General features: G+C 44.8%; 1 protein-coding gene across 2 annotated transcripts; it reads left to right on the top strand.

The window, feature by feature from the left end:
• Positions 1-34801: 34801 nt before the first annotated feature.
• Positions 34802-107539, top strand: TANK (TRAF family member associated NFKB activator). 2 transcript variants are annotated; one of them, XM_075609254.1, is made up of 10 exons: positions 34802-35011; positions 67678-67805; positions 67908-68057; positions 74720-74831; positions 78974-79110; positions 85615-85803; positions 89010-89083; positions 96199-96317; positions 97713-98293; positions 106726-107539. In XM_075609254.1, exons 3-10 carry the CDS (start codon positions 67959-67961, stop codon positions 106900-106902), a joined length of 1488 nt encoding a protein of 495 aa, XP_075465369.1. In that variant the 5' UTR covers positions 34802-35011; positions 67678-67805; positions 67908-67958; the 3' UTR covers positions 106903-107539. The 2 variants fall into 2 exon arrangements, with proteins under 2 accessions (XP_075465369.1, XP_075465368.1); XM_075609253.1 differs by lacking the exon at positions 34802-35011 and adding an exon at positions 60152-60315.
• The last annotated feature ends 36640 nt before the right edge of the window (positions 107540-144179 follow it).

Genomic DNA, 144179 nt, shown 5'->3' with positions numbered 1-144179 from the left:
TTATATAATTCTCCAGTAACTTTTAGTGCCTGAAAAATATTTATATAAAATATGTTTGCGGATTCTTAATAAGTTAAATGCCCTTATAACTAAAGATAACTCCTTTGTTGGAGTGTTTAGCGTTTTTTTTTTTTCACAATTAATTTACAAAAAAGTAGAAATGTTTGCCATAAAATTCGCAAGATCATAAGGTCATGTGACCTTGCTTTCTTTAACAAAATTGGGTTCAAATTGACAAAAACATGTAAAAATAGTGAAATGTCATAATTTTTTGCAAAAGTTTGAGAATGAATTGGTGAACATTGGCAATATTTTTCTCAAAATTCCGGAAATAAATTACCAAACTATTGTACTCCAAAATATCCTGAACATTTTGTTAAACTGTGAATGAAAAAAAAACCTGCAAAATGCAGAGGCCCTTGTGTCATTCAGCGAAAGTCATGCACTTTCTGCTCATTTGCTAGAGGAGATCACCTTCAACCTTGCACCGGATCAGTGGATACGATCAGAACAGAATATGAGAACGTCCTCTTCCATTAGCGTCATCACAGTGATGTCACAATTATATGATCGCTGCGCAGCAATTAAATTATCACAACTTGCCAGATGGAACTTGTGCCCGGTGGCACTAAGGCCGCGTGCATAGTACTGGTGTGTGTGGCTTCGCACACGCCTGTAATTGCCGCGATCTGTGTCCAGCAGGGTTGCGCGATGGGTGGCATGGCAAGGGCGTGCCCATGATGTCACGTGAGCGGTTCGCCCTCATTGGCTGAACCTCGCACGGCAAATTCAAACCAGTTTCTCGCACGAAGTACTGGTCGCCTGTCGCACGCGCACACATGATATATTCACAAGCCAATTGGCACCCATTTGTTTGTATTCGGTGCGAGAGATGGCGCTCATGCTATTGGATCTACTATGGACGCCGCCTAAAAGGGTTAATATGGCAATGCTGCATATTTTTTTTTTTGGCAAACTTATTTGTAAAAATGTTCTCAACCACACCTTAGGCTACTTCCATAGAGCCTCAGCCCGCACTCCTCCGCGCTGACGCTGAGGCTCGCCTGCCCGGTCAGGAGCGATCCCATGGACTGGCAAACGAGCCAGGTGCACGATCGGGGGGCGGCGAAAGCAGTGACGTCGCTGGGTCAATAGCCCGCGACGCACCGACGTCAACGTCACGGCGCCAACATCACGGTGCCGTGACGTTGACGCTGCTTTGGTGGGATTGGAGGTATTCAGCCGACAGCGCGCTGAGAAACAGGCTCTGCTGTCGGTTAAAAATTCCAACGCCTCAGCACGCCTGCGGACGCTCACGTGAGCCCCCTCTAAAGACATCCTCATTGAGGATGCAGGCGCTCAGCGTGGCTTCCCCTGCTATGGACGTAGCCTTAGTGTGAAAGTGACAAAATCCCTCCACTGTACAGGGTACAGCAAATAAAAATAACACTTGTGAGCACATTCACATTTCTCAGACAGGTCTGCAAACCTACTTTACACCAGGGGTGCGCAAATTGGGAGGCACAAGATTTTGCCCACAGCATTTAAATTAAATGCTGGGGGATCGCATAAGGCCTCTTCAATGTCTCGTACCTTGTCTTTGGTGATGTGTCGCTATGGCAACGCGACATCAAATGGCGCCTCTGGGTCACGTTGCCATGGCAACGTGACATCACGTGACCCTGCAACGCCATTTGACGTCGCAGAGAAGGAAGAAGGGGGGGCGTGAGCCGGTGAGTAGAGCAGGCAGGGGTGTGCAGGGGGAAAAGTTTGTGCACCCCTGCTTTACACCATTATCTCTTAGCATACAGTACTTCCATTGCAGCCAGCCATTCTGGGAAATTACATGCAAATGAGCACGCAGTAATTATGGCCTGTACACTAAAACTTTCAAATTGTTCCATAATTCTTTCCTCTCAACGGTAATGGCATTTTCCAAAGAATATGTGTTGAGTTTTGTTTTGGTTACTAGCTGTATTACTATTCCAAATTTGGCATTTGGGCCTCAAACTGAGATACACATTGGGAAATAAGTATTTTTCTCTGCTGTGCTGGCTTCATGGTTCTGCTGTTAATGCCTATGTGAAAAGTTGAGCTGTATTCAGTATTAAAAAAACCCACAGTATGAATAACAATAATTGGTACACAGGAGTGGTGTATAACCCTGTAAAGTAGGAATCCCGGGGAATCAGCAAATCTTTTTGAGTGTGGGCAGGTGATAATGACCGTGAGCCTGTCAGTAAGAAATGCAACTTTTTGTGCAGGGTTGAGTGAGGCGTAGGCGCTTTGACAAAGCACATGCGAGACATGTTGGAGAACTTGCAAGCACCACATATTTTTACATTTGAATCAACAAACATCGTTCTTGGTCACCACGTCCAGCGTTGCCTTTTTTGGCTGTGCATCGGCTTTTCCCTGTTTGGATCCTTCCCCCTTGCCTATGCATATAGCCCCACGGTTACAGAGGCCTCGTACTTTTCTCCACAACAATTAAACTGAATGCTGGGGGAGAGCACAGGCCTGTGTAACTCTGTTACCTTCTCCATCGCCATCTCTTCCTGCAGGTTCCCTCATGATGGTGCCGCAACGTCAAATAGCATTGCATTGCTATGACAACGGGAAACCCTGCGGAGGAGATTGCGAAGGAAAAAGTAAGAGGCCCCGCACCACATGTCCAAGCACATATGTCCCTGCACCGAGCCGCGCCATATTCCCAGCAGGCCCTGTGTGCCACACCCAATCTGTAGCAAATCTGTGCGCAGCGCAGTAGGAAGTGAAGACTGAATCAGTCATCTTGAGTGGGGTGTTTGTTTAATATATTGATTGATGGACTTTTGGTTGTCTTTCTATCTTTACATTGTCAGTGCCATGACCAGCCCTTTTATTCCTGTGCAGCCCAGAACACTTTGCATTGTGGCAAAATAATGCTAAGTCTTACAGCAAAGTCCACAACGCGTGTGGATCACAGCCTCTGTTAATGGCTCTTTTTCGTTGTGGCTGACGTGAATAAATACACTTACTTCCATGTGTAACTTTGTCTAATTGGACACATTCTCCTTTTCTTAAAATGTTCTTTCACCCTGACACAACCATCTGTTTACACTTCATTCCCCCACCGTTTCCCAACTGCCTCCTTTCCTCCAACACCTGTTATACTCCCCAACAATGAATTCCTTGCTATTTCTCCTGCAATGTGCTACATATCATGTGCTGAAGAAAGCTGGGTTTATTCCATTTTGGGATGTTAACACATCCTGTAATTAGTCTGTCACCACAATGAGCATATCCAAACTAGTTCATATTACATGAGACAACAATATTCCCATGTCACTGTGCCAAACTCTATACTATTCATGTATGTAATGTACAACAACTATGTGCGTCTGTGATGCTATCATAATATACAATTGAGGGTGGTGTAGAACAGGCCTGTCCAGTGTGACTCATTTGTAACGAGTCTCACACATTGCAAAGAGTTTCAGCTGTTTTTAGCATAAATAGTCTAAGTGTGAGTCTTACTATGGCAAAATCGGAATTTTTCTGTTAAATCACTTAGATCAGGGGTATGCAAACTGGGGGTGGGATTTTCTGTGGGGGGTGCGTGGCGGCTGCAAAGGTCCCGCACTCTCCCCCAAGGCATTTAAATGAAATGGCGGGGAAGGCGCGCAAAGCCTCTGTAACTAAGTTACCGTAGCGTCATTTGAGACCAGAGCCGAGCAGGAAGGGGCGCAAGCCGGGGAGGAGAGAAGGAAGGGGTACGCAGGGGGAAAGGTTTGAGCACCCCTGACTTAGATTATATGCTTTTTAGGGCATGGACTCATTGTGAAAAGTATACAGTGAAAAAAGTGCTACTATAGTGACTCATTTATTAATGTGAACTACATATAATCAGGATAGCAATAGTTAGAAATAAGTTTAGGTTACTGCGGATCCAACCGCGACAAACTTTACAAAGTTCCCCTTAAATGCTTCCTCCAAATACGACAGGGAGTGCAACCGAAATAGAACAATATAATGCAATAATACAAATAAAATGATGCAAGATGTGTGGGCTGTCGCTCACATTGCCAGCAATTTTCAGGCAATTGTAGGTTGTCATAATAACAGTAAAAGTAATCTCTTAATATACAAAGTAAATGCAAAATTGTCAATGTATATAGAATACATATTTTGGATATATACAGTGTAAAAAAAAAAAAGGATATGTACAGTACATGGATATACAAAATATAAAAAAAAATTGACACAGATCCAATATGTCTTCTATATACCATAACGATTTGTTATTTAATTTATATATAAAAAGATTACTTTTACTATTATTATGATCAAAAGGTTTGTTTGACTTATTTTTGTGTTTCTTTTTATGAACTGTATGCATGTCAAACTTACTTTGAAGTTGCTTATCCATACAGCCACAATTCACATTGTTCTATGTTTGCCCTTAGGAACACAATATCCAAATCTGAAACATTTTCTTACTGTGATTTTTGTTAATGTGTCGTTTGTATACATTTGTTGCTGTTTTAGAAAACTTCATGTACTATCTTTGAAGTTTGGTATACATTTGTTGTTCTGTATCTGAAACTTCTATGTATACGTGTTATCTTTGAAATCGATGTGCAAATGCATGGCTTTTGAATGTGCCATTCGATTGGCTACATGGAACATCCGTGGATGTATAAGATGGACAGTGATACCCATTAGTTAAGACTCCTGGTGAAGGATTTCTGGCGAAACTCCTCGAGTCGAACATTAGAGGTGCAATTGGAGCAGACGCAAGTACGCACTAAGCTTGGAACGCATAAACCGAAAGTTGATGTGAACGGATGTCACACGCTGAGAACTGGCTGGCGAGGTTCCCACATCCCAAGCTAAGTACCAGTGGCTCTTCTAGATCTTGCATCTATTGTTTCCCGGTCTCTGAGCATTTGATGCTGAAATGAGGATCGGGGGGAATTCCATTTGTGCAAGACATCCACTAATCCTTTATGAAGGACAACGTACAATTGCCTGAAAATTGCCAGAAATGTGAGTGCATAGATTGACATCCCACACATCTTGCATCATTTTATTTGGCTTGTTGCACTATACTGCTCTTTAATGATTTCGGTTCCGTGCGCTCTCATATTTGCAGGGACTCATGGTGCCTGCAAAATTCTATCTACAGCATCATATAAGAAAGACATATAATGACTTTTTCCCCGTGCTTTTTTTGTTAAAAAAAAAGGGGGGGGGCTTGTACCTGGGAAAAGCACAGGACTTCTTACCTTCTTCTCCTCCTCATCTCCACCAGCGATGTCGCGTTGTCACGACAACAATGACACGTGACATCGCGGCATCACTGTCATGGCAACGCAGCGCCATGTAACATCGCAGCATCACATTGTCATGGCAACATGCACCATCTGACGGTGACGCTGCGTTGTCATGGCGATGTGTCTCACAAAGAGAAGATACCGGAGATGACGAACAGAAGGCGAAGGTAAGAGAAAAAGGTGCCGGTACGTACCGTCATAAAAAAAAGCTTTGGTTTTTCTTAAAATTGCTGTAAACTGCTGCATACGTGTAATACGCTGTGCTGCTTTTACTATCGATAAGGCGTGGGGGGTTTTTTTTACATTGCAAAGTTGTACAAATTGGATACATTACAATTCAGTTCAGAATGTAAACACCATGGAAAGGTTTTTTTCAGGGTATGTTTGTGAGTAAATCTGCCATATGCTCAACTAAAAAAAAAAAAAAGCATGCTAATTACTGAAGCAGGATTACATGAGAAATAATCCAAACTGCTACAGATTTGCTGAGCGGTTCATCAACTGGACATTGTTGTTGTGGGGATCGTTTTCGTATCAGTCCAAAATGTACAATAATAACAACACTCTGGATGGAAGCGAATTTTCAAAAATACATTGTGGAACTTTTAAGTTAACAAATTTGTCTGAAATCAGACAATGTTGCCCACATTTCTGGGCTCATGTTTTTTTATCAAACATTTTTGCAAATCTTCTTCTTACTTTTTGTACTTTTAAAAAAGTTTAAAATATATATACTTACTAAACTTGGACATCTCTATTAATGATATTGGATTTGTACTCCCAAGAAGATCTGGGTCAAATGTGTTTAATTGGTGCATTTGTAGTTTAGTGTTTGTATCCATCTCTGGATATGTAACTGTTTTAGCACAAACACCATTACATTCATTCCTAATTTCTTCTGGCCTCTCTTCAATCTGATTTTTGTACAGCTCAGTCAAATTATTTATTTATTTTATTTATAAAATATTTTACCAGGAAGTAATACATTGAGAGTTACCTCTCGTTTTCAAGTATGTCCTGGGCACAGAGTTAAGACAAATAATACATGGTTACAAATACAGTTACATAAATGAACAGGGTATACATTATATAAAAGACATTGCATGCACAGTTAAAGAAAATATATATTATGGGCGTATGAAACAGTTACAGACCAGATTTAATGAGGGTGCCCTCACTAAAGTAGCCAATGGTTGATATTGTTGATCACTCTTCTTCATATTCTATACTCACTTGGTATTCGTAACTATGCTCTACCTTCGTTCACATCATTCTGTACTTCTGCCATCGCTCCTTTTCTGTCTCTGTTGCTAATAAGTTTATGTCCCTTGTTGATCTGTCTGTTGGTGTACCTCAGGGCTTTCTTTTGGGACCTCTCCTTTTCTCTCTCTACACACAATCATTTGGTGACCTCATCAACTCCTTTGGCTTTATGTATCCCTTCTATTCAGATCCTGATACACAGATATATTGATTACCCCTAGCCTCGCACTTGCAATACGGTTCCAAGTCTTTGATTGCCTCCTGTATATATCCTTGTCGATGGTGCTTTGCTGCCTCAAATTCAGTATGTCTAAAACGGAGCTCCTCTTACTTCTTCCTAAACCTGGCCTAATATCCTTTATTTCCACCACAATAAACAGAACTACTCAGAGATTTTCAACCGGTTTCGTTGGCATCCCTCAAGGGTTTCGCGGCCAACAAGGGGGGAGAACTGAGACACCTGTCCCAACTGCCCCAGGCCCTGCAACTCTTCAGCGAGTTCGAGGTGGCGGCCCGGCAGCAGGCCAGCATTCACTGCAATCTCCTCCCTCCTCGGTAGGCACCAAAAGTCGAGTCCAACTTCGACCCAACCGGAGGAGGGAGATGCAGACCGGCGCAGCACAGGAGGCCTCTTCGCCTCAAGGTAAGATTGTTATGGGGAGGGCGGGAGGTTGTGTGTGTCAATCATTCAGGGATCAAGATGGTAAGAGGTGGAGGAAAGAGAAGTGGAGAGAGAGGGGGAGGAGAGAGAGAGAGAGAGGGGGAGAATTGGAGAAGGGAATGAGAGGTGAAGGAGAGAGAGAAAGGGACAGGGGAGAGGAGGGAGGGGAAGAAAGAGAGGGGTGGAGAGAGAAGAAAAGGGGAGGAGAAGAGAGATGGGGTGGAGGAGAGACAGGGCTCACTTATCTGGCTTCATCAGGAAAACCATGGGTTTCAAGGTTTGTGAGTTTAAATACCCACTGTTGCTAAGCTCATGATTCATTGTAATTAGTCTAATTTTTTTTTATTGTTATTTAGTTTCATCTGTATTCTGTTATCTGACTGTAAATGGTTAGCTTGTAAGGTGTCTTGCAGCTTATTTCCACTTAAATATAGCCCCACATTTGATATAGATCAATGACTCAAGTCATTAATATCCTCTAAGATGACTGTTGTGATTTGTTGTAGTAGAGTTTGACTAGTGTTTTTGTTTCAAATTTAAGCTAAACTTTAAGATGGATTGAATAGGAGGGCATAGTTTTAGTACCATTTTGGGGACTTTGCCAAGAAGAGGCACAGAGAGGATCAGTCCACTGGAATTAGAAAAATAGTTACCTTTAGATAGAGTCTCGCAGTAGATAAAATATAACATTTAGATCCTGCCTGGCAGATAATGGCAAGCAGCAGCTGAGGTGACAGGAAATGCCATATGTTATATGTTAAATGCTTCTAACTTTTAGTTGACTGTTTGGTGAAGGAATTTACATATTAAAAGGTTTTTGACTCAATCTGCATTTAGATCATCTGAATATCAAAACAGTGTGTTTGTAGGTTACATTTTAGATCAGTATTTCTAAGTGGGCATATCTTTATGTTCCCATCTTGTAACTGTATTACTTTGGGCATTCTGGTACCGTTTTGTTGGGTGTATAGACACCAATAGACCAACCGTTTAATTCCCCAAAAGGCAGTGTTTAGCTAAGGTCAACAATAATGCCTCAGACGCAAGGCCAGTGCAAATGTATTCGGCGTCCTAGGCAAACCATCCGCCTCCTGCCCCCCCCCCCCCCCCCCCAACCGACACACACACACACACACACACAATTAAAGCAGCAGATCAAGCTGCAGGTTTTTTTTTTACATTTTATTTTATTACCTTTTAATATGTGCATCAATTACTTATCACACCATGATAAGTAATTAGCTAAGTTGCCAATTGATCTGTTCGGCTCGGGGGTTCACTAAATGGCTGTCAGTGCAGCAGAAGAGGACTAAAGATGCAAAGTTCTGTGGGTACAATCATGTGACCCGGGAGTCACTAGATACAATTGGTGCACTGCTAGAGAGAGGGTAGGGCTCAAAAAAGGGGTGTGCCAGAGTCTGTTTCAGAAGAGGAAGGGGATGTGACTTTGTAAATGGTTTCTCCCCCTCCCTCATGCTCTCTTTCCCTTATTCTCCCTCCCCCTCCCTCATTCTCCCTCCCTATCTCCCCAGCTCTTCCTCATTCTCTCCCTCATTCTCCCTCCCCATCTCGCCCCCTGACACATGCGCGCGCGCGCGCGCACACACACACACACACACACACACGCACGCGGCAGCCATAGAAAACCCACACACACACCTGAATTGATCAAATACACACAGAAGAGCCACAGAAAACACACAGACAGTCCTTACCCCTCGGTCCATGCTGTTTCCTGCTCTGCTTGGCCCCACTTCCAGGCTCCTTACACCATCTCCTGATTAGCTGCTGCTGGGTATCGCAGCCAATCAGGATGGGGGGGGAAACTGCCAGCCCCCTAGCAACTTTCCTGCTCTGGAAGATCAGGGAAATCTGCCGCCCTTGGCGCCTGCCGAGTTAGTCTAATGGTTACACCGGCCCTGATCAGACATTAAAAATGTTTTAATAAAAAGCGACACTGACCTCAATATTTTGGAGAACTGCTGACTTACATCATGCAAATTGGAAAGGGAGTGAACCTTTTATAAATAAATCACCTTTCTTTTTAATAAGCAAAAGATAATATATATATATATATATATATATGATTGAGCCACTGATTGACCCACCCATGCTGAAACAGGGATATCCTTAAAACCTGATCTGTTGGTGGCCCTTGATTACTGGAGCTGTCCACACCTGCCCTAGTATCATCCCACTTTACCTGCGGTTTAATATACAAATTTAAGAAATTGGATCTCCTCTTCTTATGAATAGTGTGTGGTTGAAATGGTTATTTTAAGAGACATGTTCAGAGGAACGCAATGGAGACCGTTTAAAGTGAAACTAAAATTAGGCTTTATTGCACCTGTCCCTTTAACACAGCAAAACATATGAAAATAAGCCAAGCAAAAAACCTACTCCACTTTGGAGAATATCTACACATGTAGTCCAGCCCTTTCTAACTGGGTGGTTAGCTAAGCTATTTACCAGCCCCAAATATATAAACATATATACAGATATATAACAGTCCCATAAGAAAGTCTTATCTGTTTCTTGTAGCTGTAGGGGAAGCCTCTCTGCTCTCCTGGGTTAGCACCTTTGTGTGCTAAGGCAATGTCTGTCCAGGTATAGAGTTCTGGTCCCCTTGTCTTACTATCCGCATACAGTCTAGTCCTTCTGCAGCTCAAGATATCTGGTCCTCTGGTCAGTCCAATGTCCACTAAGGAAATCCTCTGGTCTGTCTTTCCTGGGTCAGTTCCAATTGTGAGCTCAGGAATCCTCCTTCCTATTTCAGAACAGGCTATTTCAGAAAGTTCTAATCAGCCAGGTGGAGTTGGTTAATTGCTGGTATGCAATTAACCAGCACACTGCTGGATTTGAGGCACATTTCTTTAACAGGAATAACTCCCTGTTACCGTTACAATAACAGCTGCTTGTAATAAAAGGATATCTGAGAAGTAAAAGAATGTGGCTAGTTTCAAATATGGATTTTCAGTAGATAATACTACAGTGGCTGTTGAGAATATACTGTATCTGAAGCCAATAAGGGTCTTGGATTTATTACAGACCGCTATCGTGGGCCATCTATGACTGAATTTACTCATAAGATGTCTGAGACCTCTTATGTCTTCCATATCCGTTAAAATGCTATTCATACGATATGCCAGAGACATGTTGATACCATATTCAGAATAAACTCGGAATAGAATGGTGACCAGGGAATTTTCTATGTATAAAAGACATGCATTGGTTAGCTAAGACAGAAAAGGATAATATCAAGGCAGGAAGGATAACACCAGGGAAGGAATCCAACAGGACAGGACGTTTCAAGCAGAGAAAAGAACAGATAACATACAACATCTTTGTAAAGCATATGATGACATAGTTGAGGTGAACTATATATGTGCTACATGCAAGTACAGCTCAACCCTGTTATAGCGTGATCCACTACAATACGGATCCGCTTATAACGCGGTGTGAGCATGGCACCCGATTTAAAAATATATATATTTTTTAAACATTCAATGCTTTATTGCTAACGGACACAAACACACACCCCTACACCATGGGGGAATTGAACATGAATACATTTTATATAATACACAAGCAAGAGTCGAACCCAGGACTTTTGGGGGGCGCGAACAATTTAATTGGCAACTCAGTATTTAAATTAAATGCCGGGGGAGACGTGAGGCCTCTGTAACTCACTTACCTGCTCTCTGCTGGGTCTTCCATAACGCGTCGCCATGGCAACGCGCGTCAAATGACGTGGCGGGGTCACATGACGCGACGTCATTTGACACCGAGTCGTTGGAGAGAGGGGGCGCTAATGCGGCTTTTCCCAGGCAGGGGGGTGCAGCTCAAGAAGTTTGTGCACCCCTGATATAGAATACAAAAGATCTCTTCTGATTTTTCAAAGTTTTTTTTAAGAGAGGGAAGATAACGATATTTTTTTTTAAATTAAAATAGGTGCATGGCAAGCAAATTGGGAAGGGCCTTATGATATCATTGACATTATGTGTCAAACAATGTTAAAGGTACAAGGATTATCTGATTCTATACATAATAAACGCAGACAGCAAAGTTTTTGGGTCCACATGGACCAATGTAACTTATTTATACTGTTTTATTTTACAGGTCATAGGTAATTGTATGATGGCTGACGGATGCTATCGAATGATTGGAATCAAGAAAAACTAGGAAAAATTAACAAAAGATAGAAAAAAGACTTCAACGTCATCTACATCATGTCAATCCTGACAGTGAGCACCATTATTGCCATCACCTATGGGACTGAATATTCTTTTATTTTAATTATGTGTGATGGAAAGGGCTGCTCATAAGAAAAAGATATCTGAGAAGTAAAAATGTGGCTAGTTTCAAATATGGATTTTCAGTAGATAATATTAAGGTCGCTGTTGAGAATATAAATCAAGCCAATAAATTACATGGATTTATTACAGATAGCTGTCGTGGGCTATGACTGAATTCGCTCATAAGATGTCTCTGTTAGACATCTTATCACTTCCCTATCTGTAAAAATGCTGTTCACGATATGCCAGAGACATGGTGATACAACAAAAGACAAAAATACTCAATGCTACATCCAATGTGACAAAATACATAGTTAAATACTTCAATGTTCGTATTCTCATGAATAAGGGTCATTTAGTTAAACACTTTGGCCAAAGCGTTATAAGCCTGTAGTCACTTCACGGCATGACCAGTAAGCAGGTCCTAACACTACCTGTGAAAGTACTCATTAACAACTGTAGTGGAGGGAGAATGGCCACAATGGACCTGACCTGCAAGAAACATGGAAAAACCTGCTTCTAAAAAAGTGGGGAGGGGTGAGCTTAAATCCTGGGAGGAGGGGACACTAACCTACAATCAACTGATACCAGTTGAAAATTAAAATTAATGAACACACAATCCCAGCAATCGCTAACCCCAGACCCACCACATCATATATACATATACATATACATATATATATATATATATATACACATATACACATATATACACACACACACACATATACATACATACATACACACACATACTGTATTAGTGTTTAAAGGAGTTCTATTGAGCGTGTCCAAATGTATACAACAAAATAGAAAAGTACTCAATGCTACACCAATGTGACAAAATACATAGTAAAGTACTTTGTAGTACTTTATAGTACCCGTACCGGAGAAGGTTAGCGGCAGAGCTGAAAGCACCGCTGCTCTTGGACGCAGGTTCGCCCCATCATCCATTTGAGTAACGAGTTGATCCTTGTATCACACAATGTAAAAGGATTTAACAACCCCATTAAACGTAAGATTGCTTTCCGGGATTTCATCCGCAAAAAAGCAGATATAGTTTTCATTCAGGAAACACACTTCTCCCAACTCAATCACCCGAAATATCTAGACAAACACTTTAGAACAGTCTTCCTAGCCTCGGCCGCGATTAAGAAAAGGGGAGTGGCCATATTGGTCCACAACAGACTACCCTTCCAGGTAGTAAAGACCTATATAGACATTGACGGGCGCTACGTTATAGTCACGGGGACGATCCACAATCAAGAAGTCACTTTAGTCTCTATCTATGCCCCGTGTGAACAAACCCCGCAGTTCTTCACGAAATTCTTTGATAAGCTACATAAGGTAGCACAAGGCTGTGTAATATTAGCAGGCGATCTTAATCGAATCCTAGACCCAGACCTGGACAGATGCACGGGGACTAACCAACCACAGAAACATGACGTACTAAACATAATACAAGGATTAAGAGACTGTCAGTTGATTGATATATGGAGGGAGCAACACCCCACAATGAGAGCATACACCTTCTATTCGCATCCTCACGACAGATACAGCAGGATAGATTACTTCCTGATCTCTCATAAGGCAGTCCCCGTGGTCTCCCACTCTGGGATACATGATATTTCATGGTCGGACCACGCACCAATTGAGAAGCGGTGCACGTTATGGTCGCTGGACAGGCCCGGGGCGAACTGGAAATTAAATGAGCTGCTGTTAAAAAACCCAATATCAGAGCGGGAAATAGGAGATAAAATCAAGGAATACTTTGAGCTTAATACTGGGAGTGTGTCTTCACACTCCATGCTCTGGGAAGCCCATAAGGCGACCCTGAGGGGATTCCTAATGAATCTAGCAGCAAAAACAAAAAGAGCAAAGGAGGCTCAGATAAAAGAATTACGAGAGAGACTAGCACATCTCTCCGCACTTCACATAGGTAATAAACAGGGAGACACCCTAAAGGAGCTCTCTGACACTAAAATTAAACTTAATTTGTTGCTAACCTCCAGGGTCGAGAAGGAGTTGGCCTGGTCTAAGCGAAAGTTCTATGACAAAGCCAACAAGCCAGATACCTTACTTGCCAACAAATTACGCAACAGACTACCTAATTATAGTATCTCCTCAATACGAACGAAGGGGGGGGACCTTACCTCCAATCCTAGATGAATAGTAGAGGAATTTAAACAGTACTACGAGATTCTCTACGACGGAGATAAGGTCAGCCCCACACAAAAAACAGGAGAGAAATTAAAGAAATTCCTCAAAGAGGCACGCCTCCCCACATTGAGTAGAGTGGAGAGGGAGACACTACAGGGAGACTTCACCATCGAGGAGTTAACCGAGGTAATAAAATCCCTCAAACCAGCCAAAGCCCCAGAGGCCAGATGGCTTTTCAAATTTATACTACAAAAATATCTTAAAATACTAGCGCCACAGCTCTTGAAATTATTTAATGAAATCCTCGCAGGGGGCTCCTTCCCAACTCAAATGCTCCAGGCCTCAATCTCCCTGATCCACAAACCAGGCAAGGACCCGGTAGACTGCAAGAGCTACCGGCCCATTTCCTTGATCAATTCTGATGTAAAAATCTTCTCTAAACTACTAGCCAATAGGGTGGGTATTGTCCTGCCCAGGTTAATTCATCCGGATCAGGTGGGGTTTATCGGAGGAAGGCAGGCAGCAGACAACACTAGACGGATAGTAGACTTGATTGATCTGGCCAACAAAAAGAATATCCCGTCTATGATACTAAGTCTGGATGCAGAGAAAGCCTTTGATAGGATAGACTGGACCTATCTGAGAGCAACGTTAGGGGCATTTGATTTCGAGGGACGTATCCTGGAGGCCATCCTGGCCCTATATAACGGCCCTACGGCGAGGGTGCGCCATCAGGGCTACCCCTCAGAACAATTTACGATCTGTAGTGGGACGCGACAGGGGTGTCCCCTGTCCCCGTTGCTGTTTGCCCTATGTATAGAACGCTTGGCGGCGCATATCCGCCTAAGCCCAGATATAGCAGGGATAGACGTAGGGGACCAGTCTCACAAAGTGGCGCTATACGCAGACGATGTCATCCTGACACTGTCGAAGCCTCTTACCTCTCTGCCCAATGTCTTTGAGATCCTGGGAAAATGTAATCAAATTTCGGGGTTCAAAATTAACCAGACCAAATCTGAAGCCCTCAATATTAACCTACCAAGACCGGTAGAAAAATTAATCGAACTAAACTTTAATTTCAAATGGCAAGCCTCCTCAATCAAATATTTGGGAATATACATCACTAAGAACTATAGTTCCCTTTATAAAGCCAATTATCCCAGATTATTCCAGATTCTGAGGGAGTATCTCAGGGTGTGGGCGGGGTATGTTATTTCTTGGTTTGGAAGAATTCATAGCATCAAAATGAATCTCCTGCCAAGGGTGCTTTATCTGTTCCAGGCCCTGCCGATACCCTTGGTGCGAGCCGACATCCTCGCCTTACAGTCAAGAATCATGAAATTTATATGGCACAATAAGAGCCCGCGAATCGCAAAAGGCATACTAACAAGGCCAACGATTAGGGGAGGACTAGCGGTACCTTGCTTGATGGCGTATTACAAAGCAGAGCAATTAGGCCAAATTATCCAGTGGCACTTAAACCCGTCCCTGGGGAGATGGGTGGCACTGGAGAGAGTCTGTTGTGCACCAATTGAATTGCACAACTTAATCTGGCTACCAAAACGATGTGATGACACGGCGGGGATGCTGCTGCGGGCTATGGTGAACTCTCTAGCGGTATGGAGTAGTTCCAAATTTAAACATAACTTAACGACGAAACACTCCTTAATGACCCCGTTATTTGATAATCTGGAGTTCGCTCCGGGGATGTCCGGCGTCCGCCATTTCAAAAATTGGATACAGTCGGGATACAAGCGACTGAAAGATCTGGAGGGGAGTACATTTATTAAAACGTTTGAACAAATCAAATCAGAGAAAGGCTTACCAAATACCGAACTATTCCGCTACCTCCAGATCAGAGCATTTTACAATAAATTCCCAATTCAGCCGGCAAGGACTAATTTCGAGCAGCTGTATTCTAGAGATACGGACACAAGGGGACTTACCTCTAGAATATACCGGGAAGTGGTCTGTCCGGATGGACCCAAAGACTCCCGACTGAACTACATGACAATATGGGAGACAGACGTAGGGGAGACTCTAGAGGACGACGACTGGCCGCTCATTCTACAAGCGGCAGCCAAAAGCTCCATCTGCTCAACGTTAAAAGAGAACGCATATAAGGTCCTGATGCGCTGGTATCACACCCCATTAAAACTATCTAAATTTGTCAGCGGAGACTCCCCACTTTGCCCAAAGCAGTGCGGGGAAGTAGCTGACTTACTACACATGCTGTGGTCCTGCCCTAAGGTGGTCCCTATTTGGGAAGACATTAGAGAATGGACACAAAGGATTCTCAACTTGGAGATCTCCCTGGACCCGTGGCTGTTCCTTCTGGGCAGACGGATCCAGGGTCTGCCAAAGTCGGCACACAAATTGGTTGCACATTTTGCGACCGCCACCAGGTGAGAGATCGCAGCGGTGTGGAAACAGCAAGATATACCAGTAATCCACAAAATTCGAAATAGAATTTGGCACGTCTGCCAGATGAAACAGTTGACGAGCTGGGTCAACGACACTGGCCGCAATTTTCTAAAAGTATGGGCTCCATGGATTGCCCAGACAGACATCCCCGGGATAGATACCAGTACAATTTTGCAATAATAACGGTAGATGCGTTCTCTGGTGACTAAGCAGGACTTACGACAACCTAGCTACAAGACAGGTAGGACCCCTCCCGATAGCAACAGAAGCATGAAGGATATCTTGCAGGCGGCACCCGGAGAGCAACCACTAAGTAGGCCCGCCCTCCTCTTTGTGTCTTCACCCGTTGTTGTCTTGTCCTTGGTCAGGTCGGTCTAGTTTGTCCAGTCTTGTGAGTAAATGTTGTTTGTCCAGTACAGATTATGATTGATTTTAACCCCCGATGGTGAGAGCTAGAGGGGAAAAATCTATGTGGGTATAAGGATGTTAAACAATGGGCTGTGTAACAATGTTTAAGTGGTATAACCCAATAAAAATCTTGAAATTAAATAAAAAAAGTGGGTAGGGGTGAGCTTAATCCCTTGGAGGAGGGGCCACTAACCTCCATATTGGATGTAGCACTGAGAATTTTTGTCTTTTGTTGTATACATTTGGTCACGCTCACGAGCACTCCTTTAAACACTTATATATATATATATATATATATATATATATATATATATATGTCGTAACTCTAGTTCTGCGCCCCGGGAAATCTGTCTGCGGCCCCGACGATGGGGGTCACCAATAGCTGGAGATGAAATTGTTGCTTTCTATTATTGACCCTACTGCAATGTTTGTAATCTGGCGGCTACAAATATCTCGGGAAAAGAGGGTCCGCTTGGTGATCTGATGAAGATGGACATGGTGTCTTTTAAATAGTGAGTGCCAATCTCTCTTTTTAAATATTGTGGGCCTTTGGATTGGTAGCCATTTTGAATCACCAAGGAAGGACAGGAGACACTGGCAAACATATGTAGCACCCTGCTAAAATCTTCCCCTTGTCAGTCCTGGTAAGCTGCAGGCTGTGCCAGGGTAAATTAGTCACCAGGCTAGGCAGGTGAGAGCCTCCTCAAATGGTTTCTATTATGTTGCAACTTCCAGGCACATACCTTCTTAGAAGCTGATGGAGTCACATACCAGGATGAGTGGCCTTTGCTATACTTAGATCTGCCCAGTTACTGGGGCAGATGGTTGGCCACTCCCCAGGTATAAATATGTGATTCCATCTAATTATAAGGAGAGAGAGAGGGCGACCCCAGGGAGAGCAAACCCCAGGGGGATTACTTCCCTAGGGGATCTAATCCGGTGTCAGTAAGCCTTTGGGAAAGTGATGGCATTCCCCTTCATGGCTATCTAAGACAGGGATGAGTTTCATTAATGTAAAGGGTCCTTGAATTCGGTAACCAAGAGAAGCTCTCTTACGTGGAAGGTTGAGAAGTTGAGACCTGCTCACATACAGCTTCCACGTCCTTGAGGTTGTAATTCAACATTGCCTTCACTGAACTTATGTCTGGAGGAGGATGGAGATGTAAGATGTGGTGCACCCAATAAGGAAGTCTGTTTGAAAAGTTCCTGACGCCATGTTCTACTTATTCACTCCTCACAGCCTTGGCCTGAACCCACAGACAGAGCGAGACCCTGAGAAGAGACAGGTAACCTACTGAGCTAACATTCTGTGCGGGAAACCCCTGTCAGTACATAGAACTGTATCTGTTTATTCACTGCACAACCTATCCCTGGCAGCGGGGGGGGGGGGGGGGGGGGCAATAGGTCTGTTACACATAAAACAAAGTTTCTTTCTGGAACTGGGGTACCACGGATTTGAATATAGCGTGGTTTTGGGGGGGGAGGGTGATTCCCTGTGTTCAAATGCTGTTTAAAAAAAATATTTGAGAAAGAGATTACTGCTTTAAAGATTGACAACTTTTTTTTTTTTACTGGTACTTTGTATATTAAACAGCGCTGAGAGTGATGACACTAGAGGATAGTAGATCTCCTCCATTAGCTCATCAAATTGTAATTCAAGTCGCTCCAGTGGACTTAGAACCATTGACTGAGGCCTAAATTGCATTAAAGGCCTCACTGGCAGAAAAGGGTCTAGATCTGGGGTGGGCAACTCCAGTCCTCAAGAGCCACCAACAGGTCAGATTTTTAGGTTATCCCTGCTTTAGCACAGGTGGCTCAGTCTTTGATTGAGCCACCTGTCCTTTAACAGGGATATCCTGAAAACCTGACCGGCTGGTAGCCCTTGAGGACTGGAGTTGCCCACCCCTGGTCTACATAGTATTTGTCCTGCCATGTGTAGCCTAGTGCCCCTGGCTATAGCCTTTCCACTGGCCTCAACACTATAAGTCTTGATAGGAACAGGCAGTGTTGGGGTTAAACTCCTGCAAAGGGCATAGCCTGCAGTTGCTGCCTGGATAGCTACAATGTTATGTCCAGGGGCAGGCCTAACGGCAGTTTGGATTATCATGTCTGGGGAGTGTACTGACTGGGTCACATGCCGATGCTGTGATGTCTGTCAGTACCTGGGCCTGTCCTGTTATGGGGCAGGGTTACAATCCCCTCCCCCGGGTATACAAGCTGGCACTCCACCAAATTGTGTCCTCCTTCCCTCCCTCAGTGGAGTGGGAGCGCATCCCATTTGCCCCATCAGGGGGTAAGGGAGCTAGGGAGGGGCTCTTGGGGCCTCAAGCCCCTTGGTTCTGCTCCTGGGACCAGGAGAGAGCATGGAGGCATGCGGTGTACTGAAATAAAGACCAGTTGATGGTACCCTGTCTGAGCCTGGAATCATTTGGGGGGGGGGGGAGAAGGTGCCTATGGGGGCCTATCCTGACCTGACCTGTTGCTGCTCCCTACTCCATCATGCGGAGCACTCAGACGTCCTGGAAGATCACAGGTGAGCTAACCAGCACCACAGCACACCCTGTAGCTACCAAATCTCCCTTAGGGGGGGAGGAGAGAGGGGGGGGGGGGGAAGGTGTTACACATGTTTAACATGGCAAACGTCCATCCAAAACTGTAAACAGTAGTAAAACAGAAACCATGTTTGAACCTAACCAACATACAAAGGGTATTATTAGAAGTATCTGTTCATACATGCTGTATAAACTTAGGCAACATTCTGTTTTTTCTTGTTAATGCCATAAGAATACAATATGGGTGAGTAGTACTCCTCGTACTGCAGCACCCATTTCTGTTCTACTGCTTTAACATCATCTATAACTACTATAACTCTATTTAATTTCCTTAGTCTATGATCACAAAAATAAATGCGTATAGACTGGTGTGTGCAACAAATTATTGGGACGCTGTATGGAGCCTGCGAAGAAAAACCTGTCGCAGTCAACAGAAAATTGGTAAAATGCAAAAAGAACAGGTGTGTTTTCACTGTAAAAAAGCATCTAGGCATATGAAAATGAAAGAGCAGCTGCTACATTTAAAGGTTGAAGTGATGCCAAGCAATGTGTGTTTTTTTTCTTTCTTTAATTATGCAAAATTGCAGATTTCATTGATCAGAGTGATCTCATTCTTTTCTATGTCTATTTTCATCAAGACAAACTATGCTTCTAGGTAGGCCACGCTACCCACAAACACAGAGACCCGTAACGAAAGATGTCATACGCTGTGTCCATAAGGCAAGAGTGGGCCACTCCAGTCCTCAAGGGCCACCAACAGGTCAGGTTTTAAGGATATCCCTGCTTCAGCACAGGTGGCTCTATCAGTGGCTCAGCTGACTGAGTCACAGATTGAGCCACTTATGCTGAAGCAGGGATATCCTGAGAGCATGACCTGTTGGTGGCCCTTGAGGACTGGAGTTGCCCACCCCTGCGATAAGGGCACTATGACAGGGAAACTCTCATTGAGTTCTCTGTGAATTTTTGAGCGATAGTGCCCTGATTGGCACTATCACAGTTTACTGAATAACCTCCTAACCACGAGATATAATGAGCGGGAAGCTGTTAGATTGCTCTTGACTAGTATTTAACCAACAACCTTGCTCGCGTATGTGAAAACCTGGCCTGTTATTGTCCCTTGCAGTCTAAACTTGAATGACCCTAAAGCTCCTGAAGCAGTGGTGACCAACCTGACTGGGAGTTGGAGTCACAATTTACCTGTCTCATTGTAAAAGGGCCACAGTAAGGCCGTGCTTATAGTGCTGGCGACGCGACCGATGACGTCACCCGTCACAACGGGCGAAAGTTGTAATTTTACTTTTAGCGACGTCGCTGGAGACAAGGCCAGTGACGTCACTAAAAGGGGCGGGGCGGGCCGTGCAATTTAATTGGTTTAGAGACAGTCATGTGGCGACTGTCTCTAAAAAATCAAATTTACCTGGCTTCCAAATTTTTAGACGCTCCGTCGCTCTGTCGCGCTTACTATAAGCGCTTGCGACGGAGTCAATTAATTCGTTTTGGAGTGACGTCGCGTCGCAAGGCACTATTAGCGCAGCCTAAGAAATACATTCAAATTAATACTTGTATACACTGTCGCAGAGCATAACCTGTCCGTGTCAGTGTGTAGTGCCATCAGGTTATACTCTGTGTCAGTGTATAATGCGGAGTATAACTTGACGGCAATATACACTGACAGAGTATGTGTCAACCTGCACTGCACACTAACAGGGCATAACCTAATGGCACTATAAACTGATACAAGGTACAACCTGACAGAGTACAAGTGGGAGAGGGGGGGGGGGGAGAGAGGGTGACACATAGGGAGGGGAGGAATAGGGGGTGACATGTGGAGGGAGTGACACATAGAAACAGGATGAGGAGGGGGAAAAGAGTGTGGGAGATGGGGCAGTGGGGTGATTGTCCCTACCTTGTTCTCCAGTCTCCACAGCTAGCACCACATGGAGCTCTCAGCATACAGGGTGTATATTCTCTGTACCCTGCGCTGCTTGGGAGCCCAACAGGGGTCGCTGATCCATAGAAGCTCAGGAGAGGAGCAGCTTAGGGGGCGATCTGGCTTATCCTCGTCCATGTCCTCTCTGCGCTGTCTGCAATCAGAGCCCCCATTTATTCCCTCCCTTTCAGTGGCCGCACATGAAGCACTGGTGGGCCGCATGTGGCAATTAGGCCACGGTCGGCCACCCCTGTCCTAAAGTATTAATCATACCAAAGCTCTGGGACTGAAGTTTTACTGCTCTTATCCAACAAACACTCAATTGTCAGGGCCGCGGTGGGAGTGCCAAGACAAGTGTCCCTGGCCGGTGGCTGCGGGGGTGCCCAACAGCCGGACAAAGCAGTGGGGCCCAACCTCTGACAGGGCCAAACTGCTTTGCCTGGCTGCCGGTACTCTCAAGCTGCTGGGCCTGGCTCTCCCCAGCTGCGGGCCTTCCTCACTGACTGTTACACACCGAGACTCTGATGCTGGGCTCAGCTTCTGGCACATACCGGCATTAGAGAGACACCGGCCCCCGTCAGAGGCTCGGCGTGGGACAGTCAGTGAGGGAGGCCGGCAGCTCGGGAGAGCCGGGCCTGGCAGCAACGAGAGGACCGCCAGCCGGGCAAAGTAGTTGGGAGAGTGCCAGATCAGCAGAGGCCTGAGACCGTCCCCAAGGTAGGTCAGTCCATACTTAATAATGGGGTTTATGTTAATTTTTTGATGTATTTGGGGGTGGGGATTTTTTTGGTATGTAGTTCGGGGGTTTGGTATGAATTTGGGGGGCGGGGGTTTGGTATGTATTTAGGACGGTGTGGGGGCTTTTTTTTGTATTTGGGTGGATGGGTGGTTTTTTTGTATGTATTTTGTGGGGGGATTGTGTATGTAGGGGGAGGGAATGAGAGTGAGGAGTGGGGTAATTGATGGAGTGGAGAGAGGGAGTGAGATGGAGGGAAGGGAAATACATGGGAGGCAGGGGAGTGGGAATTGAGTAAGAGTGGGGTAATTGATGGAGGAGGGAGGGAGAGGAGAGAGGGAGTGCGTGAGGGAGAGAGAGTGAGATGGAGAAGAGAGAAATACATGGGAAGGGGGGGGGAGAAATAGTGGGGGCTGATGGTGTGAGATGGGGGGGCTCGCAAGACCGCCGACATGGGGGGGGGCCTCGTCATGACACTAGTCCTGAGCCCTGGAAAATCTGCTTGTGGTGCTGTCCATGTTTGTATGTTTCTCTTCCTATTTGTAACTGTAACGGGTTTTCCCCCCCCCAATCTCACATTGGCCCGGGTAGTCTAACCAGTCCCCATTACATGTTCGTGTCTGGTGGTGCACCTGTAGGCAACAGGACTCCTGAGTCTCCCGCTTGATGGTATTAGGGGATGTCATCAGGACAGGTAGCTGAGGTAGTGTGTGCGAGTCCTACCTATATCCAGTGCAGCGCCTCCACCTCATCAGGATCTGTGCTTCCGCAGGGAGATGGTCCTGGTGAGGGACTCCTTCTTGGTGGTGCCATCCACTGCTGAGTAACTTCACACTCACACAGTGGAGGTATATTAGAACAGGGCATCTTTATTGATGGTTGGTATGGGCAAGCTGCCCCTCACAGATAACAGCTCAGCCACTCATCTCACTGCAGCATTCCATTAGGAAGGTCCCTTCTCTAGTAGATCTGCTTTCCACCTCTACTCTCAGAGAGATTCTCCAGCTCCTCTAACTCTGCTGCGTATGCTCACTGACTCACAGCTAGCAGGAGACACTGCAACATTGTTGCAGACCTTCATGTGCCTCTCAGTGAACAGAGCAGCACAACAACAGGAAACTGAACTCCTAACTTTAGGCAGTGCTGTGTCTTATATCACCCCCCGGAGAACAAACATGCTCTGTATCATTAAGTGGGAACACACTGCATGTTGTCACTTCCTTTGGGGACATATGACACCTCACCAGGGTGTGAGGGCAAACCTCCATTGATTGTTGCTGGCACTCCTGCATACTTACCAGGTTTACTGCCAACATGAGAAAGAGATATGTACACCAATCTTAGACATGGCTACATAACTATTTAATGAAATTGTTGTATCGAAAGCTACGCTAATGAATATTTTACAGTCATTTGGCTTTGTGATCAATTCTATATGTTGGTTGCATGTGTAGCGCACTTTCCCCCACTCTGTGGGAGATATGGCGGCTACTGTGTGTGGTACGTTACCTGTGGCTCACAGAAGGCCTGAGCCTCCACTGCTGGGAGCCTGGGGTGAGCCTGATCTGTCTGATGCCAGCGCCTCCACTTGCACAGGATCCTAACAGTGTTGGATAACCCCGTCACAGGACAATGTACTCCGTAACACACACCAGGATATGGTATAACGATAATTACAAAGCTCAAACTGATAATACACATATACTGCGCAACCACATCGTATAATACGTATAGCAATAATCCCACACACTATTCCCACAGTACTTGGGTGCAGGGGCACGAATGTACTAGTGTCCGGCCTATAATAGGCACTCCCACCCAAAGTGTGTGCGACAGCGCTGCCCACAACTAACGTGTGTAGAGTTGGTGCACTTGGCGATACCTGACGGTACTCCAGCACCCGATAGCGCTGACTGAAGACAAAGAACCGTCCGGTCCCACGCTGTTATCGTCAGCGATGAGTCCGCCTCCACGTGGGGTGGTGTCCGGCTGGAGGGTCCCACCATGAAGCGAGTCTCTTATCTGTGGGGTGATCTGGTCCCAGACCACCGGATTGCCAGTTCGCCGCTGTGTCCCTCACTGGTACTACAGGGGTAGTGTCTCTAACTAATGGGCCTGTCCCTGCATCAACCTCACGCTGAGTGGAGTTGGGGCCTATGGCAGTCTATGGCCTAGTGCCGGGGTCACAGACACCCTACCCTCTCCTTGTCCCAGCTCCGACTCGCATGCTCCTTAGCACGCAAAATTTATCAATTTGACTGCTCTGTAATCTCTGCGGCCCTATTGGTTGTCTGGCTGCATGTGATCTGTCAGCCCCGGTGCATAATGGGGCTTGTAGTCCCAACAGAGCCTATTCTGTAATGACCACCTCTAGGAGGTCCTCTGCGCATGCGCGATCCCACTGCGCATTCACGCGCCTGTCATGGTGACGTCCTGCTACGGGAGCCGCCAGTGACTGGGTCGCCTGCCGAACCTCCCTGCTCCTACCAGCACCTGCCGGATGTACCCATGCCCCTCCATATCGGGAGGTGAGGGGGGCATTGGGAGCCCAGAGGGGGACCCAGGCTAGACATGCATCAGGTATGGGACTGAACGGCGATGAAATAGGAACTAAATAAACCTTAATTCTTTTCCTTCTTCATGAAAACAGAATATTGATAGACGATTAACAGAAACTCTTCCCAACACACTTTGTTTAGACCAGGGGTCTGTAAACTTTCAAGGAAAAAGAGCCATTTTATAAAATAAAAAAATTGTCCAAAATATTCCAAGACCCACAACACATGTATGAATATTACACCCCCACATTCATATGCTGTACACACACTTATAGGTATATACTGTATAAGCACTAACATACAAACGTACTTTAATCAGAATTAGGGAAAAGAAAAAATATGTGGGGAATAAAATGCATCTCACAATAAAGCCCCTGTGGCAGGACGGCCTCACGTTGTGGTCAGTATGAGTCCCAAAGAGTGGGTAAGGCTTTTATCTTTAGTGGTTTTATTTTCCACAGTAAATAAACATTAGGCACACCGTCCCTTTAAGGCAAAGACAAAACATAAAAAAAACTACTCAAATAACAGATTCTTGTAAATAGAAAGAAGAACAATTTCTTCTTTGGTGGGGACTCTAGTCCTAAGAGAGCATTCAGGCAATCTCTCAGGCTCCAGCAGCCTTGACAGGACAGTTCTGCTGTATGAGAGAACCCACCTACTACCAGCAGTAGCTTCCTTATCAAGCTGCCTGACAGCTGTGTTAATTCAGCCCTGATTGCTCAGGTAGCTCTAACTGGGTTAACCTTCTGACTTCTGGTTTCAGCAGACACAGGTCTGTTTCCCACGCATATTCATCAGCAGGTGACTTCACCCTGTTACAATCCCCTTATTTATTTATTTTCATTGTTTTTCTGTGCAAAACAGTTTGTAATTTTCAAATACACAATACATACACATACACACACAACCCCCCCCCAAATACACACACACTCTAACCCCCCAAATACACACACTACCCAGCACATATACACACACACACAAATTCTACCCACTCCCAAATATATACACACACACACTACCCATCCCTAGGGCGTGGCTAGATTCCGGCCGCCATTTGCCCACGAACACTGCTGCGGTTTGACTGAGAACTTTGGCTCTCCCGGCTCTCCCGGACAATAATCTATCACATTAGTGACATTGGAGGCGTTTGTTTCCTGGAGGGACCTGTCCTATTGAACACCAAAGGTGAATGACCCCTTTTCCGGTTCCGGTTGCACGGAGGAGACTCACGTGACGACGCTATTGATTGCGGACGCATGCTGGTGATCGAACTGCTTGGCACACGAGAGCCTATCTCATACACGCCTATATTTACTGTATCTTTGTGAGTGGGCATTTGTAAGATTTTATGTTCATTTAATACATTTTTATTGTGGTAATGCACTAGGTGTGCGCCTGTTTCTTTCTCTTTCCTTTTTTCTCATATATATATATATATATATATATATATATATATACACACAGACATACACACACACACACTACCTGCCTCTCTCCTCACTGTCCTGGGTTGCCGCACCCCAGGTGCTGCCTCTCTCCCTCACTGTGCTGCTCTTGGCTGCGGGGGGAAGCCCTGCCGGCGCTGGTTGGACCTCATGTTGCCGCCCGGCATCTCCCCAGCTGCTTGCCTGCCTCCTACTATATCCCACACCAGGTCTCTCTGATGCCGGCGTGCGCTGGAAGTGGCATCAGAGAGACTCGGCGTGGGACAGTGTAGAAGACAGGCCAGTGCCTGCCGGGCCCCCCTTCCCAAGCCATGAGCAGCACAGTAAGAGAGAGAGGCGGCAGCAGCTGGAGAGCGGCAACCTGCGGACGGATGAGAGCGCATGTAAGTGCTGAAAGAGTCGCATGCAGCTCAGAGCCCCAGGTTCCCGACCCCTGGTTTAGACCAAGCACTTCGGACATATCAATGACATAAAATATGATAGTGTTTTCTAATCCAGGGCCGGTGTATTCTGTTCTTCTTTGTGGTCTAGTGTTGGGCGTATTTGCCTTTTTGTTCTATTTTAGAAATAATGTGGGAGTGCTTAGGCTGCTTTTTTGTGGTTTGAGTAAGACAGGCATTATATTACTTGCAAATACTGACATTCTGTGCATATAGGAGACAAATATGAATTTAAAAAAGGCAGGGATGTAGTGTGCATTCCACAGTAACAAGTAACGAGCAAAAGTAACACTATCCAATTTGTATCATATAAATATATATATATATATATATATATATATATACTAGCTGATATACCCGGCGTTGCCCGGAGGCCGTGAGGGGGGGGGCGTGAAAGGCAGGGGGGGGCGTGAAAGGCAGGGGGGGGGGCGTGAAAGGCAGGGGGGGGCGTGAAAGGCAGGGGGGGGGCGTGAAAGGCAGGGGGGGCGTGAAAGGCAGGGGGGGGGCGTGAAAGGCAGGGGGGGGGCGTGAAAGGCAGGGGGGGGCGTGAAAGGCAGGGGGGGGCGTGAAAGGCAGGGGGGGGCGTGAAAGGCAGGGGGGGGCGTGAAAGGCAGGGGGGGGCGTGAAAGGCAGGGGGGGGCGTGAAAGGCAGGGGGGGGCGTGAAAGGCAGGGGGGGGGCGTGAAAGGCAGGGGGGGGCGTGAAAGGCAGGGGGGGGGGCGTGAAAGGCAGGGGGGGGGCGTGAAAGGCAGGGGGGGCGGCCGGAGGCCATGAGGGGGGGCGTGAAAGGCAGGGGGGGGCGTGAAAGGCAGGGGGGGGCGTGAAAGGCAGGGGGGGGGCGTGAAAGGCAGGGGGGGGCGTGAAAGGCAGGGGGGGGGCGTGAAAGGCAGGGGGGGGGGCGTGAAAGGCAGGGGGGGGCGTGAAAGGCAGGGGGGGGCGTGAAAGGCGGGTGGGGCGTGAAAGGCGGGGGGGCGTGAAAGGCGGGGGGGCGTGAAATGCAGGGGGGGGCGTGAAAGGCGGGGGGGGACGTGAAAGGCGGGGGGGTGTGAAAGGCGGGGGGGGGGGCGTGAAAGGCGGGGGGGCGTGAAAGGCGGGGGGGCGTGAAAGGCGGGGGGGTGAACGGCAGGGGGGGGCATGAAAGGCAGGGGGGCGTGAAAGGCAGGGGGGGGCGTGAAAGGCAGGGGGGGCAACACACACACACAGTGTCACACACACACACACACACAGTGTCACACACACACAGTGTCACACACACACACACAGTGTCACACACACACACACACACACACACAGTGTCACACACACACACACACACACAGTGTCACACACACACACACACACAGTGACACACACACACACAGACGTCACCTAGAGCGACACCTACCTCTACTTCCGGCCGCCGCCATCTTTTCACTCGGCGCCGCGAGGGAAGAAGGGTGTCCTTCCGTGCGCGCCGCCATCTTAGGCGCCGCGAGGGAGGAAGGGGGTCCGCTGCCTGTTCCCCCGCCGGGGATGGAGATGAGGGGAGCGGGAGCGCCGGGAGAGGTGAGCGGAGGGGGTGTAATGTGCGCGCGTGTGCACAGGGACATCTCACTCGGCGCCGCCGCCATCTTAGGCGCATCGCGAGGGAGGAAGGGGGTCCGCTGCGCGGGGATGGAGATGAGGCGCCGCGAGGTCCGCTGCCTGTTCCCCCGCCGGGGATGGAGATGAGGGGAGCGGGAGCGCCGGGAGAGGTGAGCGGAGGGGGTGTAATGTGCGCGCGTGTGCACAGGGACATCTCACTCGGCGCCGCCGCCATCTTAGGCGCATCGCGAGGGAGGAAGGGGGTCCGCTGCGCGGGGATGGAGATGAGGCGCCGCGAGGTCCGCTGCCTGTTCCCCCGCCGGGGATGGAGATGAGGGGAGCGGGAGCGCCGGGAGAGGTGAGCGGAGGGGGTGTAATGTGCGCGCGTGTGCACAGGGACATCTTCTCACTCGGCGCCGCCGCCATCTTAGGCGCATCGCGAGGGAGGAAGGGGGTCTGCTGCGCGGGGATGGAGATGAGGCGCCGCGAGGTCCGCTGCCTGTTCCCCCGCCGGGGATGGAGATGAGGGGAGCGGGAGCGCCGGGAGAGGTGAGCGTAGGGGGTGTGTGTGTGTACACAGGGGTGACCAGGGCTGAGAGTGTGTGTGTGTGTGTGTGTGTGTGTGTACAGGTTGTTCTTTCACAGGGGTGACTGTGAATGTGTGTGTACACAGGGGTGACAGTGTGTGTGTGTGTACAGGGTTGAGTGTGAGTGTGTGTAGTGTTGAGTGTGACACTGAGTGTGTGAGTGTGAGGGGGTGACTGTGTACCAAGGAGTCCTCAGAGGTTCTGGGCGTGTGGTGTGACTGCAAGTGTGTGAGAGTGAAGGAGGTGATGTCATAGTGGGGCGTACCTCTTGGCCAATGAATCACGGACCAATCAGATTCACCGCAGATAGCACTAACCTCACTAACCATTCGATTTTATATATTAAGACTAGCTGATATACCCGGCGTTGCCCGGAGGCCGTGAGGGGGGGGGCGTGAAAGGCAGGGGGGGGCGTGAAAGGCAGGGGGGGGGCGTGAAAGGCAGGGGGGGGGCGTGAAAGGCAGGGGGGGCGTGAAAGGCAGGGGGGGGGCGTGAAAGGCAGGGGGGGGGCGTGAAAGGCAGGGGGGGGGGTGAAAGGCAGGGGGGGGGCGTGAAAGGCAGGGGGGGGCGTGAAAGGCAGGGGGGGGCGTGAAAGGCAGGGGGGGGCGTGAAAGGCAGGGGGGGGCGTGAAAGGCAGGGGGGGGCGTGAAAGGCAGGGGGGGGGCGTGAAAGGCAGGGGGGGGGCGTGAAAGGCAGGGGGGGGCGTGAAAGGCAGGGGGGGGGGTGAAAGGCAGGGGGGGGGCGTGAAAGGCAGGGGGGGGCGTGAAAGGCAGGGGGGGGCGTGAAAGGCAGGGGGGGGGCGTGAAAGGCAGGGGGGGGCGTGAAAGGCAGGGGGGGGGCGTGAAAGGCAGGGGGGGGGCGTGAAAGGCAGGGGGGGGCGTGAAAGGCAGGGGGGGGCGTGAAAGGCGGGGGGGGCGTGAAAGGCGGGGGGGCGTGAAAGGCGGGGGGGCGTGAAATGCAGGGGGGGGCGTGAAAGGCGGGGGGGGGGACGTGAAAGGCGGGGGGTGTGAAAGGCGGGGGGGGGGGGCGTGAAAGGCGGGGGGGCGTGAAAGGCGGGGGGGCGTGAAAGGCGGGGGGGGTGAACGGCAGGGGGGGGCATGAAAGGCAGGGGGGCGTGAAAGGCAGGGGGGGGCGTGAAAGGCAGGGGGGCAACACACACACACAGTGTCACACACACACACACACACAGTGTCACACACACACAGTGTCACACACACACACACAGTGTCACACACACACACACACACACACACACACAGTGTCACACACACACACACACACACAGTGTCACACACACACACACACACAGTGACACACACACACACAGACGTCACCTAGAGCGACACCTACCTCTACTTCCGGCCGCCGCCATCTTTTCACTCGGCGCCGCGAGGGAAGAAGGGTGTCCTTCCGTGCGCGCCGCCATCTTAGGCGCCGCGAGGGAGGAAGGGGGTCCGCTGCCTGTTCCCCCGCCGGGGATGGAGATGAGGGGAGCGGGAGCGCCGGGAGAGGTGAGCGGAGGGGGTGTAATGTGCGCGCGTGTGCACAGGGACATCTCACTCGGCGCCGCCGCCATCTTAGGCGCATCGCGAGGGAGGAAGGGGGTCCGCTGCGCGGGGATGGAGATGAGGCGCCGCGAGGTCCGCTGCCTGTTCCCCCGCCGGGGATGGAGATGAGGGGAGCGGGAGCGCCGGGAGAGGTGAGCGGAGGGGGTGTAATGTGCGCGCGTGTGCACAGGGACATCTCACTCGGCGCCGCCGCCATCTTAGGCGCATCGCGAGGGAGGAAGGGGGTCCGCTGCGCGGGGATGGAGATGAGGCGCCGCGAGGTCCGCTGCCTGTTCCCCTGCCGGGGATGGAGATGAGGGGAGCGGGAGCGCCGGGAGAGGTGAGCGGAGGGGGTGTAATGTGCGCGCGTGTGCACAGGGACATCTTCTCACTCGGCGCCGCCGCCATCTTAGGCGCATCGCGAGGGAGGAAGGGGGTCTGCTGCGCGGGGATGGAGATGAGGCGCCGCGAGGTCCGCTGCCTGTTCCCCCGCCGGGGATGGAGATGAGGGGAGCGGGAGCGCCGGGAGAGGTGAGCGTAGGGGGTGTGTGTGTGTACACAGGGGTGACCAGGGCTGAGAGTGTGTGTGTGTGTGTGTGTGTGTGTGTACAGGTTGTTCTTTCACAGGGGTGACTGTGAATGTGTGTGTACACAGGGGTGACAGTGTGTGTGTGTGTACAGGGTTGAGTGTGAGTGTGTGTAGTGTTGAGTGTGACACTGAGTGTGTGAGTGTGAGGGGGTGACTGTGTACCAAGGAGTCCTCAGAGGTTCTGGGCGTGTGGTGTGACTGCAAGTGTGTGAGAGTGAAGGAGGTGATGTCATAGTGGGGCGTACCTCTTGGCCAATGAATCACGGACCAATCAGATTCACCGCAGATAGCACTAACCTCACTAACCATTCGATTTTATATATTAAGATATACACATATATACATATATATATATATATATATATATACAGTGTTCGACAAACCTATACATTTGCTCGCCCCAGACGAGTGGATTTAACCCCCGGGCGAGTAAATATTGGCCCAAGCAGCACACGTTTGGTACTAGGTGGCTGTATATATATATAAACAGTAATATCTGCTTTGTGATTTTATTGAAATAATTACAAGGTGATGAGTGGTCCATTAATTCTGAGTTAGACATGGTGATGTCTTGAAAACTCTGCCCAACAGACTTTATTTTCATTTTGAGCTGTGTATTTTTGTGGGTGAAAAGGAATGAAATCAGTGAAAATCCAACATATTGACCAATAATTGTGAATAAATAATAATAAATAATGGGTGCATACTAAGGACTGGGGTATAACAGAATAAAACTAGAGAGCAAAAAGAAACTCTCAAAAAGAATCCAATGTGTAGCACACCAGCAAATGAAATAAATGTAATTATACACTTTATTGAGAGAAAGGGGTTACATAAACCACATAATCACTGTATTATTAAAAAAACAGAGATTAAAAATATATTGAGCGTATGGGCAGTCTCGCTATCAAGAAGTATATGGGCAATATATTTGTAATCGCTGTTTCTTAATAATACAGCGATATATGTTTTATGTAACCCCTTTCTCTCGATAAAATGTATAATTGCATTTATTTCATTTGCTGGTGTGCTACACATTGGATTCTTTTTGAGAGTATCTTTTTGCTCTCTAGTTTTGTTCTGTTATACCCCAGTCCTTTAGTACGCAGCCATTATTTATGCACAACTAGCTGATATACCCGGCATGTAATTTTCCCGCTCCCCCTCTGTCGCCACACCCCCTCTCTCTCCCCATTCCCCTCTCTCCCCCTTCCCCTCTCTGCCCCCTCTCTCTTTCTCCCCCGTTCACAGCAATCCGGTCCCCCCCCCTGCATATGAATGTGGCCTCCCTCCCTTCACAGCTCTGGTCCCCCCCCCCCCCCATCACAGCTCTGTCCCCCACCCATCACAGCTCAGTGTGGGGGAACGCTCTCTCTCACACACACACACACACACTCTCTCTCTCACACACTCTCTCTCTCACACTCTCTCTCTCTCACACTCTCTCTCTCTCACACTCTCTCTCTCTCACACTCTCTCTCTCTCACACTCTCTCTCTCACACACACACTCTCTCTCTCACACACACTCTCTCTCTCTCACACACACTCTCTCTCACACACACTCTCTCTCTCTCACACACTCTCTCTCTCACACACACTCTCTCTCTCACACACACTCTCTCTCCCCCACCCTCTCTCTCTCTCCCACCCTCTCTCTCTATCTTCCACCCTCTCTCTCTCCCTCTCCCCCACCTTCTCTCCCTCTCCCCCACCTTCTCTCTCTCTCCCCCACCTTCTCTCTCTCCCCCACCCTCTCTCTCTCTCTCTCCCACTCTCTCTCTCTCTCTCACACTCTCTCTCTCTCACACTCTCTCTCTCTCACACTCTCTCTCTCTCACACTCTCTCTCTCACACACACACTCTCTCTCTCACACACACTCTCTCTCTCTCACACACACTCTCTCTCTCACACACACTCTCTCTCTCACACACTCTCTCTCTCACACACACTCTCTCTCTCACACACACTCTCTCTCACACACACTCTCTCTCTCACACACACACTCTCTCTCTCACACACACTCTCTCTCTCACACACACTCTCTCTCACACACACTCTCTCTCACACACACTCTCTCTCTCACACACACTCTCTCACACTCTCTCTCACACACTCTCTCTCACACACTCTCTCACACACAGTCACTCTCACACACAGTCACTCTCACTCACAGTCACTCTCTCTCACAGTCACTCTCTCTCACAGTCACTCTCTCTCACAGTCACTCTCTCTCACAGTCACTCTCTCTCACAGTCACTCTCTCTCACAGTCACTCTCTCTCTCACAGTCACTCTCTCTCTCACAGTCACTCTCTCTCACACACACTGTCACTCTCTCTCACACACACACACTGTCATACACAGACACACACACACTGTCACACACACACTGTCACACACAGACACACACACTGTCACACACACACACTCATGCAAGCAGAAGCAGCCTCTCCTCCCCCTCACACCCGTAGCTGACATGCAAAGTTCAGAAGCAGCAGCTCTCCTCCCCTCCGCCGACACCACGGATCACCCTCTCTCCCCCCCTCCTCCCCACCGTAGCTCCTAGGCCATCTTCCTCTGCCATCCCATACCTCAAAAATGTTCAAAGTGTTCAGCGCTCCTCGTAATAAGGAAAGATAAGAGAAAAAGAAAAAACAATATAGTGAAGTACGTTCACAATATGTCATAGGCACATAGAGATGGTAAGATATGCACTTACATTCAAGTGCCTATACCAGGCATGTAAAGGTATCTTTTGATGTAATTTCACCTCCGTGTAGTAATAAAGGATTTCAAGAGGGACTTCTTTTAAAAGCTCCAGCTTTATATAAATTCAGGTGTAAGTTGACACATAACAGTGTAAAATACAAAGAGACAGATCAGTTCATGTGTGTTGCTCCGGTTTCCGCGACATCCACTGCCGATCCAGCCGGCGTTCTACGTCACTTCCGGGTTTTTAGTGTTGCACTGAAACTGGTCCTCCCGGCAACCCTACGCGTTTCAAAGGCGGTCCTTCTTCGTGAGGAGTAAGTATCTTTAAATTACAATGGTCAGATAAGGCCAAATCTATTGTTAATTTTCAAATGATAGGTCCATCTGCTGAATGTCTTTATATGAAAAAGTGAGAGTTTGCAGTGAAAACATGTGAACGCCAAATAAATCGTTGTCTGAAACCTCCTAGTCCTATAAGCAGGGGTGGGCAAAGTATGACCTGCTAGTCACATCCAACCCGTGGGATGGTTGCCTGCAGCCCACCGCAGATAGGGAAACGCTCCCCGACCCCTACGTGTGGTATGGGAGGCGAAGGCAGTGGCAGAGGAGGAGTCCACCCAGCACCCAGGTGGCCTTAACATGTAAGTTAAGCCGGGCCCAAGTTCTGGGGGGTGGGAGAAGAGAGAGCGGTCGTGGGAGAAGAGAGAGGGTGGTGGGAGAAGAGAGAGGGGTCGTGGGAGAAGAGAGAGGGGGGGGGAAAGAGAGAGAGGGGGGGTGGGAGAAGAGAGAGAGGGGGTGGGAGAAGAGAGGGGGGGAGGTTTGAATAAGAGAGGGGGGAGGTTTGGATAAGAGAGAAAGGGGGAGGGTTGGAGAAGAGAGAAAGGGGGAGGGTTGGAGAAGAGAGAAAGGGGAAGGGTTGGAGAAGAGCGAAAGGGTGAGGGTTGGAGAAAAGAGAAAGGGGGGTGGGAGAAGAGTGAGAGGGGGTGGGAGAAGAAAGGGGGGAGAAGAGGAGAAAGGGTGGTAGAAGAGAGAAGGGGAAAGATCGAGAGAGATTGGGGAGAAAAGAGAGGGGTGCAAAAGTAAGACCGATGTGGAAGGATTAAAAGAGAAGAAAAGGGGAGAGTGAGAGAAAGAAGAGTGAGGGAGATGTAACGTTGATGTATTGCATGGTAATAATAAGGCACTTTTTGGGGGCATAATATTGCATTTTTTGGTTACCGCAGCTTGATGTATCCGGCCCATAAGATGTCTGTGTATGCAGAACAACAACTAGGTGTGATTTATTTTAAAGACCTTTCAGTCACATAATTACAACATATCTACAGTATAAATATAGTAACATCAGAGTAACACTGAAAAAGAGGAAGAAAGTGAAAGAGAAATGTACAAACGGGGACTAAATTAGATTTTTAACTTCCAAGTGACGCTCAATGTATTTTTATACAATAATGTCACATTCTCTTTCATTTGATGTTAGAAAAGCATGCTTGAAGTTTAAAAACATTAGGCATTCTAAGAAAATAAAAAAAGGGGGGTATCTCTAAGAATAGCCTCTCCCTCTCTCTCTCTCTTACAGAGCCTCTTGGGTTAAAGGAGACACTGAAAGCAATTGGCTGACAGCTGCAACAGATAAGGAAGCTGTACAGTTGGGGATTTCCCCATGGAAGTTCCCAGCTAATGAAACTATTACCACCAGCACTGGCCAGTTTGCTTGCTCATATTTCAAGACTCATTTCAACCAATGTTACAGTCTGCACAGTTTCCCATGCCTTTTTATGAATAATGCCGCTGAAGGAAGCGTTGCTATCGAGATCACTTATAAGGTAATTGTCTTCTTTTTTTTTTTTTTGCGCCAGATTCTGAATGAAAAGCTCTCTTGGCAATGAGCGTCATGTATAAAGTAAACCTCTTAAGGCAGGGGTTCACTCCAGTCCTCAAGTCCCTCAACAAGTCAGGTTTTTAGGATATCCCTGCTTCAGCACAGGTGGCTTGATCTAAGAGCCTGCTTCAGCACAGGTGGCTCAGTCATTGACTGAGCCACTGATTGAGCCACCGGTGCTGAAGCTGGGATATCCTGAAAACCTGACCTATTGGTGGGGGGGGGGGGGGGTGTCTTGAGGACTGGAGATGAGAACCCTTGTGTTAAGTAATTTAAGGGCCAGCAAGACAATGTGTACAATCTATTCCAAGCCTTGTCAGCACGGAATGATGGCTTCAGATTACCAGGCACCATCTCAGCCAATCCTAGCTTTTATATAAATACATTTTCATAGATAATACAAACTGCATATAGAATAGTAGCTGTATAATTAATTGAGTGATGAATCCCTGGCAATACGGAGATATCTGGTTAAACTATGTGAAGTTTATTAAACTTTCTTTACAGTGATATTACTTCCACCCGTATCACACTTTAAGTTGAATATTATTTTCGTATGTACTTGTATCCTCTTTTCTAATTACAACTTAAATGTTATTTTCCTGTATATTTTTCTACAAAACTGTAGAATTTTACTTCTGCATTTAATATATATTTCAAGAAAGCTCTACCTCGAGATACATATTCGTGCCAAACTGTGTATCTCTATACTTATGGTGACGTTTACACTTTTTCAGGGTAATGTTCTAATAATAATATTTTTGTACAATAATGTGATCATTTTTGGTTCTGACCAAAATTTCAATATAACATCATGTATAGCACAGTCGGTTTCGCAATGAACAAAAATACTTGTATTTACACTTGTAATGATCAACTCCTGTTGTTTCCAAACGGTTCCTGGCAACACCCTTCATATATATATATATATATATATATATATATATATATATATATATATATATATATATGTCATTTTTGTGACCGCTTTATATCAGAGCTTGTTAAAATTGTATTTATAAAAATATTCTTATTATTTTCCTGGTACATCACATAATTCTCTTTTTGTTATGTATTCTAAATGTATGATTTTATATATATATTTGCATATTCTTGGTCTTTAAATATATGTGACACCCTTGGCAGATGTTGTAACAACTAGATTCACTACAAGGTCAACTATTCAAATTCATATAAAAAAGAAAGTAGATCACAAGAAATGACAGTGCGGTCAGTAAGCTGAGAGAATAAAAAAATTTTATTACACCGAGAAAATAAACATTATCGACATCTTCAGTCTATTCCCGGTTCCTTCAGGTGCGAGGAGGCTCGAAAATACTTATTTAACTGTAGTGTCTAAAATTCATAGCAACCTGAATTCTGCACGATGATGAATTCTATGCAGAATTGCTGCAGTAATATAGTCCATTTTTTTTAAAATGTGGGAATGGGATTCCATGACGTCAATGACGTTTCTCTGTACATAGCTACGGTTGAAACATAATGAACTATATCAAAAGTATATGATTTTGACTGTGATTCCTACCCTTATTTGCTTGTTTTATTCCTATATACTTTTTACCCCTTAGAGAAACAGGGCAACTACAAATGTAAGTTTTTTTATAAGGAAGTATTTGCAGGAAGAATATCCTCCTATACAGCAGTTCCAGTTGGGTGTAGCAAATACTAAGAAGGGAGTTCTGTTGACTAACCAATGCTCATCGCCTGCACTGCTGTTCCCCAGAAAGAAAAGCAAGACATACCTTGAACTGAATGTCAGATAACCTTTGCATGATGTGCCAGTTAAAAGTAGCAGCACTGTGCTTGATTTTAATACAGTAGAAGACCCAATCTGCTCAAAGTTCGCACCGTTCTGTGAACCCCAAGGTATTTGGGCTAAATTAGTAGCCCACCTGACGAAGGCCAGAAATGTTGTACTCTGGAAAATTAAACTGCTGATACTTTTTTTGAAACCGCTCCAGTTTGCCGAGTTGTGTTCTTTTGCTTGCAAGGACTTCTAAAAAAAAAAAACCCTGTTGAGTTTTATCAATTGAGAGCTGCTCCTTGCATACAATACACCTTTTGGGTTCAAGTAGTAGCTTGGTGGTAATATCACTTCCTTTTTTCCACCTGTGCCCCAGGCACTAACATTAGATTTTAAGGTTTTGGCAAATGGGCCTCATTGTGTCTCAAATTCTATGTACAGCACTGTGTACACGGTCTATATAAGAAACAAATATTAGTATTATTTTGGCCATATCAACATTTAAAAAAAAAAGCAATTTTTTTTTTTATTCAAGTTTTATAACAGACATATCAACAGAAGTAACGCAAAACATAACACAGCACTATCATTAACTTTAACAAGAGATAACAAAATACTTCACAAAAATATCTAACCTGGTCATGTTAGACCACAATTTCCTATGCGTTCTTAATCAACGCCGAGACATAAGTATCACCATGAATTATTGTACCTGCAATTCCTGTTGTTAACACATGGGAGGCAATGTAACACAAATAGTTTTTTTTTCTTCCCCCAAACAAATTTAAATGATGCATTGCGAGAGAAAAAATGAATTTTTCACCTGAAATCATTATCTGCATGCTGTATGTTGGTCTGTTATTATTCACATCATTACAGTATATTGTGCGCATGTTTTCTGATTCTTTGCATGATGTGTGTTCTTGTTCATACATGTAGCCCTTTTTGTGAATCCCTGCTTTAAAGGAACTACTGGTGTTGTGTATACCTGTGGCTTCAGGAGCTCTGAGCCTCCGCTGTTGGGGAGCCTGGGGTCATACCCTTACTTATCATGGTGCAGCGCCTCCACTTACCCAGGATCCCCATATTAGAGGATCTACCCTGAGCAAGAAACATAACAACGGTATTGTGCAACAGGCAACCTTTTACTATTGAGATTAACTAACGGAATCTTGCAGAGTATACATAACATGTATAAGACCCTTATACTCTACAAAACACAACGTAACACACAGTGGCTCGGCCACACCTTGCTAGGGATAATGTTCTGTACACAGGTGGCTCTGCCACTCTCCCAAGGAGTATGTCCTGTAACTAGTATCTGTATAGAATAGTATGATGGCACACTGGTGCCCCCAATTAGTTAGTGGGAGGCGGGATCAGCGCCTGATGACCGGTGTAGGTGCACTTGTTGACTAACGATACCTTCCGGTCACTACGGTGACCACACCACTTCACAAAGGGTCCCTAGTGTTGCTCCAGCCTTGCGCCGACACTCCGCTATGCTGTGCGGTCTGTTCTCCAGACCAAGATGGCGTCCGCAACTCCGCAGCTGAACCCGCACTAAAGGGATACGTCCCTAACTGCTACGGCCGTCCCTACAAAAGCGGCACCCTACGATGACAGGGGTAATGCTCCTCGGGGCTGGGGAATGTCTCTCACCTAAGCGGAAGGGTCACTGACCCTCCGCTCACGCACACGAGGTTCCGCCACCTTCCTCCTTCACCTCTCACTCGTGTCTCCCACCGCCCACACGCATCCTGTGTCTCCATCCAGAGTCTCGCACCCTATTGGTCCTCAGCCTCAGCTGATTCTCCCACAGTTCAGAGTTCAGAGTGCAATCCCCAAAGTCCCTACAGATTGGTTGCCTTTCGCGCGCTTCCCTCGCGCATGCGCAGCCTGACTAATCACACAGTGACCTTACTGGCAAAAGAACAGTATGGCGCTTCCTTTATTAGTGACAGCGCGGAACACTCATATATATGTATACACATCCTTACATTCTCCCCCCTCCAGAATCCAACGTCCCCGCTGGACTACCTAAACAACATAGCTGAACTTATTTACACAGCCCTCTCTTTTTCCTAGATTAGGTTACACATTTCATTGAACAGTACCACCATAGCTTGCATTCTATGCTGAGCCCACTGCTGAGCCTCATAATGGGGTGCCCCAAATTGATCATATGCCATTCGCATGGGAGGTTGACTGGTTCTTTGACTTCGCCGAGGTTGATTCTCCTCTGCTTCCTCTGCAGAGTATCCAGTCTCAACTGGTGTTCCCATCTCTACCCTTGAGGGGTTTTCAGCGTTAGTAAAGTCTCTCTGGGGTGTGAAACATGGGCTTTGTGGATCTAGGGACTGACTCACGGGAGTCAGATTGTCGATGTTCGGGCCAAGAGGCTCTTTACCCGTAGCTCCTTCGGGAGATGCCCCCGCGGCCGGAAGGCCCCTTTGAGAGGTTCCTTCCATTGGATCCTCAGAGGTGGCAAATTTTACAGTCTCTAGGCCATCCTCTGGGTTTTCAACTTCTCCATCTATTGGTGTAGCGGGTAATTCCAACTCGTCGTTCCCTACTTGAGGTATGGGAAGTAGGTGATTCCTATGCCACACTTTTATGCGGCCTTCGGAGTCCTTGATCCGATACACAGGAAGGCCAGGCATCTGTGACTCCACCTCGTACACACCTTCCCGCCACCGGTCCGCCAATTTATGTTTCCCAGGAACACCTAAGTTGCGTAAGAGGACCGCGTCCCCGGGGTGAATCTCCTTGTGACGTACTTTGTGATCGTAGCGTCTTTTATTTCCCGCATTCAATTGTGCTGCCGTTCGTTCAGCCAATTTATAAGCCTGCTGCAAACTGTCCCTTAGACGCTGTACATATCGAAAATGCGTTCTGTTGGATACCCCATCGGTAGATATCCGCAGTCGCACATCCACCAGTAACCGGGCTTCTCTTCCGAACATCAAAAAGTACGGGGTGTACCCGGTGGACTCATGCCGGGTACAATTATACGCATGTACCAACGCCTCGACGTGCTTACTCCACTCCGTCTTTTGTGGGCTTGTCAGAGTTCCTAACATATCTAACAAGGTGCGATTGAACCGTTCGGGCAAAGCATCCCCTTCGGGGTGGTACGGGGTAGTACGTGACTTGGCAATGTTCAGTAGTGCGAGCAATTCCTTTATCAGTGTACTCTCAAAGTCCCTGCCCTGATCAGAGTGAAGACGATTTGGTAATCCATAATGAATACTTCTCCCACAGGACTCGGGCCACCGTTACGGCCTTCTGATCTTTCGTAGGGAATGCTTGGGCGTACCTGGTGTAGTGGTCAGTGATCACGAGAACATTACTAACGCCCCGACTGTCGGGCTCAATACAGAGAAAGTCCATACACACCAGATCCATGGGGCCCAAACTTTTCAAGTGTGCCATGGGAGCCGCCCTGGTGGGCAGTGTCTTCCTTTGTAAGCAGCGATTACACCTTCGACAATGCTGCTCCACGGACTCCCTCATTCTAGGCCAGTAGAACCTATCCTGTAGTAGCCCAAATGTCTTATCAATGCCCAGGTGGCCATGGTCATCGTGAAGGGCCCGAAGGACTAGGGTCCTCAAGCGTTCCGGTAGAAACAGCTGACGCCGATCGGGATGGTTATGATATGGTATCACCCGATATAACAAACAATTGTCCATTTCGAACTTCCCAAACTCATTCAACAGGAGTTTCACCAAGTTTTTGGGGGCTTGCTTCAGTATAGAAGGGTTATCTTGTTGTACCGCTTGACGGGCCATCTCCACTATGGGGTCTTGAGTTTGGTAATGCACTAGATCCCTCCACGAGATGATATTATCTTCCGTGATATTCATCCCTTCTCGACCTTGATAGGCCCGAGGAATGGCTCGCGAGTGGCATCCCAAAGAGTCAGCAACCCGTAATTCCAAGAATGCTACCTGATTGTCAACTACCGCAGCCACGGAGCAGAGAGCACGAATCCCGGGACCCGGTATTTCTTCCCATACTTCCTCATCAGGGGTAGATTGAAGGCCAGGTCGACGAGACAGGGCGTCGGCACCTATGTTGGTGGGTCCGGGTTTGTATTTAAGGTTGAACCTATAGTTGGCCAGGGCAGCTAACCAACGGTGTCCCGTGGCGTCCAATTTGGCGGACGTATTTATATATGTCATGGGGTTGTTGTCCGTGCGTACTTCGAACTGTACCCCATACAGGTAGTCGTGCAGCTTGTCCACCACGGCCCATTTTAGGGCCAAGAATTCCAGTTTATGGACCGGATAGTTCTGCTCACTAAGTGTCAAGCTTCGGCTCGCATAGGCCACCGGACGTAGCCCTGTCTCATACTTCTGATGCAATACCGCTCCCAGCCCGCTAAGGCTAGCATCGACATGTAGGACATATTCCCGTTCTGGATCCGCATAGGCCAAGACCGGGGCCTGAGTGAGGCTAGTCTTTAAGTTCAGGAATGCCTGTTCACATTCTGGGGTCAATTTCTCCCCAAAGGGTGTCTGCGCCGTGACTCCCTTTCTCTCGGTTTCTCCGGGATATACCTTTAGAAGATCGTTCAACAGCTTGGCTTTGCTGGAGTAGCCTTCCACGAACCGCCGGTAATAGCCACAAAATCCCAAGAACGACCGCAACTCCTGAATATTCTGAGGCCTAGGCCAGTTCACTACCGCTTCTATCTTCCCGGGATCGGTGGACACCCCTTCGGCCGATACGATGTGGCCCACATACGTCACGGAGGACCGACAGAATTTACATTTGTCCAGAGACAGTTTGAGGCCCTCCTCCTGAAGTCTATCCAGTACCTTCATTAGTCTCTCGGAGTGTTCTTCTAGAGTTCGCCCGAACACTATAATGTCATCCAGGTACACTAAGCATTCTTGCGGGTTCAGGTCTCCGAGAGTCTTTTCCATTAATCTCTGGAACGTGGCGGGTGCCCCACAGATCCCTTGCGGCATGCGGGTGAACTGATAAAACCCTAATGGGCAGATGAAGGCCGTCTTTTCTTGGTCCTCCTGGCCCATGGGTACCTGGTAATACCCTGATCTGAGATCGAGTACGCTGAACCATGTACTTCCCGTCAGAGCCTTCAGTAGATCTTCGATTCGGGGCAGCGTGTATTGATCGGGAATGGTGCGGGTATTTAGGGTTCTGTAGTCCACGCATAGGCGTACGGTCCCGTTCTTTTTGCGGACTACCACGATGGGCGATGCGTAAGGACTTCAGGATCCTTGCACGATCCCAGCCCTCTCCATTTCGGCGAGTAACCTTCTCACTTCGTCTACGTCCCGTGGTGCGAGCCGTCGGGAACGTTCCCGGAAGGGAGTAGCATCACTCATTCGGATGGTGTGGCGGGCACTGCGGCTGCACCCCACATCCATGTCACTGGTGGAGAACACATGTTGGCGCTTTTGTAACTCGATCCGCAGTCTTTCCCTCCATTCCTCGGGGAGCGGAGAATCCCCAAAGTCGAATTCTAGCCGGGATCCGGAGGTATGACCATAGTTACGGGGGCGCCCCGTTACACCCTTCTCTTCGGGGGTCACGGGGTATATTCTGCCCAGCGGCTGGCGCCGATCAATGCTCATGGAATATGGGGAGATATTCTGCACGTATACCCAGGTGCGCTCAGGGATTTTTCCAGGCCACTTCTTGACGGAGGCCAACACCTCGTAGCCCAGCCGGTGCTCATCCTGGGCCACACTTTCTAGGGAGAAGAGCTGATCCTCCGGGCGTCGGCCCGGGTAGTGACATGCGGCGACCATCATTCTTCCTTCCCCCGGGGGAATTTGAGTCAGTCCCCACTCTTGACTATAGAGCATCCCATGCTCTTCTTGAGTCGCGATTTTGCCGCAGACCTCTTGGAGGGCGGGGCAGGCGGCTAGGGCCAGCAGCGGGGCTTCTCCCGCCTCTTGCAGATACATGCGGAACACCGCGCGTACAATGTCAGCGTTAGTACCCAAGATGATCGGAGCACTGGGGTGATCCTGAGGTTCAGGGCACACTAAGGCCTCCACTTCCATGGGATGATGTTTACCAGTGTTCAGTTGGGGGATGTCTAACTGCACCTTTACTACGCCGTCTATGGGGTAATCCTCATGACTCAATCCCCTCAGTCGCAAGGCATCCGCAGAGAGTAACGGTAATCGATGTAGGTGTTGATCGTAGAAGGGCCGGTATATGATGGTCACCTGAGATCCCGTGTCCAGCAATGCGGCAGCGTAGATGCCTTCGATAACTACCCGAATAATGGCGGCGGGGCCGATTCGGCTGCTTGGGGATGGCGGCGACGCCTCTCCATCCTCCAGGGTCTTGCACGGCATCGACTGCGCGGGCCGGGATGCCGTTTTCCGTACGGTGGGGCAACGGGCACGCAGATGTCCCATCTTTCCACATGCATAGCACTGAATTTGGCTGAGGTAACTCTCACTTCTCCCGGTTGGTGAACTTCGCCCGGTCGGGAGACGAGGCCGTGGCGTCACTGGTGCACTGGCATCCTCGGGGTCAGGGTCCCCAGGTTCGGGCACATCGGCCTTGGGTTCCACTTTCTTGACTTCCTTACCCCCGGGCGGGGGCTTTTTCCCAGGGGTCAGGTCACGTCCTAATAACACCGTCTCGTGCGCTTGGACCCGATCCATTAGGTCATGGAACGATAAGGCTTGCCCGGGCGTCAGGCAGCTACTGACCCGCACCGACACGGGGTGTAGGGGTAGGATCCCCCTCAACAGCTGAGTGGTGCGCAGTCCATTGGCTTCTATCCTTGGCACCACGCCCTTCCTCACCAAATTCCATAAGTCCAGGTGTAGTCGCCTGAGGAAGTCGGATACCATTTCCCCTTCCTTCTGGGCTAACGCGTGGAATTTGGCCATCAACGCATAAGTGTCCACCGGAGCCCCATACGCCTTTGTCAGGCAGTAGATGAGATCTGCTGCATCAGCCTCCGGGTTGTCATCTCGGTAGTAGTGCACCATGTGGGACGCAGGGGGCCGTAAGCACTCAACGATGCGTTGTCTTCGGACCGCGTCCGTGCAGGTCCATTCAGGCAGCACCTGTTCGGTATGGTCCAACCAGTCCTCTATCCCTACTTCCCCTTGGGGCGTGGGTTTCTCACCGGAGAAGGCCTTTAACTTCCTATACTGAAGCGACTGGGTTGTGTTGTGGAGAGCGGCTGCTATCGCGGGAATAGAGGTGTCTCCCGGTAAGCTATCCCCGACTGCGGGGTACGTGTTCAGTCTTGATAGGCTAAGTCGGTTGAGGCCAGACCGCAGGCCTGGCGGGGTGGACGAGGAGCCTAGGGCTGCCGGCCAGCGAGGTTGCAGACCACGGTCAGGGGAGTGGTCTGGGCCCCCAGTCGCGGCACCTACTGCGGTTGTGTACTCTCTCTGTGGGGTGGAAGTGGCCAGGGGCGCAGAGGTGTCCACCTGGACTATGGGGCAGCGCACCCCCGGGGCCTCGGGCAGCAGTAGTATACGGGGCAAGGCCTCGGGGCATATATCTTGTTCAGTGGCATACAAGACCCGACGCCAGGCCTGGTCGCGGTCATAGAAGTGGTCTTGTACTTGGGCATTGTCCAGGAGCGGAAGCTTGCGGACCTGCTCGGTCACTGTACCTAGCGAGATCGTGGCGGGGACATGGCCCAGCGCGAAAACACGATTCAAGGGAACCCCGCGCCGCTGGGCCCACTTGCGCACCTCGAGCGCCGAGGGCACCGACATGATGTGGGTTGGTTGCACAATAGAGAAAAAAATGTGGGGGCACCCCAGGTCTAAGAATCTCAGCAGCGCCTCCAAATGTAGCCCTTTTTGTGAATCCCTGCTTTAAAGGAACTACTGATGTTGTGTATACCTGTGGCTTCAGGAGCTCTGAGCCTCCGCTGTTGGGGAGCCTGGGGTCATACCCTTACTTATCATGGTGCAGTGCCTCCACTTACCCAGGATCCCCATATTAGAGGATCTACCCTGAGCAAGAAACATAACAACGGTATTGTGCAACAGGCAACCTTTTACTATTGAGATTAACTAACGGAATCTTGCAGAGTATACATAACATGTATAAGACCCTTATACTCTACAAAACACAACGTAACACACAGTGGCTCGGCCACACCTTGCTAGGGATAATGTTCTGTACACAGGTGGCTCTGCCACTCTCCCAAGGAGTATGTCCTGTAACTAGTATCTGTATAGAATAGTATGATGGCACACTGGTGCCCCCAATTAGTTAGTGGGAGGCGGGATCAGCGCCTGATGACCGGTGTAGGTGCACTTGTTGACTAACGATACCTTCCGGTCACTACGGTGACCACACCACTTCACAAAGGGTCCCTAGTGTTGCTCCAGCCTTGCGCCGACACTCCGCTATGCTGTGCGGTCTGTTCTCCAGACCAAGATGGCGTCCGCAACTCCGCAGCTGAACCCGCACTAAAGGGATACGTCCCTAACTGCTACGGCCGTCCCTACAAAAGCGGCACCCTACGATGACAGGGGTAATGCTCCTCGGGGCTGGGGAATGTCTCTCACCTAAGCGGAAGGGTCACTGACCCTCCGCTCACGCACACGAGGTTCCGCCACCTTCCTCCTTCACCTCTCACTCGTGTCTCCCACCGCCCACACGCATCCTGTGTCTCCATCCAGAGTCTCGCACCCTATTGGTCCTCAGGCTCAGCTGACTCTCCCACAGTTCAGAGTTCAGAGTGCAATCCCCAAAGTCCCTACAGATTGGTTGCCTTTCGCGCGCTTCCCTCGCGCATGCGCAGCCTGACTAATCACACAGTAACCTTACTGGCAAAAGAACAGTATGGCGCTTCCTTTATTAGTGACAGCGCGGAACCCTCATATATATGTATACACATCCTTACATACATATAAATGTATTAGGATTTTTTGCATCTACTTGCATTTTTTTTTTGTCCACAAAGACGTGATGGACAGTTTTGACGCATTTGTGGTGCACAAAAGTATCGCCTGCTTGCAATTTATTTATACATTACATTTGCATGCAGATGTAGAAAGGTTTATTGCACTCACTGATAACGCAGAATATCGCATTATAACGCAGACTCTCTCCGAGTTTCCATAATATACAATGGCAGTGATAACGCAGAATATACCACCATAACGCCCCCGCGGGTGCAATAACTCTGCTGCGTCTGTATGTGCTCCACTCCCCTAGTGTCATTTTTACGCCTAATTTAAAAAAAAGTTGATGCACATGCCACACAACACATGAAAATAATTTTAATACATTGACGCACTGATGGATTCATTTGCTCCTCTTACATTTACGAAAAATTAGCTTTTAGCGAAGCCTCGTGCATCGTCCTCATTGTAAATAGACACCGAAGCCTAATAAAATGTAGTCATTTTCCAAAATCTAAGAAATACCATGTTGTCTTTTGTATATTTGGATGCACTTTTGCATGCACAATGCAAGATGATCACACTAAATACAGTACATCAAAAAGGGTTTATTCACAGGAAGCTAATGAATTTAAAGACTCACGGGAGCTAGGTTCCTTGTATACAACAGTGCATTTATGCGGGTGTTTGCACACCGTAGTATCAGAAGGTTAAAAAAAAACACCAAGCTGCATCTACACAATATGAAAAGATTAGGTTTTCAGATCTTTTTTTATGATGTCAATGCTGTGTTCTCTGATACTTCATCATTAGCCACTCCTCCAGCCCCAGGGCCTGCTGGCATCTGGTAATGCACTTTCTGTGGTATGTGGATTGTCACTGACAGTTAGTTTCAATAGTACTGACTCCCAAACACACAAAATACTTCCTCATTCAGCTTTGACTATCTTCCTGGCTCAAAAATATAACCTAATACAGTACTTGACCAAAAATAGTAATCTTGTGATCTGACAAATATAGTGGGTAGCATTATATAGGGTTGCCAGGTGTCCAGTATTGAACCACACTGTCCTGTATTTGGACACTCTGTCCAGTACAAAATGAGCGGTAATAGTCAACGTGTACAGTATGTTTATACCGGTATTACTTCTCTGTGTGTGTGAATACTGCTATTACCTCTCTGGGCGTGTATGTGTATACTGGTATTACCTCTCCGGACATAGTGACCTGACCGGTTTAGAGGACAGCGGGATTTCCCAGAGCAGGGCTGATGCTAGGGGACTGGACAGCTTCCTCCATCCTGATTGGCTGCTGCTGTTGGGTAATGCATAGGGTGACCAGATTTTCAAAATGTAAAACCGGGACACATTAAAAAATTATTTATAAAACAAATTGCATCACATGACGCACCCGGTTGCCATGACAACGAGACACTGACGTCCGGCGGTGACATGTTGCATCACGTGATGCCTCGGCGACATAATGTGTCCCGTTGTCATGTCAACTTGATACCGCGTGACGTCACGGAGCGGCTCGTTGTTATGGCAATGAGCATTACGTGACGTCGCGCAGCCATGTTAACGGAATTTGGAGGGGAGGATACAGCCAAAGGCAAGATAAATATATAATAAATAGATCTAAAAAAATGTTATCTCCACACAGAGCCACTGACCCACCCACCCACACAGAGCCACTGACCCATAGAGTCACTGACCTACACGCAGAGAGCCACTGACCCACACACCCACACACACAGAGCCACTGACCCACACACAAGGAGCCACTGACCAACACACCCACAAACACAGAGCCACTGACCCACACACACAGAGCCACTGACCCACACACACACACACACACACACACAGAGCCACTGATCCACACACACACAGAGCCACTGACCCACACACATGGAGCCACTGACAAACACACACAGAGCTACTGACCAACACACCCACACACACAGAGCCACTGACCCACACACACACAGAGCCACTGACCCACACACATGGAGCCACTGACCCACACACACGGAGCCACTGACCAACACACCCACACACACACAGAGCCACTGACCCACACACACAGCCACTGACCCACACACACAGAGACACTGACCCACACACACAGAGCCACTGACCCACACACAGAGCCACTGGCCCACACACACAGAGCTACTGACCCCCCCACACACACACACAGAGCCACTGACCCCCCCCCCACACACAGAGCCACTAACCCACACACCCACATACAGAGCCACTGAACCACATACAGAGCCACTGAAACACACACACAGAGCCACTGACCCACACCCACAGAGCCACTGACCCACACCCACAGAGCCATACACTCAGTGACACACACACAGAGCCAGTGACACACACGCACAGAGACACTGACACACAGAGATGCTGACACAGACACACACACACACACACACACACACACACACACACACACATACAGCCACCGACACACACACACACACACACACACACACACACACAGACCCACCGACACACACACAGAGCCAGTGACACACACACACACACACACACACACAGAGCCAGTGACACACACACAAACACACACACAGAGCCAGTGACACACACACACACACACACACACACACACACACACAGAGCCAGTGACACACACACACACACACAGAGCCAGTGACACACACACACACACACACACACACACAGCCAGTGACACACACACACACACACACACACACACAGAGCCAGTGACACACACACACACACACACACACACACACACACACAGAGCCAGTGACACACACACACACAGAGCCAGTGACACACACACACACACACACAGAGCCAGTGACACACACACACAGAGACACTGACACACAGAGATGCTGACACAGACACACACACACACACACACACACACACATACAGCCACCGACACACACACACACACACACACACACACAGACCCACCGACACACACACAGAGCCAGTGACACACACACACACACACACACACACAGAGCCAGTGACACACACACAAACACACACACAGAGCCAGTGACACACACACACACACACACACACAGAGCCAGTGACACACACACACACACACACAGAGCCAGTGACACACACACACACACACACACACACACAGCCAGTGACACACACACACACACACACACACACACACAGAGCCAGTGACACACACACACACACACACACACACACACAGAGCCAGTGACACACACACACACAGAGCCAGTGACACACACACACACACACAGAGCCAGTGACACACACACACAGAGCCAGTGACGCACATACACACACGCTCTCTCTCTGTGTGTGTCCTACCTGTCACTGTGGTGCATCGACGGGGGAAGCCATCTTGACTGGCAGCAGTCACCTCACTGCTGAGGCTCCGCTAACACTAACCCCGCCCCCACCCTCTGCTGTCAGACCGGCCACTGCTCTCCTCTCTGCCTGCATTTTGTGCTCTCTGCTGCCCCCAATGCTCTGATGGCCAAATCCGGAACAGCCACAAAAAACGGGACATTTAAAAAAATGCGGGGCAGCTGAGACAGCCATTAAAAAAACGGGACTGTCCCGGCTAAATCGGGACACCTGGTCACCCTAGTAATGCAGCCAATCAGTAGGAGGTGTCAGGAGTCTGGAGTTGGGCCAAGGAGAGGAGGAAACAGTATGGAGCGGATAGGGTGTGTGTGTGGTTCCATGGTATTTATTGCATTGGTTAAGATCTTACAGCAGGTACAACCCTTTTCTTGCTTCCCCTTAGAAGGTCACTTCAAGGTTTGAGGCCCATCAAAGTTTCCTCCTGCGTGGTGCTCCTCCTGCATTGCCTTCTGGGAGCAGAGAAGTTGTTGCTCACTCCACAGGGGGAGGAAAGAGACAGACCCACTTTTAGGAGAATACCAGTTTATATACCCTGGGGTTTGGCTTGTGCCCATAATAGGGCAGGTCTGATACTGACAGGTCATCACAAACCAGCATGTGACCCAGCCAGTACCTCCCCCAGGTTTGACACTCTTTGGCTGTTGCTAGGCCCGTCCATGGATACAGTAAGGGTATCAAAGGCTGCAATAGCACACTAGGCCTTCTGAAGAAATTAACCCGTCCACTGCCTGTACCCAACAGAACTTACACTGGTAGGGCCCAGGGAAATCGGTAGCAGCCGGAGGCTAGGCTACAATCTCCCCCTGGTGAAATTCCAACAGCCGCGCTTGGACTATAGTACGCGTAACATCACATACTGTACAACAACCTGTAAATCAACACAAACACAATATGCATTAGATGTGTATACATTTAATACATTTCAATACAATAGTACCATAACAATATCCATTCCTAGCTGGAACCTGGATCTAATGTGAGTGGTACTTGGGCTACCTCAGTAGTAGTGGGCCGGGCTTCTTGACCATATTGCCCTGACTATCAGGTACCTTAACGGAGTAGCATCTCCTTCTCCCAGACTCAGAGATATACTCCACTCTGTCTAGGTGAATATTGCGGCCCACTACCCATAGCTTGAGTAGTTGTTTTGCCCTATCGAAATCACAGAACTTGGAGCCCCTGTAGTGTTAGCTAGATGGGCTATTATAGCTTCCTCCACCCACTCCATCCTGTGTTCCTCGGCACTCCTCATAAGATTCTCTGGGAGATAAGGATGCTCATACCTCATCTTACGGAACCTTTGTACTAGCACTCTTTCAGCACTGCTGAATTTCATGGGACCCTTCTCTCTGGCTGTGCCGGGTAACACCCAAAATATTGATCCTTCCCAAAAAGGTGTTTCTATTGCTGCGACACACTTTATTCGAGCAAATACCCAGTATGTACCTGGCAGATACCTGGAATGCGCCGCTCCTCACCTCTGACAAGCCCCGTTGCGTTTGCCTTCCCAGCCATGGTTCATGCCTGGCTGACGGGCGGCTGATCTGTTAAATGATAATGATTAGGATTTAATAGGCTGCCATGCTTCGCGTGTCTACCAGATGGCATAAATTCATGAATTGTAATGCAGTATATATATATATATATATATACTGTGCAGTATTGCAGCCAGCGGGAATAAAATGCTTCAATCCCTGCCTGGAAAATAACGCAATGCACTCGGGCAGAAAACAGTCACAAACCTCAATACACCCTAGTATACCCGAATTCGTGGGACTAGCCGAGCTCGAATAAAGTGTGTCGCCAGTGTATACTCTCTTCCTTAACCAGAGATGTACTGGGTCCTGACCCTGACATACTATTCTTATCTGGTCCCATCTGTGCTGGTTTTGGCTGAGACACATCACCCTGTTCCACCCGATCCCACCCCCATGGCACAGCTTCTACAGATATGACAGACATGTTATCACATTCCACATTTCTGCTTGGGCCCACGGGGCTCACCGGGGACAAGGGTCTAGGAGTCAGGGGTCTTATACTAGGACCTGGATCGGTAGTGGAAGGCGGGACAGAATGGGCAACTGGGGACAATCTAACGTCTGAGGAAACTTTTGGTAGTCTCCCCAGGAGGAGTAATAGAAATGTCCACAGTCCCGGCTAGGTTTAGTTGACCACGGCCTCTAGCCTTTAGAAATCGTGCTTCTGCCATGGCTGCAGCGTCGAGAGAGTCCTTTGCTTCCTTCCGTTCCCTACAACGAAGGAAGAAGGGGTCCACAATGGGCCAGTCACTCACCGGAGAGGTAGCAGCAGCTGGTAAGCCCAGCCAGATGGCTTTGTGGCCTTCTCTTCTCCCGGTGGTCAGAGCTGTACTTGGTGTTGCTTAGCGGTCATCTGGGGTGGTGCCGGCCAGCACTTCCTGAGGGAATTGCTCCAGCAACCTCAGTGCATCGTAGTGTCACTCAGCAGCGGTCACATAGGCGGCAGCTCTGGAGCGGGCCTCGCGCATCTCCCAGCGATGTAGATACCGTTTGGCAGCCTCCTGCGCGCGATCCCAGCACGGATAACCATCCTGAATCTCCCGCAGGTCACTCTCAATGACCACTTGAACCTGCAGCTCGACATCAGTCTCTGGTACGTTGGAGGTCTCGGCACACACGAAAGGGGTCTCGGCAGGTACCTCGTAGATGTTATCGGTCTCGTCCTCCGATTCACCGACAGCGGTCACGTCTTGAGGATTCTCCCTCTTGGAGCAGCTTACCGGAGTGGCAGCAGAACGCACCTCGCAGTACACGGATGGTGCTTCTCTACCAGGCTCAGACGGTTGACTGCTGGGCACTGGCGTCATGGCAGACACAGTAGGGAACAGCTCGTGTGGCATCAGGCATGTTCCGGAAGGCACTCACCCAGGCTGTAGAGCCCAGAAGGGAACCTTCTTTCTGCCCCACGTGGCGCACAGAATGGAGCTCCATGATAAAGTCTGTTTGTCGGTAATCTGCTACCATTTGCAGGTCCGGATAAAACAGTTCATATACCATGGCTAGGTAATGATTGGTGGCATCGCTGGAGGATCCCTGAGCCAGTGCAGTCAGCTTGCGCACCAACGTGTATAGCACCGCAGCTCTTCGGTGCTTATGTTGGGATTAGGCCAGTAGATCTCCTCTGGTTTAGGCCGCAAGAAGGGCACACGACCGATCGGGCAACTCCCCATCTCCTGGAGCTGTACACCTGGATAGTTACATAGTTACATATAGTTACATAGTAGATGAGGTTGAAAAAAGACATAGGTCCATCAAGTTCAACCTATGCTAAATTTAGACAACAGATACTTTATCCTATATCTATACTTACTTATTGACCTAGAGGAAGGCAAACAAAAAACCCCATTGAGGGGAAAAATTAATTCCTTCCTGACTACAAGATTTGGCAATCGGATTAATCCCTGGATCAACATCCTTCCCATGTATACTTATATGGTATATCCCTGTATACCTTTCCAATCTAAAAAGATGTCCAACCTTTTTTTGAACAAATCTATTGTATCTGCCATCACAGTCTCCATGGGTAATGAATTCCACATTTTAACTGCCCTTACTGTAAAGAACCCTTTCCTTTGTTGCTGGTGAAATTTCTTTTCCTCCAACCTTAAGAGATGGCCCCGAGTCCTAAGTACTGCCCGTGGGATGAATAGTTCTTTTGAAAGCTCCTTGTATTGTCCCTGAATATATTTGTATATGTTATCATATCCCCTCTTAGACGCCTCTTTTCTAATGTAAATAAATCTAATTTAGCTAGCCTCTCCTCATAAGTTAGATTGTCCATCCCCTTTATTAACTTGGTGGCTCTTCTCTGCACTCTCTCTAGTTCCATAATGTCTTCTCTTAGGATTGGTGCCCAAAATTGTACTCCATATTCAAGGTGTGCTCTTACTAGTGCTTTGTAAAGGGGCATAATTATGTTTACTTCCCTTCCATCCATTGCCCGTTTGATGCAAGATAAGATCTTGTTTGCCTTTGCAGCTACTGCATGACATTGGGCACTATTGCTAAGCCTGCAGTCTACAAGCACTCCTATATCCTTCTCCATCAAGGATTCCCGCAATATATCTCCATTTAATTCGTAAGTCGCCTTTTTATTCTTGTATCCCAAATGCATAACCTAACATTTATCTGTATTAAACTTCATTTGCCATTTACCTGCCCAGGTTTCCAGTCTCTCCAATTCCTTCTGAAGAGAAATTACATCCTACTCTGATTCTATTACCTTATACAATTTAGTATCATCAGCAAAGATGGAGACTTTGCTCTCGATCCCAACCTCAAGGTCATTAATAAACAAGTTAAAAAGCAGTGGTCCCAGTACCGATCCCTGAGGTACTCCACTCACGACTTTAGCCCAACCTGAAAAAATTTCCATTTATGACAACCCTCTGTTGTATGTCCTTTAACCAGTTTTCAATCCAGTTTTCAATCAATATATTATAATATAGTCCAATTTTCTGTATTTTGTACACCAACCTCTTGTGTGAAACCGTATCAAAAGCCTTTGCAAAATCTAAGTAGACCACATCAACTGCATTACCCTGGTCTAAATTCCTACTTACCTCCTCAAAGAAACAAATACGGTTAGTTTGGCCAGATATTTCCTTCATAAATCCATGCTGACTATTACTAATAATTTTGTTTTCCATTAAGTATTCCTGAATGTTAAACCTTCAAGTAGTTTCCCTACTATTGAAGTCAAGCTTACAGGTCTGTAATTTCCCGGTTGTGATCTTGCTCCCTTTTTAAATATAGGCACCACATCTGCTTTACGCCAATCTTGTGGTACTGAGCCTGTGGAAATGGAGTCCTTGAATATTAAATATAATGGTTTGGCTATTACTGAGCTTAACTCCTTGAGAACTCTTGGATGTATGCCATCGGGGCCAGGTGCCTTATTTACTTTAATTTTTTCAAGTCGCTTATGAACTTCTTCCTCAGTTAACCAATTGTTCATTAATATGGAGGTTGTGGCTTCCTCCTGCGGCACTACTATTGAACTTGATTCTTCCCTGGTAAACACAGAGGCAAATAATTTGTTTAATACCTCAGCTTTTTCCTTATCTCCAATAATAATCTGCCTACCCATCTCACACTGAAAGGGTCCTATATTTTCTTTTCTCATTTTTTTGTTATTAAGGTACTTAAAGAACTTTTTAGGGTTGACCTTACTTTCTATTGCAAGCCTTTTTTCATTATCCATTTTTGCTAATTTGATTGCCCTTTTGCAATTTTTGTTACATTCCTTATAATTCTGATACGATGTCTCTGTCCCTTCTGACTTAAAGAATCTAAACGCCTTCCTCTTCTTGTCCATTTCCTCCCCTACCTGTTTATTTAGCCACTTTGGTTTTGACTTATTTCTTTTATACTTATTACCCAAGGGTATACACTGAGAAGTGTGCTTTTCTAACAATGTTTTAAAGACTGCCCATTTGTCTTCTACATTTTTCCCTGCAAAAACATCATCCCATTGTATTACTACTAGACTAGACCTCAGTTTATTAAAATCTGCCTTACTAAAGTTTAAGGTCTTTGTTGAACCCAAGAAATCTATTTTTTGATAATTTATTTCAAATGAGACCATGTTATGAGCACTGTTACCCAAATGTTCCAGGACTTGAATCCTTGTTATTAATTCTACATTGTTCGATATGACTAAATTCAGTATTGCCCCTCTCCTGGTTGGTTCCTCAATCATTTGGGTCATATAATTGTCTTTAAGCACCCCCAAAAACCTGTTTCCTTTTGTTGTAACGCTAATCTCATTGCCCCAGTCGATGTCTGGATAATTAAAATCCCCCATTATGCAAACATGACCCAGTTTTGATGCCTTTTCCATTTGCAAAAGTATTTTAGCTTCCTCAATCTCACAGATATTTGGTGGTTTATAGCATATTCCCACAACCATTTTCTTAATACTTTTACCTCCACTGCTAATTTCTATCCACAAAGTCTCTACATTTTCATCATTCGCTTCATAAACATCATCCCTTATAATAGGTTTTAGATCCGGTTTAACATATAAACATACTCCACCTCCCCTTCTATTTGTTCGATCCTTCCGAAAAAGGGAATAACCCTCTAAATTAACTGTCTAGTCATGAGTTTCATCCCACCATGTTTCAGTAATGCCTATGATATCATACTGCTCCCTTGCAGCTATTAATTCAAGCTCCCCCATTTTATCTTGTCAGACTTCTTGAATTAGCAAGCATGCATTTAAGGTTTTTTTCAGCCTGTACTATTATCTTATCTGCTCCTTCCATTCTGCACCCACTTGGTTTTAGTCTTTAGAAGTTTTCTAGTATTATCTGTATTTACTATGGGTGTCTCACTGCTTGTCAAACTCGCACTTGCCCCCATTCTACCTCCATACCACCTTGTATCCTCCTCTATTCCAATTAGTTCATTATCTGTTTCATTCCCCTCCCCCCTCCATCCTAGTTTAAAATCTCCTCCAACCTTTTTAGCATTCTCCCCCCTAGCACAGAAGACCCCTCTTCATTGAGGTGCAATCCGTCCCTCGAATATAGATGGCACCTCTCAGAAAAGGAGTCCCAGTGCTCTAAAAACCCAAACCCCTCCTTCCTGCACCACTTTCTTAGCCATGCATTAACCTTCCTGATCTCTGACTGTCTCCCTGCGGTAGCGCATGTCACTGGTAGTATTTCAGAAAATACTACCTTGGAGGTCCTTGCCTTAAGCTTTTGGCCTAGATCCCTGTAATCATTTTTTAGGACCCTCCATCTTTCTCAAACTTTGTCATTGGTGCCAACGTGTACCAAGACCACCAAGTCAATCCTAGCCCCCCACCCAACAATCTGTCTACCCGATCCGCAATGTGCTGAACCCGAGCACCCGGGAGACAAACTGTTCGGTTCATGCGGTCACGGCAACAGATTGCCCTATCTACCTTCCTAATAATGGAGTCCCCTACCACCACAATCTTTCTTTGTATCTGAGCATCCTGAGTCCCCACTGTGCTGGAGTAACTATTCCCCTGGCTGCTAGAGGAATTGGTCTCCCCCAGCCTTGACATTTATGCCCCAACATTCCCAATATCTTCACTCAACATGGCAAATCTATTGGGGTGTGTAAGCTCAGAAATGACCTGCCTCTCCCTATTGCCCATGCTTCCCCTTCTAACCGTCACCCAGCTACCTACCTGCTCCTCACTAACAGCGCCACCATCTGCACCACTAGTCGAAGCAAGGGCCTGCTCAGTGAGCTCCAATTCCCTTTCAAGATTGCCAATGTCCCTCAATATTGCAAGTTGCCTCTCTGATTCTAAAGAGACCACCTGCTCACACTTCTCACAGCGGTATGCTCCTTGGAACAGCTGCTCCATGTGCACATACATGTGGCAAGATGTGCATTGAGTGGCATTTTCAATCCTGCTCATTCTAGCAACTATGAAGTTTAGAAGTACTAACAGTAAACTGTACTTCAATATACTATACCCTGTTTAACCGCTTCCTTGTTCAAACTGTTTCTGGTTCTAACTGCACACACTTTAAACAACCAGCACTTCAAATCAACCACACGGATCAGTCAGTACACGCAAGCTGAGTGGTTGGTAGAGGGCAAACTCCAAACAAGAGAGTTCCATCTTTGTCCTTGATCACCAGGACTCCTCCGCCTGCTCAAACACGATCGATTTCTTCCATAGTGGAGCAAGTTAGGCAGCTCTGCATACACTGTAGCTATTGAAGTACACGTGCATCTGGCTCCTCACATCCTGTTTGCTCCATTTAGGCATACCTACCCCCCCTGGTGAACACTATCGTCCAATCCTGGATCAAGAAGGGGGTGCAGTTTCGGCAGTTCGCACCGATTCTGCAAACTGAATGCCAGCCAAAGCTTGCAACTGCAGACAACCTTTTGCAATTAACCATGCGGCTTCCCGGGTGTGGTGGGAATCACCATTTTGTTGGTAGTACAATGCCATGTGGCTCCCACTTCTCTGGAACGGCCATTTTGTAATCACACACGGCTATAGGTATTTTCTCTGCAGGGAAGCATCCCCTGGCAGGCGAAACCCCAGTGAAGCACATTGCACTTGTGACAAATAGTACAGTTCTCTGCAATATTTTGGGCTTGAAACTTGCTTTAGGGCAGTGCAGGCTGCAGTTCTTGGTAGATATGATAATCCCCTTAACACCACACCTGTCTCACTCACGTCCTTCAGTACTGGAGCTGAAAAATGCACTTTCTTTCTATGGTTTCTTCTGCTGGTAAATCTGTCCTGTGAGCATGGATCTCAACAGCACCTCCATTTGTAGCCCCTTTTCCCCCACCCTAAGTCAGACCTGGTCTGCTACTAGTGTCTTTGATGTAAAATGGTGCATACCTGTGAGGTAACAGGAGGGCTGAGAACTTCGCGATGGTGTGGGAATTATCAGGACCGGTTTACAGGGTACCTTCTGTTCATGGTTGCAGCGCCTCCAGTCAGCGAGGATCCTCTAGGATAGTAGGATGGTCCAGACTTACACTTTTCTTTAGTCCAAGACCATGAATCACACTTGCATATGGTTCCATGGTATTTATTGCATTGGCTAAAATCTTACAGCAGGTACATCCCTTTTCTTGCTTCCCCTTAGAAGGTCACTTCAAGGCTGGGGGCCCATCCAAGTTTCCTCCTGCATGGTTCTCCTCCTGCATCCCCTTCTGGGAGCAGAGAAGTTGTTGCTCACTCCGCAGGGCAGGTCTGATACGGACAGGTCATCACAATCCAGCATGTGATCCAGCCAGTACCTCCCCCAGCCTGTCACTCTTGGCTGTTGCTAGGCCCGCCCTTGCATACAGTAAGGGTATCCAAGGCTGCAAGGCCTGTACCTAACAGGACTTACACTGGTAGGGCCAGGGAAATAGGTAGCGGGCAGATGCTAGGCTACATATGGTTTATATATTTGGCTCTTCCTATATGTAATTACTTAGCTCTGTTTGTTAAATGACTAAGTTCTGTGGGCAAGGATGACTTTTCCGTTTACTTATGTTTAATATTCTCATCCCTGCATTGTATATGGAATTTCCTGTAAATTAAAGCAGCCAAACACCTTGCACTACATGTTTTTTTGTTTATTTTTTTGTTCTAGTATTTACTAGCTGATATACCCGGCGTTGCCCGGGCGTGGAAGGGCAGGGGGCATGGAGTGGAAGGGGGGGGGTCAAAGGGCAGGGAGGAGGGGGTCAAAGGGCAGGGGGGGCAAAGGGCAGGGAGGGGGGGGGGAAAGGGCAGGGGGGGCAAAGGGCAGGGGGGCAAAGGGCAGGGAGGGGGGGAGGACTCAATCCCCCCCACACACACACACAATCCCCCCCCACACACACACAATCCCCCCCCACACACACACACAATCCCCCCCCCCACACACACACACTCAATCCCACCCACCCCCCCACCCCCCCACACACACACTCAATCCCCCCCACGCCCCCCACACACACTCAATCCCCCCACACACACACTCAATCACTCCCCCCCCCACCACCACCACCACACACACACACACTTAATCAGTCCACAATTTCACATGGGGGGCCACATGCTCCGATCCCCCAAACCCCCATGCTGCTGAAAACGGGAAGCAGACAGGAAGAGAAGGAGGGCTTGTCTGTGTGCAGAGAGAAGCCCCGCCCCCTCTGCAAGACACAGACATAGAAGCAGCAGCATGGATCTTCTGGCCCCGCCCCCTCTGCAAGACACAGACATAGAAGCAGCAGCACGGAACTTCTGGCCCCGCCCCTTCATCAAGACACAGACATAGAAGCAGCAGCACGGATCTTCTGGCCCCGCCCCCTCTGCAAGACACAGACATAGAAGCAGCAGCACGGATCTTCTGGCCCCGCCCCCTCTGCAAGACACAGACATAGAAGCAGCAGCACGGATCTTCTGGCCCCGCCCCCTCTGCAAGACGCAGACATAGAAGCTGCAGCACAGATCTTCTGGCCCCGCCCCCTCTGCAAGACACAGACATAGAAGCAGCAGCACGGAGCGCCCCCAGGTTTCCCTGCAAGCTGCTCGCGCCCCCCCTACATAATCGTGCGCCCCCCCAAGGGGGCACGCCCCAAACTAATGTATGTAACACCCCCCCCTACCGTGTGTGTGTGTGTGTGTGTGTGTGTGTGTGTGTGTGTGTGGCCCGTCACTCCGCCTCAGGCCAATGAGAGGTGTGCGGGGGCGGGCGGCCCAAGGGACCAATGAGATTTCCCCTAGGGACAACGGACATCCAGACAGGCATACAGTGCTTTCACTAATATAGTATAAGATGCAGGGAGTCTCCGGAGCTGAATTGTGTTAATTTCAGCTGCGGGGTACTTACCTCTGAAGGGGGTGCCGGTATTGCTGCTGCCAGGGGACCTGTGTGCCTAACGAAATGGCGGCTTCAATGTCCCGCATCATTCGGGCCAATAGGCAGCCGTGACTTCATCCCTTGCGGCATCCTATTGGCCCGCGTGACCAGGACATTTAAACTCCATAGAGATACGGTCACCCCCCACAGAGGTAAGTATCTCTGAAAGCGAGGGGTCCCCAAGCTGAAATTAACACAGTTCAGTACCGGAGAAACCCTGCTTCGATCCTACAACTGGGAAACGAAAAAAAGATGTCGTGCTTGGTGTTTTTGCTGCTTTAAACTGCCTGCATGTTTCTATTCTTAAGAGCTGGACACATCGTTTACATTCATATTTAAAAAAAAAAAAACAACAATAATCCCTAGTTGAACCGATCCAATACCCGCAGGTTTTGAAGAAGGTCACCCACGCCGTCTCTCTTTCAGAAATTACATTTAAATGATATGATTAACGCCACAAACAGAGGATTTCAGTTTGGTAGGTAGTCCTTCAGTAAAGAATTGTTCGAGCTTTTTCCACATCTCCCTGCATGTCCAAATCTGCAAAAGCGTGTGCAAAAAGGGGCAAGACTGCTGCTGTCAGGAGGAGTGGTTTACACCGGCTTCAGTTTCCTTTTACACATCCAGACCTATCAGCTGCTGAGGGTGCAGCAGTTCCTTATCTGCATATGAGGCAGGTTTAAGCTGCTTGCGATGCAGCTCCTGCCTGGGAGGCCTTTTTCGCCGCTTCTGTTCTTCCTCTTGCGTCCCAGGCAGGAGAGTTGCTTCCGCATTGTGATAAGTGTCAGGACCGGCTGGTGAGTAGTGGTGGGGGCTCAGGAAGCAGGAAACACGGGATCTGCAAGTGTGCGGGACTGCAAGTGTGTCAGATTACTTACAGGTCACTAGAAAAAAAATCACAATGGTGCCTTTCAACCCTTCTGGTGCCAGAGAGGCGAGCAGCATATTGCAATGCAAGATGTTGCTGGCCCTGGCAGTAAAAGTGTTAATGTTAAAGGGTTCTTTATAGACTGAGGAATTTTTGCTGACCACGCTGTAGTTGCTTGCGTCTCTCTTTCAGGTGTGCCTCTCAACTCCATTTTCCCTTCCACGTAACAAACGTGTCCTCATGTCGATTCGATTAAATAAGAATTGAACGCCACAATCGAATGTCAGTATCAAGTGTTCAGTGAGGAGATAAATATTTTGTTGTTCGGTTGTTTTAAAAGCAGTGTTACAAACACGTCATCAAGAAAGCAAGCAAAGCACTCGGAGCTGACACATTTCAACTGTTCGGTGTCAAATTTAGGCCAGAGGAATCCATTTTGAATGTGTGTTAGTGCGGCAGTTAAATCAAACAGGTTAGCGCAACCGATCCAGCGTTAAGTTCTATTGACCCAAATATGAGTTAACTGCATATTCAGTGCGCTAATCCATACCAGCGCTTGATGTATCTGCAACTATGTGTAAAGATACATTGAATAGGTTTTTACTGTATTGGCCTCTAAGCTTATGTCCAGGGTTGCGAGCTTCTATTGAGGGCTAACTCGGATATTTTGTGCAATATTTTTTTTTTACATGTATTTATATATTTATTTCTCTTACCTGCGGCATCTCCCGGCATCGTCTCCCCCTGCAAGGTCCAGTCAGCATGGCTCCGCGACGGGCAGTTGCCATGACAACGGGATGCCTTATGGCGCAGAGGTGTCGCGTGATGCCCCATTGTCATGGCAACGGAATTCCAAGTGGCGTCGTGACATCACGTAGCATCCCGTTGTCATGGTAACGGGACATCCCGTGATATCACGTAGTCTGCCGTTGTCATGGCAACGCGGCACCATTTGATGTCGAGCAGCCATGTTGACTGGATTTGCAGGGGGAGATTCCGCTGTCGCAGGCAGTCGGATGTGCCCCAGGTAAACCCGTAGCCCGAAGATACGCAGCCAAAACCCGTAGTCTCTAGGTCAAACCCAGAGTGGTGGCAACCCATCTTATGCCTTGAATGTCAACAGGAGGAGTTAGGTTAACGTTACCTGATGCACAGTCATTGTTTTAAATATTTGCTAGCAGCGAAAACTCTGCCACACTAAGGTGGTGTAAACTCTTTAAGACAAACTATCTGCGTCAAACAAACTTAAAGGAGCATACTAAGAATGATTTTAAAAAAAAATCTGTATGAAGCAGGGGGGTCTGTGAAGCTAATCCGCAGTACTTTCAGCCCGGGGTACCCCCTGCTTCTTGAGATACACACACACACACACACACACACACACACACACACACACACACACACACCTGCGTCACGTGTGCCAATAGGAAGCTGCAGCGGATAAAGTTACGGCTTCTTATTGGCTCCCGCACGCAGGACATTAAAATCCTCCATGACTAACATGCAGCACTTTCAGAAGTATGTATCTCAGGAAGGGGGGGGACCCCTGGTCAAATGACCATGGTTCAGCTTTGGCGGTTCCCTGTGTCATACCTAGACTGAAAAAAAGAAGTAAAGCACCCTAGGTGGAACCACACCTTTTAACATGGGTAATAAAATCCTTTCATCTAATGCAGACTTCAGCATAAACACATTTCTTCTTTATCTAAATTATCTTTGTACTTTAGTCAAAATATGTATTTACTGTAAAACCTGGTGTCAAATCTGTCAGGTTACAACTCTGCTTCTACTTTTTAGGAATTTAGTTTTTTTAGCATTGACCCAAAAAATGGCAATAAAATAAAAATAGGAATAAAATAAAAATGGCACTACTGAAATTTAATGAAAGGATGCTGCATTGATTTCTTATTAACTACAGGCCAATCTAGTCCTGTTTTTTTTTTGGTAATACTTCCATTTTTAGTTCCTGTCATACAGCCGATATGGCTGAACCGCCACCATAACCCTAAACACACAGAGGACATTGGGAATGAGGGGGTCTGTTTGATTGGATGAGATTGTAAACGGGAGTGAGGACACTTTTATATGTGAATACACTGGGGGGGGAAGAGTCTCTCCAAGCAGGGCGCTGGAAATGGAGGCTGGGATATAACATTTGCAGCAGGAGATTGGAAACAATGGGGGACATTTTACATTCACAGGAAAAGATTGTATATGTTGAAGGGGGGAGGGTGACGTACTTTTCCAAGAGGCAGTAGTAAATGGGTGGGGTATTATTGTCCAAATCTCCCCTGAAAAAGTTAACACCCGCACCCTCTATTCCAAGTCTCGGAATAGAGGGTGCGGGTGTTAACTTTTTCAGGAGAGATTTGGGAATGTGGTTTTTTTCCCAGGACATTGGGAATGTGATTTTCCGCCCCCCTTGAATGCAGAGCAAAGAGAGGCCATTTCTGCACAGGGTAGAAGAAAGGGTGGTTCTCTTTACCAGTGAGATGAATGGTTCTTTTTATACCAAAGGAACAGGTGGAGCAATAGGAAGAAGGGGGCACACCTTATCTACAGGTGCAGGAAATGGGATATGTGACATCCGGGCTTTTCTTTTTGAGAAGGGGGAGGGACCCTTCTTCATGCGTAAGGCTGCGCTTATAGTGCCGGCGACAGCGACGTCGCGTCAAAACAAATGCATTGCCGCCGTCGTGTGCGCTTATAGAAAGCGCGACGTGACGGCTTGGTCGCGATCGCTGGAAGTCATCTCAATTTGATTTTTCCAGCGACCGTAGCCTGCCATCGCGTCGCCAGCACTATAAATGCAGCCAAAGGCCGTGCATATAGTGCCCGCAACGGGCGACGCCACCCAAAAACAAATACATTGCCGCCACGTGCGCTTATAGTAAGCGCGACGGATGTGTCGCGGACTTTGGAAGTCAGGAATATTTAATTTTTCAAGGGCTGTCGCCTCATGTGACAGCCCCTGAACAAATCAAATGGCCGGAAGCCTGCGCCGCCGCCGCAAAACGAAATATAACTTTCGCTAGCGGCGACGGGTGTCGCGTCGCCGGTCGCGGGCACTATACGCGCGGCCTAAGGAAAAGGCCTTGTGTTTCATCTAGGGAACCTGGTCAGGACAAGACTTGAGTAGAAACTTAGTACTATACTAGGAAGAGGAGGCATGTCACTCACTTGCTAGCGAATTAAAATCAGATGAAATATTGGCTGCACTGTACTGTGTTAATCTATTTATTTTAAAAAAAAATGTGGACAAATTGATTTAAAAAACAAAAAAACAAAAGGCTAATGAAATAAGTGAAATAAGTCTTATTTGACAAGATTGGGATTTTATTTTTAGAATCTTTGTGAAATTGTTGTGAATCGCACACCTTTACCTGGAAGGCCGGGGTGAGGGGAAAATACAGATTGTTTTGAAAAATACTACAAGCGACTGAGATTTGCCCCGGTCAATAGCTCTCCTTTTTGACACATATACATATACATTATATATATATATATATATATATATATATATATATATATATATATATATTATATATTTTATATATATATATATATATATATATATATATATATATATATATATATATATATATATATATATATATATATATATATTGTGGGGCCTCAGAGGTTCCTAAAAGGAGCTTGCTGGGGTTATGTGTTTTGAAAAATATTCATTCATTTTGATCTTTTCTGAGCAGCCTTTAAACCACTTTCATTCACAAAAGCAGAACCAATGAGGTTCAGGAAACAAAACAGAAAAGTTTGGGAGAGTCCTATCAGAATTTCCTGCTAACTTCCCCTCAATGCTTGACGAGCAGCGTTGTCTAATCCCCAAATCACACACTAAAGACAACAAATAGTGGCAGCAAATGTAACCAGACACTGTTGTGGGACAAACCGCTGTAGGGGAACGAAAACCTCTAACCTGACCGGAGTGTATGTCCCACCCGGCGGTCCCTTCTCTGGCGGGTCACCTGTTCCCAGCGGGTCCTCTCGGCAGAGAGTGTAGATACTCACATAGCTGCCTTCCTGGTGCCGGTGTGCTGTTTATCGGGGAGAAAAGAACTGTTCCACTGCTCTCTTCGTGGCGTGCATCCGTCCCAGCAGCTGATAACAAGGTAGGTGTAAGGACTATGAGCACTGCACAAATGTATCAGGCTGGCGGCAGCGTGCAGAAAAAAACTTTATTATGGCATAAAAGCCCGAATTAAAAAGACATACAAAACAATTCTCTGACGCGTTTCGTCTTTACGACTTTATCAAAGAGTGCTTTATGGCAGCCAGAGATGTGCCCTAAATAGCCATGAATTCCCGCGCGAGGATGGGAGTACCCACCCTCCTATGATGTAATCTCTACGGCTTAAGGAATTTATGCAAAATGGACAGGAAGGCTCTCACAGCGTAATGTGGAGGGATTAACTCTTTTGCTGCTGATATAATATGAGAACCGGTATTGAATAGGTAATGAGATTGGCAAGGAACATATGGTGTCATTTAAGGACAATCACCTAGCCGCCACAGCAAACTGACATATGGAGAACAACACAATTGACAAAACATATAACTCTCTATTATTAATGAAATAATAAAACGAATACATAGAACGTGAAAAAATAATAAAAGTAGAAAAATAATTATACATAGTAAATAAATAAATACATAACCTAACATTGTGGTATTAATTTATCTTAAATGTATGGAATTATTATTAACTTAATCTGTGTTTATGAGTGATAGTATTAATGTCTGTGATATTCTATATGCATTTACTATGTGGATGATTTACCCCCTTTAATTGTACATGGGGCTTTATTGCAATTCTTATTGTTCTAATAATGAATGTGGAATATTCAATTTAGTGTTTAATGTACATATTATTATTATTCACAGACATTATGTTTTCTAGTACTTATGGTTTCCTTTACAATCCTACTGTCTGGTACCATAACACCTGCAAATGTAATACTTTATATAAATCTATTCATAAGTCCCCTTATAACACTCCTGTTTTAATAGACATAGGATTCTTTACATGTGACACATGCTTTTAGATTATTAGCACATTAGGTGTTTATGGTTTTTATATAGTTATAGATTAGATTAGAATTAGTTTTGTATATATTTTTTCTTATGATATCACATTTGTATAGTCACATTGTTAGGTTATGTATTTATTTATTTACTATGTATAAATATTTTTCTACTTTTATTATTTTTTCACGTTCTATGTATTCGTTTTATTATTTCATTAATAATAGAGAGTTATATGTTTTGTCAATTGTGTTGTTCTCCATATGTCAGTTTGCTGTGGCGGCTAGGTGATTGCCCTTAAATGACACCATATGTTCCTTGCCAATCTCATTACCTGTTCAATACCGGTTCTCATATTATATCAGCAGCAAAAGAGTTAATCCCTCCACATTACGCTGTGAGAGCCTTCCTGTCCATTTTGCATAAATTCCTTAAGCCGTAGAGATTACATCATAGGAGGGTGGGTACTCCCATCCTCGCGCGGGAATTCATGGCTATTTAGGGCACATCTCTGGCTGCCATAAAGCACTCTTTGATAAAGTCGTAAAGACGAAACGCGTCAGAGAATTGTTTTGTATGTCTTTTTAATTCGGGCTTTTATGCCATAATAAAGTTTTTTTCTGCACGCTGCCGCCAGCCGGATACATTTTTGCAGTGCTCATAGTCCTTACACCTACCTTCCCCTCAATGTCTTCCACTTTCTTAATGTATGTGACTGCAGAGCCACCTCCGGTATCCGCATTTACTCAACTACTGTTATGATATAAATGGAATTTTGTAAAATTGTGTGTTCCTTCACATAGCTGAATTTGCAAACATGCACTGCAGAAGCATGGTTACCATCATATAACCTCATGAGATCGATGTGTTTTCTTTTGAGTTTTTATTAATATACTGTGTAACATTGTACATCCAAAGCTTTGCCTACACGTACTCCAACGTAACTGTTGATAATGCAAAGAATAAATATAGGGGTTTTGTAGTTGAAGTCATGATATGTAGAAAACCAAACGATACTCATCTCACATTTCTATCATTCTCCCCAATATCTCCATTATACTCATAGACGTTGATGGGAAATTAGCGTTATCAGGCTCACTGGAAGACATATCAATATCAATACTTGACAACAAATGAAATGGTGTGAAAAGCTTTTTACAGACATAAAAATATGCAATATCCCTGTTCTTTTTCATGGACCACTTCCAAGCAATTTCAAGGACAGTACCAGATACTCACATGTGTTTCTGCCCACACAAGCATATGGTAGCTATATGAAGACTGAGAACTGTGTAGCACTCTCCACTCTCCATATTTCGTGGCTGTGGGATCTTCCCCCTTCTCATTGCTACAAGAAAGTGATGGAAATGGCCCCTTGGGAAAACCAAGAAACCAGCAATATTTAAGAAGGAGAAACTCAAAACAATTACACCATTATCATTGTTGTGTTCTCAACAACAATGGATTTACATGAAGACAAAAGGTTAAATTGGAACTCTAGGGATTTACGGACAAAGTTAATCAATATCCTAAAATAATGCCAATAATGTAGATACTAACCAAATTTCAATATTTCTGTATTCATATTATAAAAAGCACCACTGACACTTTACATTCGAGTTTTATGCATTGATTTAAAGAGTCCGAAATATGAACAAAAAAAACAGGAATGGGTCCTGCAAAAATACCAAGTTTCGACCTAATCGGCTGAGAAAGGATGGTACTTGGTAGTTCTTGATCCATTTTTAAATGTATACCTCTAAGGCAAGGGTGGCCAACTCCAGTTCTCAAGGGCCACCAACAGATCAGGTTTTCAGGCTATCCCTGCTTCAGCACAGGTTTGAGCCACCTGTGCTGAAGCAGGGATATCCTTAACATCTGACCTGTTGGTGGCCCTTGAGGACTGGAGTTGGCCACCCCTGGTTTAGGGGGATATTTAAATTTGAGATGGGGGACTCCAGAATACTGAGCAATTGGTTAACTCTAATAGGTAAGTCAGGATGACTCAAGGGGCTGATTTTATATGTGGAAGTTCATCCGAAAACAGTCCGATCAGCCACTTGGGCACATGTAGAATCAGCCTCTATGTGTGGAATTGGAGTAATACTGTCATTTATAAGGCTAACAGTTGGAATTGACTAGAATACATTTTCTTTAATGGAATTGCATTGAGCTGCCTTGACAATGTAAGAACATTTTCACTGTCTCTAATGATTATCAAACCTTTCTCGCTTTATAACTACAGAACGGAAATTGGCCTCTCTCCGCCCTAACCTCGCATCACACATCATGAAGATGCCTTTGAATGAAGAAGATGCCTAGAAAAGACCACTCTTTCTAAATCGAATGTATTGGTGCTTGTAAACTTTTCAGGTAATTTTGTTAACTGGGTGTAGTGGATCGGTTCTTATTAATACTTGTAACCTTGTTATGTAAATGTCTTTCTCATCCATGATTGTTAATGGGCTCTTCCAGGCTGCGGTAATTTGCCACGCCCTTGGTAGTGATGATACAGAACTGGGAGATATGGAAAAAAACATTGGAGAGCAGCTCAACAAAGCCTTCGATGCGTATCGTCAGGCCTGCATGGAAAGGGAGCAAGCTGTGAAAGAGCTAAAGCAAAAGGTACATCATCAATGTGTATCTGTGTTTAGGGCTGTTTATGGAAATTGTGGGTTAAAAATGTAGGCGCCAAACTGGATAAAAAGTGCTCAATTGTACTTGACATAACTGATTTCACAGCAGGTGCATTTGCAGTAAAAATGTTTTGCACTTTCAAATAATGAGTTTATCTGCCACAATTATGCCACTAAGAACGTTTATTTGACACCCTTCACCTTTTTAGGGTTGCATCTGTATCAGACGTAAGAAGTTTGTTAATTACGCGTTGTTTTATGCTTGACGCAGATTGTTATCCAGTAAAAAGGAAAATTATGCAAAATGTTTACTATTTGCATTAGAATATAGACCATCAGTAGGTATATCTGCTCCTGTTCTCTCTTTCACTCTCCAGAAATCCACCTTTCATGGTTGTAGGCCAAGGGTAGCCAACTCCAGTCATCAAGGGCTACCAACAGGTCAGGTTTTCAGGATATTCTTGCTTCTATAGCCAGGGGCACTTGGCTACACTTGTATAAAATGTCCTTTAAGCTCTACTCTACTGGGGGAGGGGGCTGCAACAGCCCTTGCATCCTCTACAATATTACTGCCTACTGGCCTCAACACTATATGTCCTGATAGTAACAGGCAGTGTTGGGGTTAATCTCCTGCGCAGGGCATAGCCTGCAGTTGCAGCTGGAATGGGTACTATGTTGTCTTATCCAGGGGCAGGCCTAAACCGCCAGTTGGAGTGTCATAACTGGAGGGTACTGACTGGGTCACATGTATATGGTGTGTTGCCTGTCAGTACCTGGACCTGCCCTGTTATGGGGTGGGGTTACAAGCCCTTTTTCCGGGTATAAAAGCTGACACTTCACCAAATTGTGCTCAGAGGTGGATGGTTATGGTGCCATTTATACCCTTTTCCTTACAAGGCCTGGGACATGGTAGCACAGACCCCGCTGAGCAGATGAACTTACCCCCTTCATCTGTAATCAGCGTGGCTTTAGTATCCCCTTCCGCACGCTTCCGCATGCGTGCGGAGGCTCAGCAAATTGAAGGAGACAGCCAGATTTTAAATTTCGGCGCTGAGGGGAGCGGAGGAGCGGTCACGTGACCGCAACCATCCAATGGGATCGAGGGACTAGCCCCGTCTCCCGCCACGCCTCTGCTCCGCCTCAGTCACACCTCCGCCCCCAAAGCGCGCTCACTGCCTCGCCTGCCAGGACGCAAAAAATAACCAGCTTGAGCAGGCGAGGCAGAGCAGGACCACGACTCAGCGCGGCCCGAGGCACCATGCCCGCGGCCTAAGAGGGTTGAGGAGATTAGGAGGGGCTCTTGCGGCCTCAAACCCCGGGGGTTTGCTACAGGGAAGGAGATATCATCCTGTACATGCAATAAGCCTGCCGTTGGACAAAATATACTGTGTGGTTATTGAGAGGAGTATGGCATGTGGGGACCATCCTGCTATCTGCAGGATCCTCATGGGATGGAGGCGCTGCACCGTAATAACTACAAGAAAGCCTGCCCTGTTGCTGCTCCCAAACTCCAACCGCGGAGCAACCGAGACCTCCTGAACCAGCAGATAAGCTGCAATACCAGGGAAACACCCATGTAGTGGTCAGATCTTACGTGGCAGGGGGAACAGGTGCTACACAAGTATGTAAAAAAATAGATAATTTTTCCTATTTTTTCTGTTCCTCTCGTGACCCTGTTACATAACCGCAGCTGGTCACTATACTTTACTAAATAGCATTCCGATTACAAATGTACCAACATGCACCGCAGAAAGGAGTAATGGCAAATATTTTCTAGGCTCATATCTCATATCTAACAGTCAATATAGTGTAATATAATGTAAAGCTCAAATATGTTCATATCATTGCTTCCAGTGGGATTTTTTTTTAACGAAAACCTATTTTGCGGTGTTCTTGCTCTGCTTGTGCACCTGATTTTTGGCATATACCCCTTTAAAGTGGTGTTTTCCATATCTCTCCCATGACTCACGGCCGCACCAGGCTTCACCTAACATTCTATTAGTATGCAAAAAAAGTGCATTCACCTGGATGCAAGTGCATTGCTTATTCCCAAAACCTGGTGTGGGTCACGTGGAGAGGTTGGGAAAACACTGGTCTAAAAGTGTTTCAACCTCAAATCCACATTTTTGTTATTTCAAAATAAAAAACATAATATTAATGTGCACTGAAAAATCCTTAATTTTATTAATAATGAAGAAGTAAAAAAGGAGTTGGCTACTCCTTGTGTTTTTTGTTTTGTTTTTTATAACACACCAGTCCTACATTGTGGTGCATTGTAATCCGCTCCTAGAACATTACTCCATATTCTTAGCATTTTTTATTGCATTGTAAAAGCTTGACATGCATGGTTTAGTTATGTGTATTATGGAAACTTATAAACCTGGATGCAGCAGTGCACGTACAATGTAGATTTAGTATCCCACGAACAACTGCCAAAGCAGCATCTCTCTGAGCGACAGTTGGCAAGATTTAGCACAGGAGCAGCAGGCAGGAGAAAGTTGGCATCAGGAGCGAAAACAGCAAAATGTGTTAAAAAAGAAAAATGCAATCTCTGGCCTTCACTGTGCTCTTATCAGCTGTAAAACAGAGAATGGATCCAGCATAAAAATATACATCAGACGTTTTAAAAACTTCAGCTGAAACTTGCATCTGGTGCACTTTGTGATAATTGAGAGGTTAGAACAAGCCTGGGAAACCTGTGTAGCACTATTAAAGTTCTATTTTTTTCAAATGCTTATGTAGCCCTTGTACCCCCTGGGTACTGAAACTATGCGTGCTGCCTTTACCTGTGCGGCTAACAAGAGGCCTGAACCTCCGCCACTGGGAGCCTGGGGTACACTTACAACACGGTGCAGCGCCTCCACCGATAAGGGATCCCAGTGTGTGGGAGTATTCCCTCACCGGAACCAACATACAAAGTTGTATATGAACAGTATTTACTAGACATGTATGTTGCATATACCATAACACATTCCCTGCATATATCTCATTGCATCACCCCACATAATACCTCCCCTTTGTCCTTCCAGTACTATCGTGCCTGGGCACTTAACCCCTGAGTGTCCACAAGCAATATTGTATGTGTGAGGGATAGCGCTTCCCTGTGTTGGGGCCCGGTGGTGCACTTATAATACCTTCCTTGTCATAGTCCAGAGCAGGATAACCAGCAACAATCTGCAGCTACGCGACCTGGTCCCCTGCACGGTGCGCTGCTCCTTGCGTGGATGACTCCGCCGTCTGACTTCTCTGGAGGGACCCCCAGCCGGATGATCCCTTGTGAGCAGTCTCTACTATGGAGTCCTGATGTGCTTTCTGCTAGCAAGCTGCACTGTCCTTCAGGCAATGTCCTGCAGCATCTCTCTCTCGCTATAGTGGAAAGGGTCCCTATCCTAAGGCCTTTCCCTTTAGCATACACATAGAGTACTTTTACTGTGGCTCAGGGGACTAACTGGGCCCTTGGGGGTAACTTCTGGCCTAGTCCCTGGAGCACAGCTCCGTGGACACTACCTGCACCATTCAGGTCCCAGTCTTCACTGATAGCTTCCTGTCCCAGCATGCAATACTCATTCCTCCCTTTCCAGGAGCAACCCAGCCATCCCATTCGTTGTGTTGAGTCACATGGCAGCCTCTCCCTATGCAGCATGGGAGTTGTAGTCTGTCTGCTGCCTACTTATCATTGGGACCGCGTGCGCATAGGGCATTGACCGTGAAGGCCCCTATCTTATCAACCGCCGCTTCTGCGCATGTGCGAACCTTTGCGCATGGGCGCGTAAAACATGGCGGCGCCCTGCGGAGTGAGCCGACCGCCGCCCTCTCTGCAACATCCCCCTGCATCGGAGGTAAGGGGGGGAAACGGGAGAGCGGGGGATCTGGCTACATAAAGAAAGTTAATGCATAGAAATCATTTTTATACCAAATTACCTAAATGAAGATACTCATTACAAGGGCCAATAGTTTTAAAAACAACTATATATAAAAAACAACTACAGTACATATTAATAAGTGCAATAGATGTTTATGTGCAAAACCCAAAACATGAGATTAAGCACCAAAAATATTAAAGGCAGGTGCAAAGTTGGAGTAAAATTGGATTGCGACAATGAGGACTTCCCCAAGTGTATTTCTAATTGCAGTCTTAAGAAACGGGAACAAAATATGTTTTCTTGCAACCCCCCTAAATGAGAACATCTTGGTTTTTGTCCCATATTTGTTTTCATTGGGTACTGTGTGGGGGAGAGTTTTTGTGCATTGGGTACTGTGCGGGGGAGGGTTTTTATACATTGGTTACTGCGTGGGGGAGGGTTTTTTATACATTGGGTACTGTGCGGAGGAGGGTTTTTTATACATTGGGTACTGTGCGGGGGAGGGTTTTTATACATTGGGTACTGTGCGGGGGAGGGTTTTTTATACATTGGTTACTGCGTGGGGGAGGGTTTTTTATACATTGGGTACTGCGTGGGGGAGGGTTTTGTACATTGGGTATTGTGCGGGGGAGGGGTTTTGTGCATTGGGTATTGTGCAGGGAGGGTTTTGGGTATTGTGCGGGGGAGGGTTTTGTGCATTGGGTATTGTACGAGGGAGGGTTTTGTACATTGGGTATGTACGGGGAGGGTTTTTTATACATTGGGTACTGCGTGGGGGAGGGTTTTTGTGCATTGGGTATTGTGCGGGGGAGGGTTTTTGTGCATTGGGTATTGTGCAGGGAGGGTTTTGTGCATTGGGTATTGTACGGGGAGGGTTTTTGTGCATTGGGTATTGTACGGGGCGGGTTTTTGTGCATTGGGCATTGTGCGGGGGAGCGTTTTTGTGCATTGGGTATTGTGCGGGGGGGGGGGGGTTTATACATTGGGTATTGTACGGTGGAGGGTTTTATACATTGGGTATTGTACGGGGGAGGGTTTTTGTGCATTGGGTATTGTGCGGGGGAGGGTTTTGTGCATTGGGTATTGTGCGGGGGAGGGTTTTTTTGCATTGGGTATTGTGCGGGGGAGGGTTTTATGCATTGGGTATTGTATACACTTTCACTAATGAGATCATCATTACTGCTCTATAAACAAAGGAGAACAGAGAAACACGGATACTTTGTTATAAAAGAGATCAGGTAAAGAGCATAAAAGTCCTCCCTAACATAGCGCCCGCCTTGGTGTCACTGCACAATTAATAAGGAAGTGTCAGAAAATGTAGTGTTTGCTTATCCTGTGTGCCCTCCTATTTGAACATATACTAGCTGATCTACCCGGCGTTGCCCGAGATTTAATTTTCCCGCTCCCCCCTCTCTTTCGGCTCCCCCTGTCTCTCTCTCAGCTCCCCCTGTCTCTGTCTCCACTCCCCCTGTCTCTGTCTCCGCTCCCCTTGTCTCTCTCCACTCCCCGTGTCTTTCTCCGCTCCCCCCTCTCCGTTTCTCTGTCCCTATTCCCCTCTCTGTGTCCCACTTCCCCTCTCTCCCCCACTCTCTCTTTTCTCTGGCGTTTCCCCCCCTTCATATTAATGCGGCCCCCCGTGCACAGTGCGGCCCCCTCTCCCATTCTGCCGGCTTAGTAGGGGGCCGCTCCCTGCGCCTCTGTGTTCCCCCCTCTCTCTGCTCCCCGTCTCTGTGTTCCCCCCTCTCTCTGCTCCCCCTGTCTCTCCCCCTCTCTCTGCTCCCCCTGTCTCTCTCCGTTCCCATCCTCTATCTCCACTCCCCCCTCTCTGGGTGTCTCTCCCCATTCCCCTCTCTGTCTCCCACTTCCCCTCTCTCGTGTCCAGCGTTTCCCCCGGTCACTCTCTTCGCTCCCCCCTCTTTGTCCGCTGCCCCCGTCTCTTTCTCCGCTCCCCCTGTCTCTTTCTCCGCTCCCACCTCTCTCCGCTCCCCCCCTCTTTCTCCGCTCGCCCGTCTCTTTGACGGGCAGTGGGGGTGCGAGGACGGTGGCAGTGCGCTGCGGAGGCGGGGTGGCGGCAGTTCGCTGGGGAGGGGGGGGGTAAGCGGGAGGGTGATCACAGGCACGGGAGTGGTGGCGGCGGTGCGCTGCGGATCTGGTTCCCGGCGGGAGTGGCGGTGGCGTGATGATTGTCAGGCTCACTGGGGGTGGCGACGGTGCGCTAAGGGTGGTGTGACTGTCACGCCCTGCATAGGCGTGGCCGTGATGTCAGCCCACCCCACAGGCCAATGAGCTGTGGCCGTCTGCCGGCCAATCACAGGGGGCACAAACATACAGAAACATTTTTTCATATATATCTTGTTTTCATATTCATATATATATATATAGGACAGGAGTAGCCTACGCCAGTCCTCGAGGGCCACCAACAAGTCAGGTTTTACGTATATCCCTGCTTCAGCACAGATGGCACAGTCCCTGAGCCACTGATTGAGCCACCTGTGCTGAAGCAGGGATATCCTTAAAACCTGACCTGTTGGTGGCCCTTGAGGGCTGGAGTCGGCCACCTCTGATATAGTGATTCTGTGCTGGGAGCTCAGAATTGGAATGCTCTCTTTCTGGACACCAATCTGCAAAGGAGCCTTTGCTTTTCTGTGCATGAAGCTTCTTCTCTTTTAGCACTTTCCTTACCCCTTCCAACAGTTGCTTTCTGCCACCCTTTCATTCTGCAGATGTGTGATAAGTCAATCATGCTGTACTTACCATCTTAAAGCAAACGTAATTCTGTATTTGGCAGACGGATATTTATGAACAGCAATTACGTGACCAACAGAAACAGATCATAAGCCTGAAAGGTTGCGTCACACTGCTGACGTCACAGCTATCCTCTTCTGCCGGCTCCAGTAAAGGTGAGATCTCTAAACATGTATATATCTTTAAGCTACTTTAGACTACTATGTAGTGCTATGTTAAATTGGTTAATAAATCTCTGTAACATTCGCTAACTTTAGAACCCTTTTCTAGCTGGGATATTTACTAAGTGCTTTCAGAAATACAGACAAGGCACCTTCTTTCTTTATTCAACAAATACTGTAGCATGGTTGTGTGGTCAGATCTGCTGTAGTCTTGCAAATGCACAGTAATGTTTTAAGGCAAAATTATTTACTTGACTATCATGGTTTTTTTTAATTTTTTTTGCACGGGTACAGAACATCATACAGTTAATTAAATATATTGCATTATATGTTCAGTGTAAACATTGTCAGTGTCATAATCAGTTATGTATTTGAGGGTTTGTCACTTTTTTTTTTTTTTTTACCCACCATAACTTTATTTAAGGTGTGGTTGAAACCTATCCCAGCTTCAAATTGCAAATCCAGTATAACCACACTGATGAGACTCAAAAGCTAGAAACAGCTGTCTGTAAGTAGGTGTGCTGGCTATGCACTTTAACTAGGGTGACCAGATTTTCAAAATAAAAAACCGGGACACTTTAAAACATTATTTATAAAACAATGTAGATCACGTCAGCCCCCCCCCCCCGTTGCCATGACAACAAGACACTAATGTCAGGCGATGACTTGTTGACATGACAATGTGGCATCACGTGATGCCTTGTCACCATAATGCATCCCGTTGTCATACTTGATGCCTCGTGACGTCACGGAGCGGCTCGTTGTTATGGCAATGTGCATTACGTGACGTGACGGAATTTGGAGGGGAGGATACAGCCAAAGGCAAGATAAATAAATATATAATTAAAAGATCTAAAAAATGTTATCTCCGGGTTAGCCTTCAATAGAAGGTTGCAACCCTGGCTGCAGTGTGTGTTTCTGTGTGTGTTTCTGTATACAGAGGTGGGCCCTGAAGTGTGTGTTTCTGTATACAGAGGTAGGCCCTGCAGTGGGTGTTTGTGTGTATAGAGGTGGGGGCTGCAGTGCGTTTGTGTGTATAGAGGTGGGGGCTGCAGTGTGTGTTTGTGTGTATAGAGCAGTGATTCCCAACCTTTTTTGTTTGGAGGAACCCTTTAAGTATTGTATAATTTCGGGGAACCTCATCTGGATGACATGTTCGACAGGGGTAAACCACAAAATAGACATGTAAAGCAGTGGGGGTAATAAATAATAATTAACTCATACTTTTGAATAAACAATGTGTATATATTTTGTAATGAATTGGGTTTAAACATCCCCCCTCCCTACATATCACATCACCACCCCCCCCTGCATCTCACATCACCCCGCTCCCCCCCACAGATCGATCGATCTCTCCCTCCCCCTTCTCTCTTCTCTCCCCCTCCTTTCTCCCTCCTCTCCTCTCTCTCACCCCCCTTCTCTCCTCTCTCTCCTCTCCCTCTCCCTCTCTCTCCTCCTCTCCTCCTCTCCTCTCTCTCCTCCTCTCCTCTCTCTCCTCCTCTCCTCTCCTCTCCCTCTACCCTCTCTCTCTCTTTCTCTCTCCCCTCTCTCTCTCTCTTCCCCCCTCTCTCTCTCTCCCTCTCTCTCTCTCTCTCTCTCTCCCCCTCTCTCTCTCTCTCTCTCTCCCCCCTCTCTCTCTCTCTCTCTCTCCCCCCTCTCTCTCTCTCTCCCCCCTCTCTCTCCCTCTCCCCCCTGCAGCATATCCCTCTCTCCCCCTGCAGCATCTCCCTCTCTCCCCCTGCAGCATCTCCCTCTCTCCCCCTGCAGCATCTCCCTCTCTCCCCCTGCAGCATCTCCCTCTCCCCCTGCAGCATCTCCCTCTCTCCCCCTGCAGCATCTCCCTCTCCCCCCCCCGTAGCATCACCCTCTCTCCCCCCCCGTAGCATCTCCCTCTCTCCCCCCCGCAGCATCTCCTTCTCTCCCCCCCGCAGCATCTCCTTCTCTCCCCCCCCGCAGCATCTCCTTCTCTCCCCCCCGCAGCATCTCCTTCCCCCCCCCCGCAGCATCTCCCTCTCTTCCCCCCCTGCAGCATCTCCTCTCTTCCCCCCCCCCCTCAGCATCTCCCTCTCTTCCCCCGCCCCTGCAGCATCTCCCTCTCTTCCCCCCCCCTGCAGCGTCACCCTCTCCCCCCCCCCTGCATCATCTCCCTCTCCCCTCCCCCCCAAAAACCCCCATATGCCTAACTGCGGCTGCGGGTTCGGCGGAGGCGGCAGGCTGTGATCGGGCTCTGAGGGGGGAGGGAGAGAGTTGTGGTGCCAGGGGAGCGTGGGGGGGAGCCGGGGTGCCGGTGGAGTGGGGGAGAGAGCCGGGGGAGTGAGGGAGAGAGCCGGGTTGCCGGGGGAGTGGGGGGGTTGCCGGGGGATTGAAGAAGAGAGCCGGGGTGCCGAGGGAGGGGTGGTTCCTGTGGAGTGAGGGAGAGAGCCGGGGAGTGAGGGAGAGCCGGGTTGCCGGGGGATTGAGGGAGAAAGCCGGGGGAGTGAGGGAGAGAGCCGGGGGAGTGAGGGAGAGAGCCAGGTTGCCGAGGAGCCAGAGGGAGGGCCAGAGTGCTGGGGGAGGGAAAGCCGGGGAGAGCCAAAACCCCGCCCCCTGGCATACTCCTACCTTGACCAATCACCTGCGACCCGGCATTCTAAAGCCCCGTCCCCCGGCATTCTCCATCAATCCCCTGCGGCCCGGTATGTTTCTGCAGAAGCCCAACCCCTGGCAGTAAGAAAAAATACTTGCCGGGCTGCTGCAACCTCTTCCTCCCCACAGCCGCGCAACCGCCCCACCCCCCCGCAGGCGCACCGCCGGCGACACAAAAAAACGGGACATTCCCAGGACGGTTCGGCAACCGGTACAACACACGAAAAACCGGGACTGTCCGGGAAAACCGGGACGAATGGTCATCCTAACTTTAACCCAGGCTGTGCTGAAAAGCTGTGTAATATAGCAGGCATTAACCATGTAAAAATGGATTTGAAGCAAAAGGTGACGTGTACTCATTTGCATGTCATTTCCCAGAATCCCTTGCTGCAGTGGAAGCATTGTAAACTAAGGCTGCGCTTATAGTGCCGACGTCGCACCAAAACAAATGCATTGAATCTGTAGCATGCGCTTATAGTAGGCGTGATGGTGCGACCTAAATCTCTGTAGTCCGTAGAATTTGATCAGCGATGGTCTCACCATGTGACAGACTATAAACCAATCAGATTGCTTCTGATGCAGGGAGAGGGGGATGTGTGAGTACAGGGAGAGGGGGGGATGTGTGTGTGATGTGCAGGGAGAGGGGGGGTGTGAGTGCAGGGAGAGGGGGTTGTGAGTGCAGGGAGAGTGGGGATGTGTGTGTGAGTGCAGGGAGAGGGGGGGGTGTGAGTGCAGGGAGAGGGGGACGTGTGTGATGTGCAGGGAGAGGGGACGTGTGTGTGAGTGCAGGGAGAGGAGGGGATGTGTGTGTTATGTGCGACGTGGGACAGAGGGGAAGCGCCGTGGCGAGCCCGCACCTGCCAACCCAGCTCCCCCCGTGCCTGCCCATCGCGCCTGCCAGTCTCTCACCCCAGCCCAGTCACTCAACCAGCCACCCACCCAGTCACTCACCCACCCAGTCACTTACCCACCCAGTCACTCAGCCAGCCACCCAGTCACTCAGCCAGCCACCCACCCACCCATTCAGGAGGAGCAGTAGTCCGACAATGGCATTCTTCATTTTCAAGTTTTTATGATGGCATTCTACTAAGACAGGGGTAGCCAACTCCAGTCCTCAAGGGCTACCAACAGCTCATGGTTTCAGGATATCCCTGCTTTAGCCACCTGTGAAGCCACCTGTGCTGGAGCAGGGATATCCTGAAACCCTGACCTGTTGGTAGCCATTGAGGACTGGAGTTGGCTATCCCTTTGTTATGACAATCAACTAAGACTTCACAAAACTCCGAAATAGGATCAAAGGCCCTGTTATATAAACTGAATAATGTTTGACTAAAGCATACACATTACATGTACTCACCACAGATCATTGTTAAGATATTCTGCTTCATTCTGCCATTAGTTCTGTTCCTAAAGTCTGTGGATTACTGTAAAGATTCATTGTACATTATCTCACCATCGTTCATACTTGAAACTGCATTCTGAAGTAAACTCTGTGGTTGTGTGTTCTGCAGGTGTCATTCATGGCCCATCACATCCCCCAAAACTGGAGAATAAGGAGGGTCGGAGAAATGAGACGGCCCCCAATTCATCGTATGAGCAACTCCAAGAATTGCTGAAAGTCAGCATGCAGCGAGAAAAGCACTATAAGGTCCTCATGCAATATCTCATTAGCGCTTGTAAAAAACAGTTTAACCTTTTCACGTACTTATGTTATTAATGTTAATATATATTTTAAAGCCACCCAGTAACAATGTTTCAATCTTCCTAAACGTGTGGTTCTCAGAAACAACTTTGGATGTTGACAAGATATAGACCACAGTCACTGGCACATGCAAGAGACACCACGTTTTAAATTTAATATAACCAGAAACAAAATAAATTGTTGAGAGTAAAAAAGTGACACCCTCCACCATACAGGGTGCAGCAAATAAAAAAGCTGTGTAATACAGTAGGCATACGCATATTAGGGTTTCATGTTAAAATGGACAAGAAGCAAAAAGTGACACACAGTGAAGGCTCATTTGCATGTTATTACCCAGAATCCCTGGTGGCAGTGCAAGCACCGTATGCTAAGAGGTAATAGGGAAAGGCAGGTGTGCAGACACACCGAATAAAAAATTATTTAATTGCATTATCATATGGTGGATTGTATTTTATAATCCCTGCTGTGGTCTCCAGACTGCTAGAGTCAATGGTTTGTTTTAAAAGACACAGAAAAGCCGAGCCAAAATGTACCAAAACAGCAATGTTCAAAATAAAGCTACAAATGCTAAAATAAATAACCGAACCATGAACCAGAAAAAAGCCAACATGTTCCAGATTAATCCACATAGAAATTCACAGCAGCACCAGTACTGTAAGGGTTCTAGTCCAGGCTTTGGCTGGAACCTGCTGTGGACATTTTGATTACTGGCAGCCTGCTATATTGGCTGCACCTGTTCAGGGGCTTAAATAGCAGCCAGTGACTTCCAGCCCCTGCCTGAGCATTGTATATGTTTCCCTGTGTTACTGGCCACCTTGGGTTCTAGTTACTGAGCCTTCCTTGTTGGTGAGTGTAGACGAACGTTCACAGAGGTACACAATTGGAGACTTTATAAAGTGAAATTATAATAGGCTTTATTGTGCCTCTTCCTTTTCATCAGGAAATCATCCAAACACAGGGGGGGGGGGGGGGGACAAAGCTTCTATTCACTTGGGAGTATTTCTAGTGAAATCCTATGCAATTAGTTCACATCTCCATTAGTTAAGCATGTCTCGCAGCCCAAAACATATAGCATGAAAATAAGCAGATATAAGCAGTCTCTTAAGAATAAAAGTCTTATCTGTTTCTTGGAGGGAAAATCTTCTCACTTCCTGGTTTAGCTTCAGGTGTAGTAGTTTTCCCTGTGTCTTGAAATCAGCTCTGCTGTGCAGAGCTCAAGACCGGTCAGCTCCAAAGGTCAGCTCTCAGTCAGAGCTAAGGAGTCACTTCCTGTCTCAAAGGCAGGCTTTTTGTAAACAATCTAATCAGGCAGGTGGTTTTTAGTAATTAACTACCACACTGCTAGATTAAAGGCACATTACTGAACAGGGATAAGTCCCCTGTTACATACCTCCCCTGTTTGTGGGAAGTTCGGGCTTACCACAGTCAAAGCCCATCCTTCCACTCTCATTCTAGATATCTCTGTGACTTGAATGAGAGTGAATGGAGGAAGAGAACCTTCTGTCCCGCTGGGATTGGAGCCCTTTCTCCAGTTTATTTTTGTCTCCTTCCGAAGATGCTTGAGATCAGCACTCCTCAGTCACTCGAGGAGGACTTTTTCCATGTAAAGTCTTTTTATTGCGTGCGCGGTCTTGAGATTTCTGTTGCATCGGGCACTCCTCTTTTTGTAGACAAAGTGTATGGCAACAGTTGAAGAGCAGTTAGGACTAGCCCTTAGAGTTATCTGCTCCTGAAGTGGTCTTTCTGCAGCTTCTCCACACCACGGAGTCGCCAGTTCAGCTTCTTCAGCTAAGGATTCTTCTGGCTTTGATTCTGCACTCCTACCTCTGTTTGTTGCCTGTTGGGCAGCTGTAGGTTTGGCTAGTGCTTTCTTTGGTGGCTCAAACTTCGTAATTTTGTTTTGAAGTTGCGTGGAGTCCCCAACTCTCACTGTACCCTTGTCCTTGCGGGCATTAGTTACTGTGGGATCCTGGTGCTTGGGCAGAGCCAATACCTATTTCCGTATTGGAGGAATCTGTATCAGAGTCTCCTTCATATTCTGGAGCTCTGTCATTTTTGTCGTCAAGGTTGCCGCTGCGTCTGTTTTCTCCTTGGTGTACTGACTCAAGGGAATGGAACAGTCTCTCTGTCTCTCCAGCTCTTGCTCCAGTTTCTGAGCCTTCTCACACTCCCTCTCATACAGAGTCACCTGGTATCAAAGCTCCCCTTCCAACGATGCTCTGAAGACATGCAGCGTGGCCTTTAGCTCCTCATACTGCTCTGTGGGGACGTACTGGGTATTCAGACGTTCCTGCAGCGCTTGTACCTCTTTAGCAGCCTGCAGTTTTTCTTCCTGTAGCGTTTGCTGCTTCTCCTCAGCATACTGGAGGTGTGTATGCAGACCTTGCAGTTGGTTCTGCAGTCGGTGCTCTGCGTCAAACTTTTTCTTGACTTCTTCTGTTAACTGAAAATGTTCTTCTTTCAGTTTTAAGTTTTCTCTTTTTAATCTTGAATTTTCTCCTTTTTCAGTCTCTGTATTCTTCAGGGCCTCTTTGCAGTCCTCCTTCCATTTACGCACATCTGCTTTGAGAATGACAATCTCCTGGCATGAGACTTCCTTCTCTAGGTTGAGGGTCTGAAGCTCCTTCTGAGAGACTTTGAGATCTGTTTCAAGATTACCAATAGTTTCTTTAGCAATGTCCAGCTCCTCAGTGAGACTGTGTAGTTCCTTTCTGGAAACTTCCAGGTCTGTGCGGCAGCTGTTGGTCTCATGATGTGAGGCATCCAATGCTCTGCGGAGTGTCTGAACCTCTTTCTGAGATACGTCCACCTCTATCTGGACACTGTTGACCTCCTCTTGTGAGGCATTCAGCTCTATGCGAAGAGTGTGAACCTCTTGCTGGAAGACTGTCATCTGCTTCAGTGCCTCCTCATACTTCCGCTTTAGCGTAGCCACCATTTTATCAGATTGGCTCTGCTTTTCCTCCATGGCGGAAATAGTAGCCTTTGCAGTATCTAGCTCAGTCTTGAGATCCTCCAATTCGGTCTTGGCCGCAGAGTAAATTGCGAGCACAGTCTTCTGTAGCTCAGCATTATTTTTTCTCTCCCTTTCCAATTCTTCACAGAGTAGATCACAGTCATGCCTGGCAGCTTGCAGTGCATCTTCAGGGCTGGTCAAGGGATTGTCACTCGCTGGCTCCGACTCCACTTCCCTGGGATGGTTGGCCGAGGGTTCCTCACTGTTGGCACCAGACAGACACTTCTTTGGGGTACACGACTTCTGCCTTGGGCCCTCTGGATATTTGGTTACCCGCGGGACGAATTCTCCATTTTCTCTAGGCTGCAGGGCAACTCGGTCCCCCTTTTCCTCCACAGGATCTGCGGACGTGTCTGTTCCTTCCACGGTAAGTGAAGAACTGTTTTTCTTTTTCTTTTTACGCCTTTTTGATTTGGATGACACCGTCCCTTCAGGGATATTGGGGTCTCCATCTTCATTTGAAATTTTAGCAGCTTCATTATATACGCCAGGCTTTTCTTGCAGCTGCTTTAGCTGACAGAAATATTCAGTGATCCACTGCTCCCGCTCTGTCTCCTGCTGATCATATTCGTCATCAAAGGGAGCTGTCTTTTCTGTTCGTGCCGAGTTCAGGCACCCCCACCATTCTTGGGGTGTTTTGTGGGTGTGACTCGGTTTGGGTTCCCCGTAAGAGATGTCTTCCTCTTTATTGGACTGGAAGGGCCACTCTTCCGTGGGGTAGGGTTCATTACAGGAACACTGCATCTTGTCCTCCATTTTTAGGCTATCAGGTGTAATTTTCTTCCTGACCTCAGGAGGCGCTATTGCAGCTGTTGCCACTGTATTTGCTAGAACCCCCAATTGTGGTAGTCCTACAGATGGGCATATTTTACTTGTAGGGGTCGTAGCTCTCACAGGCATCTCTGTAGACTTTTCTTTCTTGGGTAATTTTTTTTTTTTTTTTTTTTTTTTTTTCAATATCAGCAGTACTGTGCATGCATTTTCTTTTATCAGGTATACAAGATGTGCAGTTTCTAGGTAAAAAAAAGTCTATTTGCTATACACCATTTACATTTTCCTGAGGCTATCTGGTTGCTGTGCCTAGCCTGTTGCTGAGCCTTCCTTGTTCGTGAGCCATCCCTGTGGCTTCCCTTTTCTGGAGGCTAGCCTGTTCATTTGCAATCCCTGTTGCTGACCCTGGACAGTGACCCCGACCTCGCTGCCTGCAATCTGCCCTGACCTGTTGCCTGGACTTTGCACCACTGCCACCAGCCCTGACCTCCTGCCTGCTTACCGACTATGTATACTCTTACAGGACTCTCTCCCTGGGCTCTGGTCGGTTAATTTGATCCCTGTGGATCCGCTTCCTTATCGGAGACGAGCACAGTCACAGTACTGTTGATACAATGACAGCAAACACCTGTCGGAGACAGAAAACTCAACACAATCAAAATTACTCGCGCCAATAAAATTACAAATAGTTTTCCCAAGCAACTTCAGTCAGTCAAAATGAGAACGCCACTACACATACCCTGCAATGCAAAAGCAGCACAGAAAAGTTACAGTAGAACATGCTTCGATCCCGGAGTCATATATAAACATTATATGCACACTAATTGCATTCTTTTGTAAGCCTATTTTGCCATGAAAGCAGACGTCTCATACAGTGATCAGCAGATTATAGCGTTGAGGGTATAAAGTGGGTATCTTGACCATCTTTCAGCTGATGGTTCGGTCATGTAGGATGGAGTCAGTTTAAAGTCCCATTGGTGAAGATTTTGGGGATGCTTAACGATTGTTCTTAAGATCTGGAGGGCAAGTTGCCATGAGTTCAGTATACTTGTATTACACCTCGTACTGATCCAGTTTACTAAAAAAGGGTCTACACCCACCCACTTTAGGCTGTAAACTATGCCTTACATGTCAAAAGGTCATTTTTAGGCTTTGAGACTGCATTATATCGTGGTTCAATCATTTCCCCGAAGTTTAGGATTGATCTGCTTTTTTTTTAGTGCCACATCAGAGAAATTAAAAAAGTAATCCCGCACTTCTGTGAAAGAAGCAACATACTCTTTGGAAGTGTTAATTTAAAAAAGGTCTGATCAGGATGCAGAAAGATGATAATTACACAGACACCATCTAATTTGAGTCTTTAAATAACTGGCTGGCATATTTAATATGTATTCTAATTATTACTGGAGATGACTATATAACTTTTTGTGACTTTCATTAACCTTCAGTATTCCAAACTGAAATACATGTAATTTGATGTGCAGTACATTCATGCAATATTGTAAATGTTAGAGATGTAGCAGAAGTTTTGATCCAGTACCAAAATGTTCCCATTGAAACATGCTTATTGATGAAGTTATCCATCAGTTAGACCCCCTGTAAAACTGGATTTGGCCAACCCCAATTAGTGGACCCTTACTGAATAGGTTGTGAAGCTTCTTCCCTGTACTGGAATTACACTATTTCATGGATCAGAGAAACAAGACAAGGAGCGGCTCAGTAAGTAAAGTCACTGATGCTTTAAACAATGACACTGAATTTTATTCGGCTGAACTTGGTTCAATTCCCAGTGTCATCTCCTTGTGACTTGGGCAAGTCACTTTATCTCCGTGTCTCAGGCACCAGAAACATAGATTGTAAGCTCATCTGGGCAGGGACTGTGTCTGCAAAAATTCCTATGTGCTGTAATTGTGAAGCGCTTTGTGTCCCATATGAAAATAACATTATAATTGTTTATACTAATGACGTCAATGGGTCTTTCTGTGCGATGGCATCAGACTTTCACACCGTGGTGGCACTGGCAAGAGTATGCAAGTGCGGTTTAGATTAAATATATATCTTTGTGTAACAAGCTGTGGTGTTGCAGGCAGTGTCCAGTGATTCTCCGTATTTGTATACACTACAGCAAGTTTATTTACAGGCGAAAAAGAAAAATTCCTCTGCAAATATGAACCGCTTTAAAGGGGCATTGCTTTTTGCCCGTTTAAAAATAAACAAATGCAGCGGTTCCTTACATTTACGTCAATGCAATTATCTAATCTGCCGATCGATCAGTTCGATCGGCGAAGATCCTGCTTCTCAGGACACCCAATATGGCCGCCAATTTCAAAAGAGGAAGTAGTGTAGCTTCCTAAATGGTTGACATAGCAACTCTAAGAAGCTTACTATATTAAAATAAATTAAAAGGAAATAAAGAATGAGAAAATGGGGGAAAATGTAGTAAGTATTATCTAATACTACACAACTGTGTTTTTCTTTATTTTTTTAACCACAGGATTTTGAAAAAAATGCTTTTAATTCATTTTAAATATAAATATAATAATCTGCAAAAAAAATACCCAGAATTAAATCTATGCTGTAATAGTTAGAGGATTTAGCGAGGTGGGTCACATTTCCACGTTGAGGGTTTTCTACAAATATTTACAAGGTGTCTACTATTTTAGGAGTCACAGGAAAAGGAGAGTTTCAAATTAAAGAAAATGGAGGAAGAAAACGATCAGAAAGAGAAGAAGTTTGAGTCCACCCTCATTAGTAAGAATGATGAAATCCGGTTACTGAAAAATCTGTTAAAAGAAGCAAACGAGAGGAGAGAAAAGCAGGATTACAGATGGGGACCTGCACATGAGATGGAGGTAGGAAGCTCATATGGAGAATCCAGTCTTATTATTACTGTTATTGTGCACATTTGGGGGCTTACGTATGATCTCCCAGTGGCAAAACAGGCATAGTTAAAAAAGTTAGATTTATCTGTAGCGCACTTTCCCCCACCCCCTTGGAGGATGTGTGGCTACGATGTGTGTGGTGCAATACCTGTGGCTCACAGTAAGTCTGAGCCTCCGCTGCAGGGAGCCTGGGGTGTAACTGGTACGGCGTTCTTCAGCGCCTCCACCTGTAACGGATTCTATTGTGTGAAATTACCCGTTACAGAATATATATATATATATATATATATATATATATATATATATATATATATATATATATATATATATATATTTGTACAGTAAAGAACAATAGGCAATCCGTCTGGGAAATCAATAGGGTGGGTGCAAATCCTGTATGGAACAAATAGGCAATACGATACCGTATGATGACGAATATCAGAGGCAGCACTTCAAATGGTTGTCAAAAGAATATATTGTATTAACATGACATCATTCCAACGTTTCGGTCCGCGTGCGGGACCTTTATCACACCACCGAAACGTTGAAATTATGTCTTGTTAATACAATATATTCTTTTGACAACCATTTGGAGTGCTGCCTCTGATATTCGTCATCATACGGTATCGTATTGCCTATATATATATATATATATATATATATATATATATATATATAATATATATAATATATACTTATACAATAACCACAACAATGGATAAAACATAAAATAACTTTACTAAAGAACAATAATATGGCTACATGTTACAGCCTACCCACCAGGCCTTGCATGGCCGTAACCACCTGCCCAGTGTCCCACACACTTGTTCACAGTCCCCTTAGTACCTGACGGGGCCCTCGGGCACCCAACCACTCTAGTGTCCACAAGGATATAACCCCTCACCCTTATATGTGGTCAGCACTGCCACTATAGTGTATAATGGTGCACTTGTGCGTGGGGTACCTGCCGGGTGCATCCGGACCCAGGCGCGCTGCGTCCTGCGATGGGGTACACAGACCCAACGATGATCCGCGTGGGATGTCCACCTCAAGGACAGTCTCTTCCGTGGGGGTGAAACAAGAGAAAAGTGATGCGTCCAAATTGGTCAAAGTTCCTCAATAATATATGTAAATAATACTGGATAACAATGGACAGTCCATGAATGATATGGCAATTATCAGGTACGGGCTAGGAGTCTAGTGGGGTCCACGTGACCACCACAGTTGAAACACCATAACAGCCCCCCCCTAGTAACCAATATAAAATGAACAGAGGCACTGGTAAACATATGCATATATGTAGGGGCGCTCTGGCCCTGTTACCTTAGTGCTTGCAGGACTTCCAGATATCCAGGGCGTGCAGTTCATCCAGATAGATAGCCAGCAGGAAGATAGGTGAACATGCGTTGCACTGCCTCAATTTCCAACTCCCAATGACCGGAAAAAATACAAAGTGAGCACTCAGCTGAATAACAGGTCAGGTTTATTGCAGGGTGGTGCAGCAGGGGAACAGCAAAGCCACACGAACGCACCTACGCGTTTCGTGCACGAGGCACTTTATCAAACCTGACCTGTTATTCAGCTGAGTGCTCACTTTGTATTTCTTCCGTGGGGGTGGTCTGGTCCCAGACCACCAAGAGCCAGGATGCCGCTGTGTCCTGTCTGTGTCCCTCACTACAAGCTACAGGGGCAGTTTCCCTATCTATGGCCTGTCCCTGTAGCAGCCACAAACTGAGGGGAGTTGGGCCTACCTGTGGCCTATCAGGGGTTTCTGGCCTATTGTAGATGCCACAGGCACCTACACACTCACACCCTACCCCTTCAGTATCCAGCTTCCAACTAACAGTCCCCTTAACTGTCAGAATCCCAACTGTCAAAATTCTAACTGCCCTATTGGTTGCCTGGCAACGCGCCCTGCAGCCCCTGAGGCTGCTGAAACTTGTAGTTCCCCTGCTGTGCTATACTCCTATGGAAAGGTAAAGGGACAAACAGGGCACCAGGGGGACCCAGGCTATACTTCAAAGAAAAAAAACATTTATTGAAATAATCTGATTCATTGTAAGCTGTCCAGGGATTCCCTTTCCTATTGTCTGATCTTGTCTGTTTCACATATTGTATTATAATTCCCTGCACTGTATTGCCTCTCTTTCAAAGCCCAGAGTACAGCTGTGGACGCGCAATAAATAAAGCTATACACGCATCACCAGATCTGATACATTCTGCCTTTCTCCCGTGTTAAATGTATCAAAACATTTTTTTGCAGTATAATATATTTCAATGTGATAAATATATTCATGCTATGATATAGTATTATGTCTACATCTACACTGTATTTTTTAGTTACTCTGGTAGCCATTCAAGTCCAGAAAGTAGAGTACATTTGGTGGCCTTGTTTATTATGGCCTTTCACATTCGTGGGCATAGTGTTAGGATACAGGCCACGACACCTCCCCTGTATCAATACTACAGCAATAGGCTACATTCCTCATGACAAACATGTGTCACAGATGTAGCCAGGCTTGGCTTCCCCAGTCGCGGGAGTTCCATTCTCCTCTATTGGACCCCTTGCAGCATTAATCCCTGCAGTTACGTTCCCACAGCTTTCCCTGACAGCGGGGAAAATAAGTCTGACTACATCTCTACATGTAGTTGTTCATTTGTCTGTTTCTGGTATATCCTTGTTGCCCACAAGGAGGTGATATAACACTGTGTAGATCTTTTCCAGTGCATATTTCCTCATTCACATTTTACTTTGTTTCTTAGACATATATTATTTGATTTGTTTCTGTTTTAAATAAGTCATTATCCTTCATTGCAATGATTCTGTGTCATAGATGCATTAAAGACTAGGATCCTTATTTTATTAAGTGCGACAGCACCAATTCGGACCTCTCATTGAAGTCAATGGATCTTTCACTGCAGTAGCTCCTGGGAATTTCAATCAAATACTGCTTGAGGAAGTGCTAATGGCAGAATAAATATTTTAAGGTTGATAGAGCAATTTTCCTTGTTCTCATGAATGCTCTCGGACAACAAGATCCAACACCAGAGACTGCATGAATACATCATTTAAATCTGTGAAGTGGATGACTCATCTATTGTCTCACACTTCCTGAATTTCATGAATCGCTGTAAAGTTTGCTCTTTTCAAAAGCGTGTGTGTTTTCTTCTTCGAGGTGAGAAGTAAAAGAATGATGCAAGATTCGTCTCCAGGGGTATCGGCTATTTCTTCGCTTGATGATAACACAAGGTAGATAATCCACTTGCTATCTTTATTCCTTTTCAGAGTTGTAAGTTTTGTAGTGTTGGCCGTGCACTACAAAACAGCACAGAAGCTGTGCACCTCCAACCTAAATTCTGATAAGGGGCGGAAGGAAAATGATGTTCGTCTTGTAATGGGGTTTCAGGCCAGTTACTAAAAAAAAATTACCTTCCTTAAAAATTACTTATCCACCCCCCTCCCCCCCCCCCCCCCCCCCGCTCAAGGGTTTAATTTAGCGATTTTCTTTGTGTTTTAGAATATGGGCAGACAATGCACATATCACAGAATAAATATATACAATCCATTATGACAATTTCCATTTAAGGCGATAATGCTGGTGGGAGAATACTATTACGTACATAGAATATGTACTTGCTGTACACACTATGTTACAGATGTGGTGATGAGATATTGCTGTTGGGGCATATTATTCAGTCGAGCTCACTTTTAAAGTTCACCAGTGATGTTTTAGGCTGGTATTAAATTCCTTTTTATCCCGTCGGTCTTGGAAAGCTTACAACCAAAACAAAGGTGTGGTGAGCCACAGATGTTTCAATATGTTGCACACCATGTCTCTGTTAGCAATAGCGCAGGTAATGGTTACAAGCTTTCCTCTGTTGTAAATGTTGTTACCAAGTTGTAATTTTGGATGTGAAGCTTGCAAATGTCTCAGTGGGTCCTTTATACCACACGGAGCTAACTATACTAGGAGTAGTATCCGCAGGACTTTTGTTGATCAAATTTTAGGTAGCTGCTGAGCATAAAAAAATACAGTCAACCGAGACGATCGGTACATGGCACACTGATTACACCTCTTAGTTTTTATGAAGCAGCAGTTTTGCCAGATATCAGATGTAGGGATAATTGATAACTGGGAGTGCAAGGGCAACTCCCTAGTAGAGTTGGTGCTCAATAGAAAACATATGAGGTAAACTTTGTTGCTGGAGTATACATTGCTTAATGAATAACGACACAATGAAGTGCTACTGCTTTTACCTCTCCCCTTGAATATGTTGGTGATGACAAAACGTGTGCTGTTCATATTGACATTGTTGAGTCAGGTCAGAGCACCAACTGAGGGGAGAAGGTAAATGAACGCTGAGCCAGCTCCGTAGCGTCAGTCTGCATCGAGAGCCATGGGAGGGAGACCTGTAGAGCCAAAATCCTCCTCTGGGATCCTCCTGGTGGTCTATCTGCTCCGTCTGCGTCCGCCGTCTCGCGTCGTCGTGATGACTGGAGCCCCGGATGAAGCAGCTGTGCATGCGTCGCCTTGCTCGTACGTCACCTCCTTACTCTCTAGGCATCAGGCAGAGATAGGGAATGAATAAAAGTGATCGTGCGACCTCCAGCTCCGTGTACATCCAGGCATAGGCACATCAAGTAGAAAAAAATGGAGCGTAAACCGGAGCACAACTTCACAAAGAATCAGGTAGAACCAAGAACCACTATAAAAGTTTTATTAATTAAAAAAGTTTTGTCTATATGTTTTTAATTAATAATTTTATAGTGGTTCTTGTTTCTTCCTGATTCTTTGTGAAGTTGTCCTCCGGCTTACTCTCCAAGTTATCAGATGTAAGGGGTGGTTAAACCTGCAGGTCCCATCACTTCATGGTATGGTATTCAACTGGTTCACTTGCAGTGACCTGTTCTGGTAATGACTAGTGATGACGATGCTATCCTCAATGTATATTTTATTGTTTCTGGATGTTAGGAGTGGGAAAGAGATTATCTGCCAATAGCACATAGCCAACGAGGGTATTGAAAATGTGTTTATGTTCATATACAATGGGTATAGTTAAGTTTCGTCCACTTATGGTATAGACAGCTTAAGACTTGGTTAGCATTCTGTAGTACAGGGGAGTGCAAACTGGGGGGCGCAAGATTTTCTGGGGGGGGGCGGCGGTTACAGAGGCCCCGCGCTCTTCCCTGAAGCATTTAAATTAAATGCTGGGGGAGGCGCGAGGCCTCTAAGTCTCTCTTACCTGGTCTCAGCCACCTCTTCGGCAATGCGGCATCAAATGGCAGCGCGACGTTGTGACGTCATATGACGCCGCCGTGCCACAGAGCCGGTAAGAAAAGGGGGCGCGAGCAGACAGGGACGCAAGGAAAAAAGTTTGTGCACCCCTGCTGTAGTACATAAGAGCATTTTCCAGCCTTTACTACTATTTACTAAGTAATTGGCATCAAACAAATATCACTGGCATTTATTAATGCAATCTAGCATCAATAAACATTGTCATTTGTGTTTTTTTCAATTTGTAATATCATCAGTCATTACCCCTTAGTACTAATAAATACATCTGGCACTGATCTGAATTAGTATTCATAAATACTAGTACTAGTGTTTGTAAAAATCAAGGTTTAGTGTTAAATATGTGTATATATATATATATATATATATATATATATATTTATCTAACATTAGCATTAATTTTATTGCCATTTACTGGCCATCTAGGGCCCATATTTTCTATGTCATCAGACACCTTATGACCCAGAGAGCCCCTTGTTCCAGAGATGCTGCCGATAGAATTCCCTCCAGGGGAACCGAAATGCCATTTAAATCTCCTGCGTTGCACAGGCCAATAGGAAGCTATGACATTACCTGTCCCGGTTTCCTATTGGCCTGCGTGATGTGGAGATTTAAATACCAGGAAGTAACCGGTGGCACTTTTTTTTCCGGTATGTATCTCGGGGACTAGAGGGTCCCAAGGTTAAATAAACAGAGTTCAGATCTGGGGACCCACCTGCTTCCCACCAAACGTAAAGAAATAAAGGGAACCAAGTGAGGAATGCTCCTTTAAAATTAATGGACAGTAAAATGGATTACGGCTTAATACTAAAGTACTTGGGAAATAAGTATTAAAAAAATCAGTATTGTTTGTCAGTAGTATTTGCTTACATATCATCTCATATTACTATCATTCCTCATTGATTTAGTATTTGATAGCATTCATTAGAATTTCAGATCTCTTATTTTGCATAGTATCTTTTTGCAATTATGACCGAACATTAGCATTTATGATCTTGGGTATAGAGGAGTATTATGCATCACTAGCAATCATCAGTGTTCATCACAGTTAACATTCATTAACTTTTTGCTTTTGTCAACATTTGTTAAGATACTGTACATCTGATATAATGAATGTACAATTACTGGCATTTCTACAACCTAAATGCATTAACTATTTGTGATCAATTTTGTGTTTAGGCTTTCATTGGCTACCAGTAAGTAAATAGCATACTAAAGCGTTCTCTAGAATTTGTTTGGCTATGCTACAATGTGTCTCAAGCATCCATCATTGAATATCATATTCAAATCACATTCCTGATCTTTATTAGCATATTATCAGTCTCTTATTATATATTCATTCATTACCATTAGCTCTAATTGGTAAGGATGTTGGTTTGGGAGTTGTGGAATCTAACCCTCCCCGCTCCAAATTGAATTGGGGGTGCTAGATTGCTTGAATTCAAAAGTTTGGGGCTTCATCTGGCTGGATTAATCCAGACTGTGGCGTGCATATAGGGTCCCAAATCCATTGCAGAAATGATCCTGGTTTCTACCTCCAATTCGGTTTAGGTCCCCTACCCAATCACTGACCATCCAATTCCATCCCGGTGGCATGGACGGGGTATTGTAGTTCAGTGGTCTGCGAGGAACCAACCTGTTCAAAAAAGGGCCCGCTAAAAATCCTGATGTGGTTCCAACCTCCGGTGTAGCTGCATGGGTTAACTGCAAATCAGGATGACTTCCTGCGGCCTTCTCTGATAAGGAGGCGGGGCTAGCAGGGGACAGGAAGCATCTCTGATCTGTTAATGTCTTTATACCCTATAGTTGCACCAGAGGAGGTATTAACTCTCTCACTCCTGTCACCCACACCCCCCATGTTGCCTACTCAACCTTTCCCATTTCACCTTCTTATACATATATATATATACACACACACACACACACAAACACACACGAATGAGAAGTGCTTGCTCCATAGTGTAAAATAGTAAAAACTATTTTAATAAAGTGCCAAAGGTGCAAGAAATACACTCACAATGATAGAGCCGATATGACCGATGGAATCCAGACCGGAGTGGAGAGCTGTTGATGGTGTAAAATGTTCTGTCATTTGTATGATAGAAACATTCTAGGAGAGTTAGAGTTGGAGTTGTGGTATGTCCTCAGTGTCTCAAGGAACAATCAAAACGCCAAGTGCCAGCCTCATACACCTCAAGGGAAGTTTCTGATGAAGTCGCTATCCAGTGGCAAAATGCATTGGGCACGTTTATACGTCATCATGTCGACGGAGAGGAACACTAACGGAGGTGTATGAGATATTAAGGACATACCACAACTTTGAATATCTCCATGAGAATGTTCCTATCATAGAAATTACACCATCAACAGCTGTCCACTCCGGTCTGGCTTCCGTTGGTCATATTGACTGGTGATTATTGGATTTTATCTCAACGCCTATTATCACTCTGTCCTGGTGAGCTTATTTCTTTCACCTTTGGCAACTGATTAAAATGGTTTTTACTATTTTACACAATGGAGCATGCATGTCTCATTCTTGCATTTTAGATTCCGTTTGGATGTGTTTCATCCTGCAAGAAGCTGCCTAAGTCTCGGTTTCACTTGGAAACTCTTCAAATCGTGTTTTTTCCACAAGAACACTGTTCACATTTTTATTGAAGTTTTTTGATTGTTCATCTAATATTCGGTATATCCGATATATTGGTTTTGAGTTTTCACAGAAATATATCAAACATTAGTACATACAGTACATACAAAATAGATACAGCACACTTGGATTTTTTCAATTAGTGGAATGCATTTAGATCCCATTGGGACCTTTATCAAGATCTACATATACATTTTAAGGATACAGAAGTACAAGATCTAATTGGTCGCAGCACACCTCGTAGTTGTTGTTCAAAGCAATCTTCCTTCTTAAATAATCAAGGCAATAGCAGAAAAGTATCATAGGTGACATAGGACATGGTGATTCCAACATAATCGAACACCATGTCTGGATCACCAAGTTGTAACTATGATTTATTTTCTTCTATTGCTGTTGACTTGAATACTTGATGATGTAATAAAGAAGAAGATTGCATTGAGCTACAACTGAGAAGTGTGCTGTGGCTGATACACTTTGTACTTCTGCCTTTAGTCGTTGGGTAGGGATTTCTCCATGAGCCCCCGCGATCTCTTCATACACTTCGGTCAGTGCTGCCCACACTAACTGTTTTATATATCAAGGATTGGGCTCAAAAGTTTAATGTTTCTAAAAAAAAAAAAAAAATGTATTTTTTATCCCATAATTTGTCCTAAATCAAAGCAACCCCCCCCCCCCCCCCCCCATAGATTTGGCAAAAACATAACCTGACAAACGTTTACAACCAAAAAACGCAGACAAATGTATTTTAGAACCAAAACACAATTAAGTGCACAACATTAATAATTAGCATCTCATTTTCTGCCCCACACCTCTGGAATGCCCTTCCCCTCAATACCCGACTAGCCCCCTCTCTATCCACCTTTAAGACTCACCTTAAGACACATCTGCTTAAAGAAGCATATGAATAGCACTGGATAATCATGGAGACATGATACATAAAGCTTGGCCCCCTGCAGACGCACTTACCAGAATTCCCTCCTACTGTCTCTGTACGTTCTCCCTACCTACCAATTAGATTGTAAGCTCCTCGGAGCAGGGACTCCTTCCTTAATGTTATTTTTACAGTATGTCTGTAGCACTTATTCCCATGATCTGTTATTTATATTTGTTATTTATATGACATGTATTACTACTGTGAAGCACTATGTACATTTATGGCGCTATATAAATAAAGACATACAATACAACTAGTAATCACTCTCACCAACATTGGGATTCAGAGGAATTGCTTGTATTTAAATTGCATTTGTAAACAGACGTTCATGTTTCTTAGCTCTCAGCATATTCTATATATTTTCATATTCTATCATTTGCATTTCTGAGTAATATATGTTCTTGGCATTAACCAGCATATAGTGATACTAATTAGCCTATACAATTATTTACTAGTTTTAGTTGATATTGTAATCCCTAGCTTTTGCAAGCATTTATTAGCACATTATCCCATTTGCTAATGGTTTCTAGCATCTGCTACTCGTATTTGCTAGCATTTATTAGCAATCATGTCACCCATAATTAGTATTTACTAACATGTATAGTACCTTCTTCCATTCATAGGAATTCATTAGAAATATGTATCATTGGCTCGATCCATTAACGTTTATATTAGCTATTTATGGAATTAATAATATTCATTTTTTTTTCCATCCCTTTGCATTATCTATCATTCACATTGATTGCAGTCATAAGAAGGTGGATTATTTAGCAACCACCATCATTAATATGAATGTACTGTTGATTAATAGTGTTATCATAAGCAGCGTACAGCAAGCATTTTTAGCATTAGGAATAGTTTAAGTACCAAGAGCTTACATTCAGTAGCACTGACATTTAGCAAAAATTTCTACGATATATATATATATATATATATATATATATATATATATATATATATATTACACACAATATTTTTCATTAACTTTTGTGACCATAATGTTATTCTGTACAATTCTATTGGCTATCGTTCATTAGCATTTCTACCATTTGCAGGCATTCGTTGCACTTGCCAGTCAAGATTTTAAGGCAATTGTTTCTATTGTAAGCATTCATTAGCATTACTTATCTATTTTTAACAGTGCACGACATTAATTATAAATTATTAGTAATCTGTAATATCAATGTGCATTAGTTATTGCAATTTGCAGGATCGGTTAGAATTCAGTTGCTTTCACTAAAATCCAGTGGCTTCACATATTATTATTACAATTCCATTGCGTTCATTCAAATGAGCATTTACTTGCTAGCATTTCCCAGGATTGAATGGGATCTGCATGTGTGGACATTCACTAGTACAGAATTTACTAGCACACCTAGGTAATAAGTTCTTCAATACATGGTTCTCAAAACACATGATTTGGTAACCACAGGGATACACTTTATCATTACTGTAACTGGTTGTTATTCATTCAAATGTTTTACACACAGGCAAGGTGTTGAAAGGATTTTCTGTGATATAAAGGAAGAATTCAGTCAAATTTGCAAGTTAACCAGAGAACAAAGCAACCACCTGAATAAATTTGTCACGAAGAAGGAAACTGCAGCTGGTAATCTGATCTTTCGTCTTGTATTGTAATTGAAATGCATGACTTCAAAATCTAATATATATACCGTAAATGCATAGGGGTCGTTTCAATATATCAGTTTAACTGCTTCTCTGCTTCAAAATGGTCTTGAATATGCAATACTGTTACAAAGAACCTAACACATTGTTGATATGGGTACACATGTGGGATCTGCAATGCTATTAACCCATCATAGTGCAATATAGTTATCCATAGCAAAGTGTATTGAAGCTATTAGATGGGCGAGCGGATAGGTCAAAACATACTATGCAGGGTTCTCACCCTCACTTACAAATTAGCAATTTAAAGCAGCAGTTCCCCAGATCTAGAACCCCCCCCCCCCCCTAATCTGAATAAAATGTGTGTGTGGTTTTTTTTTCCTCCAAAACTGAGCTATACTAGTCACAACTCTATGTTGTGTTTTCTAGTGAACTGAAAAACAAAATGGCGGCCAGGGTCATCCAATGGGAAGCTGTGATGTAATGCTCTGAAGACATCACTGTTTCCGGTTGGCCCACAAGAGTGTGGCTGGACCGCGCCCATATTAATTTTCCAGGTGGGGGGGACGGGACGGGGGAGAAGCAACAGATACAAAGGTACATTTCTCTCCAACTGGAGGGTTTCCAGAGCTAATTAGCAAGGATCAGGTCAGGTTCAAATTATAAAAATAAAAAAAAGAACAGCTCTAAAATTCAGGTTTTTTATTTTTTCTCGTGTTGGACAAAAAAAATCCTAATTTTAATTAAATGCTATTTTCAGCCATAAATATATCTGAGTGACTGCACAAATATAATGTGTGTGTGTGTTTATAGTAATTTGACATGCACATGAGCGCACAGTAATATTTCCATTTGCTATATGCTTTACGGTGGAGGGTTTTTTGTCACTTTTTTTACCCACCATAACTTAACTAATGTGTGGTGGATACCTATCCAAGCTTTAAATTGCAGAGCCAGTATAACCAGCCTCACACTGATGAGACACAAAAGGTCAAAACAGCTGTCTGTGGGTAGGTTTACTGGCTATGCATCTTAACCCAGGCTGTGCTGAAAAGCTGTGCTGAAAAGCTGTGCAAAGCAGCAAGCGATAAGCTTGGGTCCATGTCAAAATGGATTTGAAGCAAAAGGTGGCACTGTGTGCTCATTTGCATGTAATTTCCCAGAATCCCTTGCTGCAGTGGTATGCTGGGCGATAATGGTGAAAGGCAGGGTTGCAGACCTGTCTAAGACATGCAAAAGAGCACACAGTAATATTTCCATTTGAGAGAGATATATATATATATATATATATATATATAATACTTTTTATAGCATGCATAGTTTGTAAGAAAGAAAAGGTGCAATGATTATTCTTTTGTATTTATTTTGTTCTCAACAGAAGTACATTTGCAGTTTTCGATGCCTATCCAGTGCACAGATGAAGCAAATGGAGAAGCACAAGGAAAAATGAAAGCTACGGTTAAAAAAGATCAAGTTAATGGAATACCCTTTGCATCAATCACACCACGAGGGCTGGGACCAGACGATGAAACCAGCATCTCTGTGGAATCCCTCTCGAACTTAAGTGTGAAATTTCCACCAACAGACGATGACTGTGATTTCTTACAAAGCACTCCAGAAAAATTACCTGCTCTGAATCCTGTTTTAGCAGAAACTATTCATCCCAATAAATCCCAGGCAGAGGCCGCCCTTCTCCCTAAGAACTTCAGTACAACACCAAGCAGTTTGCCTGAATCCCAACACACTGCACAAACCATTTGCAAGTTGGAGAATCTTAAATATCCTGATGTAGGAATAAACTATGGAAACACATTTTCAGAAACAGAGGACAGCAGTCTCTTTTTGGCAGCTAATAGTCCAGTTAGGAAATATGCAAACACTTTCTGTATTAAGGAAGATGCTTCGGACGTGACTGAATCAGTAGAAGTAGCAGGAAGGACAGTTCGGGGACCACAACAGGTAAATTATTTTAATGAGCCCATTTTCTCCTATTAATAGCCAATTCTGCAAAAACAGGATTGGGCATTTTGGTTGCAATGTGTAGTGTAATTACAATGATTTAATAACTATTAAATGAAAGAACTTCTTGTCCAAGGGGACGGGTATTCACTGTGCATTGTACTTTGTACATATAATGAATGGCAGTTCCACATACAAATACATTATTATAAATATGTTTTTCAGTGGTCAGATCCACATTACCAAGATTAAGAGCCCAGTTTGTTTTTACATGGAAACAATTATGTGCAGGGCAAGTGTGTGTGTTTTTTTTTTTTTTTTTTAAATCACCATTGGCAAAGCAATTAATCTACAGAATTAATTGGCAACATTGGTGTAATACATTGAATTACCCTCAAATAATCAGTGACAGGTTTTACTTGTGCTTCCAATATCATAGAACATTTACAGGGTCCACATTATTTCGACTACCTTGTAAAAGGCATTGGAATTTTGCAGGTATGCGTGGTACTAAAATTCAAGTTTTTTTTTTTTTTAAATCCGGTGAAAAAGAAAAACCCTCTGATGCCGACGCGCATGTATCTAGGAGTACAGTGCAATATGCAGCTGTTTCATCCTGTAACCGTCACTTTTACTGAGCTTCTACAGAACAAGCAATACAAGTGATGCGTTTTGTTCCTTAAAAATATCTTTGAGGAGATGATAATAAGCTGTTTTGTGTTTAATGAAACATTGCTAATGCTCTTCAAATTAATGGTATAAGTCAGCATTATTTTTTATGACTGCATTTAATTATGCATCACTCTCGGTGGCAGCTGTAGTCGTGACGGATATCTGGAAACATGAAACCGTTGCATATATTCCTAGCAAGAGTCCCGTAGAGCTGTGAAACATGTCCATCCTATTACTCACTCTTTTTTTCCTTTCTCCTGTTCCTATTATCTTTCTTGTCTCTTCTTTGTTTCTGCTTGTGCGCTGAGTTTTCAGTAGATGGCACCCTGCATTGTATATTTTCTCCCCATACCAGAGCACGAGAAACAGCTGGTATGTGATTACAAGTTGTTAGAAAAGTAGGCAGCTTAAAAAATGCAAGTGAATTGGTGTTGAGCTGTCAAAAGGCACAGGGCAGAAGGTTAGATAATTGACTTTTGCACCAGGGTGAAGGGGAGAGATCTTGAAATGACTTTGGTTATAGATTCGCGATCAGATGTGAAAGGAGAATCTGTTCGGTTTTAACCTCTTCACTACAGCCACGTCTGAGGGCAATGGGTTTAATTGTGTGCATATCAGCTGAGCATAATGTAGAAACAACTATACTCATAGACCATCCATTCTCTTAAGTGATGTGGACCCATTTGAAATCTGGCGGTTTTATTGGCTCTGTTTTTTTTTCGAAGTTTGTAAAATCTCTGTTACACGGTCATTGAGATTACTTTCAGACAATGTATTTCCCCAAAAAGAATTGTTTAAACAGATGAATGGAAGATGGCATACACTCATGGGATGATCTGTTACATACGTATAGAGTTCTATAAGGCCTGGGACATGGTGCAGAGAGCGGCGCTGGGCAGCGCTGACGCTCATGCTCATGCAGGAGATTTTTCTTGTCCCTGCATGAGCGTCAGCGAGCGCGCTTGCGTGCAGGGTGGGAGCCGGCCGGGAGGCGGGGCTAGGGCGACATGTCATGGCGCCGACGTCCCGGACTGCCATTGGCTCCTGGCAGTCACGTGACCGGCCCTGCGCTTGCATGAGCGGCAAAATTTAAACTTGCCTGTCCCCTGCATTTCCACACGCCTCCGCACGCCTACGGAAGTGCCGTCAAGAGCCGCGCTGATAGGGATAATGTTTCCCCTCAGCGCGCCTCAGCACAGCCTTTTTGACCATGTCCGAGGCCTAAAGAAGCAGTGCTGCTCAACCGCTCACTTCTGGATACATTGAAATGTAGGTACTACAAAATAGAGGAAACCTAATTGCTGCCAGATGCAATAACAAAACAGCGACCAATACACTGGCAATGAAGCTGAGCGGGTGCAGAGCTCCATCTCAATTATTTATATATATATGTGTACATATATATATATATATATATATATATATATATATATATACATACATACATACATATATATTCGACAATATGTGTTCGACAAACCTATACATTTGCACGCCCCGGGCGAGTGGATTTAACATCGTGGCGAGCTCCTATTGGCCCAAGCAGCACACGTGTGGTACTAGGTGGCGAGTAGATTTTTTTGTTCGGCAAGTAGATTTCTTGGTGATTTCTCGACCACTGTTTATTTTTATATATATATATATATATATATATACACACACACAATACATCAGAAGTTTTTTTGAATCCGCTCACGTTCTATTCAACCACTATTGTGGTGACCAGCTGTTTCGGACCTGTACAGAATAGATTTGGTTGAACAGAGTTCACAGCTCTGCAATTACTATCAAAGAAACTGTGATAGGAAAGGTTCTGCATTTATATACAAACGTGCAACAGGCATTCTGGTAAGAAAAAGCACTGCGGTCTGTATCAATGTAACGAAAAATGTGTTTACAGGCCGGGCTCTGTTTTTTGGAGCAGGGCTGTGGCATATGTAAGAACAGTTTGTTACATCTGATGCAGTATGTTAGACTTGCGCCACTTGAGATATGGAGGATTTGGGGGGGGGGGGCAAATAAAAGATGGAGTGATGCATGAAGACACAGAATGTGATATGTCTCATTATAATCTGTGCACCATTTATCTACTCACCAAATCCTCCTACTCCCCATGAAGCAAGCTAGAGCAGACGAGGGACAACTGGATCAAAATTCTTTGATACATACAGTACATGCAAGGTGAAAATGCCCCGGTTTTGCTCCAAAATTGCCTTGATACAAACACCACACTGGCGTTAAGGTAGAAAGGTCAGATGAATTATACAGGTAGTAGTTTTTTAACAGCCTAAAGCTGCGCTTATAGTGACGGCGATGTGACATCACGTCAAAATAAATGCATTGTCGCCGTCGTTGGCGCTTATAGTGCACGCGACCAAGCGACAACGCTACCAAAAATCTGGTAGTCACTGTTATTTGTTTTTTTCGGCGACGGTCTCTCCTTGTGGCCAATCAGAGAGCTTCTCCGTCCCTCTGCCTTTCCCTAATATGACGTCACTGGCCTTGTAGCCAGCGACATCGCCTAAACTTGAATTGCAACTATCGCGACGGCGATGGGTGACGTCATCGTTCACATCTCCGGCACTATAAGCGCAGCCTAATACACAATGGAGACTTAACACTGTAGCTATGGCAGATAATGGCAATCCATGGAATGTTTCTTCATGCTACCACGGAATTCTCTCCCCCAATCTCAATATTCTTTATTACGTGTCCTAAAACATCAATATGGGCAGCTGTACACAAGCTCTCTTTAATTTTGGGGGTTACATACTAACACGGACATCCATAGTGAAATTGATCAACAATTTACGCCTTCCTTTGGGGAAAACGTATGAAATTACAAAAATCCTGCATTGGCCTGTTTTAATATCTATTTACAACTAAGACGAGGAGGCAGCTGAAATAGAAGCCCCTGATCAGTATGATGCAAAACTGCTTCCCAGTGCTGGAGAAGGGTTTTTCGCCGTACAAAGGGAAGGGACTAAACTCTTCTCCAGTACAGGGAAATGGCTCAAACACATTGAATAAGAACCAGAGCGTATGAGTAGATTTGTATTTTTCAATGTTCATATTGCTTCCTACTCGGAGTGAAAATTCACACAGTGATAACTATCTCTGGCCTATCATAGCTCCCACTTGTCAGGAAAAAAAAAAGTACAAACCCTTAAAAGAACATTTTTTTGAGAAAAATGCAGGAAATCTAACTGCCCAACATGATTCAACACTTGGCTATTTTTTTTCCTAATGTACAGTAGCGTGGAAATAATTTGCATCTAATGAAGAGACTGCAGAATTATTATTTCCAAGTGGAGAAAACATCATTCGTATTTGCCAATAAAACAAGAAAAAAAACAATAATATCTGTCGCATAGAAAACAAAGGGAAGAAGAATCTTTATGGACTGTGTAAAAAAAAAACCTTGTTAGAAAGAAGGCTACATTAGCAAAAATGTGCACTTCCATTTGTATGGTGCAGTATTTGAGGATTTTGCACACATTGCCTTTATATTTGTTTACGCGGTCAAATTAATTTATTATCCAGTCATTTGAGTGGATTGTAACAATGGCTGAAAGGATTTCTAGAGTCGGATTTTGGTCTAATCCCATGACCCTGGAACGCTGCGAGTTTGAATGAGCCATGCTTATTTTTGTTTGCATAAATCAGGGGTGGCCAACTACAGTCCTTAAAAGCCACCAACAGGTCAGATTTTCAGGATATCCCTGCTTCAGCACAGATGGCTTAGTCTTCGACTGAGGCCCTGATTGAGCCACCTGTGCTGAAGAAGGGATATCCTTAAAACTTGACCGGTTGGTGGCCCTTGATGTCTGCAGTTGGCCACTCCTGGTATAAATGAACCATTGTAATGCTATTGTCACTCAGAAGACACACAATGCCTTTCTGTACCTTTAGTAAATTGTGCTTAATTAACACAAGAAAAAAAAAACCATAGAACAATCATGAAATTATATTTATGTCCTTTTTTAATTCGATAAATAGCCTTTATCTTTAAATTGCTTTTAGGGGCTAATTTTATATCCGCCAAAGCAGTTGATTGGGCCGTTTCCCCAGCAATACCCCATTCAAGTCACTGGGAAATATGGGCAAAATTGGCCCTATCGATAATGATTCAGTCCCTTATTCTTTCAGGATTCATCTGATTTATGATTCTCTGTGGCAGATGACAGGCTAAAGATATATATATTTTTGTCCTTTCAACAAGCATACTCATGTTTCCTTTAGTGACCATTTGCTTTGATTTCTGCAAGTAAATGTTTAGCTTTTGACCGCTTAAACAATGACTCACTATGTCTCATGACACAACTAAGAAAGTGAGAATGAATAATATGAGTATTTGTTCAATTATGATTTTCCCTGAGGAAAAATTGACAAAAACAATGTTTAAAACGTTGTATTATTTTTTTTTGCATAATTTTTAAATGTTTCTTTGATTTGACCAAAAAACATTTTGAAAGGGCCTCACTTTTCCTGCCTTCTCCCCCCCCCCCACACACCTTTTAACATGGTTTTATTAGAAATGAATATGGGGCGGTGAGATTTTCGAAACTACAAACTAACATTTTCAGTAAGCAATTCTATCTGATAAGTTAATAGCAACTTGTTGATACATTACGCAAAATTTACTGATGAGTGGTTGTAAGAATAGGTCAGTACCGGTAAGTATGTTACAACATAAATGGCATAACGCTGCACTCCTTATTTTCCGATATAGCACAGCGGTTGAACTTTTTAGATACAATGTGTCCCTGAGAAGATTTCAATCTTGACAGTGAGATCTCACTTGTCCAGGAGCATAATGATCGGACACTGGGATTAAAATCGGTGACACCTGCTAATAGCAGAATTCTTATCCCTTCAGCACAATACAGATCCAATACTTTCAAATATAACTAATACTTGTTTTGTCTTTCTTTTTGGTACTTATTTAATGTGCGTTTAGGCAACAAAACATTTTTCCTATAAATAAATACATTTCTATACTTTTCATAGACCTGTCTGTAGAGCGTTTTCAGTTCTATTTTGCAGCATATAGTTGATGAGAGAAGGAGCAGCTCAGTGAGACACTGACTGGCACTGAGTTTGAAGCAGGGAAACCTGGTTCAATTCCCAGTATCGGCTCCTTGTGACTTTGGGAAAGTCACTTTATCTCCCTGTGCCTCAGGCACCAAAAACATAGATTGTAAGCTCTATGGGGCAGGGACTGTGTCTGCAAAATGTCTCTGTAAAGCACTATGTAAAACTAGCAGCGCTATACAAGAACATTCTATTATTATTATTTATGGTATACTTGCCTTCAACATATCTCATGAGCCAGTTGAATCTTTCACTGCTTAACGTTGCATAAATTATTGTCTGTGTTGTAATGGTAGCTACAGATGAGCAATGTTATCCACATTCTAGATATCTTTCTGCACTGGGCTGCTACCTGGAAATAAATATATATATATATTATATACACACAATTTTGGGAGGAACGGCACTCAGGGACTTGAAGATGAAGATAAATGTAATTTATGAATGCATTAGGCCTGGGACATAGAGGAGCAAACAGCACTGAGCCGCGCTCCTGCTCTGCCTCGCCTGCTCCAAAATGGTGCTTTTTCCTGTCCTTGCAGGCGAGGCAGTGGGCGGGGCAGGGGCGGAGCAGAGGCAGAGCGGAGGCGTGCCAGGAGGCGGAGCGGGACACGAGGCTAGTCCCTTGCTCCCATTGGATGTGAGCGGTCACGTGACCGCTCACATCGCTTCCCCGAGCGGCAAATTTGAAACCTGCCTGTCTCGGCAAAGTTTCTCAGCCTCCGCATGCATCAGCACGCATGCGGAGGGAGGGAGAAACTATAGCCGTGCTGATGACAGATGCAGGGGCTTTGTGCATCTGCTCAGCGCCTAAGAATTCAATGTTTTGGTCCCCTGGGGATTGTAATGCACTAATGCATTTGTGAAATAGTGTTTGTGTGTTAACCTTATTATTACCCTTATTACCCTTATTTTTCTCAATGTGTGCCTTAAACACCACAAATGTTTTTAGTAAAATATTATTATATCAATCGGATATTCTATGTGACGCAATGTGTCAACTTAACTTCTAACGTAACGATGAGGTAAACTATATCTAGCCTTTCCCACAGACTTCAATGGGCATTTTCTGCCGAAAAAGTCGGCCACTTCAGACCATATAGAATGTACCCCTATATGTTACATGTATAGAGTCCCATAACGACCGTCATAATACAATTAACTTTTGATGAGGCTTGTACTACTTTTTAAAAGTACATTTTGGTGCACGAAAAATATTCGAATATGATCCGTTTTTTGTTTTTGCAAAACCTATGTACCTGAGCTACTGTATACCAAGCATCTATGTACCTGAGCAGCTGTATGCCAAGCATCTATGTACCTGAGCAGCTGTATACCAAGCATCTATGTACCTGAGCAGCTGTATGCCAAGCATCTATGTACCTGAGCAGCTGTATACCAAGCATCTATGTACCTGAGCAGCTGTATGCCAAGCATCTATGTACCTGAGCAGCTGTATACCAAGCATCACACTGAGCTGAGATTTCTGCACCAATTTTTAGTTTTTGCCGCACAGAAATAGCCTGTACATGTGTACAGATGTTAATGGTATGTACTTAAAAAAGAGCATGTTCCAGAACAGCAAAGAAAAGAAGATAAGATAAGAATAGTCTACCAAGTTCAGTTTGACGTAAACACTAACAAGACTGTTAATAAGGGTATCGCAGAATGAATAATGGTGTGTTTAAACCCAAAAATATATTTAACATAGCACGGACGTTTCCGTATAGGCTGAGGCCCCGGTGTCGGTGCTGCACGCGCGCCTGCCAGGCTGACAGCACACGCAGCTGAGATCCCCGTTCTGCGGTGAGCTGCGGGGGGGAAAGGCGGGGAGGGGGCGCAGCTATGACGTCACCCGGCAGGTTCGCCCTCATTGGCTGAACCGCCAGGGGGCGTGGCCAGCGCTCCGTCGCAAGTTGTGAACACAGATTTCCTGTCTTCAGAGAAATCTGGTCATGCAACGCAACGGGCAAGGTGGGTAGCGGGCCCGGCCTCATTGAGGGACGACTCTTGTCCCTGTAGCGCGCGTAATAGCGGGGACTTAGCCTCATAGGGAAGGGGTGGGGCCAACTCCAGTCCTCTTGGGTCACCAACAAGTCACGTTTTAAGGACATCCCCGCTTCAGCAAAGGTGACTCAATCAGTGGCTCATGATAACTGAGCCACTGATTGAGCCACCTGTCCTGAAGCAGGGATATCCTGAAAACCTGACCTGTTTGTGGCCCTTGAGGATTTAAGTTGACCATCCAGATATAGGGTAACAAAATGTATTATTTTCACAGTATGGCTATTATAAATAATATTACACTAATATTTGATATTCACTGCCACTAGTTAAAAATTAAAGATAACACATAATTCTATTTTAATTTAAATTGTATCAATCGGGTATTAAACATGGCCCGGTGCATAAAAAAAATCCTTTGAAATAACACATTATGCATTGTATGTATGAAGTCTTCATATTATACAAACGAGGCACATTTTATGAAGGTTTGGATTACTCTTTAGCTCTGAAATTGGTGCATTAAAAAAAATGATAAAATGTTGATTTTTCAGATACGTTCGGATTAGTGGAAAATAGTTTTGCAAGCTCCAAGACTGTTAGTCACATACCTTGGTCATTTCCACACACCATAATAAAAACGGATCTGTTTTCTCCCGCAGGCTGTTTGGAAACCGTTTCACCGCGAGGAGAATGATTTATTAGTTCAAGGTAGTGAAAAGTGGGATCTGAACAATTCTGATGTCTGCGAATTCTGTCAAGCCATTTTTCCATCATCTACTAGATCTGGTGGGGATTTCCTCCGGCATCTTAATTCACACTTTAATGAAGAGTCTTAGAATATATTCCCTGGAACAACACAATGAAGTATTTGTTTTGTATATTGGAAATATATATTATTATTAGTTTAATTGTAATTGACTGTGCTAAGTATTTGCAGACTATTAGTCATCTTATAATGTATTTTTGATGCATATGCTTTGCCTGTTATGCTATAAGATGTAATCATTTATTATTTTTTTTAAACATAGTTTTCATATCTGCAAAAAAAAGCACTGTCTAAAAACCTACATCATTAACAAGTCTAAAAAAAAAACCATATTGTTAGTATAAGATATCTAAACGAACATGTTGCCTATAAAATAAATTACAGACACGTTTGCAAATGTCATATATACTGTACACACACTGCCTTTTTCAGGGGGAACGTGGTTGAACGTAGTTCCTGTACCTTTTTTCATAGGCCACATGGTAAATATTCTAACGTTATTGTGATAATCTTAAATAATAATAATAATTTTTATATGTTCCATAAAACAATTGAAATGCAATCATTATTATTTACAAAAATAACAGATTTGAAATGATTGTGAAATGTGAATAAATTTGTATCTTGTTGCGCATGTCCAAGAATAATTCCCCCCCCCCCATCCTCACGACAGTTCCCTCACCTTTTTTGTTTCCTAGAAAAAATAATAGTGTGTTTATTATATATATATATATATATATATATATATATATATATATATATGCAAATATAGCTGTATTTGCATATTTGCTTTCCTGTGGAGGGTTTTTGTCACTTTTTTTACTCACCATAACTTAACTCAGTGTGTATATATATATATATATATATATATATATATATATATATATATATATATATATATATATATATATATATATATATATATATATATATATATATATATATATATATATATATACACACACACACACACACACATTTCCTCTCTGTTGTGAAGTACAGATTCTGAATGCTGTCAGCATCTTAAATTGTATTTTATTAGTGGAAAAGCTTTTTAAATTGTGCTTTTCAATTACTGAATTTTTTAAAAGGTAATATTTAACCAAGTAACTGAGAAAACAAGTGTTAACATTTTATTTTCCCTGAAGTCCAAACACTTCTCTAATTTTAGCAAATACATATTGCTCCTTTTTATTTGGCAAAATTAAAAAAAAATGTTTTTTAAATAAATGGGAAAAAATGCTGAACACAAAACTGTAAAACTTGTTTCCCCTAAGCATTAAACTAAAAGCATTTTCGAATTATTATTATTTTTTTAGCAATAAAACCTGCAGAATAGTTGGAAGAGAAATGCTTGGAGATGTATATCTGTTTTATGAATATGTGATAAGAAATTAATAAAATGTGTTAATTAAGAAAGAGTAATATTAAATGGGGGGGAAACTGTGCTCTACCACAAATAGATTTGTATGTTTTGTATTTATCTTAGTGCTATAACTGTATAAAATTATTCTTATTGAAGTAATCTGTAATTCTATAAAATTGTGATTACTTTTGTATTAAAAATGCTATGGCATTTTATATATCTAAGAATATGTTTACTATAAATGACTTTTGTAACAATAAACCTCATCGAAAAATGATCAACATGTTCATATATAATATTTATATTTGCTATAAATATATATTTTAGCGAAAAACAGTTTGCATTAAATAAAGGATTTCTTACAAGTTATGAATAAAATATCCAAAGCTTTTAATTACACTAAGATGTTTATTATTTCCACATACACATTTACTGTAGATAAATGCCGCGGTTTGCACCAATGTTGCTCACAATTGCTGCAAATAAGGAAACATTAAAATAAGACTTTTCACAAAATTTACATTTGTTTTTTGTTTTTGTTTTTTAAACTCCGTTGACATTCGCTGTGGATTTTTGTGTCTGAAGTATGTGGGAACATGTAGGGGGAATACACTTCTGAATTGCATCATATCCCATCATAACTCGTTTCTTGTATTCATTAGGAACGAAGGGATATGCATTAAACTGGGATCATTCTTTCAAAACGCATGTCCTTTAAATTAAAGGCTGAGGCTTCACAAGTTAAAATAGATAAGAACCCACCGATTTCGGAAAACAAAGACATCGATTTAAAAAAAAAAAAAAAAGTCTTACTGCTCCATTATAGTCTAATTAAATGCCTATTTAACAGAGTTTAACAGCTGTTCTTTGCTGGGTTTGAATAATTGATGTGCATGCATGGTGTCCCCAAAACGTAGAAATGCAGAAGATATGAAATTGATGGGCAGGACTGCGAGTGGGTGCACTGTGTAATTTAGAGGTGAGGGGCTGTAATGTTGCCGGGGAGACCCTCCTAGGCACCCCTTGCCGGGCTGGGATCCTGGTTAGTAAACTGCTCCTCGATGAGTTTGTCACACGTGGGAGGCGGTGGCTGCAGCAGCAGCAGCAGAGCCACAGAGCAGCAGTCCCCACATGGGGTCACCCCTCTCCCAAACACCCTGACAGCCCACTCTGATTCCTCCGAGCTGTGACATACAAAACACCCAACCCGGATGGTTAAATAGCTGCAGCATCTTTTAATCCCAGACACCTTTGTTTGTTTATCTTCAGATGTAGAGAGAGAGAAAGATACCCCTTCTTAGACCTCCCAAATGCCCCAGAATATAGAGAGACCGCTAATTACAGCAAATGAGTAACAAGGGATACAGTGGGAATGAAAACAACTAATTCCACATTTGCATTGAAGAATCGACTCCCCCTGTATGACAGAAAGTGCACGCACATAAACCTTTGTAAATCGTCCATTAAAAACGTAGCTATTTACATTTCTACATTGTATTCCTCTTTGTGGAGGAAGTGTTAAGATGTTGCTGCCCATGTTCTGATATTTGTTGATGATTTATAATAAAAGGAAAATATATTTTTGTGGCTGTATGGTCTTTTTTTTTTTTGTCAGCAGAAGTGGGTTGAAATGTAAGGTAATCCAAGAATGCAAGGTTGGTGCTGTGTACAACAGCGTTATAGAGTGAAAAAGAGAAACATGGCTGGTAATGCACTAAAATGTGAGAAACTCACAAAAACAACAATAATAATAATATTAGACTATTCAAAAGGCACCCCCCTGGCTCCAACAAGGAAATCAGAAAACTTATTTAGGTAAGTATTTAGTTATTACACAAATACAAAAACCTCCCCATGAGATATTAGATTGAGGTTTTTTTTGTCCTATTATTGCCAAGTGACTGCTGTGCTAAGCCATTTGCTGCAAGAAGGCGTTATCTGTCTTGAGTTATGTCATTGAAATATCTTGATAGATAACGTTGATGCTGAAACCTTTTTCTTGTCAGATTGTCCTACAGCAGATTGCAGAGTAACAGCAATGAAATGGTTCAAATAAAGTTTAGTACAGTAGAGGAAGCTGCTATATGAAATGTCTTGATTACAGGGATGCAGCTCCCATCTTATGCCTGCTATCATGATGTTGGAAGGGGGAGTCCACTGTCTAGTTCCCCTATTATATCATGTATTAATAAACCCTTTAATAAAGGAGAGTGTCTGCAACTCATTGCAGAGCTTCAGAGGTTATAACCCCTCTCCCTTCATTTCTGCTTGGGATCTTCAAAGAAAAATAAATAAAAAAAACTCTGAAAGTGACACCAATTCCACACCTTGGGCTGCTTATTATTTTGTCAGTGTCTGGGATGTAATGCCATGCACAGCCTGTAGCTCTCTCGCTCTCTCTCTCTCTGGAATCATGGACAGCTGCTTGTAGATAATTATACTGTCACTGCTTGTTATATTAGAGAGCAAAACACTGCTCTGACAGATTCCAAGACTCACTTTTGTCATGGCTTCTAAGATTATTAGTTGTGTTATTCATTACTATATTCGGTGAGATTGCAGATCATATTGGAATCGTAATGGTTATGCAAGATATTAGCACATATCACAATGCTGCATGTCAATGTTACAGAACATGTATCCTTTTATCTCAGTAACATTACATTTATGATGTTTCTCTGTTTGTTTTACATGTGCTTTTGCATTATAAGCAGGGTTATTTCTAAGGATTAAATAATAGACATGCTTTTAATATTGCTGTCAATATACTACATGGCATATTCATTTACTATGCATGAATTATAAATCTCATGAATTTTAAACAAATGGGTATTTAATAAAAAAAAATATTACTTAATACTATATGCTATTTGGATTCTTATCAATATTATACATACATATATACATATTATGATCCTTTTGGGGTTGTATATGTCACTAAAAACAAATGGTATGTGATTATTTGTATTGCTGCATTGTGCACTTTTAATAGAGGGGTTGTGTTAACCCCTTGGTCTTTGGTATTGCAGTGGCACTGGTAGGGTTATCTGGTAATGGAGGGGTGAAAGAGGGTTTGAACTGGGATGGACTATGTGATGGGGGCTGCAGGCTCTGTAGCTGGACGCAGGAAATGAGGGTCTTTCCAATTAGCATTACATTGAGCAAAGCACAATAATAAAACTAATAATAAAGACTCGGAGGGAAAAAAATAGGGAGAGGGTAGAGAAGAAGAAAAAAAAAAAGAAAGAACGACGGAAAGAAAGAGAAAAGCAGCAGGCTGATTATGAGGTGTCAAAACTGCCAGGAGCAAGAAGGTGATAGCAATCAGGGGTGAGAAGAGTGCGGGGCAACTAATTATCCGTCTCATTTGAGGAGCAGCGTCTGAGGCAGCAGCGTCCTCTGGCTGAGCGGTGACAGATTGGAGCGGTGAGAGGGAGGTGCACACAGTGCAGCGCTGTGCATGCTAATCAGGCGTCACACTGCCCCACACACCCGGGGATTCATACAGCCAGGACTCTGGGGTCTAACCCAGCAACCCAATCATTAGCTACAAATCTGTACTGCAGTCCCCCAATCTACAGATCAAATGATGCACTACTAACTAAAAAACCCGTGTTACTGCCTCAAGCATGTGCCCTAATACATGACACCATGATCCAACACAACATGTGGGTGCCATGCCATCCTTAACCCACGTATTCTTCCAATATATACAACAATAGAGAGGGTTCCTTGGTACATTTTAATCACAATAAAGATATATTGGTTTAATGCCCCACACTTCAGTGTCATAACCCTACTATTCTAGCATCTCTATGTCCTCTAGCAGTGTTTTTTACCTTTTTGTTGTTAAGGACCCCTATAATTATATTGAGAAATTCTGTGGAACCCCAACCCTCTCTAATAGTGCGTCTGAGATCAGATACATTGTAAGGAACTCCCAACCCTCCCTAATAGCGCGTCTGAGATCTGATGCATCAGTATCTCCTAGGTAATAGATTGTTTGAAGTGAACAAAGGACTGTGTGTTTAATAGGTTACATTGTGCTGACTGGCACCTTACAAAAAATCAGACAAGTATAAGTATTTTTAAACAATTGTTTAAACTTTTAACTTTTCCATGGTAAACAAATGCTTTTTAGAGTTTTTCCAAACTTTATATAATGCCTAATTGATAAGTATCAATCCTCAAAGTTACAGGTAATTTGTTGTTTTATTTGTTTACAAAATAATGATGCCATCAATATTTAAACCGATTAACATAATGCTTGAATTTAGTTACTTTAAGGGTGATTAAATCTTTTAAACTTATTTAATGCTCCCAATGTACCTTCAGAGATCTAATTACTCCATGGTTCAGACCAGCAATGTCCATTCCATGCATAACCAAAGACTCAGCATCTGCTAATGCACATTACAACCCCAAAGCCACAAATAGCCATAGCTCTATATTACTCCATGAAAATGGAAATATAGATCCTACTCTGGACAACCTTCATACAGCAGCTACAGTATAGAGCAGCGGCAGCCAACTCCAGTCCTCAAGGTCTACCAACAGGTCAGGTTTTAAAGATATCCCTGCTTCAGCACGGTCCTCTACAGAGCCACTGATTGAGCCACCTGTGCTGAAGCAGGGATATCCTGAAAACCTTACCTGTTGGTAGCCTTTGAGAACTGGAGTTGGCCACCCTTGGTATAGATATTTTCATTTTGTTTACTGCACTATACTTTATCCACAGACATAACTGCTTTATCTAACCCAACATCCTAAACACAGCAATGCCAAAGCAATGTGAGGTCACAGCACTAAACCTACATCCACAGGCACTGAGCTTGTTTCATACTGTTTAATGCACAGAACTTAGAATTCCGCACATCTGTAGCTATAATTCAGTTGTTAAAGTTAGGGTGACCAGATTTTGAAAATGAAAAACCGGGACATTTTTTTTTTTTACATAACAGTTTATTTATTGTAGTACACTTATACTTTACTACCATTAGTCCTTGTTACATAGTTACGTGTGTGTGTGTTGACCTCACTAATCGAACAAAAAAAACCCAGATGTGAATGATTCTGAACCCCTTAACCAGTGTCAGGATGCCCCCTCTTCACAATTTCTAAAGCAGCAATCCCGCCTGGGATCTTACCTGATCCGCAGTCCCTCAAGGGAGGGGAGGTGTTCCCTACCTGTCTTCCAAGGTCTCCCGTGTGAAACTTGAGTCAGATCTGGAAGAAAGAAGGGTAGGTTACTTCGGTGTAGTTATACGGCAGTTAAGATAAGACAGGGAGGGTGAGAGAGACAGAGAGAGAGAGGGTGAGAGAGACAGAGAGAGAGAGGGTGAGAGAGACAGAGAGAGAGAGAGGGTGAGAGAGACAGAGAGAGAGAGGGTGAGAGAGACAGAGAGAGAGAGGGTGAGAGAGACAGAGAGAGAGAGGGTGAGAGAGAGAGAGGTGTGAGAGAGAGAGACAGGGAGAGAGAGAGAGGATGAAAGAGACAGAGAGAGGGTGAGAATTAGAGAGGGTGAGAGACAGAGAGAGAGAGGGTGAGAGAGACAGACAGAGAGAGAGTGAGGGAGAGAGAGGATGAGAGAGAGAGGGTGAGAGAGGGAGAGACAGGGAGACAGGGAGAGAGAGGATGAGAGAGAGAGAGAGAGAGACACAGAGAGAGAGAGAGTGAGAGAGAGAGGGTGAGAGAGAGAGGGTGAGAGAGAGAGGGTGAGAGAGAGAGGGTGAGAGAGAGAGAGACAGAGAGAGGGTGAGAGAGAGAGACAGACAGAGATAGGGTGGGAGAGAGACAGAGGCAGAGAGGGGTAGAGAGACATAGGGAGAGAGGGGTAGAGAGGAGGAGGGAGAGAGGGGGAGGGGGAGAGGGGGGAGGGAGAGAGGGGGAGGGGGAGAGTGGGGAGGGGGAGAGGGGGAGAGAGAGGGGAGAGGGGGAGAGAGGGGGAGAGAGAGGGGGAGACGGGGAGAGAGGGGGAGACAGGGAGGGAGAGAGGGGGAGACAGGGAGGGAGAGAGGGTGAGACGGGGAGGGAGAGAGGGGGAGACGGGGAGGGAGAGAGGGGGAGACGGGGAGGGAGAGAGGGTGAGACAGGGAGGGAGAGAGGGGGAGACAGGGAGGGAGAGAGGGGGAGACGGGGAGAGAGACACACACACACACACTGGTACACACACACACACACACTGGTACACACACACACACACTGGTACACACACACACATTGGTACACACACACACACACACATTGGTACACACACACACTGGTACACACACACACTGGTACACACACACACACACACACACACACACACACACACACACACACACACACACACACACGTACACAGACACACACACAGACTGGTACACACACACACTGGTACACACACACACACACACACACACAGGTACACACACACAGGTACACACACACACACACACACTGGTACATACACACACACACACACACACACACACACACACACACACACACACACACACACACACACACACACACACTGGTACACACACTGGTACACACACACACACACACACTGGTACACACACACACAGTGGAGTACAGACAGAGGCAGCCACGAGCAGGCGGCTCGCCCTGCACCCACCCCCGCACCCATCTCCCGCACCAAGGGGGGGGGTGGATAGGAGCGCCGGGATGCAAAGGTACAAACTGCCGCCCCCCCCTCCCCCGGCAGGCATGCCACGGGTTCCCGGGGCAGAATGGGGGGACACCGCGCATCCACCACTGCCCGCCCCCGCGCCCATCTCCCGCACCAAGGGGACCGTAGGGGAAGAGAGCGCCAGGACAGGAGGCAACGGATCAAAAACCCACCTCATATCACCCCGGGCGGGCTGAGGGGGGGAGACACCGCGCAGAGGAGCCAGGAGCGGGCAGAGACACACACCACGTGTGCTCTGCCGCAGGAAGCCGAAGCTCCGCCCCCAGGCACCTTGGTCCTGCCCCCCTGGTCCTGCCCCCCACCCCCAGGCACGCTGGTCCTGCACCCCGCCCCCAGGCATGCTGGTCCTGCCCCCCGCCCCTAGGCACCCTGGCCCTGCCCCCCCCCCCATGGCACCCTTCCTTCCATCCATTCCCACATGCCGGGCCTTGGTGAAGGATGATGCCGGGGGCGGGGCTTAATGCTGGGACGCAGGGGATTGGCCAACAAGGTAGGAAACTGCCGGGGGGGGGGCTGGACTTTGTACAATGCCGGGCCGCATCCAATCAGCAAGAACCATTTTCCACGTAACACAAGCCCAACCCCTGGCATTAAAAAAAAAATACTTACCAGCCGGGCTACTGCAGTCTCCTCCTCCGCGCCGCCGCAGACTCGCGCACCGCAGCTTACTCGCGCTCCGCCGGCGACAAAAAAAAAAAAACGGGGACACATTGAGGAAAACCCGGGACATTTCCGGGACACACAGGAAACCGGGACAGCTCTCGAAAAACTGGGACTGTCCCGGCAAAAGGGGGACGGGTGGTCACCCTAGTTAAAGTTCAACATCCATACCGTACCCACCACTAAAGATGCATCAGACAAAATATTGCAATGGAAACCAGTACTCAGAATCAACATTAAATACATGACCCCTTTCTTTGAGTTATCGTTTTTCAGAAATGTGTTTTGGTGGCTGAAAATGTACATAGACATTAAGCATCATTCCAGAGAGCATATTTATACCCAGAATGTCTAAAAGCCCCACTGCAATGTGAAAGTCTGCTTTAACCTTTAGTTTGGTTATTTGAATACTACATGTTTCTAAGAAATACCAATATATATTGCAATATCTTCGATTGTGCTGCATGAATATACATTTCTGTGTAAACATGTTTTCTTGTTCACTAAATTTTTTTTATATTAGCCCTAATATCTTTGGATAAATTGTCTATTTAAAGCTGCAGTTCAAGCTGCCGTTTTAAAATATATATATTTTTTTTCCCATTCAATATGTGCATCAATACAATCTGCATACTAAAAAGTGATTAGCTAAGCTGCAGATCGATCCTTTCTCCTGTAATCGATCACTTGCTCCGGTTTATTTAATTTAGTTCTTGCACAGCATTCTGGGCAATGTAGTCCTGGAATATGATTGACTGGGCAGTTGCTACATACAGTTGGTGCACTGCTAGAGAGAGGGCGAGGCTCAAGAACCAGAGCCTATCAGAAGGGGAAGGGTCTGTCACTTTGGAAATGCTTCCTACATTAGAAACATTAAAAATGTCTTTAAAACATTTTTTTTTTAAATGCTACAAAAGTATTTTCTCATAGTACAGAACCTGATTAAAAAAACACACTTTTTGATATTGCTTGAACTGCTGCTTTAACCTAATACATTTCAACAATGCACAGTTTGGAAGGATTAGTCACTTTAAACCTGATATACAAAATTTTCACCAACAATGTGTTAATCAAAGTTAGGTACATTATACATTTTTAAGACAGCCTAATGAAAGAACTTAACCTTGTTTAAATCATCAAACATGGGACTCAGAATATCACTGTAAGCAATCCTTCCATGAGCTAATATGAGAAATATACAATCATTCTGATGATTACACAGTAGGTGTGATTTTCAGACAGCTCTGTACAGTGGACGAGCACAGGGAAGGAGAATTCTGCAAGGACTTTGATTTCTAAAGTGCCCTATTGTAATAAACCATTTGTCATATTTACAGCCTGTCAAAGCACATGACTAATCATAGAAAATGTACACACTGTACCACAAGTGACCAGTAAAACAACAATATCATCTGGAAAAGCCAAAAGGCTTTAAAAACATCTGAGTGTGCCACATGTAAAAATCTGTACTGGGATAATAGTGCACAGTTAAACCTTTTTTGCAATATTGTTACATCTGAAAGATGGCTACAGGTTCAAATTTCACCAGCTGAACTTTTCATCTTTCTAATAAAGGTCACATAAATGTAATTCTATAATCTGTATGGATTTATTGTGCTAAACTGATTAACTAGCTGTGCTTTAGGTGGGAATGTATTAATGGGGTTATTAACAGTAATACAGTTGTATTACTGTTCTCTGTAGGTAAAATATAAACATCTGAAATCTGTTCAGGCGCTTCTGGTATATATATATATATATATATATATATATATATATATATATATATATATATATATATATATAAATATATATATATATATATATATATATATATATATATTATACATTACCGCATAGCAGCAAAAAGGGAGACAGCACTCAGGTGAATGAAAATAAATGTATTAAATACAGCACATAACTACAACGTTTCGATCCTACAGGGGGATCTTCCTCAGGGTGGTGCATGACGTCGCAACTCTATGCATTTCGTCACACTGCGGCGACTTCGTCACGAACGCGTAGAGTTGTGACGTCATCGGGTTTGTGTTGGTGTATTTGGAGTCCCTGGCTTCCCTGCGCTCTGGCTGGCGGTAATTTCAAGTGCTAGCAACCATTGTATGAGAGGGAGCAAAGGACGTGCAGGCATTGGATGCCTTTTTATCTTGCTGCCAATTCGGGATAGGAGTTCATGGTGAACCTGGGCTGTTTACATCCACTCTGCAAACCTGGGACTCACCAGGTTCTGTTTAAAATCCTGTAAGTGCACATTCTTATGGGTTGCTGATCTTTTAAATAAATGTACCTTATTTTTTACTCAGTTACGTGCTATGGAGGAGAGAGAGAGAGAGAGAGGAGAGATAGAGGAGAGAGAGAGGAGAGAGAGAGGAGAGAGAGAGGAGAGAGGAGAGAGAGAGGAGAGAGAGAGGAGAGAGAGAGAGGAGAGAGGAGAGAGAGAGGGGAGAGAGAGGGGAGAGAGAGAGGAGAGAGAGAGGAGAGAGAGAGGAGAGAGAGAGGAGAGAGAGAGGAGAGAGAGAGGAGAGAGGAGAGAGAGAGAGAGAGAGAGAGAGAATCCACTCCAGCAGGAGCAGACACAAGACAGCACTCAAAGGTAAGTAAGAAAACTTGTATTCAAAAATAAACAAAGCACAAACATGACCAACGTTTCGGTCCTCGTAGCACCCCCCTGAGGAAGCTCCCACGAGGACCGAAACATTGGTCATGTTTGTGCTATGTTTATTTTTGAATACAAGTTTTCTTACTTACCTTTGAGTGCTGTCTTGTGTCTGCTCCTGCTGGAGTGGATTACTTTTCTCTTACTATTGGTATAGGACATTAGGACATGCCCCGCAAACTGTTTATGGTATTGGGAGTGCCGGCTGCCCCACACACATACATACATACATACATACACACACATATATATATACATACATATATACATACATAAATTCCCGAATATTCGTAATTGGGAAAGAAACGCAATTTTCGCCGCGGATTCAAATGTTGGCAAAAGATTTGCCAATTTGTAGGCCTACATAAGTATTCCCTGCCTTCACCGCCTTTAGTGGATATGCGATGTTAGGGGGAATGCGTCTTTTGCATATAATTATAGCACTCTTGCGCAGAAATATGTAAGCGCTTTTTAAAGGAGTAAAACAGGATTAACATTAGATTATTCCCTTTAGTAGATAGGCTTTACAATTAACCTAGCGTTTATTCACGTTAACGTTACGCTATATAGTCTAACGGATCTTGGTGTATTTGGGTCTGAATGCGTCTATTCTGAGTTTCCAAATTCATTATAAATAAGGTATTGCCATGAATCTTCAACATAAGGCATAACACAGCTGGTACACCCAGGCTTGCATTAGGGAAATATAGAACCAGCAAACCCACTCAAAAACTGTTGCCCTTTTGAACTTGTAAGTTTCCACAGTATTTGTTTGCCGGCTCAGCATAGTGAAGATGATGGTAGTATACAGACCAGACACCACAAAAAGATGTCTAACCATTAAAGAGAGGAATAGGACAATGTGAGTGTTATGTCCTTTTTATCATTGTGTTTTTCTTTTTGTTTTTTACTTTGTTACTAATGAAACCTATTTTTTACGGACACATTCTCTGTTCATTTCTCTCTGACTCTCTTCAGAGGCTGCTCCCACTGACATTACACTTAACGCCTCTCAATAGGAATGCCAAATCTGAGTGTGCTTCACTACACACTACTGTGCCTGTAACAGATGGAGCACCAACATATTGTATGATATCTTAATGATTATTATAAAATGTGAGGAAGTACTAGCTTCAAATTACCCTGGTTCATTCCAGGGAATTCTGTTTTCTGTCTACTTGTAAGTATAGAAAACACTTGTGTACAGCATCTGTGCTTCATGTTTTACTAAAATGGCAAACAGTAAAAAAATATTAAAAAAAAAAAAAAAAAACAATATTCTCTTCACTGATAAAGAATTAAATAATGTTTTCGGTTCCTCCAGTTAACCAGGTTCATCACACTGTATTCATTTAAGTTCAATACATAATAAACCTCAGCAGTACATTTTCCCTGCAGAGCCCCCTTTAAAGTAAGCACTTGATTTCCTTGTGTGTTCCTTTGATTGTACAATATAAAAATAGAATGTAAAGATCCTTAAATCACATAATAATGTCCTTAACATACACAAGGGCACCTTAACATAGGTATGTAGTATCAATGAAGCGAGTAGGAATTTATATCACATTAAAATAAACATGGTACGTAGCCCAGTGACAATGGGTTTCTATACAATCCCAGATACCTACCAGGTCCATCTTCACTGACATTTGTACATTTTGCCAACCTTGAAAAGGTTGTCGTGTCTGGAAGGTGTATTTTGCATAATATAATTTCGACAGCTTTCTTCACTGTAGTGGATTCTCTGTCTGTCTTTAGAGGGTTATTTAATGTGGTTAGTGGAAGTCGTCAGTCATCATTTTTGGATGCACGAGTCTCCATTATCTGAGGAGACACTTGACACGGTTTGAAATATGCAGTTATTCTCAGTGTTTCTTTAGATTATAGCTTTTGACTCACAGTAAAGGTTGGACTAACTCCTATTTACATTTAGATTCATCTTGGGTAGTTCACATAGGTTCCTTTTATATAATTCTGCCCAATGGATCTCTCTCTTGGATTAAAACCCGGTGGTTGGATATTTATTTAAAAAAAAAAAAATTTCCTCTAATGCCCTTTTAGATGAACAGATTAAAACATTGCTCACAAGACAATGTTTATTATTGAGATTTTTAAGATGGCACATCCCCTTAATTATAAACATGTATAGTGTCAGGACAGACAGCCATTTTGATGAACCAAGCTGTGAATTCTGTCCCCAGTATCCACACTAACGCATACATGGTCTCTTGGCTACCTAAACTTATGCCCATCTGTCATGATGAGACTGTGACTGACTGTTCACAAGTTGGTTGGACCTTTTCACTATGGCAGAGGTGCCAAGCAGTGATGAGTTTAGGCTGTCAGCTGCATAATACTGCTGGCTGTTCTGTAAGATGTCTCTCATTTGTGACAGTTATGAACATTGTGACCACATGCCTCTATACACTTGCTCACACTTGTTAACACCTGGGTGTTTCAAAAATACAGCTGGAAATGAAAGGAAATAGAATAGATATTTCAGTTAATTCTGGCGGCAACAAAGGCAAATCACATTGGCAGAAAACTGTGGCAATCTCATAGTGGGCAGAAATGTAAAGACGCCAGGCGCAAAGTAATAGAGTGGAATGATGTGAAATAGATTGAAAGATCTCTGTGAGAGCTTGGAATCTAAGTAACGAAGACACATTATTTACTTTTATTCAGATCCAACATTTAAATTGCGCTGAACTACAAGATGATACACTTATATTATATGATTGCACCTCAGAAGCATTCTGAAAGCTGCTTTATATGTCAGCCTTAATCCTTGCAAAGTCCACCTTTAAGAAAGGCTCGACATATTGCATGTTATCTGCAAGTTGGTGTTGCAAAGCTATTATATATTTTAAATTACGAAACAACTGTATAAAATGATAGGAAATAACTTGCATGGCTGTTTGCTTTCATTGTATTGATACTATAACGTGATACTAAAAAATGTTGACGTCCATTGGAATTTTCGGCTGTAAACTGCGTGAAAGTCCGCTTCGGGGTGTATAGAATTTACCCCTAAATTACACTGAACCCGTAAAACTGCTAGAGCCCATACGGTGCAGGCTTCTGTTGTGATGGAGGGTTAAAGCTTATGTGGACCAAGGGGTCCCTGCAGTTCTGGGTACCACCGATTTAGCTCCGAGGAACCCCCGTTTACGCTGTAACTGTGGTCCCCTGACCTCCAGGGATCCCTGTTCACAACATATGTGTAAGGTTTTTTGGGATGCCAGTTTTGACACAAAATAAACTACAAATATGGCTGCAGGGTCACAAGTAGAAAGTTGCTTCCAATGAAGGGAACCTGACCTTTCGACCATTTTGTATCCACTGGGCAAGGGTTCTTATCTGGTGGACAAAATCACTAATCGCTTAGGTCCCCAGAGGTTGGAGGGCCACAGATCAGGTAGATAATTTAAAAAAATAGCGATAGGTGCTGTCTGCTGGCAAAGTCACAGTGCAGATCTGCTGCTTTGCAGACCTCTCATACAGAGAGCAGATTCATTAATGTATTTATTTATAAAAATGCTTTACCAGGAAGTAATACATTGAGTTACATCTCGTTTTCAAGTATGTCCTAGGCACAGAGTTATAACAATAAATAGTTACATTAAATGAACAGGGTTATACTGTCAATTCGCAGACATTTCATGGACAGATGGAGTTTGAAAATTGGATACAGGGAATAAAGGCCTGGTCAGTTTCAAATTGAAATGGAGATGCTTTAACGTCACCAAACATCAGCGAATGGCAGCAAATGGCTCACACCTCTTGGTTGCCCTTTGGCTGCGCCAAAGGCTGTCCGCCTTTGAAGCGACACAGATGTACACTGAAGGGGTTCAGATTGAATGCAGCTGCAGATACAAAGTTCTTTGTCCTCTTTGTTCTTTAACATTCCAGTGGGTGGGGTTGACGTTCCACAAAGTACAAGCAAATGTTAACCATTAGCACGCTGGTCCTGTGCAGAGGGGAGCAGATCATGGGGAGCCCCATCTACTGTTTCCTAAATCTGTCTCCACGTCTCTAGCTCGATTATATATAAACCAGTCCCCCGTTGAGTCTTCCAGAAATAGTTTAGCTTTAATATATATATATATATATATATATATATATATATATATATATATATATATATATATATATATATATATATATATATATATATATATATATATATATATATATATATATATATATATATATATATATATATATATATATGATTTTTCCAGTCTCCCTTCTTCAAATATGATGCAAGGAGCTCCAGGTATACCAAATGAGTAAATCCTATTACTTTTAACAGGAGTTATTTTTCTTCAGTATATCTGGGGATTTATTACTCATCTGAAAAGCTGCATAGAACAGCACCAGATTCAGAGAAGCTACCCAATTGCTTCCCGCATTTCCGCCCCACCCTCTCCCCTTTGATAAATCTGGAGTTTACTTTTACATATAGCAGATTTTGACAAAACCTCATATTCATTTTTGGACCAGTTTTGTAGCAGGGAATATATGATACAAAAAGCCTACTGTATATGCCACAAACCGTTTGATACAGAGGTTCCCAACCCCCCACAGTAGGTTTTAAGGATATACCAGCTTCAGCATAGGTGGCTCAATCAGTCTGCAACTGAACCCCCTGTGCTGAAGCAGGAATCCATTGATCGAGCCACCTGTGCAGAAGCAGGGATATACTGAAAACCTGACCTGTTGGGGGGGGGGGGGGGGGGAGGGGGTGGTCTTGGGGACTGGAGTTGAGAACCCCTGATTTAATACATTATTTTATATTACAATATTGTATGGAGCTTTCATCTTAACCTTCATATGTGTCACAGAGTTGCCATTTAAGATTCTCTCTCTGAGAATGTTCCATATTCCTGACATATTGAGAAACACAAACATATTTTTTTTTTAGAAATACGTGTTTTATATTTGCCCTAGAAACCTACCTTTGCTTTTCAGTCTTCATAGAAAAGTAATTGCCCTTGATGTGCAGCTAAGAAGCTCACCATCCCTTGATAACTACTGTTGTCACAAAACATCCACTCCCATTAGTACCTAACAAGTTTTGTGTCAGGCAACTGTATATCAGTCTTCTGTTTTCTACTTGGGGCCCTTAGTAGTATAACAAATGTTATTCGAGGGGACTGCAATAATGAACACGACCTCCCAGTCTGTTACCTTTAATGCAATGTGCAGTTTATTTTTTTCACCCGTTTTACATTTTAGATGAATCAACTATTATTGTGAAAATAGAGTTCAACATGAGGTGTGATGTGTGTGGCTTGATAATCATATTTTGAAAGTGTGTAAAGAGGCATTACTAAAGTAATGTTTCACCTGTGTAACACATTCTAGAATACCTTTAATATGTTTCATAAACCAAGATGTAGAACTCCTTTTTTACATCAATATATCCCCAAAATGAGGTGGTGTTCCTGCCTAAATCTCATTGTCTCTCTAACATGCTTGAGAATCGGCATTGTGCTTTATTAACCCCTCATTCCACTCTTGATCCTTTTTTTTTTTTCAAGGAAGCTTTTGATCTGCACACTGCATTAAAAACCAGTCTGTTTACGGATTCTCTTCCTATTCTGCTCGTGTCGTTTTCTCTTGGATCTCATGGCGTCTTGCGGCATTGTTAATCATTTCTGTTTATTTTCACAGCGCTAATCTTCTAATCTTGGGATATGATGTTACTGAAATTAACAACTATCTTGCAAACTGTTCCTTTCAGTTTTCCTGGAGTGTTTCTGTTCCTGTTACTTTATGTGCCAGTGGTTTAAAACCATTTTTTTTAATTACTGCAATGCATATCTTTGCTTTTTATTTATATATAAAAATGTTTTACCAGGAAGTAAGCTGTGTTATAGTGAATATAAAGCGCTAACTCTACTAGTGTTCACTATCAATATACAGTGAATAATTCTTAGATCTATTGATACAAAAAAAATTTTTTCTTCATATAATCAACATGAAAGGTTGTGCACACGTGATAAAAGTGTATAAAAAGGTGTATAAAAACCCCCTGCTTGACCCAGCTGGTTAGGGACTGGTTCTGCTTGTCCCTCGAGTTGTACAAATTCATACGTGATCCAGGGGGAGCATGGGAGAAAAATAGAAAAATAAAAGAAACACAATATAAGTGCAGACAGTTTGATACTGAGTGGATTAGAGTGATCGTGTATCTTGGCTCATAAGTGTTGCCTACTCACAGGATTCAAATAGGACACGGGCAGTTTGACACAATGGTCTCAGTGGATTGGATCTGTAGATTCTAGATAGGTGCAGACTTCACTCTCAGCAGGACAGCATATGTGTGGAGGGAAAAAAAGTATACATAGTGCAGACCAGTAGTATAAACGGGTTTTACTTTATGAAACTTAAAAAATGCACACTTACAATAAAATCAATATGATAACGCATGTATCACAATAATTGTGATGGAAGAGGGTGGACTGTAGATCTTAGGGCTCACCCGCCACCTTCGGTGCGCATACGATGCGTGGGACACTGCTCCGCTGGATGGTCCCTCTCAGTCTCTTCCCGGGTGCTCCGGTGTTGGAGACTCCAATCTCTCCGCTGCAGGTTGCGGTGTATCCCTTCCCTTCTGCAGCGCGCCGTTTGATCGCGTTCAATGAACTCCGATGCGTCACTTCCGGTGCAGTCCCGATACGTCACTTCCGGCGGTGGGCTCCCGATCTACGTCTCTGCTCTCTGCTCTTCTCTCCAAGTAGGCGGATACCACTCTACGTGTTTCGCCAAAGAGTGCGTGGCTTCGTCAGGAGTGTACCCTCGCCAAAGAGTGCGTGGCTTCGTCAGGAGTGTAGACTCCTGACGAAGCCACGCACTCTTTGGCGAAACGCGTAGAGTGGTATCCGCCTACTTGGAGAGAAGAGCAACCATGGTATGAGAGTCTGAGCGCAACCATGTATATACCCAAATCAATGTAATCTCCATCAGAGCCTGGCAGGGAGGGTTACATACGGTACTTACACCTCTGTCTCAATTGATTTTTGGTGTTGCCATTCTGGATCTGTTGCTTCAAACATTGGTGTTGCCAGTCTTTGCCAACTCATATGATATTGCTTTTATTTGTCAATGTTCCTTGAATTTTGGACTTTTCTTGTTGCAGACCCTTATATTACCTTAGTTTGCCTTTTTCCCATTTGAGTTATTATAATTTGCTTTTCTAGGTTCTTCATCCTCTTACTCAAAGTATTTTATTCTATCACAAGGTTGGTTTTTGGGAACCTCGTTTTTTCTCCCCCCGTGCTATCACATCCATCTTGTTGTCTCTGTAATCTTTGTGTTGGTCCAATAAAAGGTATCACTTGACCTATATTTAAGTTTGTAACTTCTTAATCACATGACATAATGTACCAATGCGGCTATTAGGGGTCTATGTATCAAGTAGAACAGGGGTGGCCAACTCCAGTCTTCAAGGGCCACCAACAGGTTAGATTTTAAGGATATCCCTGCTTCAGCACAGGTGGCTCAATCGGTGACTATTTTGTCCCTCAAGAAACAGCTATATTTCATTTTACCATCCTCATACATATACATTAAATGTTTAATGACAACGAGAGAACAAAGCGCACGCTCCATGTGTAAAATCTGTGAGACATCACAAAGGAAGTTTTTATTCTTTCAAACAAGTTGCCTGGATCTCTGAGGATAATGTTTGCGTTTTGTTTATTGCTAAATTTGTGCTGTATTGTGGTACATCATCAGAACTTTTTATACGATCTGTAGAATTACAACTTTATTGGTACACGGCCCTAACCTACCTATATAATAACAGGTCCATCCTACACATGGTATATTAATGTAGAAAGCCATCTGCTATATCTATCTTAGTATTTTCATTTGCACTATTGATCTTTTATACACAAGTATTTTGCACTGGATATGGTTTTATAGTAATAGTGCTGTATCACACATATAGGGCTCGGTCTATATCTTTTTTCTTATTAAATGTTCAATATTAACTTTTAAAATCATACTATACAAAAGGTCCTGCACAATAGCAATAATACTGTGAGGATTGGCCCTAAGTCCCGTCCTGTTTGTGGTGATCACTCGTTACAAATACGCAACTATAAATTGTAGATTCCAATGAAAGGTATAACCTACAACAAAAATCGTAGATGGTATTGCCTGAGAACGTACAATACATCACAGAGAAAGGACTTAATAGAAGAAGATTATCTTATTAAAGCGTGATTATTTTTCTCAATATCTTGTTCCGTTCTTCAGGTCTCCTGGGATCCAATAAAGCCGTGAGGTTTTTCTTTCCACCAAATGCAGCTCTGCAGGTGATCATTCACTGGCTAGTCTTTGGATAATGTGTAGGAGTAAGAAATCTAATAAACAAGACCACTACGGTGCAAGTGGGAAAAAATAAATCTATTCTTTATAACAAACTAGGTCAACTTAAGCCCTTCATTTTGAGTTTTTCAATTAGTTTTTATTTCTTGTAAAGTAGCTGTTTTTAAAAAAAAAAAAAAAAAAAGAAAAAGGAAACTAATCTTTTGTCTGTTAGATTGACCAATATTATCACATTTTTATATTTAATAAACATAAATAACTTACAACTATTGCTCTCTGCCGTTGGTGCCCTATTCAAATATTTGTAATAAAAGAAGGGGTGTAGCATGGATTACAGACAAGAAATAATTCATAGAGATTACTTTTATTTCTTAGATTTTTTTAGGTTCTCTTCTGTTGTATACTGTACATCTTGTAAAGAGTTTTCTGTGTATGAGGGCTGTTATATACAGCGTGCGGCCGCGCGTGCCTATGCCAACGCGCGTGCCCGTGCCGCATGCTTTTCGTGAGTATACTGTGTTGAGTGTATACAGTGTTGAGTGTGTTTATGTGTGTGTGTGTGTGTGTTTATGTGTGTGTGTGTGTTTATGTGGTGTGTGTGTGTGTGTGTGTGTTTATGTGGTGTGTGTGTGTGTGTGTTTATGTGGTGTGTGTGTGTGTGTTTATGTGGTGTGTGTGTGTGTTTGTGTGTGTGTGTGTGTTTATGTGGTGTGTGTGTGTGTGTTTATGTGTGCGTGTGTGTGTGTGTTTATGTGTGCGTGTGTGTGTGTGTTTATGTGTGTGTGTGTGTGTGTGTTTATGTGTGTGTGTGTGTTTATGTGGTGTGTGTGTGTGTATTTATGTGGTGTGTGTTTATGTGGTGTGTGTGTGTGTGTGTGTGTGATTTATTATTTATTAAAAAAAAAAACATTAGTAAAAAGAAAAAATGTATTAGACTTGTGCAGACACACAAATACACACACACACACACACACACACACACACACACACACACACACACACACACACACACACACACACACACACACACACACACACACACACACACATTTGAGTGCAGGCAGCGGTGCGAAAAGGTGATTTTCCTCATCTTCGCCGCTGTCTGCCGGCTCCCTTCGCGCGCACGGCCCTTGTAAAGAAAGGCTGACTGATTTCAGCCAACTAAAAATCTGCGCGCACGGCGCTATAGAACATGCCTAAAGCAAAAAAAGTAAAAAATTCTCCTTTTTTATAGTAATTTGTTTAGAATAATATTTTCTATACTATTATTTAATAACACCTTAGTTCCATCCTAAAGTGCCATATTCAAGTAAAGAGCTATAACTGGAATTGAAACTGGACTCTGAACCACAAACGCTGCACTTTTAGCTAATCAGTCTACACCACCTGAAGAAAGAAAGTAACATCTAGAACAGCTTCCCCACCAACAGAAGTGAGTGTCCTCACCTCTGGTACTACCTTATCAGCCTTGTTCTGCCTATTCTACTAACACAATACTTTATCTTTATGTAGCCCCTCATATTCCTTAGACTGACACCTACCTGCTTGCTACACCTCAAGTCTTTGCTGATTTCTTCAATCGACTGAGCCACGGTTTGATTCTCCTGTGCTGAAGCAGGGATATCCTGAAAACCTGACCTGTTGATAGCGTAGGACTTGAGTTGGCCAATTCTGATCAACCAAGAAATCCCCCCTACTTCTCATACTCCTTTGCTTCCTAACACCGCTCTCCCTACGCTGAATTCATTACCTGTAGAAGAATTGGAAATATCTTGGCTACTATCCTCATCTCTTTACACTACGTGCAACCTTAACCAAATTCCCTGTCTCCTCACCCAACTTCTTACACCCACTCTGCTGGCAGGACCGACGCATATAGCCTGCTGCATTCCAGGCAGCTGTGCAGGCTACAACATGTGATTGCCCTAGCCTATAAAGAAGGCTTCTTGGCTTCACAACTTTACCTGGCTGGAGCAGGTTGTGTTGCCCCAAACATTGTTTTCTTGTGTTTTTGCCCCTTAGTAATAAATTAGTTTTTGCCTGTAGCTTGCCTTGCTCTGTCTTTGCTCAAATCCTGCTCCAGTCCTACTCATATCCTGTTCTCCTGTGTCCAGTTTCCTGTATTCTCCTTTGTTCCTGCCCTTACTTCAGATCAGGACTCGTGCTCCAGCTTTCTGCTGCACCCCTGGTTAAATCTACATTCCAGACCCTTCCCCCTACAGACCTGATATCTGCCCTTATATACAGAAGGAGGACAAAAGATGCAAAGTTCTGTGGGGAAGATCATGTGACCAGGCAGTCACTAGATATAATTGGTGCACTGCTAGAGAGAGGGCAGGGCTCAAAAAGAGGTGTGCCAGAGCCTGTTTCAGAAGAGGAAGGGGATGTGACTTTGTTATAGAAACAAAAAATTCTTGTTACATTATAATAAGTGAAAAATGTCTGTCAGAGTGGTTTCAAAAAATGCTTCAATTAATTTCTCATAGTACAGAACTGATTTTTTTTTTTTTATAAAAATAGAATATTACTTGGTCTGCAGCTTTAAAACATGCAAAAGTTACACCCTTGATCATACTTTCCCCTCTAACCATCACCCTCTCTGTCTCCTGTGTTTTGCATCCAAGTTTCTTGAACGTCTTCTCTATTTATGCTTTCTCAATGTCCTCAACATTCCTATTCTCTTAGATCCATTGCAATTACTAAAACTGCCCTCATAAAAGTAGCTAATGAGCTACACAGTGCCAAAATCTCAAAGGCTCTACTCTCTCTTCTAATTTTGCTTGACCTTTCTGATGTGTTTGACACTGTCAACCACCCTATACGCCTGCAAATGATTCATTCTTGTTATCCATAACAAAGCCCGTTACTAGTTCTTCTCTCATGTCTCTTTCTAACTGCTCCTTCAGTGTCCCCATTGCTAGCTCTTCTCCTGGCGAGCTGTCTGTTGGGTGTATCAGGGTTCTCTACTGGGATCACTCCATTTCTCTCTATATTCACTAGGAAATATCGCTCACACCATTGGCTTCAAATGTCACCTCTATGCACATGACAATCTATTCAAAATGTTGCTGCTAGAGTTCTCACGATCTCCTCGGTCTGTTACAGCCGCTCTCGTCCTTGAAATCCCATCAATGGCTCCCCATCAAGCTCTGTATTAACTCAAAAATAATGCTTCTCTCTACATTCTCCTAAACCATCTGGCACACCTGTGAGCACGTGACCTACATACGGGTCTGTCACAGAAGACCAGGGCAATTACACCAGGGATCAGTACACTAGACAGAACTGCAGAGTTAAACAAAAGTGAATTTATTAGAAAAAATTTCCACAAACTTCCAGTACATAAAGACACACACACACAGACACAAACTCATCCAACTGGGGTAACAACCTAAAGTCCTAGCTGCGGGGACCTCCATCCGGAAGCCTACCTTGATGCGCGTTCCAAACTTGCATCGCTGTCCTCGGTAGTATGGGCAGCGCTGCCTTCTTCTCCGCTAACTAGCAGTTTTAAAGTCAACACCAATTGCTTCACTCCAAACAGCTCAGGCTGACGCTGCACATACAGCAGACTGGATGCTCCAGACCCCTGCACTTGGTCTCCTCGGTTCCCTCCTGCTGGCTCCCCATCAGCTCTATCAGCTCTGTCAGAACACAGCCTTCACAAAGGCTATCACGTCCAGAATGACTCAGTTGAGGCTGGGGATGTGTATTTATACCCCTGTCCCCATCAGGGAGATTCCAGCCAGTTGGGGAGAAACAATAGTCCTTGTCTCTGCACACGGCCCAGACCCGGTTGATGAGATTACTAGGTTGACGTTTGGCTAAGAAGCCCACAATGGCATGGCCAAATATGGCCATTCCTATCCTTAACATAGTCCACAGGATGTAGGCAATACAGGACAATGCCCACACAATGCAGAACAAGTCCACTCAGCTGGTGGTCAACCTCTTCCTGGTTCCTCAACAATGGGACTAATCCTATCACAATGTCCAGGCCTACAATACCAAACTCTGATGTGATTACAACTCCTTTTACAAGAGAGTTAACCCCTGCAGGACCACCCTCTTGAACAGAGCTGTACATCACTGTTTTACATACTTTAAGAATAAAATTTATATGACTGGTACAATAAACTATACATACATAAATACATCATATCGTTGGCAGGTAGTGGTAATGATGGGCTTAACCTTTATTTAAGAGCAGCCAAATCAACCCCCTCCACCACAGGGACAAGGAATAATACACAGCTCTCTAGTTGGCCCACTTCACCTTTGCAAAGGTTCCTCAAATGAATAATATCTCCCCTCACTCCGTCCCAAAATATTATCTGTCACAATCAGCACACAAGTGAGCATGTGATATGCAACCAGGGTTAATACACATGGCACAAATTTCACTTTAAGTGGGCCATTAGTGATAGCCCCCCCCCCCCCCCCAATTTAGCCCTCTTTGTAGATCAGACCTGTCTTAAACACAATATCTTGTATTTTTAAGACAAACGGTAACCACATTAACCCCTAAATCACCAGATTGATTAAAATACTTAATATCTGATGATATTATCATAACACCCTCGAACATCTCAGGATAGGTTTCAAGTGTCATTAACTGGAGTATTGCTCCAAGACCTTCACAAATTATGTTATTTTTCACGCAGCGTGACTGCGTCCATGTGTTCAATTTTTTAGGCCCAATTTTCTCCACCTGCACTATTAGCATTTTGTGGAATGTTATAGGAGAGTCAGCAAAATATTACAATAGTTGCGCCTACAACTGGTGCAATTTTCCTCTCTTTTTGTTGCAACAAAATGTGCCTGGTTTAGGTAGGGGGGTTGACCTCTGCTACAAAGTGTGACAGTGCAAATAAACCAACCAGAGCCCAGGGACAGAGTCCTGAAATCGGTAAGCAGGCAGGGGTCAGGGATGGTGCCAGAGTTGCAAACTCCAGGAGACAGGCAGAGGTCAGGGCACGCAGAAAGCAGTGAGGTCGGGGTCACGGTCTGCGGTCAGCAACAGGGGAATCAAAATAGGCAAAAGGGTAAAGCGTGACTGCAAAGACTAACAAGAGCTGCAAACGTAAGAACTTTGCTCATCGACTCCCACTAGGAACTGCAGCCTTATATAGCAGGCTGCCAGTACCCAAAATGGCCACAGTGACCAGAAAAAGTTGGAAAACCGGAACCGCAGAAAAACCAGACACGGATCGGCAGAATCCTTCCACAAAGATTTGCACCAATTAAAGAAGCAAGATTGTAAAGATTCATATATATGTCGCTGCTCACAAATTGACAAAGATGCAAATATCTGTTCAGTGTTTGCACCATTTTTAAACATATCCCCCAATATGTTTATTTGCATTTTTTGTTTTCAAAGGCATTTTAAATCAGCAGCTCTCATATTGTTTTTGTAACCCCCATTCTAAAGGGTTACTAGCATTTAGTGTGTGTAAGGCCCCACCCTGTGTTGCCATGGAATCATGACATTACGGAGCATATATAAGGTGAAGTGGAAGGTTCGAGAAAGTTAGGTTCCTGGATGTCAAGAGGATAGGAGCCTCTGGGAGAGTAGATAAGCATGTTTATAAAGTAATAGCATAGACCAGGTCCCTGTTTATTATGTTGTAGATAGGGACAGTACTCCTTAAGAGAATCCCAAAAAGATGGAATGGAGTCCTGTATAGTTAATGAAAAGGAATATGGCACAGTGGGCCTCGGGAAAGGGGGATCCTGGGTGCCGGCAGATCAGCACTAACCATGGATCGACACTAATATTCCTTATCAGTTTGTATGGAAGTGGCAGTTCTCAAACAGGCAAAAGGTATTGGGTCAAATAAGGAAGGCCCAGAGTAATCGGATTTGTACAGACGATGGTTCCGAAGCAACAAGAGGGTCCGGGTCCCACATCTAGGTAGAGCAACTAAGTAAATGTATCTTATTTATTAAGAGTGGGCACTAATGGAAGAACCATGTTCATGTCTGTCTGATATAAAATACAGTACAACGTTGTCAAAATGTGTACGAGTGGTCCCTGTGCTTGGGTACACGAAAAATAACAGTTGTACTACAAAAATTGCTGGTGACTAATATTCTACAACCTTGCCACATCATCGCCCAGCCGCCTGAATCCAGGCTCTGAGTCGGTAACATGCAATACACACCGATGTAATCTCTCTAGAAGCCGGACAGGGAGAGTTACATTTTAAATGATGTATTTTTAATTGGCATATGCTTTGTACAGTGATTCTATCCTATAATGTAATGAATAACTCTCAAGAGATAATCTTTTTATAGAACAGCTTATAAATTTGAACCACTTTTAAGATGGCTGCCAGTTATTCCTGTATAATTTTATAGATGCTAGGTCAGTGCAATGAACAGCTTAATATAGGATCTCTACTGTAAATTATGAAAATAGGATTGTTACTTGCTTTTCTCCCAATGGGACCCAAAGTGCTTCACAATTGCAGCACATAGGAATTTGTACAGACAGACCCTGCCCAGATGAGCTTACAATATATGAGGCACAGGGAGATAAAGTGACTTGCCCAAGGTCACAAGGAGCTGACACCAGGAATAGAATTCCATGCCCTTTGCCATTACAGGAGTCAGTGTCTTTACTCACTGAGCCACTCCTTCTCACTAGTAAATAGACATTTTGTCCTCTCAGAGTGAAGGATTCTATATAGCCATCAACGTTAATGTACATTATCTTCATATTATTTTAAATGAGCTGAAAAGAGTTATCACAACCTGCAAAGGTTTCAGTCTTACTCAAACCCAGTACCCAGGATGCTGGAATGTTATTCTTGTAAGCAGGGTAATGTAAGTAATGTTGCAGCCTCATACAAGGATTAAAGTTGCAGTAGCAATGCTTTTAATTACTAATTAAAATTAAAATAAATAAATAAATAAATAAAGGAAACCCCATGACTTAATATGAAAACTGAAAATAGTCACAAATTATTTAATAAGTGAGGCGTCTGACAACTTTAACACTTCCTTGTCGCCTCATTAATAAATGTAATTTGAGGTAGATTTAAAAAAATCTTCAATCCAAACAGTGAATTCATTACATAGTATTCTGATCTCCAGATGCCTATGGACTTCTTGGAATTAGGTGTTAAATAGACAAAAGTGAACCAACCTGCCTTTAAAAGCACAGCATGACCATGTAATTCTTTTTCCAGTTTGTGGTAAGAAATGATGAAACTTCTTTCCAAGTAGCTATCACCCAGATTTAGTGTGAAAAGTGGTGTAATTGTAATTCACGCCATCAGGGTCTATCAGCTGTTCTGTAGTTAGGGAAGGCTTTCTTTTCAAATAGGAAAGCTGCCAAGTGCTCTGTGATACCTCCAGCGAGCTTATCGGATTCAGATAGGAGCCAAAACAACAGCTGCACACATATGCAAATTGGCAATTAATAGTATAACATTCTGCAAAAAAATGTTCCAAACTGGAAATTCATTGGAACTACCTGAGCTCTAACCTTAGGATTGAACAAGAGGGTTTTTTTTTTTTTGTCTAATGGCCAGGGATTAATTACCCTCTGGAGAGTGCTTTCTCCAGCCCTCATCCTTAACACACACTACAGTAGGTGTCTTTGTTTTCTGCAGATGTAGGCTGTTTTATGGGGTGGAGCGACCAGACTTTTTACATTGATAACGTATAGGCTTCAGACTTCAAAACTGGGCGAATGCTGGGGCAGAAATGAATGGTGTGTGTATATATAAGACCCACCTTAAGACACACTTGCTTAAAGAAGCATATGAGTAGCACCGTGGATACTAGACACATGATACATAAAGCTTGTCCACCTGCAGACGCACTTACCTGAATTCACGCCTACTGTCTCTGTACATTCTTCCTACCTACCAATTAGATTGTAAGCTCTTCGGAGCAGGTACTCCTCTTCCAAAATGTTACTTTTATCTCTGAAGCACTTATTCCCATGATCTGTTATTTGTATTATTTGTTATTTGATTGTCATGAGTATTACTACTGTGAAGCGCTATGTACACTAATGGCGCTATTAAAATAAAGACATATATATGTAGTCCTCCCCATCTCTCTTCAGTCATTCCAGGTGTAAAAAGAGTAGACATTTTAATATATTAACATTATAGAAACAATTAAATACTACAAACTATGTTTGGTCAACTTATCTTAAGCTACAGTACATAGAAATATAGTTATTTATAGCTTATTAAAAAATAAACATTAAATATGTCCTGGAACCTCTGTATAAATTTCCCCAGTTCTGAGACAGCCATCACTCCTCAGTGTTAGGCCCAGATTATGGTGGCCACTTATATGCTGTGGCGCTTGCTTGCTGCAGAGTGTGCAGCTGTCTCCCCAGTGTTCTGTGAACATGCCCAGCAGACAGATTCTAGCTACTGGTAGGCGGGACATTGATGTCACTTCCTCTTCCTCCATTTCAGCACAAATTCAAGATGGCGATGTCAACACAGCAGAAATTGCTAGTACTGCTTTCGATGGAAAACAGTCACTTTAAAACAACATGTATGTCCAGGAGACAGACTAACGTGCACCCAGTGAATGTAGAGCGAGAAAAAAAAAGGAGAATTTGCAACCTTAGGCTGCGCTTATAGTGCCGGCGACGCGACGTCGCTCCAAAACAAAACAATGGACTCCGTCACGAGCACTTATAGTAAGCGCGATGGAACGACCAAAAATTTGGAAGCCAGGGAAATTTGATTTTTCAGAGACTGTCGCCGCATGTGACTGTCTCTGAACCAATCAATGACCCCGTCGCTAGCGACGTTGCTGAAAGTTAAATTATAACTTTCGCGGGTGGCGACCGGTGACGTCATCGGTCGTGTTGCCAGCACTATAAGCGCGACCTAATACCCTATTCTGCGCACGTATAAACTTACATTTTTTCAATACATGAGAATGTCCCCTGTTACTTTTGATTATATTTTGACAAGAATCCAGGACAAAATTAACCCAATTCAGACCAATTTTGCTCCGACTATTCGTGCTGAAGAAACGCTAATGTTAACATTGAGGTTTGTTTAATTACTGTTGTACTATAATTGTGCTATGTAATTATATGTAAAGACCTCTATAACAGTATATGCATATTGTTTATATATTTTAATACTAGCTAATGTACTTAGTATATTTTTTATTTAGTTTTTATATATATTTAATTGTATATATTTTATTTAGTTGTAGTTAATATCACTGTCCCCCCACTTCTGAACCAGCAGCCTTCAAGAAATGTCATGTCCCCCATCTCCTGGTAAAGTTTAATATAATTTATCTTTCTCTGAACTATTGCTACCCCCCTCCCCTTTTTTTATGTTGCTGTTGTACTTCAATAAAGATTACAGAAGAAAGGAAGGACTTTATGTGTATAAAAGGGGAACGGGTAAAACTACCTGACTCTACCACTTGCCACAGTGTGCAGGAGTCAGAATAAAATAAGATATAAAGATAACATTATGTTTACTCAACACGGCATTACATTGTTGGCACAAATATTGTACTTTTTTCCCCTATAGTTTAATAGAAATGTAGGATTTGGCAGCAAATAAGAACCACTTGGCCCATTTATTCTGCACATTTTCTGATCTATTGTGAAACTTCAGACTCTATTTCATGTTTGTCTTTCTTTCTTAATTAGGGTAGCCTTACGTATATCACAAGCATTTTTTAATTCCCTTACTGCATTAGCCTCTACCGTCATTTCTGGGTGGATATTTTACTTCTGCACCATCCTTTCCATGAAGAAGTACTTCCTCACATTTCCCCTGAGCCTTCCACTCTCACACCATGACCTCATGTTTTAACACTTCTCTTACATACAGGGCCGCCAACAGAAATTATGGGGCCCAGGACAAAAGGTAGAAGCCACAGGGGAGACACTGGGGGAGAAAGAAGATATGGCCTGGGGGCCGGTGGGGAGGAGGCATGGGCCTGAGAGGAGAAGAAAAGGGCATTGGGGAGAGGAAGAAGGCTTTGGGGTGGGGGAGGAAGGAGGTATTGGGGAGGAGAACGTATTGGAGGGAAGGAGCTATGGGGAGGGAAGGAGCTACGGGGGGGGGGAAAGGAAGTAATGGAGGAATAGTATGGGTCTGGGGGTGGGGAGTAGGTTATGGGCTTAGGTAGGAGGGGGAGAGAAAAGATATGGCCCAGGGGGGTGAGAAGAAGGCATGGGCCTGGGGGAGAAGAAAAAGGTATTGGGGGGAAAGGTTTTGGGGTCAGGGAAGGAAGAAGGAGATATTGATGGGATGAGGAAGAGGGTATTGAAGGAGGAGGGAGAAGAACATATTGGGGGAGGGTGAAGAACATATTGGGTGGAGGGAGAAGGTATTGGGTTGAGGGAGGAGGTATGGGGGAGAAAGAGCTATGGGGGGAGAAAGAGCTATGGGGGGAGGAGGTAATGGAGGAATAGTATGAGCCAGGGGAGAGTAGGTATGGGCCCAGGGGAGAGGGTGGAGACTAAGTATGGGCCTGGAGGAGGTGGAGGGGTGGGAAATACTGTAGGTTATTGGTTTGGAGGGGAGTAGGGGGACTCAGGGAAATAAACAGCAGGACATGCAAAAGGGTCAAGATACTAACATTATACGAGTTAAACACAGATAGGCTTCTGGAGGGGACTACTGCTTTAAAGTATGAATACACTTCTTCTATTAAGGCCTCTATGGGCAGTTAAAAAAAATATATATTTTAACGATGCAGGTATATACATCTAGGTAAGCTGTAACCATGAAATAACGTAGGCATGTAATGGAGTGCTCGCCGCAAACTGGACGGGACCACAGGGCCGAGGTGGGGATGTAGAAGCACCGACCTTAAGCCACTGGGCCGCGTCTGGAATGCGGGTCTCATCGTCGTGGGTAGCCGGGTCAGGATTGGAGAGGTACGGATCGTAGGGGTCACTAGCCGAGGTCGAGTATGAAGAATCAGTCAAAAGCAGAATAAGGCATGACAAGGGTAGGTGCTTGCAACCAGCACAAGTTACATGGGATTATGCTCAGCCAACTTCCTGGTGGAAGAGCTGAGCCTAAATAGTTAGAACAGCGAATCAGGTGCTAGCTTGCAGCTGCAGGCAGGGAAGAATCTAAAGCCAATCAGGTGACTGGAGCTTGGCGGGGGCGGAGTCTGCACTGGATCCTTACAAGGTAAAGCTGAAGCTGTATATTGCAATGACTAGATTGATTCATTGTCCTTGTATGTGGATATTTACTATTATTATCAATGTTAAATGCTTATGTAACCCTACCTGCCGGCTTCTAGGGAGGTTACATTGGTGTGTTATTATGGCTACTCCACATGGGTTACCTTGACTCAGGGGCTGGATTCAGGCTGCTGGGAAATGAGGTGGCATGGTTATAAAATAATGGGCGCCAGAAAGTTTTGTTATACAACAGTCTTTTATTCAGTTCCCCAGCTCTGGGGACCCACACCACACTTTATACAATGTTGTAATGTTTTTCATTTCTTTATTATTATTGAGGCTTTATGCGCTTCCATGAATGCCCACTCAACACTCAGAGGGAGGTATATCTCTTAGTTACTTAATTGTTCTGTGACCCCCCTCCTTTTCTTTTCGGGATACCTCTATGTATTATTCTGGTAATGTGAGGCCAATTGGGGCTTCTAGCAGGTTCTCTACAAGTGACCCCAATAACTTTTGTCGGTGTGGGAACTGCCACTTCCCGGCAACCGGAGAGGATTTTTAATGCAGATCTGCGGTTAAAGCTGATCCGCCGGCACCCAGGAGTCCCTGTTACTGAGGCCCTCTGTGGCATGCCGTTCTCATACTTCAAAGTTTATATTTGACTTCCTTAATCTTGTTCTGGGATCCAAACCTAAAGGGTACTGTCACTATCTACAAAATAACAAAACAGGGGGGCCTGGTCTGTACTATTACTATATAAACATTACTTATCCACTCTCCCGAGGCTCTTCTACTCTACCTTCTCAAACTTTCACCTCCCTTTATATACTCTTCGTGATATCATGATCCCATGGCAACACAGGGTGGAGCCAAGTAAACGCTAACCGTACTAGTAACACTTTATAGGGGGGCTTACATTTAACATGTTGTTTATTTCTTAATTCAATGATATTTAATTGGTACTAGTGCCACTGTACTGTATGTCTTGATTTACATTATCCAAGGGAACAAAATGTGTTTAATTGACTATAAATCTTCTTTGTTGGTTGAAACTGGATTACATGATTAATAGAATAGTCGGGTTATATTGTTCTTCCTTATTAACCAAGTTGTAACAAATTCAGTGAGGCATTTAAGACTGAGTACTGTAAGCTCTTTCAATAATGCCACATATAGAAATAAGGAAATCTATTGATATAATGATATAATCCTGTAATGTAGGCAAACAAAATCATACAAGATGAGTTTTGATGGTCAATGTAATAAATTAGACTAGCCAGTGGAGATTTTGTAGGGATAAATATGCCAGAACTCTAAAGAAATGTAAATGCATTTATATCTAAATTACAAATAATCATAATCACGATATAGAGTTTTTTGATTGATCTTCAACAAAAGATTCTATCAAAAGAACAGTATAAAAAGAGAATTTACACTTTAGTGACAAAAACAAAAAAACAATGAGACAGCTATGGTTAAAACTTTATAGACCCAGTGGCTTGTGGTGGATTTCCCATTAGGCCCGAAAGGCCGGGCCTAGGGCTGCAAAATTTGGGGGCGGCAACCATACACAGACGCTGACCTCTCGGGCCTGATGGGAAGCTCCTTATCTGCTGCCGCCTCCCTGCCGCCTCCGCCTTCCTGCTGCCTCCGCCTTCTTTCTGCAGCGTCAAATGAAGCTTCGACATGGCACAGCTTGACGTCATGACACTGTGTTGCCATAGCAACAAGACACCGTGTGACGTTGCGTTGGTGACTTCCCCAGTGTCATTTGACGCTGCGATTTCGAAGAAAATGGAGGGGAGGGAGATGATGGAGGGCAGGAGGGCAGATGTGTCGTCACCACGTGAGTGCCTAGAGGCGGCAGCGGATCTGGAAATCTGCCACTACCAGTGACGTATTCCTTAGAACGGAACCCGCCGCATGACTGAGGCCCTGCTGTATTGCTGCTTTAACTTGCTTAGCCTTTTTGATGGTAAATGGTAAATCTCCTTAAAAGTAGTATAATTTGTGGATCTCAAAAACATATAGGATACATAAATAAGATTGTGACTAAAAAAACACAGCGTATGGAACGCGTCATTCACAAGAATGGCATTTTTAAATATCACATATCCACAAAATGTATAACTCCTACCTCAAAATAGTTATTTTTTGACAATTGTGATAAGTAATCTATCATAGATACAACATGTGGTTGATTGAAACGAGCCCTTGAGCAGTTAATGAAGTGCAATTAGTATTTTCATTGATGGTACATAGAAAACCGGCAGGTTATCATCATATTATTTGACAGCTGTTAAGTGGTGTTAATTAAATGCTATATAACATGGAAAATTACACCTAGTGCATATATACAAAAAAAACTAAATCAACAGAAAAGAAAAAAAATAGTATAATATACTATTATACTTCAAGTTAATAAACGTGGTTTAAAAGGATTATTATATAAATTCTAATTTTCTTGTTAACCTGCAACCCTCCGTCCATCATGCACCCACGCTTTAAGATAATTGTAATATGTTGTTTTTTGTAATTAATTAAAAACACCTGTAAACATGTTATGCTTAAATAAGTAGCCTTGTCAGTTAACAAAGGTCCCCTTGTGCTGCGAAAATAATAAATTACAAGGTCACTTTTGTGAAAGATGTATAACAAGACATACTTTTGGATCGTTATTAACACTAATATTGTTGTTTATCTCTAATCACCAACATATTCTGCATGGAAGTACAACTGGGCATACGGAAAATGATCACAAATATAAAATACTGTACAAACAGGAGAGTATGGAGAATGTTGCTTAGGTGATATTGCGTTCTAAATTATTTCTAGGTAAATATTAAGTCAAATGTTTACTTGTGTGCTCATGATTACATTGCACATCTTTGGTGGACAATACGTTGAACGCCTTGAGTACCAGCACTCCAGGGACCCTGGTGAATTATAATGTATTGTCACCAATTTCTTCTTGTGGGAAGGTCCGTGTACAGCTTTTTACAGAAAGAGCATGGCTCCAGAGTCATGTGATGCCTGCAAAAGTGAAGTAAAGACTTAAAGCCGGTGGCACTGAAGGTGTTCAAACAACATACCTGCTCTAATTCAACTCTGATCACTTAGATCAGTGGTTTTCAACTTTTTTGGGGGTTGAGGAACCCTATAAGTATATTGTGAAATTCTGGGGAACCCCAACTTTCTCTCCCCCCCCCCTTCGTTTCTCCCTCTTTTCCACCCAACTATCTCACCCCTTCATCCCTCTTCCCCCTCTCACATTTCCCCTTGCTCTCTTCCACTCTCTCCTCTCTCTGTTCCCCTTTTACAGTCTCCCACGTCTCTCTCCCCTCCTCCCTGTCTATCTCTATCACACACACAAACACTCTTAGGCTACGGCCCCATTAACTACTGCTGTACGCGTCCTGGTGGCGCGTCAACAGATAAAAGCCGCGATTTGAGGTCTGTAGGGAGCTATGGGAGGACCGGACAAGATAGAGGGTGTGTGGCCATGATGGGGGGCGCGGCCATGGCAGGGCATATCTGCCGTTCCATTGGCTGCCCGCCGAGCACGTGACCACGTCGTAGCACAGGAAGACAAAATTCTTGTCTTTCCTGCCAGTGTACGCATCACAGCGCTTTGCGCGCCCACACACACACAGCCACTGGGGTGTGCCCCATAGAGGGCAGTGCTGTGGTGTATGGCACACACCGCAGAACGCACTATAGCGGCCACTGTGGACCTGGCCTTAGCCTGTGGCGAGGAGGCCTCCCGTGCTGCGCCAGTCCACAGCACCCTCTCTGGTTGGGTGGAAGTTGGATCCGACTTCCGGCGCCAACCGGACGGAGGTGAATGCTGGGACACCACTGCTGGGGAGCAGCGGAGCCCCCGCGGGGCCTGGGCAGTTGGTACACTTGTCCCAGCTGTCTCCACCCTCCATCTGCCACAAAACCCTTGAGGGGTGCCTGCGGAACCCAGGTTGAAAATCACTGACTTAGATTGTAACTCTTTGAGGCAGGGCCTCCCTTTGCTTTATGTTATACTTTCCTATCCTCAATGTTTGTACTTTATTTACCTTATATTGTAACTGTGTGAAGCTCTGTGTACACGGTTGTGCCATATAAATAAAATTATACACACATACATCTAAACACATCATATAAAAGAGTGTTTCGGCCCACCCCCAATAAGCAATAGAAGAGACATGGTAGGATTCCCTCACGGGAAACTGAGGAGGATGGGACCCTCCTATGCCCCCCCCCCCACCCTCCCCCTCTTTTCCCCCCTCTCTTTTTCTGTTTCCAGCCTCACGCTAGCCCTGTCGACCCAGGATGAAGGGTCGGGGGCGCGCTGAGACTATCTCTGTTAACAAAAAAAAAAAAAAACCCTGTATTAGGCCAAGAAATATTTGTAAAAATGTATACTGTATCAATGCCTAATAAAAAAATTTGAAACAAAAAAGAGTGTTTCAACACAGATCTCAAAATCTGTTGAGTTTAGTTTTAAAGCTGCACTTCAAGCAATATCCTACGTTTATTTTTATTTTTTTAAATAAGCGATCGATTACAGGAGAACGGATCGATCAGCAACTTAGCTAATCACTTGTCAGTGTGCAGATTGTATTGATGCACATGTAACACGGTCCCCCTGCCCCCCCCCCATCTCACATAGGGACTGAAAGGGTCTGGGAGTCACGCCACCCTCGGCGTGCTCCCCACTCACCTGCAGCTCCGCCGGGTCCCCCCGCGGCACGCAGGCAGCCTCTTTCCGGAACGCCGATCACGGCTCCACGTGGGCGCGGGTGCGCACACCAAAACTCCTCTTCTAATCTTGAACCGGGGGCTACGCTCGGTCACGCGCCAGCAAGCACAGCTACACGGAGGCGCGGGCACACGGAGCCGCATCAACCCCTTAAAGGCACAGCACCTCAAACCATTGCTGCAATCAAATGCAGTCTGACTACTGGGCTTTATGGCTCCTCCCCTGGGACTCATGCTGGACCTATCCCTGCCGTAGCCTGGCCCTTCCACACACCCCCACCTTGCTGCGCTGCCATTGGACCCTCTCTCCTATATATACCTTACAGTGTCACTGACTCGTTGGCTGAGCATAGAACCAGTTGTTCTCATCACTCTCTGCCTCCCTAGTCCTGTCTGGTTTTGCAGTCTTCCTCGTGTACCGAAACGGCTTCCGCTACGTCTACCCGCACCTCTGCCATCCCGAACTCGGCATACGGCAACACGACTCTCCGCACCTCTGGAATCCTGGTCCTGGCAAACGGTAAACGATTACGTCCTTGTCTCTAACCCCGGACTTGGCATACAGCACCCTCTACCATCCGTACCTCTCCTGCCCCGATCCGGACTCCCAGACACTCTACTCTCAAGACGTGCCCTCGTGGCTGTGGGTGGCGTTATATCCTATCCCACCTCAGCACCGCGGTCCCGTCTCGTTTGTGGTGAGCACGCCCTGACAGGGACCAGTGCTGGGGAGATAGGCGTATTACCAGGTGTGTGGTGCTATACCTGTAGGCTGCAGGAGTTCTGAGAGTTGTCTGCTTAGATGGTAATGAGACAGGAACAGGACAAGCTTAGTTGAATCTCTGTGTTCTTCTCTCTTGGTGTTTCAGCGCCTCCAGCTGTGATGGAACCCAGGGTGTGAGGGTGTCAGCCCCCATCACTGCACTCCTCACCCTCCTGCCCAGAGACTGACACCAGGCAGAGGTATATTTGAACAGGATTTATTGTGGGGATTGCTGCAGCAGCTCTTCATGGCAGCCAAGTATCTCTGAGATCCCAGGACCTCTAGATGGTGCTGCCCCGATTGTGTGGGGCTCTGGTCTTGATGGTCCCTTTGCCATCCGGCCGAGAGTGGGCTTGCTTTCCCCTGATGGGGAAGACTGACAGCCTCCCTCTCTCCTTGGGGACCAGAATCAGATTCACTAACTTTTAGCTACTCCCCTTGTAAAACTCTGGAAGGGGGCGGGCTCATGGACTGTACGCACCTCCAAGGGGCTGTACACAGGCCATGAGTCACCACCTTCCTTCCCTTTCAAGGGAAGCAGAAGGGTGGTCACTGGCCCATAGATTAACCCACTACTGCCTGGAACTTAACAGGACTTACGTAGAAGATATACTATGTGGGGAAAGAAAGGTACAATGGGACATACCCTGTTATACACATATTGAATGGGGAAAAAAAAAAACTTAAAACCGGCAGCTTAAACTGCAGCTCTAAAGGCAGCCATTGTATCAAGGAAACTATGTTGTTGTTATGTATGTCTGTTCTCCAGAAATATCCCCTGCTTGTTTCATGACTGTGTAGCCAGGTCACCTGATGGCTACTATTCTGCCCTTGGGCTGGCAGTAAACCCTGGTACAATCAGGTTGCCAGTTGTTGATATGGGGTTTTCACCCTCCGAGGAGCTGCATTTGGGTGACAGTGGGAGGCGGTGACATC

Source organism: Ascaphus truei, chromosome 7 (genome assembly GCF_040206685.1).
Source record: "Ascaphus truei isolate aAscTru1 chromosome 7, aAscTru1.hap1, whole genome shotgun sequence".
Lineage (NCBI taxonomy): Eukaryota > Metazoa > Chordata > Amphibia > Anura > Ascaphidae > Ascaphus > Ascaphus truei.
Note: the sequence above shows the minus strand (reverse complement) of the source record. Positions and strands in the feature narration are given on the sequence as shown.

Bases quoted from the DNA above. Each gene is read 5' to 3' on its own strand.
- TANK (XM_075609254.1), top strand. From the start codon at position 67,959: ATGGAAAAAAACATTGGAGAGCAGCTCAACAAAGCCTTCGATGCGTAT. The intron at 68,058-74,719 runs GTACATCATCAA...TGTATTTGGCAG, and splicing joins TGAAAGAGCTAAAGCAAAAG to ACGGATATTTATGAACAGCA. The intron at 96,318-97,712 runs GTAATCTGATCT...TGTTCTCAACAG, and splicing joins GAAGAAGGAAACTGCAGCTG to AAGTACATTTGCAGTTTTCG.